Below are 126,896 nucleotides of genomic sequence, written 5' to 3'. Positions count from 1 at the left end.
GAATCGATCATGTTGAGAAATTTAAATGCAGAGCAAAAATTCTCGAGCTAAAAATTCAAAAATAAGTCGGAAAGCTAAAGGAAGCAAAATAAACCGAGTTATGAAATGTAAAATGACGTCACTAAATTCCAAAAATAACGTCATAACTCGGGATAACTCGGTCTTTTCGTAACTCGGTTTTTTAACTCGGAAAAAATAACTCGGGAATTCCGGGCCTCATCCTGAAGGGCTACATAACGCCTCGTCTACATAACGCCCGTCTGCGCCCGTCACCCAATTACAATAAATGCGATCGATTTTTTGAAACCGAATCGGGTTTCAGGAAAAAAATGCAAACTCCAAAATGGCTGCAGTTTTCTGGAAATTTTTCATTTTGTCGTCCTGTAAATTTCCAGTATTCACGTCTACAAAAAAGTACATCATCTTCAGCTTGGCAAGGTTTGATGCGTTAAGGTATATTATCATCTGGGTTATTTATTGATTGGGCTTTACCATATGTTTTTTTTGCATCAATATTTGTTACATCCAGTCTGCCAGTCCCTTTTTTATTACTTTTTTACAGACTTTTATTTTCCAGAGGGTTCCTCAACACTATTAAATATTTCGATCACAGTACGAAAATAAGGACAGAAAGGACAGAAATTTTTTTTAATTTCAGGAACAGAGGAGGGGCGGCAGAAAAAATTGTAGTCACACTACTAGGAAATTAAGCTTTCAGAAAAAACAACATCAGTCATCTACAGGATACATTTCAACAACAAGGATGAGAATTACCTGAATCAAGTTTGCAAGACAATATTAATTAAAACTTGAAAGTTGGAAACAAAATAAACTGTGCAACAGCCAAAATCAACCAACCAAAATTTGTCATTCAATTCCCGAGAGACAGCGCTTCGATTTTTAAGGCCTTGTTTATACGCTAAAGTAAAAACAATTCCGCACATGTAAATGGTCCGACAAAATTTCCGGACTGTGCGCGGATCTAGGTGGGTTCCGCCCAGTCAGGACCTCTTTGGTCTTTTTTAACATTAGTTCGGATAGAATAAAAACATACCTGATCAACAAAACCAAACCTTCTGTCTTGCGTTTACTCTTTCCTTCCCAACAACTTTCGTTTTTGCTTATGTAGGTTTTAAAATCCACAAGTAATGAACCTCTTACAGTGTAGCTCTAAAGCTCTAAAACATCATCTAATAACATGAAAACCAGAATATGATTCTTCAATGGGAATCAAAACTATAAAGTGCACTTACAAACATCAATTTGTCAGATCTAACAAAATTAATAACCGCACTGTCATCATTGACAATAAAACAAATGATTTTCTGTCAAGAGCCTTGTAAACATTCCAACAACTTCCATCGAAATGATCTATCACAGCTCAGTCTACCATTTTTAGCGCAGTCCGAGGATTGAGCCGAGAACGCTCCCCGAGCTCCTGCGCGGGTGAAAAACTTCAATCTGTCAATCATTTTCTCAAGCGAAGAGTACGCGAAGCGATTCTAGCTTTACAATAGTGCCGCGGATCATCAATGGATAGTATTCAATTATCATTCATTATCCCTTAATTTTCATTCCTAGAACTTTCGCAAAAAAAAGGAAAAATAGAATAGTTGTCCGTAAGATTAAGGTGCACCATAAATTGACGAGTTAATTAACTCGTCAGTTTAAGGTGCACCATAAATTGACAAGTTAATTAACTCGTAAGATTAAGGTGCACCATAAATTAACGAGTTAATTAACTCGTCAGTTTAAGGTGACCATAAATTGACGAGTTAAATTATCTACTTGTGACGTCATAATTTCCCATTGATGACGTCACATTTAACGTAACTCGTGTTTTTTGTAACTCGTGTTTTTTAACTCGTGTTTTTTAACTCGTGTTTTCCGAGCCTCACATTGACATATTTAATGATGTCATAATCAATGCCGTGCATATTTTGTCAGCGCCGTGCATATTTTGTCAACATCCTTTTCATTGGATAAATACCACTAAAATATACAAGATAAGTAAACATAAATTTATCACCCGCGAGCACGGCTAAGCTAAGCACACCTCTCTTATTCATTATCTAAGAATTGAAGCGGGCAAAGATTACCGTGCGGCTGATAGCGGACGAAGGTTTTTTTGAAGATATTTTCAGTTATAATCCAAGGTAGAACAAACTAAACATAGAAAGGGAGTATTTTTTAGTGCTCTATACGATGATCGGTATTTTTTTTGAATTCTATGTTTAGATTTTTTTACCCAGCCCCGTTGCTATGTACGCGCGCCCTGTTGCTAAGACCTTTGCTTGAAATCGAAAGCGAAACCAAGATTATTTAGCGCACACTGTCGTTTGTGTAATATCGATAAAGTGAAATGAGGTCCTGACTGGTTCCGCCTCCCCCGTAGATCTTTTTCTTGGGAAGTTGATCTTCAAATTAGTTTTCAAGGTTGGCTTGGCTCAAATTTTTTCATCTATGGCTCAAATTTTAGGCAATTTCTCAAAGTTTTTGAAAATGTTAATTTCATTAAAAAGCGCCGGGTTATTTTTTCACGAACCCCTTTAGAAGTTTTGCGGCGCATTTTTTTGCTTGAGAGTCAAGTAAACGATATAGCGCTTTCGCAGCATTAATCTTTGATACGCATTTTGGCGGGACGCTAGTGTGACTAACTGGCAGCCCTGCTACGCCATCATATACAGTGAAGGCTTCTTCATAAAGACAAAAGACATGTATCTATTTTTCGGATCCGGTATGCAGGAATAGTGTCAGGACCTGTAGGCGACCTGGTAGGGTTGGGTATGGGTGTGGTTTGGGTGTGGTTACGTATCAGATTAGCTAGGAATTGGGTTAGGCCGATGGAAATTTAATGTTATGTTTACCGTAAGCCGCCCGCATGTTAAAAAACCTGCCGCATCAAGTTGTCATTATTTGCCATTTTCTTGAAAAGTTGTCATTATTTTTCCTCCCACTTGAGAGAACAAAAATTTTCGAAGTTGATATCAAAACAAACGGCCCGTGGCTTTTTTAAGATTGTTAACAACCCAAACGGCCCTCTAGTAGTCTTTACCGTGTGAATTTAATTTTGTCATATTGTGGAGATAACATTATATAATTCTCTAGCGGGAAGAAAAAGATTTATCTCTTTAAGCTCGTACAAACGGGAACCAAAAGAATCAATAAAAACATGAGAGTTCCGGAGACACAAGAGGAGATTGTGTATCTATAAGGAAAAACGAAAAATCTGGTAAAAATAAATGTTTATGGGAAAATAATGAATAATGAATAATGAAAACTTGGCCGCATCGAATTCTGAAAATCGTCATTACGGTAAACATATCATTAATTTCCATCAGCCTGTTATTATCAGTTAGGGTTAGAGTTGGAGCTCGAAACAAGCACTTTTTTGTGATTTTCTCTTAGGGATCTTCTCAAAAATATAATCAATTATTAAGTTCGATTAATGATTCGACTATTTAATCGAATAGCTGCCGTCGTTTAGTCGAATAGGTTCGACTATTTAATCTCCTATATTCGATTATTTAATCTCCTTTATTCGATTATTTAATCCTTGTATTCGATTAATTAATCCTTTTTTGCTTATATCTTAGGGATCCTCTCAAAAATACCGAATTTCGGTAAAATGGTTTTCGGTTAAACTCGGCTGTTTGTTTTGGACAATTTTCCCACCCATCGCAAGTGAAAGAGGATAAAAAATGCTAAAAAATGATATATAAAAAAGTACAGGTTGTAATCCAATTTTCATCGATATTTTTGCCTTGAAGTTATATCTTTTTTCAAATGCTGTAACGTCAATTTTAACTTCACGTTTCAATGGAAGCGCAATTTCGAAAAAGAAATCCCTTTATTTTACAAATCACCGACACATATCTACTCATTCTCTTTAGCATTTTTTACCTCCAAAATAAATAAAACTTACTGGTTATCCTTGGGAGTTTTTGATATCCAAAAATGAATCACCATTAATAAAAACAAAGTTTAGATAAATAAAGGCTCCCATCGAAAACTGAATTTCGAAGGGAGGAAAGTCTGTAGTAAAAACTGAAGCAAACAAAGCATTCCATTTCCATACATACATACCTCTTACAACCATATCTCAATGTAATAAATTTTATAACTTTCTGTTTTCTAAGTCTTTTCAAAATATGAATAAAATCACAATATTATAGGTTTAATTTTTAGAAAATGTTTTCTTCTCAAAACCAAACTCACAAATGAATTCAATGTTTTGATTGCAACATTTTCGAATCTTTCGAATGCGTGACGCAATTTGATTGGCAAAAAATAGAACTCGCGCGAAAAACAATGCAACGACTTCATTTTTTAGATGAGAAAAAGTGCAACAACATCAATAATTCTGCGCGATGATTCGATCTCTTATCTAGCCATTAAAAAAAACCTGGATGTAAAATTCGAATCCATTTTTGCAAACAGAATAATAGAGCATGACTTTATTTTATGACGTAACTTGTAAGAAAAAAATGTTGCATTGACCAATCAAAATGCCATGATTGACGTTTGCGAACAGAACAATAGAGCAAAAGATTGTTTTCTTCCTGCTTTTATATGACGTAATGACGTATTCTTGATCTTGTGAGTGCTCTCCCTTTTATCCTTTTATCTTTTTTTTGTTTTGCCCTTTTTGATTTGAACATGAACACAGCGATGGAGTGCTATTTTCGAATTGAAAAACAATAACAAAGACATAAGAAGCAACTGTGTTGAGAGGTTGATCACAGAGGAAAGTGTGTGGAAATTAAAAAGATAGAAAAAGATAGAAGTACTTTATCGTGGAGAGATCGTGGAATTGTTATCCAAACATTAAGAAACTTAAAGATGATGCGATAATGTGATTCACAAAAGGATTATTCTATCATTTCATAATTTATGATGCCCCTTGGTAGATCAAAAATCCTTAAAGGTAAGAAGAATTATGCAGTCATTGGTTGATTTGACTACGGCTTTTTGAAAATATTTTTTCTTCTGTCTTTCAAATCCACAGTAGACAAAGGCTTGTTTTGCGCTGTTTTCGATCTACGTAAGAAAAAATAACCGATATTCGACTATCTTTTGGAAAAAATTCGATTATATTTTGGAATCAAAAGGATTAATTAATCGAATCATAAGATTAAATAGTCGAACCGAGGGGACTAAATAATCGAACTGAGGGGACTAAATAATCGAACTGAGGTGACTAAATAATCGAATTTCGATTGTTAAATAATCGAAGTACTTCCATTATTTAAGCGAATTTTTCGCTTAAATTCGATTATTTAAGCGAATTTATTTTTGAGAAGATCCCTTAATACAGTCTGGTCTGCAGTTTGTTCAATATAAATAGCCGTCAGACGACCTATCCTGGCATGAATCAGTGGCGCAGTGGTTAAGGCAATGGGTTTCAAAACATCGGAACTTTGCATTTAGTGGGTTCGAATCCCACCGGTGGTGATCTGTCGGTGAGTCATTCAGTAAGTTAGAAAACATAGAAAATAACTCACAAAGAAACAGAAATACAGAAAAAATGCGAACAAGGGACTGGAAAGTACGAAATAAGTCCAGATCTGTCTTTCGTCTATGTGAAGAAGCCACGACCCATATATACTCTCCAAACATTACATTGGGGGATCTCCCAAGCGGGTCGTGAACTCCATGAAATTTTGAAAGAACTTATCCACCCTTTTTCTTTTCCAGAGGGTTCGACCACCTAATTTTGAGGTTTCATTTCCAATATTTAAAAGTTCAACAGAAGTCTGCTCTCCTCAACACTTAACAGACCCGATCAATCGAACTTGTTGAATTGAACCAGTCGAACAATCGAACTAATCGAATTCCATCGAACAATTAAAGTTCAATTAAAAAAATTAATCTAACTCTAAGATTTTTAAAATATATTGTGAGTGTTTGATTAAGTTCGATCAATGGGTTTCGGTTCGATCAGTTTGATAAACCAATTTTGTTTGACAAGTTTATGCTGCTCTGCCACCGTATATTAGACTCTTTTCGAAGCCAAATTCGGAATGTATATTAATGGGGAAATTACTTCCAATAATTTACATACTTTTCCTGTATATCCTTTTAGCGCCAGAGGCGGTTTGTTGGGGCGTAGTTTTCCGCCACTCGGCCGCGCGCGAAATCGCAACAGAGGGGCTACAGACTTTATTTCGGATAGACAAATATACGGTTACAATAAACATTAAGCTGTTAAGTCCGGGAATTGTCGAAATGGCAATCGCGTGCCAGGATAAAGTTTTTGCAAGCGAGGGAAGATATGAGGATTTAATATCATCGAACTGATCGAAGTTTTAATGACCGAACTAATCGAACTGCTATTGCTTCAAAAATTGTAAGTGTTCGATTAGGTTCGATTAATTTTTTCAGTCGAACTTTAATCGTTCGATGGAGTTCGATTAATTCGATTGTTCGATTGGTTCGACAAGTTCGATTGATTGGGTCTGGACTTAAGACAAGGCCAAGTTGTTCACCAATTGAATCCTTAATTTGTCAGTCTGTCATTTTTACAGCTCAAACACTGGGATGGAGAGCGACCATTTTTGGTGGAAATAAGACCTTAGCTTAGAAAAATCCTAACTGTATTCCAATATTTAAAAGTACAAACAGAAGTCTGCTCTCCTCCACACAAGGCTGAGTTGTTCACTCGGTGACGATTTTGCGAATCCCTATCGTCAGTCTGCCATTTTTACAGCTCGAACACTGGGATGGAGAGCGACCATTTTTGTTGGAAATGAAACTTGTATTTTAGTATTTTAGCTGGACGCTAGTGTGACCAATTGGATGAGGAGGCGCCCATCAATAATATGTTGGCGTCGCCAAACTGACTCTTACTTACTTCGTGATACTTCGTTTTTGATTTTGTACCGTGAAGTCGGGTAACGTGCATCAGGGGAGGCAAAATGCATAGCCATATGACTGACCAATTAAAGCAGCAAAATTTCAAAACAAAAATGAGCTACGCAGCTCTACTCTACCATTTTTGTTTTGATTTAAGTTTGTATTTTAATGACCAGACAGGTCATTCATTTGAGGGCTATGCATGTTTGCCTCCACTGATCTATCTATCTATTATGGTTGAGTTACATTGCAACTATAGATGCTTTGAGTTAGCATCCCGTCAGCAACTTGAATTGACTACCCAATTCCCCTCACATGGCATGGGTTGACCCGGGCGAAGGTTTGCTCACTTGCCAAGTGAACCGTTGTGAGTGGGAATCGAACCTTGGTCATCAAGGTTGATGTCCACTATACCACAATGCCTTTTTGATGCAAGTTACCCGACTTCACGGTTTTTTAATTTTATGGTACTGAGGCCCGGAATCTTCGAGTTGGAAAACTTTGAGTTAGCAATTTTCAAGTTTGGAATTTTTGAGTTAGCTAAATTATGACATCATAAAAGTACAAATTATGACGTCATTCGACTCTAACTCGATTTTTTATTTTCAAAAAAGGATTTTCAACTTAGGATTGACTCAAATATAACAATAGCGTTCAGTTTGAGGTCGTTGTTGTTATTTTCTGCCCGCGCAGTTTGATTATTAGCCCGAGAGTGTCATTTGGGTATGACCTTTCAATACCGCCCGTCGTTCGAATCTTTAATGGCTTACTTAATGACCGATATAATGGATAATAATTATATTTTTCGAAAAAACCTTTTTGAGTTAGCTAACTCGAATTTCTTTTTTGTAAAACCTTTTTTAGCTATCTTGGATCTTTTTGTATGGTATTAAGGCCCCATTACACCTAAGAATATAGGGGAAGAATAATGTGAAATTTATTGCACACCTGACACTTTTATTAAATTCTCCTATGTATTAGTTTGAAGAATAACAGACAGAATTTTCTAAGAATTTATCTCCCTAACCTCAGTTCTATTGTTTAATTAATTTCAGAATTTTTCATTCCTTTGGGCAGCTCCAACCTTTTGTTTTTCGCTTTCTGTTGTGGTCCCACTGTTTTTATAAGAACAACTTCTATAAAACATAGTCATTCATCCTTAGTCAAAAAAACAATACTCTTATAAAAAATCGTTCATGAATTTTTTCTTTCTTTCCTCCTTTCTTAAAATCGGACATACCTTAAAGGAAGAAATTTTGGCGGGAATTTAATTTGGCGGATGGCCGAAAAAGTTTTTTCAGAGGGAATTTAATTTGGCGGATGGCCGAAAAAGTTTTTTCAGAGGGAATTTAATTTGGCGGATAGCTGGATAAATTAAATTTGACGGGAATTTAATTTGGCGGTTGCAGGATATTTTTGGCCAAAAACGTTATTAAATAAGCAAAAAAACCTGTTTTAAGGCTTGAAATAGCATGAATTAGGGGAATGTGTGAAATAAATTAAATTTGGCGGGAAATTTTCTTTCCGCCAAAATTTCTTCCTTTAAGGTATTGTTAAAGTTATAGACATATTGTTATAAAGTTATGAAACGGTTACTGACAAAAACAAACTGGTTTCGTTCATGCCTTCTACGAGAAGAAGAAAATAGACATTATGAAAGTAATTAATGAGAAAAGTAAGCATTTATTTATTTAGTAGAAAGTCTAGGTCAAAGAAAATTTTGAGCTGACGTGGGCACGCAAAAATCTCGAGGGCACGTGGGTACGCAAGATTTTTGAGGGCACATGGATACGCGAAATTTTTGAGTGCACGTCAAAATAGTGGGCATGTGGGCACGCAAAGGCACATGGACACTCGGGCACGTGGACACTTGGGCACGCAAAGGCACGTGGGCGCATGGAAAAAAGTAGGGCATGTGGGCACGCAGGGCACGTCATTTAACAGACTCATTTTTGCAAAAGTTCCAGAAATGAAAATAAAGGGATAATGATAATTGATGATCTGCGTCAATACCATAAAGCTAGAATTGCTTCGTGTCTCCTTCGCTTGAGAAAATGATTGACAGATTAAAGTTTTTCACCTGCGGGGTAGCTCAAGGTAGCTCGTGGGCGAATCAATCAATCTGAAACAAGCTAATAGATTCGGGTGAAGTCCTCAAGGGTAAAGTTCTCAATTGATAAAACTTCTTTCGTATTTTACAGAACATATTCATTGATAAAAAACTTTAAAAATAAAAATGGCCGACGAACAAAAAGCACAATACACTGGATGTGAAGGGCCAGACTCAATGTATGTTAAATTGATCTCAAGTGACGGTCTTGAATTCATTGTCAAAAGAGAACATGCACTGACTTCAGGAACCATCAAAGCTATGCTCAGTGGTCCAGGTATGTAAAAAATGCTCTCGCTTCGATCGAATAACTTATTATATCCAATTCTAGGTTTTCCTCAGCCAACTTTGATGACAAATGCTTTATGACAACAGTTATCGCTACAGAAATTTTTAGAGATGCACTCGAGTGCGCTCTTTTTATTAAAAATGATACGTCTCTTTAAGACGAGTCAGTTATTGTATGTGACGTAGTTTCATGAAAAGGTCTATGTGTGAGAAATTTTAGCTTCTAGTAGATGCGTAGAAAATTTCCGTCCCCGTCACAAAATATATTTGTAGATTGTAGTTTTGCTTCTGGCAGAAAATTTGAAGGCGTTATTTTCTTTTTTATTCTTAGGACAATTTGAAGAAAACGATACCAACGAAGTGTCATTCCGTGAGATTCCGTAAGTTTTGTTATACAGTTGGTGCTCTCTAATTCGACGTTCTACTATTCGATAGGCTCCCTTATTCGATGAATTTTAAAGTCCCCGTCAACAAGAAGCTCTCATAAATGACGCTCCCTTATTCGATAAGCTCTCTTATTCGATGAAAGTCCAATTCCCCTTGAAGATCGAATTAGAGAGCGTCAACTGTATTGTTAAATTATCATAGATACAATATTGTTTATGATAACTATGTCTTTTAAAGTGATTATATTAAATACAACATAGTGCGGAAAGGGGTCTGATCCGCCCTTCTTAAATGACCCCCCCCCTAACCTTTAAAAATGCCTATCCCCCAAGAATTTTGGATGAAAATAGCTAACAAATATAATGTGAAATATCTTTAGAGAGAGAAAGCGAAATAATAAACTTCTTTCTTCTTTTTGACTCAAACTACTCTAACAGAAAACTTTCTTTCACCAAATTTCATAACCTGTGCTTGAAAATAATCTAAAATATATATGTAAGTCCCCCTTCTTAAACTATCCCCCACTTCCTTGCTATCCCCTCCCTATCTAATTTTTGACCCCCCCCCTTCTTCATCTTTTCGGAAGGTGTCATACCCCTTAAGAAAGGGGGGGGGGCGAACTATGTACAATCTTGAATTTCGCAGGAATTAACTTTTGCAATTTTGTTGAGAATTTGTTTTTATCTCATTCAGTGAATCTCTGACTCAAAAATGACTCAAAAAGGGAACTTTTTTGCAGCTAAAAACAATGATGCTATCGAAATAATAATGTTTCTTTTATTTCTTTTAATTTTCCAGGTCACACGTCTTAGAGAAAGTCTGCACGTATTTTTCTTACAAAGTTCGATACACAAATAGCAGTTCCGAAATCCCCGAATTCCAAATCCAACCAGACATCGCATTAGAATTGCTAATGGCAGCAAATTTCTTGGATTGTTAAAATAATCGCATGGTATGAAGCCACGATTTGGTAATTTTGTTGGTTCTTTGGTATTTTAGATAAAAGACTTCCTAGAACATTTTGATATACAAAGGGGCTTGTCGCACTAATTGAAAAAGAGCGTCTTGATTGTTATTTTTGTAAATAAATAACCATGTTTTTTATTGAGTAACTTGTAAAAAATAAGAAGAAAAAACGTTGGTCAACTCGAATCTTGTTTCTCTTTGTCTTATTTGAAAAACACGAACGCATGCTTTTGATAAAACGTTCGAATGTGACCAGTGGTATCTTTCTTTACATAAGAGCGAAATTGAAAAAAATTGTCCCTATTTGGAAAGATTTGAGAACATTTTGGAATTCCAGTCCAATTCAGGGTCACTTTTTTCGCAAATGTTGGCAATATTTTGCAGTGCTGCAAATAGGGAAATTTCAGTTGGCCGGTAATTTTTCGAATGTAACGAGCAGGGGGTCTTTGCAAATTTTGCCATTTCCGAAGGGGGTATCGACCCATTTCCAAGAAAATGTTTTTTTGACTTTTAAAAGGTTCTTCCATCAGCCTGTGTATGGAAATTAAATGAGGTGCGAGATGACCCTCAATACACCGTTTAACAGTCTCGCCATCTCCGACGTAGAGGCAGTAGGTAAAAATGCTCACTTTAGTACTGTGGAAGGTTAGAGAAATGTAAACATTGCCATTTTTCTTGCATCCTGGTGGATGATATCGTCTGCCAACCGTTTTCTTATGAGAACTGGATGTTTACCTACCATTTTTTACGGGGGAGAGTGAAGTTTCCCGTGGTTGCCAAAGTCAAAACAATGGAAAATTGTTCATACGCGTGCGCAGTCGACACCGTTAAACGTTGTAATCACGCAATTTTTTTCCAAATTCACGCATTCACGCAAATTTGTCTCGAGTTTCAGAAAGTCTGAAAAGTGGAGGTGGGTTGTTCGAGACGAGTAATTGGCATCAATTTTCATTCTTTTTAGTTTAAAATCTTTTAACTTAATTTGTTTTCAATACTATTTCCCATTGAAACATCATGAAAATCTTGATTGAATTTACTCGAGTGTGTCAATGAGGTGAATTTTCTGGTCTGTAAAATTTATCAAATTTTGCGATTTTCATAATGAAGAGTATTGAGCTCAAATTTAAACGTATAAACAAGTTCAGAATATTGTGTAATTGATTTATTGTGAAAATATAACCTTTTAACTGAAGTTTAGGGCAAACTCTTTTGTTAAAACTGTCAAAACCCGCGAGTAAACGACCACTGAAGTAAGGTCCCAAAATTGCTGTTTATCAAAAAAAGCAACGACTCGGCCGAGAGTTAAGGGTCAAAAACAACTGTTTAGGGTGGCCTGCACATAGGGGCACCTGATCTAGAGTCGGGGCTAATTTTATGGCTTAAATATTTTCTTCAGGAAGTTATTTTGTCAAAGGAATCTTCGAAGTCCAGACTTTGATCTCCTGTTATTCGAGATAGGGACCATGAAAAAATAGCCCCGACCCACGGTTCGGTCCGCAATTTATCTGGCTTTCAAGAAAATCTAAAATGGCTTTTTGATAGCCAATACAATCGCTGCATTTGCAGGTTTAGTGGGCCCCATTACTCTGCTAAAGAAAATTCATTGGATTCGAGAAAACATCAAAATTACAGACCAGACAAAAAAATACGCAATGCCCTCTACAAGCCATTGTGATTGGCTGATCGGGAAAAAGACGTGAGATCTGATTGGCGTAGAAAAAAGTGAATTTTTTTTAAGAAGGAGGCGGGGAAGAAAAAGAGGCGAAATGTCTCAAAATGAACTTCAAAAATCAAGAAACTTGCAAAAATTGAAAGGAAAAAAATGAATTTTAATCTTCTTGTGAAATATTTTATAGCTCATTCATAGGACGGGGATGTATCTAAACTAGAAGGACTAGACATCAGATTTAGAAGAACGAGACAAGGTGACTTTTTGATACACAATGCACAATATATTTTAAACTTTCTGTAGCTCAGACATAAAAAATCCAGAAAAAAAATGACTCCAAAACCATCTGAAATCCATTTTTTCTACATCCTGAAGAAAAAGAAAGAATATAAATAAATCTAGTATAAATCAAGATTTGTGTCATCAATCCATAACCTTAGAGATAAAACTTTCAGTGAGACAGGGATGGTTAGCCATTAGCATAAAATACCCATCTTTTACTTCCATTCTCTTTATAAAGACCATAATAGCATAACATAGCATTTTAATCTACATTCTGCCAGAACAGGGATATTAGAAAATGAAAGAGCCTTAGCTCTTATGTAGGGAAATTAAATATCTAAAGTGAGGAGAGTGAAGGGGGTTTAGCATTTGCCAGCAAATAATAATATAATAATGAGCTGAGTCAGGCTGGATTCTCCATGAATTTCGACCAATTTTGAGGTGGTACCACAACTCCTTCTTCAGTTGACAGTGAGAGAATTCTCTTGCTCTTGTCATCTGCGACTAATATCAAGAATCCACAATTAATAAAAGTTAACTAACCTTTGTTTTATTGCAGTCGAGCTCCAGCACGCATTTCAAATTCAAAAACATCTCAAAACTGAAGAAAGCTCGGTTTTTTCTTCTTCCCATCTTCTTCGTTCTTAAATTGCACTAACATCATCATCATTGACAACACCAAAAAAAATCTAAAGCTTTTTGGAGAATAAAATAAAGAATTGTAAACAACAAAGAAGTGAATAAAAATGAAAACTGAAGCTATAACTCTGGGCAAAAATAATGCCCTTCCAACAAACTTGTGCATCCAAAATACAGTTAAAATTACTAAGAAGTGTTTCCTGATTATAAATCATAATTCTTTGAAAGAAAATACATTTTGACTCTGTTAAATGAAAATAATACCGGTATGCAACATTTAGAAAAAGAAAATATCAGAGTCCTTCCCCTCTCAGAAAAAAAGATTTCAATGATTTCGAAAGATCGAGTGACAAACAATATTTTCCAGACTGTCCAGATTGAACGTACTTACTAAAATAAATTGTTTCAAAACATTCGAAAACATTTGCGCGCTCGTGTGAACACTCAAAAACATTCGATTTTCAAAGCGCTGTTTACATTTGAAAATTCGAATGTATTTTCGGCGTAAAGCTCTGTTTAGACTTAAACACGGAAAAAACTACAGACTCGCAAAATCCACCTCATTGATTTCCTCGAGTATAAAAAAGATTTATGACAAATTTCCCCAATTCACTTTCTCCAGGTCTTCGGCCGTTAAAAAAGGTATTCGACCGCTACATCCCTACATCGTAATTCTTCGGTTTTTAAATCAGGTCTTCGGCCGCTAAATCAGGTCTGTGTTGCGTCCGCTGATCTCCTGACGGAGAAAAATCTGCGGGGGTACTAGGGTTGCGAGCTGTCGGGGGGGGGGGGGGTGCCGCCCGACTTTCGACATATGGACCCTTACAGGGACTAAAAAGGAGAAAACAAAGGAAAATTTTGTGAATTTTACGATCCTTATGACAATTTTGACCAAATTTCTATTTTTCCGGGAATATAAAGTTGAAATTTCCCTATTTCTCCGACCCTTAGTGTCCTTTAGCGGTAAATTTGATTTAACAAGAGAAAAAGCTTCCCGTTTTTTTAACCAAGTCGGGTTCATTTGTAGCATAACTGAGCATATCCTGTTCCCATGTGTCTTAGGCTTTAGCTCTTGAATACGAAGATAAGAAAATTGTGTAAGGAATTGTCATCGTTGGTGGGGCCTGGGATACATGGAGAGAAGGTTATATCGTTTATGACAGGGATAAACCCGACTGAACGTCTTACAATTAAAACGCGTGTCTCTGCAGAAAAATGTCTCATTTCTGAGAATTTTGTTTTCGAGTGGATTTCTGTCACAAAACAGGAAACTGGCTGATGTAAAAGCATTTGGTGAAATAAATGCATGTCAGTTCATATTTTTATCAAGGTTAAATAGCAAGCATCGAAAGCAAAAAGGTATATATTGAGTATAGTATATCATATATTTTTCTTTCTTTACTTTTAGCGACCCCTACCTTGAGATCGACTTGCATCAGACGTGGAGGCTAGCATGCATTTTGTATTTTAATGACCAGCCAGGTCTTTCATTTGAGGGCTATGCATGTTAGCCTCCACTGATGGCTGATGCAAGTTACCCGATCTCAAGGTACTTTGTTTAAGTTAAAAGGTCAACGTACCTATCCAGACGTAATTATAGACAGGCAGCTGAGGTCACAAAAAAATTGGACGGGGTGCGAACAATCCCAAACCACTTTTAATTGAAAATATACAACCTAAATATCTAGAAACCATCAACCGGAGTTGGTGAAATTAATTACCGGACGTGTCCGGTAATATTTTAGAACCTGATGACGTCATGCGTGCCCATAGGCAAACTGAATAAAACTTGAGAACCAACCTAGACATATTATATACCGATCGAAGCGTTTTTTAACGTAGATTAAGGAAATGGTCAGTAACCATATCTGAAAATTTTGCTATAAGAAGTTAGAACGCTTTTCTTTTATGTCGGTAACGTCAATTTTACCTGTCCGAGACGAAAAAAAAATCAAAAATTCAAACTTATCAAAATTGAAATCTAAGACCGCCATTCGAAAGCTCTCAAAAATCGATATAGAAGACTTTTAAGTGGATATATATGATTTCTCAACCTAATTCGAGAAAATCGATCCTAAAGAAAGTGTTAATATGACGTCATCAAAACTTCAGAAGCTTTAAACTTTTTATTATCAAATTCTCAGACATAGTTACTGACCTTTTTCTTAATCTACGTCAAAAAATGCGTCGATTGGTATATAATATGTCTATGCTTTTTTTCATAAAACTTTTCATTTTGCTTGTGACGTCATCAAATACGAAAATATTTTCGGACGCGTCCGGTAATTATTTTCAAACTGTCCGGTTGATGATTTTGTGTTCAGAAAGGTCATATCTATTGAAAACAACTGTTTAAAGTTTGCTCGCAAACTTTGTAGCTACTGCACTTTTTTATGTGACCTCAGCTGCCTGACTATTAATGGAACCAATCGAACGGTATTTTTAATCGAATTTTGACTTTGTCGAACTTAATCGAACTTTGTTCGGTTGTCGAACTTTAATCGAATACTCACAAATTTCTCACAATACAAAGTTCCATTAAGTTTGATTATTGAAATCAAACTTAAAATCAAACTTTTTTTAAAGAGACCATTTTTTCCAATAGACCTTTTTTCAAAGAGGCCACCCTGTTGAATAATTATGTAGTCCAGCAGAAAAACAATGATAAAACCATGCATAATTATATTACAATATGCATGATACAGTAATTATGCATGGCTCTATCATTGTTTTTATGGCTAGACTACATAATTATTTGTTATTCAACAGGAGGGACGTCCTCTTTGAAAAAAGGTCTATTTTGACCAATTTTCACCAATTTTCAAGCCTATTAAAGGCCTCGGAGTACTGATGGAGGATGCTGGCTTTGAGGGAAAGCAAGGCAGAGGGTATCCGAAGCGCTCCGAAGAGCTGTGGGAGCTCTAGAGACCTCGATTGGTCCCACTGGGGCTTGTACCCAAAGGAGGTCATTTTTCGCAATTTTCGCCGGTCTTTGACAGTTAGTCACACTAGGAAATCTAGCTTTCAGAAAAAACAACATCAGTCATCTACAGGATACATTTCAACAACAAGGATGAGAGGTACCTGAATCAAGTTCGCAAGACAATATCAATTAAAACTTGAAAGTTGGAAACAAAATAAAACGTGCAGCAGCCAAAATCAACCAACCAAAATTTGTCATTCAATTCCCGAGACAGCGCTTCGATTTTTAAGGCCTTGTCTATACGCTAAAGTAAAAACAATTACGCACATGTAAATGGGTCATTGTTTGAGGTCCGGCAAAATTTCCGGGAGATAGCCTATCCGGCAGTGCGCGGATCTAGGTGGGTTCCGCCTCCCCCGTAGATCTTTTTCTTGGGAAATTTTTTCATCTATGGCTCAAATTTTAGGCAATTTCTCAAAGTTTTTAAAAATGTTAATTTCATTAAAAGCGCCGGGTTATTTTTTCATGAATCCCTTTAGAAGTTTTGCGGTGCATTTTTTTGCTTGAGAGTCAAGTAAACGATATAGCGCTTTCGCAGCATTAATCTTTGATACGCATTTTGGCGGGACGCTAGTGTGGCTAACTGTTTGACAACACTTTGAAGGACCCCCAACGGTGCAGACGTGTACCCTCAGTACCCTCACATCCCCCTGACCAGTGGGCACCAATTGGACCCCCCGAGACCTCGGCCGGGACCCCTAGGGGCTGTCCATGGTAGTATATACCCAAAGGAGGGAATTTTTTCGAACAGAGTTTTCAGGAGTTTTTCGTCGAATTTGTCGAACCTTTCTTGTTGTCAAACTTTATCGAACTGAGTTTTTTGTCAAATTTGTCAAACATTTCTCTTTGTTGAACTTTTTCACAATTTTAGCGACTCGATTAAAGAATTTAATCGAACTTTGTGTTTGATTAATTACGTCTGGACCTATATTCTAGACGGTACTAATCGATAAATTCCATTATCGAAGTAATCGATAATGATCGAAGCAATCGAACAACCATTTATCGAATGTAGAGTATCAAAATTTAAAAAAAATTGTGAATATTGAATCACTTTCTTACTTTGATTGTTGACTTGCGTACTTTGATTGTTATTGATTTATACTTTCGATAGCTTTGAAAACTTCGATAACCAATACACCGTTTAACAGTGTCGACTGTGCACGCGTATGAACAATTTGCCATTGTTTTCATTTTGGCAACTACGGGAAACTTCACTCTCCCCCGTAAAAAATGGTAGGTAAACATTCAGTTCTCATAAGAAAACCCAGCAGAGAAATGGTAGGTAAAGAACTCCTTTTATTCATAACTCCTTTTCCTCTAGATTAATTTTTGTGAAATTTTCAGGAGATACATAAAATTGTCATTAGTATCATGTTCAAACATCTAAAAAAGTCTCTTTAAAGGAAAGAAAAAAATGGCAATATTTACATTTCTCTAACCTTTCACAGTACTAAAGTGAGCATTTTTACCTACCGCCTCTACGATGGAGATGGCGAGAATGTTAAACGTGGTATTGATTACTTCGATAACCAAAATTATACTAAGATAGCTATGGCGGTCATCGAAAAATTGTTCTACCTTTAAGGGAAGAAAAATTTCGTGGTTGGTCAAATTATTTTTTTTCGCAGGAATTTAATTTTGTGGTTCAGCGATTTTCAAAAAATTCGCGGGAATTTAATTTTGCGGTTGCAGGATATTTTTTGCCAAAAGCGTTATTAAATGAGCAAAAAACCTGTTTTAAGGCTTGAAATAGTACGAATTTGGGGGAATGCGTGAAATAAATTAAATTTCGCGGGAATTTAATTTCACGGTTTGACGATTTTGTAAAATTTCGCGGGAACTTAATTTCGCGGTTTTAGGCAAAATCCGCGAAAACCGTGAAAACAGCAAAATTTTGTTCCCGCAAAAATTTCTTCCCTTGAGGTATTCGCGTCACCCGCCCGCATCAAATTTTCCGCTGATTTTCCGATGCGGAGATGGGGAATAAATTGCTTTTCCAAGATTTTCTTCCGCACCTCCATTTACATAAAGGCTCTTTTAGTAGATTTTTAGTGTTGAAGTGTTGAAGATTTCATGGGGATATAATGAGCATAAAAAAGTTACATAAGAAATCTAGGGGTGAGGTTTTCTTTCATCACCATGTAGTAAGAATTTATGAGGCGCAATATAAAATTCAAAATCTCATTTTTAAGAATCTTTCAACTTGAAATTCTAAAAATTACTAGAATATCTATTTATTTTCTTTTTCAGAATTCACATTTTAATAAAAAGAAATAATAAATACACGACTTTGGTAATTATCTGATTATATTATTGATGGAGAGTTTCATTGGCAAGCAGCTACAGCTTGACTATGAAGAAGATGATGGATTCATTACTTACAAAGGCACAGTCAAAAATGTAGATACAAGACAAAAGAAACTTATCATCAAAAATGGTAAAAGTTACTAGTATAATAGGCTTCTTGTTAAAGTTTGCAGTATAACTTTGTATTTTAAAAACACTAATTTCAACAGTCTCAGAAAAATGAAATTCAGCTAGTTAAAAGTTTCTCTTTCAGTTAGGAACTAACAAAAGTTACAATTAATTAGGTTAGGAATAATTAAAAACTGTGTGAGAAAATCCTCGCAAAAACTTATTCGTTAATGTTTCTTTCCATCATTGATTTTCAGTTAAGTTTGCAATCTGTTGACCAATATGCTTAAAGAAAATAAACTTTAGACAGAGATGCACACTGTAATAAACTTTCAAGCCAGACTTTTTCAATTTCAATCAAATCTAATAACTATCATAATTTTTTCAGTGTTTGACATCACCAATGATAAAAAGCTTCGAAACGAAAAACATTGCTTTGGTGAAAAGATAAAAGATTGTAAGTATAGTAATAAAATTATCAAAAGCTTCCATCCATGTTCACAAATTCACCGTTCTTGTCTTACTTTGTTTGAACCCTTTTCTGTTGATTAATAGATTTACATTTGAATACGATTTTATTATAAAATTGACTTCTAATACCAAAGGATATAGAGAAACCTTATTGTAAGTTCTAAATTTGCTAAGTATTTTTTTTGATGGTTTTACTTTTATAGTAAAAATATTACAAGATGCTCCGCTAGATAAAGAATCAAGGTATATCAAAATTTGATAAATTTTTATTTCATTGACCATTTTGATGATATGTACATCTGATTAAATGATATTGAGATAAGCAGTGATTAATATGGATAAAATGTGGAAAGTGTTTTTTTAAGTCTGGGTGCCTTTAACCTTACCCTTGTATCAGGCTGACAATTATTTTCTTTTTAGACCTATTACCAGTGACGTCAAATATGAAAAGAAGAACCAGAATTCAACGCTTTATATGGACACAGCAGATGAAGGAACGTCACTCTTTCAAATGGATCATCTTCAACCCTCAAACTGTAAGATCGGTTTTATAGTTTTTGGAATTATGAATCTAATAAAGCTACTTTTTGATCCCACACATATTCCCCCGTCTTAATGTTATCTCAAGCTTCAATGCCCCTAATATAATTGCTAATAATTCTCAAAAAAAATTTTTTATATGATCTTACCACTCTTGATATTGATATGTTATAACCATTTTAATTTTTTTCTGAAATATTCAGATATCAATGGGATTGACTCAAACTTTTCTGATTTGTCATTCAATGAACCTCCAAAAGTCATTCTGATTGATAAGATTGACTCTTCATTTTACCAAGCAGTAAGTATTGAGCTTAATCGATTTATTATAAAGGATTGTGTTTGAGCCCTTTTTTAATCAGTGAAAATCTCCAACAATGAGTGTGTAAGGAGCTGGGATTCTGGCCAGGATCTCAGGCATGGGTACTGGATCCAAGGAATCTTATTGGGTCTGCTTTTTCTTGAAATTGTTTTGTTTGCAGATTTAAATGTTTTGAATGAAAATTTAACTGTTTGATATTTTTGTTTTTATTTAATTAGCATACAATGATATGCAACCAGAAGAACATATCTATGTTGGTGGACGGAGCAAAAATCAATCGATTTGGTGACATCTCCTTACTAACCATCGGAACAAGACACATGGTCTATCTGTTTGATATTGAATCCCTGGGAAATGATGCCTTCCAAAAAGGATTATTATCAGTCATTGAAAATCCGAATATTTTAAAGGTAGGCTGGGTTATGTAAGGCTATATCTTAATTTGCTATTAAAGTGAAGGGTTTGAAAAGTTTGCATCACCGTTCCTTATACAATTTTAATGCAATATATCAACCCTCTTAACCCGTCGAGCATCTTCCTATTTTTTTACTAGTAGAGCCCCCCCCCCCCTTTGAAATCTCAAGATAGACAAGTGCTATGACCTTGAAATTTTGTGAAAGACCAGTGATAGATATGTCAACGGTTTCTGTTACTAATCTCTAACTGACAAATCAGCCTTCAAGAAAAAATTTGAGTCAAATCGAACGAGTCAATCATTCAATACATGATTTTGGTCAAGTTTACATTCTGGTCTGTAAAATACCAACCAGACAAGTGGCCGAACCAAAATTTTGTCAATTATCTTCAATTATACATATCCTATCACTGGTCTCTCACAAAATTTCAAGGCCTATAGCACTTGTCTATCTTGAGATTTCAAGGGGGGATCAAAAAGTATACAGGCTGCTCCGTTTTTACCTAAAAAGCTCAATTTGAGCATAACCACTCTTCCTATTTTGCTCCAAATTTCGGCTGCAAGCTTTTATCATAAATACCTAACACTTGTCAAAATGCCCTCCCCCAAGATGCTCGAAGGGTCAACACTTGATTGGAAAGAAAGTAGAAACTGTAATACAATAACTCGCCTGTATATATTCTCTTTTCCTTCAGATTTGTCACGATGTTCGAATGGTAAGCGATTGTCTTCAAGGCAGATACCATATTCATCCAGTGAACATATTTGACACACAGGTAAGAATTTATGAAACATTTTTAATCTTCAAAGTCAATAGGAAGAACATGATTTAGAAAAGCCCTGGAAAACCTAGAACATCCTACGGAAAACCAAGAACATCCTACAGAAAACCAGACAGAAACTCAGGGATTTTCCTTTCAAATTGTCTTTAACTTGATTTCGATATCCTAAGTTCTCTGTATAACAGAAAGGCTTGTATGGATCTGTTTTACTTGATTTATAAAAGTTTCTTCCTTTGGGGCCAACCATGTGACTCCTCAGATCCATTTAAAGTCATTTGTATTGTAATCTCTATAATGTTTTGTAAACATGGTGTTGAAAAGTTTCAACAATTTCGAAATCAGTTATGGATTTCATTCAGGGAAAATATTTTGTCTCAAAATTCGGGGGAACTCGGGGAGAAGCTGCATTTCTTAATTTCTGCATGAGCCATGAAGAAGTACGAATTGTTATTTGCAGGGCTCGTAAAACGTAAATTTTCTTTCTATCGTTCTTGTATTTTTAGGTTGCTGATGCTTTTGTACATAAAAATGAAAATGGTACTTTCCCTGAGTATGTCATTATTGATAAGTCTAAATTCTATGAAATAAATTTATTCTCTGCAATTTTCTTTCTACAATAGAATGAAAGACTGTTTTTCATGCAAACGTGAAATCAAATACACGCCTTACCATCGTTACGTCATTTTTCAAACGTGTCAAAATAATTAAGCCGACAAGGGTGTGATTGGTCAGGATTGGCTCTTCGGAAAGGCTCGACTATCGACTATTATTAATGTCTTTTTATTGAGGTATTTGGCTCAAATTTTACTTCGGGTTTCTCCTACCTTTCAGGAAAGTATCATCATTATCAGAGTGTGTCAAAAAACATTTGCCAATTGAAGATTTAGGATTTGACGAGAAATCATTAAACTTAAGAGACAGACCAATAAGCATGGAAACCCAGAGACACATTGCTTTGGTAAGTATAATGAGCTTTTCCAGAAAAGAATTTTACCTCCACTGTTGAGGATATTATTTTTCGAAGTATCGAACCCCCTGGATATCCTACTTTATTATTACCCCTGGATATCGTATTTTTTACTTGAAAAGACACTTTACCTCCTGGATATCCGCTCCCTTGTAGAAATTTAACCCCCTGCCTGGATATCCACTTTTGAACAAAAATCGTTAACCCCCCTGGATATCCGATATTCTCAACAGGGGGCACGGACTATTTTTGTAAAGGCCAATGTTGGTTGACCGACTTTGACAGAATTTTATGATACTGGATAAGTATAAATTAAACCCACGACCTATTGCACTGTAACCGGATGCCCTATCATTGCACTATGTGGTGCTATACGACTGCGGTCTTACATTAGCCAGTCTTCATACGTTGAACCTCTTAAATCTCGAATGTTTCTGTAACTCGCAAGTTTTTATGGTCCACGGAGAAGATTGATTTAACTAATTGACTAAATTTGTCCAAAAAAGCCATCCCTGTCTTCTTCTCCAAGTCTCTGTCACTTTGCTTCAAAAATAAAACCAAAATTCATACTATTTTTCTTTCAGAGAGCAATGTATCTTCGTGAATTGAGAACAATCATGATGGAGAAATTACTAGCAGATTACTTGCATGGTGTTGACATTTACTTGAAAACAATTCGACAAGAACCTGACCATGGCTTGAAGTTTGTAAGATTAAATTCTCTTTCTATTTAACAGCCCGGCATTCTGCTCTCACAGGGTTTTAGTGATTTCATCTGACAAGTCTTGGCTTTTGATCACTGAAGATGAAGCTAGCAGATTAGATGAATCTTTTGAGATATTTATTCCATTTTAAGGTTTTTGTCTTGCTTTAGTAACCCGTTATGGCCATCTAAGTATCCGAAGTAGAGTTTTATATACATTCACTGCTGTCAAGAACTTTACTCTTTTTAGGTAAATACAAATAAGTTGCCTCGTGAAATGATGAAACAGTTTTCGAATAAAACAACAGACAATCACCACCGAGGGAAATTTCAAACTTCCAGAAGGAAAAACAACAATAGGAACATTGAAGATGAATTAGAAGACGAGACATTTAATGACATTGTAGTACAACAATCGAATCGCAGCGCTTGGGACGCTGGTGAAACTTTCTCACAACAATACCAAGAAAAACATGGCGAAATCGTAGAAAGCATGGGTGATAAGTTTACACTCTTGAACCATGATAAACCAATATTACGTCAATCTAACAGTCCAAACCTTTCAGATTCCAAGAGATCTGATAATGAATCAACTCCACTCGACATAAAAGGAAAGCCTCATTCGAAATCATCTAACAAAGGATCAGACTCGGATACAAGTGTCGGCTCAAAGCGTCAAAAATCACATGTTCGCCAGTTTAAGACACGCGAACAGAATTTTGACGATTACCAGTTCTCAACGACTTCAGATTCAGATTGCGATCCATTTTTGGTGACGTCTGGTGATCGTGAGGAATATGATATGGCACAGATCGAAGAACTCATGAAAATGGAAATGAACAAAGTCAATAATAAGCCTCATACTAGCAAGAAACAAAAAAATCAAACATTTAATTCGAACACAGAACAACCTTCCAAAGGAGCTCCACATATATCAAATGCTGGTAAACGAATGATCATGAGGGGTCTTGGTGCCGAGAAAACTACCAATAATAAATCATTAAAACCTCCGAATCAGCAATTACCAAGAGATTCTTACTTTTCTTCTTCGCCAGCATCTTCAGTTGATCCAAACGAGTATCCATCTCTACAAGAAGCTGCCAAAACATCATCCAAGACTTCACCAGGCGATAGACAATCAAAATCAAAATTCAACAATGATCAGTCTGGTCATCATTCTCCTTATACCAATGGAGTAGTTTCTCCTAGTTTCAATGGATCTGGTAATTCACAAAATGACTCTTTTTCTAGTCCAATTAAGCCTAGAGGGCGTGGTCAAATTCTGAGATCTTTGACAGAGAATCAAACGAACAAGAATCGACCGCCACCTGGGTTTGGTGAAATTGGTGCTCCTCGACAGATCCGAGAAATGAAGACTTCCTATGACTTTCCTTCCGATGACGAACTTTTAGATACTCCTCATGTTTTGAAAGCTGTTGAAGGAACTGTCATTACGGGAGAGAATGTAAGCGTCTTGAAAAAGAAATATACAAGTCATTGATCGGATGTTGGTGGCGTCTTTGAAATGTATGATTCTACTTGTTGATTGATGTCGGAGTCTTTTCAAGATTCACAAGTACATCTGGAAAGGTTTATCTGGAAGATCCTTGCTTTCTTTTGTTGAAAATTATGGAAATTCTGGGACGGTTAAAAGAAATCATTGACAATGTTACTTGATCTTCATGAGCAGTATGTGTTTGGAAACACTTGCTCAGCTTCCAAGAAGTTCCCTCTTTTATAAACAAAACAAAATGACGTGCATAAACTTTTGAAATTTGTTGTTGTTTGGTGTGTTGTGTTAACTGCAGTTCCGCCACAAAAACAAAGGTCAACAAAGGTTGATTGATATTTTGGGCTAAAAAATGTTTTAAAAAGGACAAAAGTGGTTTGGATCTACCATTAATTTCTTCGTAAGCTTATTTCTAGATAAGATTTTGTTTTCTGATCCTGTGTCATGCTTCTATTTTCTCTTTCTATCTACATTTAGTTCCCAGCCTTTTGGCTTTAGAAGGACACAGTAGCTGGTTTCACTTAGTTATTTTTCTTTGAAAAACGGATCTCACGCTTTCTTCTTTTCTATTCTTAAAAACCAAATTTAATTTTTCATATTTTAGTTCATGATTTTAAAATTGTTTGTTTTCATTTTAACCTAAAAAAGTTGTGTTTGTTAAGTATATGTTGCACTAATTTTTGTAAGAGGTTTTATGATGCAGTATTTTTATGGTCGATATTTTAAACATGTCCAAATAAAGCACTATTATTATAAAAGAGAGCCATCGAACTCATGTTACTTTCCATACACCTTTTCGACCGTAGTCGTCGTATGAACAGGTGCGTGCCATTTAGTTACTTATTATCCTACTAAACTAGATCCAGTCTTCTTTTAAAACCTTTTTCTTTTGTAAAAAAGACTGATACAAGTATAGGGTGATAAATACACAAAAAGTGCCCGCGCGGCAATTGGCGGCTACGGTTGAAAAGTTATATTAACACAACAACGTTTTAGACTTCCTCCTCACAAAATGTTAGCTTAGGTAAACGTTTTCTAAAACAGTCAAATTCTTAAAAGTCACGAACGAATCAGCTAAAAAAGGTATCAGTGACATAGCAAACTATTCATGGACAGTTTATTATAAAAAGGAAGACATTACAAACATATAATGATAACCATTTTCGTGAAATTGTTTCAAAAAACATTTTAGCTGATTCATTCGAATGTTTTAAAAATAGTTTTTTCCTCCCACAGAAAGACTTCCTTTTGCTCAAGGAAGATGTGCACTCTGCAAAAAGACATTATCTTATTCAAAATAGAAAGGAAAATTTCTATCATTATGCTCTCGGAAGCCAAATTTACTGCTAAATGTCCTTGTTAATCCCTTATGCATGCATGTCATCGAAACCCACGCCTCATTAGTGCCTTTATAGGGTTTAATTAATAAAAAGATTGCTTAATTGCTCTTTTCCTGAATTTCCTAATTGGATGAAACTTTTCGATTTTTTTCCATGAAACTGTATTTTTTTCACATTGCCAGACCAATTATAAAGTTCTCTCTAGAAACTTAAGTCCACGTGCTTTTTTTCTGATTAAGATTAAGATCGTTTTCTAGTGAAAGTCATGTGACTCTTTTCAGGTCGTTTAAAAAAATTCACGATTTAAGATATATCTCAGTTGAAATCTCTCTTCTCGTTAACAAAATGGAATCTATGTTATTCGCATGAATCGCCAATTTTGAAATGCATCATTGCTAAGATTCAGCCTAATCAAGATACCCTCTTTTTGCTACCCTATTTTGCTCCTCACTTTCGTTTTCCCTCAAGGCCACCGAAGTTTATACTTTAGAAATTTTAAATGTCTTGAAATTCCGTTCTACATGCTTTGTCTCGTAGTAAGCTGAGAAATTACCCGATTTACAAGTCTCTCATTTTACACGTTTGTTTGATTTCAATTATGAGTACTTCATTTGATGAAACCCTTTGGATTCGATCTAGATTCCCGCTATTAATTTTGTTCTTAAATTCTTTTATTCTTAGCAGAAAAATAGAACAATCAAAAATTTAAAGTTGATAAATATTTTCAAATGGATGATTGAGGATAGGAATATTAAATTCGGAGAGATTTTGATGAATTTTGGTTTAAATCCAAGGATATTTATCCACTGATGACGTCATTTGTTTGCAGTCACGTGGTTCTTTGAAATTGAACGGAAGATATATTGGCACAACAGGAGAAAGATGATTTGAAAGTACTTTTAGGTGAGTTAACATATTTGACAAACTTATCATATAATTCTTTCTAAACTTGATGGGTCAAAGAAAATATCAATAAGCTTGAAAAACTGTTCAAATATTGGTAGAAAGAAAATTTTCCTTTCGAAAATTATTACTAATCTTGAAAAAAAAAATGTTTTGATGGTCTGATGTCTGATTAACTTGTCTGATGGGTTAGTATTGTTTGATACAGGAAGATCTACTATGATAGTTTACTGGACAACTGTGACGTTATATGGTGCTTAACATTTCCAAACATAATAATAACGGCGTAAATATCTTTCTAATTTCATCCACTAATTCGCATTCATTCACTGTTTTTTTGTGTACAATGTGTTCCAAAAAAGCGGAAAAAATAGTCTTTATATGAAGTGAAATCCTCAGCTCATTATCTAACTACGCTTACATAAATTGAAATATAATAACAATTATCTGTTAAATCAATAGATATCCAATTCCCAAGATGATTGAATAGGTTTTTGGGATTGAAATATTAAGTATTGCAAGTCATAACAATTTGGCATAACTTATCTGTTAACTGTTTTCAAGCTATCACTTTTAAAATTGATAAAAACGACTATTATTCCAATTATAATTGAATTTGGAGATGAGATCTCTGTCCAACTCTAAACGAATTTAAAGTTTTTGTCACTAATACGACGAGAGACATATTAAAGACTCAGAGATAAACTCTAGTCTTGTTTGCATATCGCTGTCATCTTTCTAAGAATTTCATTTAAAGTTACGTTTCCTAAATACAGCTTTCAGCAGGTATTTGTTTTCATGTTTTTGCGGTATGAATCATCTTCAAGCGGGATTCCACTCCTTTTCCTCTCTCGGCATTTATTGAATACACGCTAAGGTCACTTAATAAAAAGCATGGTAACTTAACATTTGCGTTTTTCACAAGTTTTGGCCTGCCTTTTTGGTGAAAGTTATTGTCTTCGAAAATTTTTTTCTGGGGCTATTCTCGAAAGCTTATGATCGCAAAAAAATGATGACAATGAAATCAAATGTAAGAGTTTAGCCTGTCAAAGCCTTATAAGCCATAAGACAAAAGTTTCAATCCAATTCTAGAAGTATTTGTCTCATTTAAAGCCATTTTTCTTTCAATTTGATGTCTTAATTCGCGGAAGTTTATGTTGGCGAAATAGATTTTTCCTTGAATTTCCACGAAAGTTTATGTCGTAAATTTTGCGATTTTTCAGCGAAGTACGCCTAAAGTATGTCGATTTAGATATGTAGTGTAGAAAGGGATCAATGTTAGTTTTTGTTTATGTGAAACTTTTTCACCACTACCTATTCCAAATTAACGCCCCTTCTAGAGGGGAGGCGTTCAATCGGAGAAGGCGATTATTAATATTTCCTTTTAGAAGGTGCGCTCATTCAAGGGAGGCATTTATTCGAAGTAACATGGTATATTATTTTCTGTATTACATGCGATACGAAGCTCCACCATGAAAGGAAGTTATCCAAGGTTATCAAAATTGCGGTCGTCTACTCTTAAAGCCACTTGAGTTGATTTGAATACAGAGTTGAGTCAATTTCTTTTTTTGCCGAATTAATGTCACCTAGTAATGAGGAGGAAACTTACCGGACGATTAGTGCATTAGTAATGATACATTTAATTATTTGGTTCTATGCACCAGGAAGTGTAATACCGTACCTATAACAATCCAATAGTTCCCCTAACAATCCAAAAGCGCCAAAATCGCAAAAATTCGGATATTGTTACAGTGAAGCCCTTTTTTGACGCTTTTGGATTGTTTGGGGAACTATTAGATTGTTTTAGGTAAGTAGGTATTATGATAAATACTATATTTTCAACTTCTTTTACCTAGTTCTCAATTCATATTATCAATGCAGTTTTATAAGCAGAATGGAGCTATTACCAACTGGGTTTATTTATTAAGGCGCCAGCGCCATAAACCATGGATCCGGGGTACGGAATACCTGCTCTTTTCAATGTTCCTTTCAGTAAGCCTGCAACCGCAGTCGGAGGCGACCCAAGGCTCCTCTTTCGATAGCTAGCTACCCGGAGGTAAGGGAGGGTGCCAATCTTTCTCCCTGGATTTTTCCACTTACTCTTGATCCTTCTCTTAATTGCCGAGCATATCAAGCAGAGAGGCATCAACTATAATTTTGGGAATCTTTGGTACCACAACCTTGCGAACTGTCGCCAGATGCTCTATACTCGTACTACGGTCGCTAATAGTCATAATAGCCGAGCTGGCTGCCCGTGGACCCCGCGAAAACTATTGAAATAAGGACCAAAAATCCTAAAGTTTATCTCTCATTATGCAGACACTTTATTAAGTGGAAATGTAATGATCATAATTGTTTATTTATCAACAACTACCTGATATTAGAATTGAGAATCAAGACGGATCATTGGATCATCGTAAATCCGTCTGTACCTTTTATTTCTTCGAAAATGTCTCTTATAATGAACGGTCTGTCTCCAGTGAAATTGGTCACTCAATATAATTGCAATTTGTTGCAATATGTACTTGGTACCTATGGCACCTTGATAGCTTTGTGCATCTTTTTTTGGTTTCCATCATAACACCATGATGATATCTTTAATAACTTCACATTGAACGATTATCTTTTGAGGTTTTCTATAGTTGTCTTAAATTACTGTTTGACGTCAGGATTTAGCTCTGAAATCTTCTTGCATGATAAGATACTTCCTTATATCAATGTAGAAACGTCTACATTCTGAGAATAATTTTTTGGATTTTAGTGCAAAATTGTACTGCTTTGCTTTTTATTATGTGTCTGGTTTGGACGTGATAAGATGAAATTAGCTATGTATTACGATAGTTTCATACCATCCTTCTTTTCTCTCTGGTTGAATTGTATTTTTTTTTAAGTAAGCTGTATACTACAACGCCGGTTAAAAATTCTCAAACATTGGAAATTTTGCCTTCATATTCCATATGTAACCTTTCTTTAGTTTGGTGTTTCTACTTTATAGCTTGGTCTACTGTACATAGATTGTATGTCTGCAACGGTTATGACTAATTCTTAGCTGAGCGCAAGCGTTGAATTTACAAAAGTATGCATTCGATCAATGCAAATCATTCTAAATGATACAATGGAGATTGTGAAGGATAAAGGGTCGGACTTTCCTAGGTCTAGTTCAGAAGGATGGTTGATTTTTTATTTGCACCCGATGCAGAAATTTTCATCCGACACGCTAAAGCTCTGAAGGTCGGGAAAATTTTCAACATCTGGAAGGTTTAGTTCACGGAATTCTGCAAGAGCGCGTCAATGATTTTGCCATGGGAGGTCTGTTTACCAGCACTCGTTTTCGGAGATTGGCGGATCCAACCGAAATATTTTTAGATTTACGCACAAGCGTAGTTGAACCCGACTGGTGATGCGACACGTCAAAGACCGACTATCATTCCTCTCCGATGGGAAATTGACCCGCTCCTTTAGAGCTTTAGCGTGGGCAGCCGCCAATCCGCCATCGGAATATCAGATATGTTGATTTTCTGCCTTGCCTTCTCTCATTCTTAAAGGAAGTGGACTGTCAACGCGATACCTTAGTCTTAGACTCGATTGTTTTACATAAGAAATTTGATAATAATGTAGAAACAATAGTTTTTCAAAAAGGCCATCGAGTTGATAATGATAACGTCATCTCAACCGTGGGAAATTCCTCTTCAAAAATTATCAAGCCGCGTAGAAGAGTGGTGTTGTGTCTTTTGTGAGGGTTTTGTCATTAGTTTTGTGCTTTATATCTTATGACAAAAAATCAACAACGAGATATCGAGAATTATCCACGCCGTGGGAAGTCTTTTTTTGCAACATCGATGTTTTGAACCGCGGCGTGCATTGTATTTTTCCCTGCTGTTTAAATTTTCGGTTCGTGATAGTCTATTTACTTCGACGACTTTTTGTTCCTATTTTCTCAGCTTAATTTCATCTTCGTTTTGCACCACATCCGACGGTTGGTTTAATCTATTTTCCTCTTTTGTCTTGCATTGCTATTGGTCAGTAAAAAAATTTACTGTCCATATAGTGCCATAGAATATAGAGGGGTCCAGGCAGCTCCTAGTATTTTTCAAGGGGTGACTAAGGAAAATTGCCTACCTTCTCAAAGAAAATATCGTATAAATGTTGCATGCAAATTCTCAATAAATTTATTACGCCTCAGGCAAAAATCTTTTTTAAGAGGGGTCAAAACCTTACCCACATAAATTTTTAACTTACTTTAAAATATTTGCACCTATCGGCTCTGCCCCCAGTTCTATAACTCAGCACTCAGTCCCCCCCTAGCAAGCTAGCCCTCAGTATTTCTTAAAAAATACAGCCTTCAATCAAGCAAAATTGGTTAAGCCCCCCTTCCTAAGCTCAGGGGCGGATGCATTCTATGAGTGCACTGTTCATTTTCCAGGGATTGCTATTACGACGTTTTCTAAGGTTTCGAGGTATACTTATATAAAATGTGGTTTATTTTCTATCAATCTCGTTATAAGGTTTAATCTAATCTTGCAAACTTTCCTATTCTATACCATATAATATGGAGAAGAAATGAGACATGTTGAAGCATTTTGAACATGCAGCTTTTGATAAATACATTACTATCAATATCCTGAGTAACTATTATGTTTTTATGGGCGATGAATAGTTTTGAAAGGTTAATACCTAAAGTACGAAGATGAATGATAATTTTAAGTTGGGTAGACATCATTGAGTTGGGTTTTAAATTGCATTTAGTTGTTGTTAATTTTTTTTGGGTATTGGCCCAGGCACATAGCATTTAATCGTCTAATACACCTTTTCGACCGTAGTTGCGCGGTCAGGCGCATGCCACTTTATTATTTAATTTACCAACCTAAACTCGATACAATCTTTTTTACACTTACACTTTTCTATTGTCTTTAGGCGAGAAAACAAACTGGGACAGTTTTAGGGTAGTAAAACGGACAAAAAAATGTACGCGGTGCGGCTACGATCGAAAAGGTGCATAACATGGCAATACTTTGGAAGTAGAGAACGCTTCGATTTTTTGTATCCAGCTTGGTAAACTGAGCAACTTTTTATACTAAATAGTATTGTTGTGTTGTTGTTTGCTTTTTGTTGCTTCCTCATTTACATGAGCCTGTAAATTATGATTGACGCTTAAGGCTGGTTTATTTTCTTGAGACTTTTAGGCTTATTAAATGTTCCTAGTACTTTGTGGACTCTTTTCCTAAATAACACATTGATTGTTTCAGCCGAATTCAAAATCTAAAGGCTGGGTTCTTAATTAGTTCTTAAAATCGAACCTCGTGTCCATGTGGTTAAATTTAAAGGCTAAGTAGATCTCCATATAAATTAGATCTTAAAATTATTTTACGAATATACAGCCCGTCTTCTAGCTATCAATAGTCTGATGACATTGAACGATACAGTTTTTTAGAAAAAAGCGTCGAAAGATCGAAGGATCTTTCTAGCGTTTTGATAATTGGAGGAAAAGTAAACGAGTCCAGACTAGTCTAAATTGCAGACATTTAGTCTATAGATATACTTCCTATAAAAGATCCTATAAGGGAGATCCTATAAGGAACTCTTTTCGCTAGAGGATGAGCAGAAAGAAACCTGTCCAGACAGATTATTTTATCGACGAAAGTAATAGAGAATTGTAATAAAATCCAATTTACTACGCATGCCAGCTTGAAATCCAATGAAAGGTCTCACAGTCATTGTAATGCTGTTTATAATTAATTATGCGGACGTTACTTGAAATTTTAATGAAAATTGCATTCGATCTATCATTTTGATTTTACTGGCTTGACATTTTGAGGAACATATGGTTGTGTCACCTCAGAATTTTTTTTATGTGTTTGAAAAAAGTCTCTACTCTAAGGATTAAAATATGCGAAGAGAGATGAAAATGCCTGTAAAAGATGAAACAAAAAAAGGCAATGCATCAAAATAGATGACACGTTCATTTACAAAGATAAGAGTGAGTGAAATCTGAATAGACTAGAAACTTTAACCCACACATAAAATTGCTAAAAGTTTAAAATTATAATTTGACATACATAGAATCTAGTAGTAGTGTTGCTGACTAGAGCTTTCAGTATTCTTTCAGCTTTCGCGATACAAACTTCTCATATTGCAATTTATTTGTTTAATAATATTTGAGTCATAACTGGAAAATGGGGGTTAATAAGTGGGAGGAGACAAGTTTGTGGTTTACTCAAGGGGACTTCCCTTAAGTTTTGTTTGACGGTAAATGTTTTGTAGATCCTCTTAGATCGGGATAAGGGTTAAATGTTTCGTAAAGAGACAACGATTCATTTTTTTGCCTGAAAACTAATAACTTGTTCCGGACTTTATGGAGTTTGAATTCATGACGTGATATTTCTATAATCAGTTTCTTCACAGAAGTTACTTTACTTTTGAGAAAACAATCACAGCTCATTTATAATATCTTTCGAGTAGTTTTGACATTTTTTTTCAAAATGGCAACCTCGTCAAATGCTACTAGTCTACTTCACTTTACTCAGCATCATCAGAAATTAACAAAAAGTTAAGTTCAGCCAGATTTAGACTCTAGTCTTGTTTGACCGTAGTTATTTGGTTTGACTGAATACAGTACGTACAGTACACAATATTGATACATACACGTAGTACAGAGTTCCTGGGAGTTTCCGGATATTTGTCACGTCTTTAAGTAGCTTTTGAATGTTACACCTCCAAGCTTGTTTGTGATTAAAATTATTTATATGTTAGACCATGTGTGTCGGCTACCTTGCCTTTAGTACCTAATTAAGACGTCTTTTAAACCTTACCTCACCGGAAACCCATCGAAACCTTGTAATCGATTGTCTCTCATATCCGATGTTTAGAAATTCAAAATTGCGAGAGTTGTTTTTAATGCTTTGAGGGTATTTTAGAGATATTTAACTAATGAGGTAATTAAATTCTCCAACTGATTTCAAATCATCTCTTGAAGGATGCGGCAAATCCTAAGATCCGTCATCTGTGAGATTTTGTAAGGGTAAGCGACCCTTTGTCACAAAAATTGAAAAAGAAGTATATATACTGTATCCAGTGCAATTTTATTGAGGTAAACAATCAAAAACTTGCTCAACAAAAAATTGCTACGGGTAGACGTGGTTTTTGAGGCCAATAGACCTTTTCATAAATTCCGTCGCGAACATCACTTGCCTCGTTTTGAAATTATTGCCAAGTTGTTTAACTCGCAGTGGATTTTATTAAAACTACTTTCTATTTATAAAGAAATCATTTCATGTCTGAAGGGACATAATCACCATGGTAATTGTTTGAATACGAGGCAAGTGATGTTCGTGACGCAATTAAAAACAAATTCAGGGGATGCTCGCAGTGTACTTGCAGCTATACCCGGTAAAGCTCAAGTATTCATGCCTATTTCAACCAGTCTATTTGCGACTCCCTTTCAAACAAGGACCTTGTATCGATATTGAAATGTTTTATGGAGTAGCTCATTAGTTTAATATCTCTTCATCAAATCATTGCATTTCATAATTCGAGTAATTGATATTTTCCGTGTTTATAAAGCTCCATTAGAATATTTAAATATTTCCTTTTGAAACGTTTAACTTCCTCGTAATCACTGACCGATTGCAACTGAAAGTGAAATATACCTCTTTTTCACAAGTTTTTGCAATTTTGAAAATTGAAAAAATGTCTATTTTTAGATTTCTAATTCAGATTTTATTTTTTCCGGTGATTTAAAAAAAGTTTTGGAAATCTTTCACAAAAAAATTTTTGCCGAGCTGAAAGCTTGAAAGCTCTGAATATCCACCAGGTGTTGTATTGTGTAATTCAATTAAATTCACAGACTGCGAGATTGTCTTTGTCAGAAATTACCTAAAATTCTTAGAAACTAAATTGACTTTTTAGGGAAGTGTCTTTAAAGTTGCTCTCTCTAATAACTCTACACTAGTCTGTATAAAAAAAACCGGCCTGGAAGCCTTTTGTTTCTATCCATTGTTTCGTACTTGAACCCTTACGTTGAGCAATTAGTTTGTTTTGCTCACTTTTTGTTTATGTGATTAAATCTTGAACCAATCCTAAAAGGAGTATTTGGTAACGTGATCAAAAACTGAGCAAATCAAATTTTATCTTTTGATATTAGCAAAAGAAAAAAGCTGACAAAAAGTTGAAACAATAAGCTTCCAAATCTGGGTTTTTTTTTATACGGACTATGCTCTAACCAAGGAACTTCCATAAAAGTAGATCTATTTTTATAGAAGTCCTGCTCTAACTGGTTGTAAAGGATCTGAAATGCAGAAAAATAAAAGCAATATAGCTTGTTATGTAAATGCTTCCTTGTCAGCGAAAGTTATTTGTTAGAAAAAGATTGCAGCATATAAGCCATATAACACCTGGGGATATTCACAGCTTTCAAGCTTTCAGCTCGGCAAACATTTCTTTGTGAAAGATTTCCAAAACTTTCTTAGGTTAGGACCCTTATTCAAACTAGATTGAACATTTAATACATACGTCTAAAGTATGAATGGCATTTTTGTGAAAGTAGTGTGCCTGTACTTGAGGGGCAATTGGCAATTTAGAATTGAAAATGCTCTAAAAATGGCATTCTTAGCTTCAGTTGTCAAATTCCATGATGGTGATATTCTTAGCATGTTCTTAATTTTTCGGCCAATTTCATCATAAATATTCTCATAAAGGATATTCTTATTAAGAAAAAGCGTATACTCTATGTAATTCGAATCTTTCCCTCCTGCTTTAAATAAAGCTATGATAATCCCTTGAAGATCGAATAAGAGAGGCAACTGTAAATGCTTCTTTTTGACCTCTCGCGCGATTTTTCATTTCATACCAATTGAATGCAATGCCATCATATAGTAAACAAAGTAGTAATGGAACATATTTAGAAAGCCAATCATAACTTAGATCTTTACTGATAACAACCACGAGGCATGTAATTCTATAATTACTCTAAATTTTAGGTTTTACTAGAACCTACGTCATCTGATAGTCATTATCCGGAAGATTTTCCCCTCTCTTTAGTTTTTTCCTAATAGCCTTGATTATAATCTTCAAAATGTGGTTTTATTGTTCCTGATATCATACCTCGTGGTAGAATTAATCCTATTTTATTTTTATCTCCCCAAGAGAAGATAAACAAATGCTCTCCAAATATTGAGGAGATAAAATAAACAACCCTTCTTCCCATTTCACTAAATTTAGTTTATTGTCTTGTTTGCTCTATGGTTAATAATTAGCTTAGCAACTTTTTCTAAATTTGATTTTCACGTGGTATAGAGATTTTCTCTTGAATAAGAATATCTATAATTGAATGGTCATTAAGATTTTGTCTTTATTTTTTGAGCGTCTGAAGTGCAGCTTGACGGTAAATGGTTTTTAAATGAATTATGAAGTTTCAAAGCTTTGATATTGTCAAGTTTGTTTAAGGTTTTATACCTATGCTTTCATAGTTCTTGTTTTGTCGACCGTTTGAATATCGACTATCTTTCATTGAAGATAAATACTGAGATTTTCGCACGTTTTGATTTTGTATCTTCCGAATTTGATTTCAGCTCAAAAAATGGCCAAAGATGATATTAAAGTTTATATGGCGAGTTTATTGATATGATATTAAAGTTTATTGCGAGTTTATCGAGAGTTTATTTAGCTGGTTATTTTTCAGCACCTTTCATTCTGAGGAATGCTTAACCTTTTCATTGTTATTTTTCAATTAGAGATATGATTGGTCCATTTCAGCTGACGTCCAATCTAGAAAGTAAAGAAATTGTTCAGTCCTTTGTTTCGACTTTGTGTGAAAGAAAAATGAATAGGGGTCGAACCGTCCGGCTAAGAATTACCCCTGCACTTTTTTTTTATAAGAACATTCAAATTTTTTGAAGCCTCCGGATGATTTTGAGTTTTAAGTCTAACTCAAGTTCTTATTTTGACCATTTTGTGAGTATTTTTAACCATTTTCCTAAGAAATCGGGTGTTTTAGATTGGGTGTTCTTCTTAAATGAAAAAACGTTCTTGATATTTTGACCATCGAAGTCTTATGTTCTAATACATTATGTTTAAATATAAAAATCGTGTATCTCAGAATGTGGCTGGGATTGGGCAATTTCAAACTTTTCCAGGGTGTAAGCAAAGAATTTTCTAATGGAAGTTTTTCATTTTCCCAGCAACTTTGGTTTGAGTCACTTTTTTCATGAGGAAAACCTTGACTTCCTATATCTCCTTTTTTCCCAGGGGTGAAAAGAAAATCGTAAATGTTATCGTAAGATTTTCAAGGGGCCGAAAAATTGTTTTGGAATTTCAAGTGAATTTAGTTTCTCAGGGGACTTAAAAGTTATTCAAAAATAGCCAGCAGATAAAGTTCTCTTATGCTCTTTAATGAATGACCCTGGTCAATCTTTGAAGTTTCATTTAATATGTGAGTGTGGGTCAGATCTTTCATTTCCTAGTGTGCAACTGGGTGAGGATTTGGCTCAGTGGACCATAGTCTAACTACTGCATACTTCAAAATAATAAGCTACTGAATCATGTTTAAATTCTTACACCCCCTTCTCACAGACCCACTGGGACCCCTTCCCACTGGAAAAATTAGCCAAAATATCGTCCCAGTGGAAAATATTATTCCAATTTTTGTTCCCACTGCGTATATTCAAACAACGATGTAAAAATAATAGATAACCAACTTGCCTTGATTCTCAAAAAACATCCGCGTTACGGTTGTAAAAATATTAATGACATTTTGCATCGTAAAAAGTGCAATTAAATAAAAACTTGCTTCATTTGCAACCTTCTATTGGACAGAATCGATCACGTGATGTATATTTTTCCAAAATTTGGGTTAAAAAAAGGGTATTTTCCAATGGGCAGCCTCACAGAAGGAATTTTTTAATTAGATATTATTGTTCTATAAACATTCATCTGTTTATTTTGTATCAGGCAACCTTCATGCACTTTTCATTCGTGAGATATTGCACTTCAAATCGCACATATATTTTTCAGATAACAGCATTTTATGAGCGTTTATTTATCCAGATGAAGATTAAGTGGGTATCAGGCAGATTCGTAGTCAATTTGTCTAAAAATTGGTACCTTTATCTTTTGAAAAAAATTCCAAAATTTGCAGTAAATAACAATTCAAATTTTCTATCAATTCAGTGGATGTCAAAAAGTGTGTCAAAATCTAGCTAAAAGCATAACACGCACTGCACACAGAGCTTTTTAAAGGAGTGCTCATTTCAATAGGAAAACAATGGTTGCTCTCTTGGGAGAAGTGCCTTCTAGAGGTAGTTGGTTATCTATTATTTTTACATCGTTGATTCAAATAAATCAATCCTTACTACAAACATTTATGCCATTTTTCCCAAATCATAAAAAAATATAAAAAATATGAAATATTGGAATATCAATCCCCATTGAGTTTCTGTCCGTGATTTTTACATGCACTGGGTAAAAAAATCCTACCGGGTTTCTTAGAAGGGGCTGTATACGATATATTTCATCACTTGGAAGGTCGTCTTCAAATCATTTCAAAAATAAACGTCTTATTTGCTTTCATTTCATTTTTATGCTTTAGGAAGATTTCAACATGTTCTTATTTGCTTGGAACAAATTTTGAAGTACATTACTTAGTGACAAGCCATGCTCTATTCTCGACTACCTTTTTGGTCAGAACACGAATCGAGAAGAGAGAACATGTAATGGAGTTTCACTTACTCGCTTTTTGTAATAATTGTTTTTACTGCTGATTTGTTGTCTTAGATTTGCTCTCTGTTGTTTATATCTGGCGTATCTCTAGGCTTCTGCTTTTCTTCTAGCGAAAAAAGTTTCTATAGAGGCTGCTTAATACTCGGTAGATTTTCTTTCCCACAAAATGCTGCTTTTCGCCGAATTTCAACGAACTATCTTTTTTAGCTGGCGAGTGCTTGTGATGAAGAATTTGTGAAGGTAGTCTCCCCGTTACGATTTAGATTTGTTTTAGCTTGTAACAAACTAATAATAAATATTTCGATTATTAATGTCGATATTCAAAATGCACGTGTCACTTTGATACAGGCTAGCTTGATCGTTCATTTTTTCCGATATGGCTGTCGAAGCGAAGTGGAGATTTTCTCTGTTTTGCAGTTTATTTTGGTTTTGGAAGTTCTATTATTAGAGTTAAAAGTGCTTTGTATGTGTAAATTTATGTTCAGTGGTTGGTATCTATGCAATTGCATCAAGGGAAAGTTGTGTCTCAGCTGCATGAAAATGATTCAAATTAAGATTTTTTGTTTGTTTTGATTTTGGCTGATGTTTTGGTTACAAGATCTTGAAGTATTGTCACTTTGGAGCCTACAATAAAGTAACTGGTATGTCGAATTTACTTTGTAATTTGTTAGAGAGCGGGGTTTTTTGGTTTTGTGGTTGATTTTTTAAGTTTTTAAAGCTACTTTAAAAGAGTTTAAAGTCAAAAATTTTGTGAGTTTTTTTTTCTCAAAAACTCTGGACATGAGCTCAAATATTATTCAAATATATTTTTGGGTAGATTTTGAGTATTTTTTTGCTTTGTTCACCATTTTCAATACATTGGAGTCTCCAAAACTCGAACACACGGGGAGACGCAAACTTCTTCGAGTTAATGAGATATTAGAATAATAGAGGTTCAAATAATGGGGACTGCACTTACTTGCATAAATTTTTCAGTCACCATTATTTCAGACTGTACGTCCTTTAGAGTCTACTCCTGACTGAACTTTGCTTTCTGATAATTTTGATGGATTTCGCCATTTTGAAAGTTTTTTAAAAACATCAAAACAATGAATATATTCTAAATCTCCATCAAAGCTTATGAATTTATAATAAAAGCATGAAAATACTTTCAAAATTTGAAAACAATTGGTCTATTGATCTTTGGTAGGTGGAGGTTTTTTTGTTCGTAAAAATCGGATTTTCGAAATTCCCTTATGTCTTTTTTAGGGAAAAAGAGTTTTTCTCGAGATTGGCATGGTATTTTTTCTTATATTTTGCATAGTGATATAAAATGGTAATATTTAATTTCTGATGGAGCCCAATTTTTGAAAAAACATTTTTTTGGGTAAATTTGGGCCAAAAAGTACCTAACATGGTTTTTTGGTTACTTCACAGGTCGATATTAATTTGAGCTGTCATAATCACGAATTTGTAATATTTTAGTGTGATTCTCATCATCAGGTAGGTCTATTCAACATGTTGCTTGTTCTGTTCGTTTTTCTCCAAAAAGGGACTGGATCTAGTGGCATGGATTTGCTACCACCTGAAGCAAAGCCAAAAAATGGAGTCTGCCAAATTACTCCGTTCATTCCTATCGGCGCAATCCAGTCTATCGAAAAGCTATAAGTGGCCCCCGGGCTATAAGGCCTTGTGTTGTTAGTTTCTGTGACTTTTAAGCCACGTTTTCTTAAAAATCAGATTCTTGGGGATTGGAAACGAGGCTATAACATGTCAAAACTTGCACATTTTAGGCGTTGGATGTTGCAACCTTTTAATACTAATTTCCATAAAAAAATGCTCCTTAAATTGATCTGTTAATTTTCAATGAATTTCTTTTCATAGGGGGGTTCCAATGTATTGCAAAATTGTAAAACTTTTATTAGAAAATCCCATTTAACATTTTTCGATATTTTTATTCTTCAAAATTGAGCAATCTTTTCTTCCGCAATGATTAAGCAGAAAAAGTGTTCTTTAATTAACCCATCCAAAGCTGTTTTAAATTTGTACTCTACTTTTCCGCTGATGATATATATTTATAGTTTTTTGTTTCGCTATACATTTCCGACATTGTCTGACATCCTTCTTAGATTTGTGTTCAGTTTTTCACGATTTCAAACTACTTCTCTTCCGCGTTAAATTGTAACATTACTAAAAAAGGAACAACTAAATATTACGTATTGAAAAATATTCTCAATGTGTATAGGTGATTGTTTTCCTTCTAATTTCTGTTTTTCAATAATTTTTTTGTGATTTGCCGCCGTGCTTACCCATAACAATCCAAAAGTTCCTTTAACAATCAAATCGATCTGATCTGTTGAAACTCAACATTATGATGTAATTGACCTAAATGAACCAATCAGTGCTGAGAAAAATCGTTTGGTTGTTGAGGGAACTTTTGGATTGTCATGAGTAAGCACGGAAGTTCCGCTGTCAAGATCTCATTTTTTAACACCTTTTCCTAATATAGCTTAGTTAAACTCGAGGAACTAACTAATTTTTCATCTTTATCAGAAAGCAATATTTTCACTTCATACACACTTGTGTTACGTAAGACTTAGTAAGCGATATTTTGGTTCAATTTATTGAACCAGATCATCAGAACTTAATGTGCAATAATCTATTGAAGGCGTAAGGGCGTATTGCATTTTATGTTCCTCAAAACTACCCAACATTTTAACATCTAAATAGATTGAGGGCGTAAACGTCTTTTTAGGGGGCTACTAATTTAGGAGGTAGAGGAACTGAGATGCTAAGCCTGTGAAAAATTATACACGTTGTATACACAAGCTATATAAGAACATAAGGCTTCGATGGCCAAAATGTTAAGAACAAGTTAAGAACAAGGTTCAAGGTTAAGGTTTTGCGGAACTTGAAACACCCGATTTCAAAGGAAAATGGACAAAAATATTCAAAAAATGGCGAAAATATTCAAAAAATGGCGAAAATAAGAACACGTTAAGAACATTTTTAGGCTTAGAACTCAAAAAGTTAAGAATATCCCAAGGCTTCAAAATTTTTAGATGTTCTTATTAAAAAAAACGTGTACATAGCTTGTGTGCCGTGGATTGGGATCAAATATTGAAAATTTGAAGTTAAACGGCGGAGAGTGCACTTAATTGGTTGTGGCTATTACACGTTTTTTTATAAGAACATCCAAATATTCTGAAGTCTTTGGATGTTCTTAGCTTTTTAAGTTTTAAACCTAAAAATGTTCTTATTTTGAACATTTTGTGAATATTTTTTACCATTTTCCTAAGAAATAGGGTGTTTTTGAGTTCACAAAGCCTTAAAATTTTCTTAACTTTTTCTTAACATTCCCGGCACCCCCCGTGCCGGTTTACTTAGGCAAATGAAAGGTACGGTATGTGCCGCCCTTAAGGGTACCTTTTTTGGACTTCCAAAGTCCCGCTAAGGGTCGAAAATTCAGAAAATCTAATTTCAGTCCCACTAAGGGTCGGAAAAATAGAAAAATTTCAACTTTTTACCCCCTGAAAGATCGAAATTTGGTCAAATTTGTCGCGCTAAGGGTCGTAAAATTCCAAAAAAATTTCTTTGTTTTCCCTTTTTTAGTCCCGGGTCAAAAGTTTGAAAGTCGGGCGGTGCCCCCCTGTCAGCTCGCAACCCTAGTACACCCCCCTGTTAACATTTTGGCCAGCGAAGCCTTATGTTCTTATAATTTGTTCTTATAAAAAAAAGTAGTGTTGTGACGTTTAATGATTTTTAGTCCTACTCCCAAGTCAAACCCTGTTCTTCAGAAATTGAATCGCTATCTTCGAGCTAAAAATAATATTTTGATTAATCGCGAACGAAGGGATAAAAATAAGAGAAAAAAAATCATTAGGTTATTTGCACGGAAATCATGATCGCATCAAAATTATCGCACATTTCCCTCTTCTGGTTACGAAAAGTAGCATTTCTTTACAAATCAATAAAATCAGGAATTGAGTAACAAACCGTTTCTACTTTAAGCCAAAAGGAAGAGCATTAAGCTCAACTTTTTATAGAATTTTAATTGAGCGAAAAAGAAAGAAAAGAAAAATATATCAATATTGTATTATCATTTTTAGATGATCATGAGGGGTCATTTTGCAGACTTTTGGTTTACTTTATTGGGAAATATATCAGATACTTAAACATGCGATTAACGCTTCCGTTAGGGTATTACACAATTTTCTCTCTCGTACATGAGAGAGAGTAAGGCGAGGCCGATTTAATTTTTTTTTTACGGGCCAAGCTACCCAAAAAAGAGGGTCAGTCAGTCGGCGAAAAAACAAAAATAAAAGTAGAATTTCATCTATAAAATCTCCTAAAAAGGCAGCAAAAACTACTACATCTTGACAAAAAATGTGAAATAGGAAATAAAAAGACACATAAGTCTCGAATTCATGGATAAAATGAAAAATTGAACATTAAATTCTCAAAACCTTTAGAAAAACTACAAACATTTTGAAAATTTGGCATTCTGTAAAGCAATGAAAATAAATACAGTATGTACTATCGAAATCAAATTTTTTTTAATTTCGACTTTTGGAATTTCAGGGTCGGTTGCACCCGTAAAACAACTTGTCAAATCGGTCTCGCCTAAGTTGCAATAATGACCTACGAGAATCTTGCTAAGTCTTAGGTGTCTGTCATTAACGGGCCGAGGTTATCTATCAAAAGTTAAACTTGGGTCTGGATAGGCTTTTATGCACCTATCAATCTTTATATCACAGGGGAATGTGTTTGAGTTGATCAGGCTCAAATGATGTGGCTTGATTTTTATTTGGAGTACGTCAATGTAATAACTGCAGACATTAGACGTTCGTTAGTTAACGAGTCCTACAAGTTTTTTTATAAGAACAAACTATATAAGAAAATAAGGTTTCGATGGCCAAAATGTTAAGAACGAGGCTTTGCGGGCTTTAGAACACCGAATTGCATAGGAAAATGGACAAAAATACTCAAAAAATGGCGAAAATAAGAACATGTTAAGAACATTTTTAGGCTTAAAACTCAAAAAGTTAAGAACATCTTTCAAACAAAACTTTACTGTCTTTATAAGAACAAAGCCTCCTTTTAGCAGCCTTTTAAGTCAATAAGTGAAAAAAAACTATTTACTGGCTCTTATGAAACGAAGCGTGTGACACCTTAACAAACCTATCAATCACAATTTTTACTAACACCGTACATCTCGAATTTCATCTCTTGAAAAAAAATGCTTACTCTCTGCAAAAGATACCACTTCAATTTCCAAGAAAACATTTTTAAAGAGGATTGGAAAGTACCAAAACCTTATTCTCTCTTTCTCTCAAAAGGTTTCTAAGCCAACGTTACGTAAATTTTTTACGCTTTAATCATTTTTGCTGTGACGCTTGTCTTGTTACCCACATATTTGTACACGTGTTTTTTCTAAGAACACAAAATTTAAGCCTTTGCATGTTCTTAAATTCTAGAGTTTGAAGCTTGAAAATGTACTTAAAATGTTCCTGTTTTCACTATCTTCTGTTTCTTATTCTTATCAATCAAATTACTGTATCTCCCAAAATTCGCAGAAATTCTTTCATTCTGCTCGACAGAGATTTAATTGTGAAAAATTGCTTTTATATGCAATATTTTCTCCACCGCCTACGTAATATAACATCTACAAATGCCGTTTGTTCATGAAACAAATTTTATCATTTATCAGTAATTCTTGAGACGGTGTTTTGCAGAAGAAGATCTGTAGTGTCAGACTTGGAAATATATTTTTAGCTTGAGTCTCCAAAACTTTTATAGGCTTTCTTTTGTTTTTTTTCGATCTTTCATGAATTTGCTCTTTTTTATAAGAAAACGGCGTAGGCTGAAAACTGTAAAAATTACGAAGAACTTAAGTGCGATGCTGAGTTTGCAATTTGCTGAAGCCTTGCAAAGCTTTGGTCAAAGATAGTGTATTTATCTATAGACAATAATTATTCACAGGTAGGAGGAGATGGAACGATTGCAGGTATCTTCGTTCTTTATGAATCTATCCCTTGTACATGTTTTTTTTTATAAGAACAAAGAATAAAAGAACATAAGAAATGTTAAGAACAATTTAAGATCATTTTCAGGCTTTGCCGACTCTGAAACAGCCGGTTTCTGAGAAAAATGGGCAAAAATGATAAAAAAAAGGGTGAAAATAAGAACATGTTAAGAACATTTCCGAAGGCTTCAAAAATTTTGGGCGTTCTTATAAAGAAGGTATACACAAGACATGTCGTTTTGTTGTTACGTATAATTTTGGTATTCTAGAGTGATTTCTTAGGAAAATAGACAAACACTCAAAAAATGGTGAAAATAAGAACATGTTAAGAACATTTTTAGGCTTAAAACTTAAAAAGTTAACAACATCCGAAGGCTTCAAAAATTTTGGATGTTCTTATAAAAAAACGTGTAGCCGGCATGAAATTGGAAAGGGTTCTTCCTAAATGTACGGCGGTTTTTTCTACTTTTTCTAAAAAGGAATTAGCTAACACATAAAGATACCTTCGAAAGTACAAACGAAAAAGACGTTATTTAAGCAGTTTAGAATCTAGTCAGTAAAATGCATCTTAAGATTGACCTATCTTTTCATACATCTATTCTACTTTGTATAAAAGGGAAGAATATTTTAAAGAAGACATGCTTCTAAAAGAACTTAGTTTGTTTTCCTAAGGGATGAAGGCGGTTCAGTTTTCTTGGTAAAGACCTTTTCATGTTTGCTTTTCTCAAATAAAGATTTTACCCCCCTGTTTATCATTAAAACGGTTAATTTCTGTCTTTAGAGTTCGCTGGATAACGGGGGACATGATTTCACATGATTTCTTATAAGCGGAAGTTTTGATGCATGGGATTTGAGACAAGACATTTTTCCTCTAGACATTACCACTGGTAATCTTGGTTTGGATGGTTGAATAGAAAGGTGTGACGAAGTAAAGATTGGATTTTGTTGGCGTCTGGGTATGGACACGTAAAATTGTTTGACGGTTAAATTTTGGTCAAAATATATTGAGAGTTTTGGCTAAAATTCCTCGTCTTTAGAATTTTAAAGTTCGGGCGAGAAAGTGGCTTTCGGGCTAATTGATAGATTTTTAAATCGAATATTCAAATTTGGATGGGGTTCCAGGTCATATTCTGAGCCCCATTGGACCGTTCTTAAACTTTTGGATCCTCAGAAGTTATAAGTCTCATGTTAAAACTCAGAGTTATAACTCTAAAGAGGGCATCCAAATCGATTGTGGCTATCAGATTTTGTGGGATTTTCCTTTTTTCTCAAATATTATGACCGGTATTGTAGCATTCTTTTCAGGACATATCAGGATGCGCTCAAACTCAACACTTTATTAGGTACATCGTCGTTATTTTAGATGCGTTACTGGTACTATATTGTTTAAAGTAATCTTGTTAAATTCATGAAAGTATATTGTTGGTAAGACTGTTCGAAAAAATGGTTAGTCCATACTTTTTCAAAGATTCCTCTTGAGGCGGTAAAGTTAAAAGCGATGCTTTGTTGGAAAAATAATTTTGAGTGGCTTGATGTAAGCTTTGTAGTATTTTTTAAGAATTTGAAAATGAAAATGAAAAAAAAAAAGAAAATGTGAAGATTTTTCTTATTCGATTAAAACCTTTTATTATAACTGTATACTTTTCTGAAACTTTGTACCCCGCTGATTGCAAAAAATAGTCCAATACCACTTGATGAAACGCTGAAACGTTTTGTTATTGGTTCAATAATGTATACTTAAATGTTCTGACGCCAATAAAGTGTTCCAAATACTTTTTTAGTTTTCATGGGAACGTACCATGCTTTATTATTGGAACACTTGACTACGTTCTCAAGCTTCTCATGTGGCTCTGTCAAGCCTCCTGCCTGCCTTTTTTGGCAACGCGTCTTTGATTTCAAATTAAAATGAAATTTTTTTTCCACACCACATCGAGTGTGTTTTGAAAAACATAAATAAACGTCATTGAAAACTGAATTCTTGGGTAAATTAGAATTAGATGATTGGAAAGTGGATGAATGAGGATCGATCTATATTTTAATGAAGCACATGTTTTTAGATAGAGATGGACTGCACAAAATTAGATAATGGGTGATCATTAGCAAAGCTCGTTAAAGACCTTGCTTTGCAATGATTAGATATACATCATTAGATTAGAAAAGGAAGATATCAAACTATTTTCATTTTGCAATGTTTCTTTCTTTCATGCAAAATTTGCGAATAATTCGCTTATAGTATTGGTAGGTTGTTTGTGGGACTAATTACTCATAACTCCCCAACGGCGGGGGTCAAATTATACGATGCTTGTAATACAAAATGCTAGAAGGAAGATATACAATGATTGTTCTGGACTTTTCGCGTTAGATTAGTTCCGCGTACGTTTCTGTGAAAAACTTATTGTTCTTTAAGAATCAATAGCTAGAACAATTGATTTATTGTTTTGTTGATTTTCTTTAAACAATGGTTATATTAACAACTTCCTCTTTATTGTAGGGCTTAATGAGACCCAATTAGACAGGAAAACATTTTAAGTAATTACAACAAGCGTTTTAATAGATATTCGAACTCTTCTCTTTCTCATTGGCGTATATAAAAGAGCGTGGTCCATCATTTTCTGTCAATCTCAGAAAAAGCATCATATTGATTAAGACATGAGCTAGTGTAGATGCAACAAAAAATTGATTTTGTATTTTATTTGGTGTTTCACATAGTAACTAAAGCATAAAGCAGCAATAATAAATTAAACACCAGAAATTGTTTGTCCATTCTTGTGCTGGAAAGAAGATTTATTTTTCATTTGAATTGATTGGATGTTGAGCAGGAGAGTGAATACACAATAAAATCATGCAGAATTTAGCATTACCAGATTTAAGAAGACAAATATTGGAAGATGTCCTTGGCGATAGGTATGTTTATAAATTCAAATTTTAAGCACCGGGCCTACAGAGCCTAAAGAAAATTGTACTTTGCAAGAAGAACTCGGGCTTTGCTTCTCTTGTATCTGGCTTTAAAAATCATTTTCCTTGTAAATCTGATATCTTGTTCCAAAAAAAAAACGGTAGATTATCTGTAATCTCGAACATTTCCTTATTTTTCTTTTCTTTTGTTGTTTTCAGCGTGGAAGAATACGAGAATTTCAACAAGGAAGAGGCTGAAAGTAAAAGACGTAAGTAATTTTAATCTTTACATTTTTACGAATACTTGAAAATTTTGAAAGCTAAGTCGTTTTTAGAAACACCAAAATTGTTTTTGGTTTTGCATGTACAAATTGACGCCAGTCAACTGGGATAATTTGCAATAAAATAGTTAACAACAAATCAATTCGCAACTCAAATTATGTTATAATGCTTTCCAATGATTTCCTCTCTATTACATTAATAAGTTCCTTTCAGAGAGTTGTCAATTTTTTTCCCGCTCTTAATTGTTAGTATGTAGCAATGTCATACAGTGACAATTCTCTAGAAAAATTAAAAGATTAAAGCCAAATCTCTTTTTTTCCGTGTTTGCCCGAAAAAATTTCATAAAAATCAAATAATAAGCTCATTTCGAGGGTCAGTGTTTTCTGAGTATTTAGTTTAAAAGATATTCATATTTTGTTAATTTACGTGATTTCCGCCATTATGGAAGCCTTCCATAATGGTAATAATTACGTAATTTAACAAAACATGAAAAATCTCTATCAGACACAAAAAGATATTAGTTAGCGTTCATTAGCGTCTTTTATTTCTTCCCTGAAAAGTCCATAGCCCTTTTTAGCCACGCAAACGCTATTTACCGCTTACTCACTGATAGCCTATAAAATGCATAATTTCATGACCCATTTAGCCTGCGCTAACCCGGTGGGTAGACTGCATGCGGTGTGGGTTAAACGAATCAATTAAAATACCATTGACAACGTGAGCGGGCGTTGGAAAATTTTTGTAAAAAACAATTTCAGGAACAAATAACAAGTCAATTACTGGAATATTAAGTGGGTTTGATTCACTTTAAGAAGAAAAGTTCTTTCTGATAGCCTAGCGGTAGGGTCTATCTTCCTCCAGTGAAGAAGTGTCAAGCGTCACGAACCTTTTCTCATTACGCACCTTGGTGCACCTTCTTTTATCATTATTACCTTTAACCCGATTATGTTTGATCTATACAGAACATCGTCAGCGTATCCCATTATGGCAATTCTTATTACATCTACTGAACCGAGACACAAACGAAAGATACATTCAGTGGAGTAAGGAATACGAATTGGAGTTCCGGATCAAAGATACAGTCGGAGTAGCGGAACTATGGGGTTCCGTAAAGAATAAAACCGACATGACTTATGAGAAACTTGGAAGAGCAATGCGATATTATTATGGGAAGAGCATCATTGAAAAGGTGAGGAGCATACACGTTTTTTAGGCCTTCAGGTGTTCTTAACTTTTTGTGTTATAAGCCTAAAAATGTTCTTATTTTTACCATTCTGTCAGTATTTTGGCCCATTTTCTCTTAGAAGGTTTTTTAGAGTTTAACCTGTTCTTGATATTCTGGCCATCGAAACCTTATTATGTTCTTATATAGTTTGTTGTTATAATAAAAAAATGTGTATTTAGCTTAAGTCTTAGCATTTTTTTTAGCCTACGTGTTTTAGAATTTGCTGATATGAAAGAGGAAGAAAAAAGTTTTTTTCAATAAATATTTCTGAGAAATTTACGTGTGTTTTTCTAAGGTTTTCTCTATTGATTTTTTCGCATCTAGGTAACTGGAAGACGTTATTCGTACAGATTTATCCTGTCAAGGCGAACAAAGAAATACTTATCACAGTTCATTAACGTCACTCAAATGACTATTCAACCGGCATCCGAATCTGATCACGAGATCAACGAAGATAACGCAATGTCACCACGCATGACAGATGAAAATAACAACAAACGCCGAAAGACCGTTAGTGTTAGTAGCCCACCTCCTCGTGAGCGTACACCAAAAGACTATCGTACAGAATATAGTAGAAGTCCATCTTCGCAATTGAGTTGTCCAACTGCTATCACTAAAACAAAAATTTTTCGTCCAGACGAAAGTCTTTCTCGATATTTCGCCACCGCAGACCCTTCAATCCCACAAGAAAAAGTCACCAAAGCAGAAAAAATCTCAACACCTTTAAAAATCAGAGATACTAGAAATTCCATCATTTATCATGATAGCACTCAAAGACGATCAGCATTCTTTGTACCAGAGAAATCGGTAGGCATTATCCGAGAAAATGCACCATCACTTATCCAAGCTCTTCAAACCATGCCTTTGTCTCCTGTATCTTCAGAAACACAAGTAACCCGTTCCCCGACTTATCAGGAAAATCGAAAACGCTCTTATCCGTTCCCGGCTAAGTCAACTATACGTGAGAAGAACGCTATTGCTTATTGCTGTTGCGGATCACACAATTGCAAAATCAAATACGTCGATTACGCGAGTGAAGAAAGTGAATGTGAATCATCTTATTCTCGTGAAAGCATTTCCCCAATCGCTGTTATGGAAAAACCAAAAAAAACGACTTTATCGATGATGAATTCGCGAACGAATTATATCGATTCGTACGGTTTACACGATTTCCATGAGGAATCCATTCGTAAAGAACTGAGAGAATTAAAAGATTACAGAGAACGTGAAAAGAATGAAATTATGATTATGAAACAATCTTTAGGTGGTTCAAAACTTGATCCATTCATGGGGTACAAGGATGCAGGACCACTCATGGATGATTTCTTACTCAACGATATGACTCAATTTGACCAAAGACATTTTTAATGCTCACGTATTGATTATTGGGTTTTCGACAAACAACGGAACGCCATTCTTTCAGTGTGTGTAACCAGGACAAGAACTGCAACTATTAAAATTGAGACATGGAAGACTTTTGACTTTTTAAATCATGTAAGAAACTTTTTTTAGTTTAAACGCTTGGTGTCTTTTCTTTCAAAATTCTTCATTTTTTGTAAATATTGAGATGTACATAACAAGAGATTATTATATTATTTTAGATTTTATCATCAATATTTTTTTTCTGAAAATAATTTCATAGAATTGAAAATATTCAACAACAAGGAAAAGTTTTTGAATCCAGTTTGAACCCCATTCAATATTAAGCTTTCATGGTATGTACTCTCCTGTGCTTAATTATAGGGGAAGGTTGAATAAGCAGGGGGTTGGTACTCTATTTATGGGCTGATTTTCTCAAAAAACCCTAGGAAAATGAAGGTTTTGGCACTTTTTCTGGAAAATTTCATAAAATGCTATTGGGGGTTGATTCCCTCCCCTATAAATAGGCACAGATGATTCGAAGTCGTTCGTCAATCCGGCCGGGTCATACCAAAGACTACACAGTGGTACTTGATGCCACTCTGCTTAATGCTCAACAATTAAAGAAAGAGATGAAGGGTAAGTGGAGTAATCCAAGGCAAACGGGCAGTGACCTTGGTGTATAGAACTTTTGATAGCTATCGAGAGAGGGTCGACTCCGACTTCGGTCGGAAGACCTACTTACCAAAGAGGGAGATTTTCCTAATATCCGAAAACGATCGTCCATTCTGTGTATACCACCACTACACTCTAAAGGGATAATGTCGTATGTGACAATTTGGCCTGGTTCTCCAGGCAAAACATTCAAACCTGCGTTGCCTTTTGCTTGAATACGAAAGCAAAAGAGACTGGGTTCTAATGTTTATGTTCACGATTGACGTTTTTTCTGGTGCAACTGATTGTTTTATTTCAGCCAATCACCGCGCTCAAAAGTTCATATTTATCCAAAATCTGGATGAAAAAGATCAAAGTGGTGAGTCAACATAGGCAGATTCTCTTACGGAGCCATGACCTTACAATGCATACGCTCCAGCGCGGGAAAATCAGAACCTACTCGGACTTCGAATGATTCGAAATCTTTAAATGGGTCGTTCGAGCGAAAAATTGGGAATCAAGACCTTTGATAATGAATGATTAAAAATCGGCTGTTTTTATGTTTACATGCATAGCTTAATATAATATTTTTTATTAGAACCAGTATTAATTTTTAGGCTCGACTGTTCTTATTTTTTAATCTCGTTGTTTTAATAAAAAGCACGTCTACTTGAAAATAATATGATAGCGGAGTCTCCATAACTCGAACACGCAAGGTAAACGACTTCCGAGAGTTATAGAGGTTCGAGTTAAAGAGACTTATCAAAACAAGACAAATTTCTCTTTATCATACAATCATATAAAACCTTTCTCTTTCGTCTTGTACACTTTCAAATTATTTCTGTTTAATCAATTATTGTGCAGTTTGTTTTCTGTGGGAGGAAGAGTTTTTGATTCTTCGTAGTTTCCAACCACCCATCTAGACCACCTTGGAGGTCTTGGTTACGCTTATACGTTGGATTAGAAGTAAAATTCACCGTAAGAAAAAAACGCAGAATGAATGAAAGTGCTAGATTCAATCCGTAATCTGAATTGTATTGCAAATTTTAAGACTTTACTTTTACCATGACTTGGCAAGTTTGAAGATTTGCCTCTTAGCGTTCGGTTTGAAACTAAATGAGTTGACGCCATTCAACCCTGATAAACTGGAACCCATTCCCTTTCATTGAAGCCAGGAATGATAAGATACAAACAAATATCTGTTAATTAAGTTGAAATGTGCAGCTCAGTAGTGAGATGCGAAAAAAAACTTGACTGAGTGAGGACTCAGTATCGAAAGCCAAAAAATGGTTTCTTTCCAAAAAATGATGTTTCTAATCAATCCTACACACTGTTTTTCAAAAAAAACTTTTGGGATTATGAAAAGTCCACTGTCGCCTTTTACGTAGCCTGGGTACACTTAAATCAATCCGACAGACTAGATGGCGAAATGAAGTGGATCGAATCAAATATTACATGGATTTTTATTTTGCTTTGCTTAGGCAGAACGTAAAACAGTCTGCAAGATTCCACAGTTGTTTTGGTAAGAAATGGGTAGGACAATACTTCCGTTTTGAAAAAATGGTATTACGAATCTGGCATTCATGTTGGTTTCCCATCCTTAATTTCTTTTGTTATTTCGAATTTTTAGTGTTTTTCTTTAAAAATGGTGACATCGGCAAATGCTCTTAGTTTACTGAACTCGGCGTCATCAAGAATTAACAAAAAGCAAAGTTTAGCCAGAAGTACACTCTAGTCTACCTTTTGTGCAGTACACGTTATTTTTTATAAGAAAGTTCAAACAATTTTGAGGCCTTCGGATGTTCTAAACTTGTTCAACTGTATGCCTAAAAATGTTCATTATATGTTCTTAATTACTTTGTCGTGTACACGTTTTTTTTTTTTAAGAAACTAGTTTTACCAAGCAGCCTCAATGTTTCTTAAGAAATCGGCCTTTTGAGCCTTAAATGTTTCTTACATGTTTCTAAACTTTTTGACATAATCAGCCTTATGAAAGGCTGGATTGGAAGATTCTTTAAAAGACCGGATTAAAAAATGTTATTTTCTCATTCTCAGCCTCAGCATGTTTCTTAGATGTTTCTTAGTTTTTAGGCATTCTGAGCCTCATGTTTCTTAAAAGTGTGTTTCTTAAAAAAAAAAAAACGTGTAAGTATTTTTGTGAATTTGCTTAAGAAGTTCCCATAAAGCCTTAAAATGATTTTAACTAAACTTGTTCTTAATATTTTGGCCTTATGTTCTTATATAGCCTGTTCTTATAAAAAACATGTATATGATACAAGGACAAGATAAATGACATCATGTTTTGCTCCTAGCTTCGAAACATAATCTCGATTTCAAAACAGGAAATGTTACAGTTGAATTTTAGTTTCTCTGAAAGTTGAATGAATCATTCTCTTTGTAATTTGTCAGAACCGTCTTTCGAAAAATATTGCAATTATCTACTTTAGACCACATCATTTGCACCACAAAATTGACTTTTTCTGTTCGCCATCATGCATTATATATTGCTTTCGATGTCTCCCGTAAATTGCAAATGATTTTTGGTCATATTATTATCCCTTGTGCGGAAGATATTCTATGAATGTAATTGCCTTCAAATAGAAATGACCGTTTGCAATTAAAAAAAGAAATAATTTGCCTTTCGCAAAATTTCACTATATTTTATGATATTCAGCTTTTATGTTTAAAAATGACCTTTAATTTTACTTTAAAGTTGTGCAAAGCAAATAATAAGATTTACACCTCCCTCTCCGATTCGATCTATATACGGGACCAAACGAATATTCTTGACTCCCTAAATTTACTTTAGGCGTACAAACTTTCGCGAGCAGAAACTTTCGCGATTTTCGCGAATTTTGGCCTTTTTCGCGAAAGTTTATGCTTGCGAAAAATTCTCAAAACAATCGGAAATCCTTAATACCTCGAAACCGTAATAAATATCAAATCCATTTTATATTATTATGGTATCCTTTAATGCCTTTTTAAAGTCGAAGAGCAACCGTCTTTAGCGGATTTAGAGAAAAAAATTTCCCTTTTAAGGCAATTTCTATTCGAAAATTCTCATTCTTATCCAACGATTCGCGAAAGTAAATGTCGCGAATATTTATACGCCTAAAGTAATTCGATCTTACAGACAAACGAATTTTTTTCTAATCAGAGAATTTCATATTACGGATAGTAATTTTCTTCTCCATCTTTAGCTCAAAATAAAGATTGATCAAAATTACAGAGGGTGGAATTAGTAACTAGATAGAGTAGACTGCCCCTGTGTAACTGGCTCAAATAACCTATAAGTTCACTCAATGATTGTGTACTTGAAAATTTGAATTTTTTTAGAAATTTTTGATTAGAAAATAGGTAAAAATATAATTTAGAATTTGAAAAAATACTATATACAACAAAAGAAAATGGAGTTAACTAAAGTTTACTATAAACGTTTTTTGTAAACCTTTTTGCCGCAAAAACGGTTTGACATTGGGTGACAGTTAGTATCCTCGAAATTCATTTATCAATGATTTTACTTTTCTCTTCGTCATTTCATATCGATTCAGATTGAAGATGACAACTCAATGAGATTCTTGGCAACAATTTTCGGGCATTCCAGCGTCAATAGATGACCAGTATTCTCCAACACCACACACTTCTTCAATGACTTGACCTTTTCACGGATGGGAAATATTGACTCGTAACCAAGAACCTGGAATCAACAAAACAGGTACACGTTTTTTATAAGAACAAACTATACAAGAACATAAGGCTTCAAAGGCCAAAATGTTAAGAACACGTTAAGAACATCTATAAGGCTTTACTGACTCTAAAACACACATTTCTTAGGAAAATGGACGAAAATGCTCACAAAATGGTGACATTAAGAAGATGTTAAGAACATTTTTTAGGCTTTAAGCAGAAAAAGGTAAGAACATCCTAAGGCTTCAAAAAATTTAGATGTTCAAATAAAACAAACGTGTATCAGATAAACTTCTTTTAAAAAGTAAGATGTAACAACTTAAAAGAGATTAAAATGCAGACGAGTAATAATCGACATAAATTTGTCCATCTTATTGGGGAAAGGTACCTAACAGTGGTAAGGTACCTAACTCACACCTCGAAAAATTATTCTGTGCAGTAGGAAACATTTTGATATTGAGGTGGCTAGGGTTTAATGACACCGTGAAACCGCGATGTTGAGTGGGAAATGAGAGAGAAGTGATTTTAAAAGTTTTAAGTTCAAGATGGCCGGATAATGCACTCAAAATGAAAATTAAATCACAGTGGCCAGCCACCTTTGAAATTCTTGAAACACCTTTAATTTCTTTTTTCTACCCTTGAAATTTCATTGAAACCCTGTAAGATTTGATGATTCTAAACTCTTGAAATAGGTCTTAAAATATCGGTGGCCTCCATGAAAATGAATTTAATTTGGAGCAGTAATAGAATGAAAGATCATTAATATAATATCAGGAAATGTATAAAAAAACTTTTTTCAAAGCCCCGTTAGCTACGGCATTGTTATTCTTCGGGACACAAAATCACGAAATTGAACCAACCTACGCTTACTTCATTACCTTATCTTCTTTACCAAAGATGACGACAGCAGGAACTTGTATTTTGTGCAGGTTGTTTTGAAGCAATAAATCGTTTGGTGGTGAACATAACATCTTCAACACTAGGGAATAGGAAATTACAAACTGTTAGAACTTATTTCTCTAAGCGTTGCTACAAAGAAAATTGTAGTACACAGTTCTTGTGAAGAAAATTCCTTCAGGACCGTGTTCCAAATTATGTCTTCGAACAGGCCTGGTCTTGCATTCCGCAGCCCTCAGTACCCCATCAGGTTCCACTGAGACCAAAAAAATTTATCTCAAAGGAATAATCAGATGGTTTTTGGATGTTGATTCCTTCTACTCTAAGGTCCCGAATAAACTTCTCCCCTGTTTATTAATTGTTGAAAATTTTCTCGCATCTCCACCGTCCCTATCAGGATTAAATATTTTCGGCTATCAAAAGCTGAAATGCTATAAGAAGCCTCTTTTTAGTCTGTAATTAACCTTACTATGGGGGTCTTTAGGGGTAAATTTCGAATCCCCTGGCAATTAGACTACCCCCACGTTTATTATATTTTGAAGAAATTTCGGACGTCCGCCCCTTTTTTATTCAGAACCCCCTATTCTATTATTCGGGAAGTATTGTCATGACCAAACCCTCAAAATAATTTTGTCGAGAGTCGAGATATTTGACTTACAAGCTTTTGACTTTATAGGAGGAAAAACAGAGAATTACAACTTCCAGAGCCAAAAAAGGTTTTTGCAGGCCAAATATCTCGAACCATCAGATTATCCCTTTAACTTACGTTCATCATAAAATTTTTCCCTTTCCAATCGATCTTGAAGCATTCCTTTCAACACGATATTGGGGAACGGTAAATCCTTGACAGTCAACTGTTTCGATGTGAACTTCATCTCTTCAAACGTATGCGGCATCAAGAAATGACGTCCTTCTTTAAGGTATTTGTTCTTCAGATCGGTAAACCAAGGGAAATCCAAACCATGTGGACACAACATGCAAACAGTGGAGAGATCTGCAGGATATTTTGCCGCATAGTAACCGACGATGTGCCCGCCCATTGATTCGCCAACTAGATGGATCTGTTTCAGTCCTATGGTGTCCACAAACTTAAAGGAAAGAGTTAAATATTTACAGAATACAAGAAAGTGTACAAGTTTATTTGTCATTTCCAACATAACGTCGGTCATTCCATTGTCTGTACACAAACCCAGTATCTACGGCTTATTTCAAAATTCATTGCCGTAGAGGGTCTGTTGTCATTGTCTTTTCTCATTTGAGATTTTTCAAAGCGAGTGTTGGTGAGAGAGGGGAAACGAGGAAAGAAGTGTTGCTATTTATAAATCATACTTCATCGCAGAGGTACGGGATTTTTATCAAACAGACATAATGCACACAGAGTGTACTTCGAAGCGATAAACGTGAGATACACTCTGGTACAGAGTGGCCATTCCACGGTCGCAATGAATCATGGGAAAGTAAGAATGATTGCTTTCTAACATTGACTTCCTGTTAGTTTGACGTAGAAATCGCTTGTTATCCTAGTTCTGTGTGATTCATTGCGAATAGGAAATCACCTGTGCGGTCACTGTAAGTCTACGGTCATTGTCAGAAACACGAGGGCCACTTAAACACGCCAATTTTCATGGGTTGATTTAAAATTCTTTTAAAAAAATCTATAAGGAAACTCTAAGCAAAAAAAACACGGGCTGAAACATCTAAACCAATCGCAGATTTTTAAAAAATCGGGGGATAAAGTCGTCACATTGAATCAGAAGTCTTTTAGTAGAGGTTAACCGAGCTTCTTTTGGTTATTTCTAGGTCGTTTACATTTTGCCTTCAAATAGTTGTAGATGAAGAGTGTCAACAATTTTTGAAAATATTTGTACAATTTAATAAAGATTTTCTTCCCTACCTTTTTCAAAGTGTCCACAAAGAATTCGATACTGATTTCCTTGTTCTCATCCAACACACTTTTACCATGCCCAGGGTTATCCAAGGAAATCACATGTGATTTTGTTGGTAAGTGAGATGAAACCAAACCAAAGAATTCTTTGTTACAACTGAACCCGGGTACGAAAACGAAAGTGGGTGTGGTCGGGCTAGGGTAACCTTTCTCCATGTAACATAATGGATTCTTGTAGCCTGGTAGAGTTACGTATTTCTCTTGAAATCCAAGGAATAATCTTGCCAACCTGAATTATGAGAAAAAAGTTATGATAGATCACTGGACCAAGCTATATCCATCATTTTTGATCGACGTTTTTTTTGAATTGGTCTCCACAAGAAGCCATTGCATTGTTGAAAATCAACGTCTGACGGCGCTACATCATCGAAAGTATTCGAGAGAACGCAGATCTAGCGCTCTCAATGCATTCACACCGCTATTGAGTAGTGCCACCATCAGGGTACCACTTTATATCGAGAAAAAAGTTGTTATAGGAACCTTTTCCGATTTTGGTGACGAAGCTTCTGCCATATGATTGAAGGGTAAAAGATTATTTGGTTTTGATTTTCAGTATGAATATATACTGTGAAAGCATCCCAGCCTACCGATCCTTTAGTATTTATGAGTTTAAAGATTGAGGTGTCAGAAAAGTCACCACAGGAATAACTGGCATGTGGCAACAAAACGTTCCCTTCATAGCGAAGTTGCTTTGTGGTCCTTTTGATTCTTTGACCATAGTTTTTTAGAATTCTCGACGTTCAGGTAATTTTGTTTGCAAATTCAGTTCTTGTTAACAACATAATCTCCTGGTATCATCTTTTACACGTTTTTGATCGAACTCAGCGAACATTAGGCTTCGATGACCAAAATATTAAGATCAAGTTAAGAACATTTCAAGGATTTTTGGACTATAACAGCCAATTTCTTATGAAATTGCTCAAAAATATTCACAAAATGAAAATATTCACATTTTATTATCAGAACCTTTTAGGATTAAAACTCAAAACGTTAAGAACTTCCAAAGGCTTCAAAAATTTGGATCTTCTTTTATAAAAAGTACGTAATTTTAAACTTACCGATTTAAGAACTGTAGCAATAATTTTGGATCTTTTTGCATTCGATAACAAAAATATGAAAAACCAGCAACAGAAAGCAAGCAAATCAGCTTCAGTAAATCAACTCCTATGCTGTTTTCTTTCTCCATCTTAATATTTCCTTTAACGATTTTCGTTTCTAGTTTTTTCTATAATGAGGAGTTTGGTATTATGTTATTAAAATCTTATAACGTTGGATGAAAATCTTAGAGAATTTGAACTACAGTACCAAACTCATAATTCGAACCTCTCTAACTCGAATATCGAGCTCTAATAATTCGAAACAATTCATTAGAACTGAATGAATTTCCTAATTAATTAACTCTCATTAAAAACATCTACAACTGGACCGTCTACAACTCGGATATTTCCTTAAATCAAATTCTCTCCAGTGCCGTTCGAATTATGGAGAGAAGTTCGTTTTACTAAGCGATTCAAAACGATTGATGATAGGTGTTCGAAAAAATCAAAATATCTATCCACTCTTCCCAGCTGACATAATACCTCAAGTAAAATCCATCAATTGTCTATAACTCAAAGCTATCTCGAACATCTTTTAATTGAATCACTTGTTTTTTTGTTGTTTGATAGCTCAGTCAGATAATATTGGAAAAAGCAATTTGGAGATCTTTAGTGGCAATCATGCAAGAATAGCTTGCTTGTTATGTTATGTTCCATAGAAAAAGAAAACAAATTGCTTTGTCAGGACGAGATACAGTTCTTAAGTCTCGCCGTACCGACCCATGCAGAGTCTATTTTTGGTATTATTTCGTTCGGCTTCCCTAAAAGGACCTAATTCAAAAAATGAGACATATTTTAAAGTTATTTTTTTAAAAGAGCTTTCAAAGTTGACCTATTTCTGGACCCTTTTCTTGACAGTCTTGGAGCCCATGTGAAAAATCTTGATTAGTACATCGTCATACTAAAACAAAAGAAATTAGTAAAGACCTTTGAGTATGTAATTTGTTTAAAAACATTATAAATTTACTCTCAGCCCAGGACACTAAGGCTGTCTAAAGATTACCTAAGGATGATAAGCGACGCCATGTTACGTCACGTCTAGGAAGGGCGGGCAAAGGACCCGGGCGGGCCACCCAACATGCAAGTTAGAGAAGAGTTTTTCATTTAGAATGAAGTAAACCTCAGCTTGCCCAAAATGTTATTTTTGGAAAAATATTTGGCTCTTTGCTTTTAGACAAGACAAGACAGAAATAACAGCTCAGATCTTGACTAAATAACTAAATAACCCCATCCACCATTTACAGTGAAACCACTTTAAATGCAACAAAATACACACTCGGAGACATACCTCACAATTTACCTTTCGTATTTAAGTATATACACAAAATCTTGTTTATTTTTTGTGACAGCGTCAACAAATAATTGAAGTGGTATTATAAGTGTTGACATTTTTGGTCTCATTTTTCACGGTTTTTTTGTGCACGTGCAGTATGTACAATACTTAACGGAAGTTTTTTCCTCTCGCACTAATGGAGTTGAGTCTTTTTAACTGCTATAATTCGAATGGCACCTTATCTCGAACAAGTTTTATGGTCCCTTTAGTTGCCTCATAAACCTTACTCCAACATTCGAAATTTCCTTAATTGGAACAAACTTATGTTCCCCGTGCGTGTTCGGGTTATACTGTAACGTACCACTCTTTTACCGCCTTTTTTTATTTATTCCAATTATGAAAACTTAATTTATTTTTATTTTTAAGTCATATCGACTATGATCAGATACAAGTGGTATAACCTATCTTGATTTAAGTTTAAAAGATAGTTTAAAGTATTTTAATTACCCTTCACTATACATTTCGATGGGTTGGCTTTCAGGCTATCAAAAACTCATAAAGTTTAGAAATGCAAAGTGCGTCACTATGTCTGAGACAAATAAACCAAATAGAGAGGCATTTTCCTGTCTGTGGTTTTTAAAGTTACGCAATCACCTTTGATTGATAAAGAAACCAAACAGTTATCCTTGTGAAATGTGCCTGCGTAAAGCTCCTTCGTTTTGGAAAGGATTCTAACGTCAGTTTATCGATTGGTATGACGCACTTATGAATCCATTTTTACGCGTTGACGATTGACTGTCATTGTGTTGTGGTATTCCAAATCATTCTTTTCGTGAAAACAATTCTCATCAGAACAGACAAAATGACTTGTTAAATAACTTGTTTCGTATAAAATTTTGGCCTAAAAGTCACGATAAAAAAGCTCTAATTATTTTAAAATTTCCAGCTCCTTTCCTGAAATTAATGTGTGAAATAACGTACCATTATTAGGAAGTAATGGTCAAGTGATCTTGGGTACACAGATTTATAAAGCCTGAAAGGCTAGATGTCGTGCTTTAAGCCATCGCAGGCAAAAGAAAGTGAATATCGGAAAAAGTATTGTTGCTATTGTTTTTGAAAACCCGCGAAGCTTCTGATTGGTCAAGCGCTGAAATTCTATTGTAATGTCACGTGACCTAGGTGTAGGATTTCCTACCTAACCACGGCACACTTTTCAGCCGAAGCACGACATCTAGCCCTTCGGGCTTTATAAATCTATGCTTAGGCATTCCTGAGTCAAATATCCTCTCCATATGTGATTATATATATGTTCCTATTAGCGGCCATAGAATCATGAAGGTAGACTACCAGCTACGGTGCGTAAAGTTGTGGGTTTAATCACTGGCCTGGTCATACTAAAGACTTCGTACTCAGTACAAAAAACCACTTGATGCCTCTCTGCTTGACGCTCAGCAATTAAGAGAATGATCAAGGGTAAGTGAAGAAGTCCAGAGAGAAAGAGTAGCACCCTCCCCTACTTTCGGGTAGACAGCTTTCGAGATAAGAGCTATTGGGCCGCCTCTAATTGAGCGCGCAAACTTGCTTACCATGTTTCGTCATCCGAAATGACAGTGAGGAGAAATTTATTTAAAGGGCTATTTAGACTACACAATATATTGGTGAGCAATATTCGACAATATAGTTTTCGGACCGTAATGTACGGAGTGAACAACACGTCCTCTATTATAAAAAGAGATTTTCTTTTTGTAAAGAATCCTCCAATATTGTTGGAATATTTCAAATCAAGCTGACAATATATTGCAGACACCTTTTCAATATATTGTCGGCATTCAGCGATATATTATCAATCTATTGTCTGACAATATATTGTGTAGTGTATGTAGCCAGGGATATGTTATAGCGGAGCTGGATAACGCACATTTATAAAAGCCTTGTTCTATCTCTGTCCCTGACATTAAAATTTGATATGAAATTTAACTTTTTTGATTACAAACTCGTGAAATTTGGATTTCCTCTTAGCCAATGATTCTGCTGCTGCATTTATCGTTCACGATTAAAAACTTTTAATTATCAAGAGGGTCTGTAAAACATTGGTGAATGACAATTTAAAATAATGAAAAAGATTATTTTCATTAGTAAAGTTATAAGAAGTTTCTTCTCTAAGATTATAAATAGTACTTTTTCATTTGAAATACCGCGCTACACCGCGGGGTGCCTCACTTTCTAACTGATATTTTCAGATAGCAAGTCGGTATGTCTGATTATGGAAAAAATTTCAAGTCAATTGAAACAATATTTGTCAAAATATTTACATCCGAAATTTTTAAAGAGAAATCATGAAAGCTTCTCAAATTCATAACACACGCTGATAAAAATGGATTTCATTTACAAGGAAGCTTTTGGGGTATCTTCTACAAATATTTTGATGAAAAGCGGGAACATCAAAGCAAAATATGTGCAAACGTACTGCATGAATACTTTGTCTGCTTCATTTTTCTTATAAAAACAGAACACTCAAGGGGACAGAGATGGATTTCTATTATCAACAGTTTACAATAGAAAAGACAAAGAAGCAATCCGCTAAGGAATTCTCGTCCTTTATCCAGCTCCGCTATAACATATCCATGATGTAGCCCTTTAACACCTTCCTGACCTACAGATATTAGCTGTAGACAACTCATTCTCTAATTTTTGTTGGTTTCTCGTTAGCGAAAACTGATAATGGGTTAGCTGAATATGTCAATGCCAAAATTAAATGCAAATGTTTCGCGTAACTCAACTCCTACTCACACACATACATAGTTGAACGAATTTAGAAATCACATGTTCATTTTTCATTGTTCAAGGTTTCGATCGATAAACTTACACCACATTGGGTTGTGTTCGAATCCCAAGCGTTTCCAGTCAGAGTGTTTAGGGAAGCATTCGTGATAGATTCTCTACCTTCCTTCACGTTCACTTTTAGACCCTACGAATGGACAATCTCTACAGCAGTACTGTTTTTCTTTGCGAAACAACGGAAGACAGTCGATACGTTAGATGTGATTTCAAACATTGCACCAAACATTCCCTCAATAATTATCCAGATCAAATTCCAGGTAAAAATGTATATCATATGTGAAGAAATAAGAATTTCTGTCCAACTATCTTCTTTCAGGAGATTTGGGTGGCAGAGCAGTTTCGTCCTTTTCAGGAATCGTCAGCACTGCATACTCTATATACAACACCATTCCGGTCCTTTTTACGCTGGCCAATTTTACACCGTCCACTTATTACGAAAAATAATTGCCGTAATTTAATCCCTTAAGCCGTCCCTTTTTACGCCAAAGTGACGGAATACACGTTTTTTTTTTTAAGAAACTAGTTTTACCAAACAGCCTCAATGTTTCTTAAGAAATCGGCCTTTTGAGCCTTAAATGTTTCTTACATGTTTCTAAACTTTTTGACATAATCAGCCTCATGGAAGGCTGGATTGGAAGGTTCTTAAAAAAACGAATTCAAAAATGTTATTTTCTCATTCTCAGCCTCAACATGTTTCTTAGATGTTTCTTAGTTTTTAGGCATTCTGAGCCTCATGTTTCTTAAAAATGTGTTTCTTAAAAAAAAAAAAACGTGTAATAACGCAAAAAAGGGTCATCGTTAAAAGGGCCAATGAAGTAAATCATGATAAAAGATTATACCATGAGGGCAAATTTTAAACCGATTTTTATCAAGTAAAATGCCTCACAATTTTTTATCATGAGAAAAAAGGTATTTGAAGTCCAAAGTGTCAAATAATTTAAAAAGAATCTGGCCTGGAGCAAAGAGCTAGTCTCCATCAATGTTGATAGATATGGTTAGATATGGTTAGATAATGAAAACAGCGTCAAAAGTTCTTCCTTCCCAACTGAATTCCGTCTCTAAATTCTGCAATTGCATTTTTCGTCTCATAAGAAGTCTTGCTGTGACCGCTGCAAAAAGAGAATGCATTTAATTTTTATCAATTTGTTTCAAGTATCATATTGGCTTTTAAACACACCGAAGAACTGTCATTCAATTGAGAAACACGTGACCCAAGAAATTCAACATTTTGTTGATGGTACTGGTGAAACCAGTGATCCTCGAGAAGAATTCCAGTTGAACTCTCACTTGCTACATAATCCAAAATTGCTTGCTCCATTTACAAAGGTAACCACGCCCTTTTCTTATTTTGAACTGGATTTCTTGATCTGGGGAACGATAGAATTTCTACCCTCTTTGGATTTAGATAGAAATTCTCATACTTACTGTCGGGAAGAGTTTCCCCGGGGCTGTGAGACAAGGGTACTATACGAACAAATTGCACTCTACAAGCTTTTAAATTCAATTTCCTTCAATTATGAGAATGATCACTTCTGTAAATGCATCGGTCTACATTTGTGGAATGCTTTTAAGCTTTAACCAACGAAGTCTTGAATTCATAATCTTGTTGTCATTTTTTAGATTTTGATAGTATTCAACATAAGGACACCGCAATCAAATTATGGAAACTGGATTAACAAGTTCTTAGAGTTAACACTGAAGGGTAATATTCTAAAAATCTCTGATAATGTTAAAATAAGTTTGGCCATGGAAATTTGCACTCAAAATTCAGAAAATTTACAGTAAACTTTGGTTTAAGTAGGCGTGTGATGCTCTATATTACTAGGTATATTAGTTCATAGATAAGTAAAAAGGTACGGTCGGAGGCGACCCGAAGGCTCCTCTTTCGATAGCTATCTACCCGAAGATAGGGAAGGGCGCCACTCTTTCTCCCTGGATTTCTCTACTTACCCTTGATCCTTCTCCTTATTGCTGAGCATCAAGCAGAGAGGTATCAAGTACCATTTTGAGAATCTTTGGTATGACCCGGCTGAGGGTTGAACCCACAACCTTGCGAACCTTGCCCTCGACTGCGGTCGCAAACTGAGGCATTTGTTTAATTTTTTGGACCTACCCCGGTGGAGGTCCTATAAATTAACCTTTGTCCGTTCGTTCGTTAGTTACCAGCTTTTCTCGAGATTGGCTCATTAGTTTTTTCTGATTTTTTGCACAAAGATGCATAACTATAAACCCTCGAATGTGACGGAGCCCGATTTTCGAAAAAAAAATTTGGGCCAAAAAACGGCTAAAAAACAGGTTGAAAAATTAGATCATTAATTTTTTCTGACTTTTTGCATGAAAGTAGGGTACCATCATAGGTAAAAGATGGTTCAAGCAGATTTTTGTAAAAAAATTTGTTGGCTTAAAAAACGCATGTTTATCTAATAAGAATCACTATAAGCATACATCAATGTTCTTAGCCAAGTTACTCAATTTTTTGATGAGATAGATGTTTTTTTTGCTCACGAAGTCTTGAATATGAAAGAATATTTCAAGAGCATGAAATTTTGGTTTATTAACGTTTTTTTATAAGAAACAAACGACTAATTTTAATAGATCGTCACTATTTGTGTTCTGAATGATTGTTTAATGGTCACGCTCACGTAGATATCAATTATATATATATATGTTAAATGCATAACCAGGTAGGTCCATAAAAGCATCACTTGTTTTTCAGGTTCTTCACATTACATTTGTGTCACATTGTCATTCGCTTCCCGTCTTGAGATGCTGATGAAAATCAGATCCTTCGTTAATGTGCAATGGAATTCGAATGCCGGTCAGTATTTAAACGTACAGTGAGGTCTTCTTGACTCGAATGTCTCCTTAACTCAAGCAAGTTTTTTGTGTCCTTTCAGTTAACAATGCTCTATAAACCTTTACTCCATATCTCGAAACTTCCTTAACTTGAACAAATTTGTGTTTCCCGTGCATGTTCAAGTCATATGTAGACTCGAATCCACATTTGATTTATAAGATGAAAAAATTATTTTCCCTAGTTTTGGCCTTTGGGAAATGATTAAAAACAAACACTTTTTACAAGCCTTTCCTGTGATTGAACTGAGTTAGAAGGTGTAAGAGAAGAGTTTTTAAGATTGTTGACTTGTGTTTATGACTTAAATCATTTTTCTTCTTCTAAATGTGTTTTAGAGATCATGGTCTTGTTGAGTTGTCATTCAAGTACACAAGGTCAGGTAAGTACAATGTTTTTAGGGGTTATTTATCTAAAACTGATGCACATATCTAAGAAAGCATTCGTCACCGCACATGGAAGGATTACTACAAAATAGGGTATTTGTTGATTTCTCGAACAGTCCGAAAACCGTTTGAGGATACATTTTCAATCTTTTTTAACCCTTTTCTGAAAAATGATTTTTTTGATTGGTTAAGTACTTTGTTCGATATTTTGAATCTTTTTTGGCGGATCTTTGCTGCTCTTCAAACAATGATTTACAATTTGTTATATAACTTAGAGGAACATGTGTTTGGATAAGAAGAATGTCTATAGCCTAAAGTCCGCGATCCAGACTACCCAATAACAGACAGCCGGTTAAAGATTTTCATCCGATGGACTTCCAATTTGTTTTTTCATAGGTTTTTTCATGCACACCAGTTGAAATTAGTAAAAAGTATGGATTTGAAGAGTTTTGTTCGCTACATGATTTCGTTTGCACGTGTCAAGATGTGTTCGGCTCACGGTTAACGATTACGCATATTTCATCATGTTTCACCTTGAAATTGAATTCATCTCATACGGTAAGACAAATTCGACTCTTATCCCGCCTATCCCACCTCCTATCTAGGTTATTCTAATCGTACAAACTTTCACGAGCTTTAAACTTTGGCCTTTTTTCTAGGAGCATTCACAAAAGTTTATGGTCGCGAGGAAGCTTTTTCCTTGAATTCGCGAAAGTTTATGTCGTAAATTTTGAGACTTTTAGGCCTTGTGAAAGTAACCGAATCCGTGGGATGTGTCCCGAAAGAACACTTGTTCCTTCGTAAAAATATTAAGAGGTCAATCCGTTGATTCGAAAAAAACTGTTCATTTCTGTTTATTTCATAATTGAAAAGTAACGACTAGACTTTTACATTTTAGGATTGGCCTGTGGATAGTTGTTGGCTAAATGAAAAATTAGAATGTATTCTCTCTGGCAGTGCCAAAGAAGTTTACGAAACTGGATCACAAACTGCAGACCTTTATCTTGTCTCAAAAGTCATGTCTTTTTCCAACTCATCAAAAATGAGAGAGGTTTATTTGCAGACTTTTAAAGAAGTTTCGTATAGTCTGTTCCCAGACCTTGTTCGTGAAATGGGTCTGTGTTATTTGGAGAAAGATGTTGTTCGTCAGATGCTTGGTGATGAAGAAACTGAGGACCAGGTGTGTCTTTTGATCAGAGAGTATTTTTGCAGGTTTAAAAGTTGATTCTATGTTTATTACTCAACTGACATGTCTAAAAGGTTAACTTGCCATATAATGTGACATATTTTTTTCAAATATGTTTATTGTGCTGAAAATGTTTCAATCATAGAAAATAATATCTGTTACAAAATTTTGTCTGTTTTTGATTGTAATGAAATTTGAGAAATTAATTTACATTTTCCGCTGCTTTAGATAACACACCCTAAATCCATCAACTCATTGGTCAATCTTGTTCTCGTGTATGACGAATACCAATCAAATTCCGTTCTTTTGAAAGATGCCATCGTGTGTAATTTAAAGACCAGATTGTTGGATTTTGACCATGCTGTTACAAATCTTGATATTAATGATATTTCTTTGATTGACCAAGTATCGCCACCTATCGCCAGCTCTGAGAAGGATACTTTCTTTGTTGTTCTCTGCTCTGTTCACAACCCTCATTCCATCATTCAGGAAGTCGTACGTTGGTCTAAAACTCACAGTAACGCGTCAATTTATGGTGTCCATTTCAACTATTTGCAAGAGAAGTTTGAAAATTTGGCATTCGAGGATCTAGCCGTGTCCGGATTTATAATAGATAATGAATCTTTTTCGGACATTTTCCCTGTTTTGTTATACATGGTTCATTTAGCTCTTGGTGAACATGGTGTCATTGACCAGAAGGATAAAGATTCCTTGGATACGAACACCAGAAATAAAGAAGCTTCTTTTTGGAAGTTTGAAGATGTCTATCGAGAAACTGAAAGTGTTTTGAAAGGGCTGTGTGAGAAATGTAGATTGGTTGGTTCGTTTAATAACAGCTTCGGTGATCGCCGGAACATCGTGTCTGATCAATCACATGGAGTCACTAGTTTACAGACAGTTACCACGGATATTGGTGTGGTTCAAAATGATACAGATCTACTTGCTCCGACCAATAACGACGGTGAACAAAGTATCGAAAGTTTAAAAATTCACTACGAAGAGAATATGAAACAGATCGGCAATGATCAAGATCAACCAAACATTTCTGATAGTTTAATCGCTAATAATTGTGAGGAAATGATAAAAGATCTGGAAAATAAGCCTACAACAGGTTTTGATACAATATCTGACGAAAGCAAGGAACCATCAAAGTGCATCACTATTGAAGACGAAGAACAACCAGACGTATTAGATAGCAATTTAAAAGACGTCCCACTAATGGCTAACGTTAATGAAGTCATTATTGAACATTATGTTTTGGACTTAGACGTCAGTTTTGATGATAAATGTATTTCTGGGACCGAGATTTTGTTTTTGAAACCAGCCAACGAGGATGTTGGTAAAAATGAATTTCAAATGTGTCTCGATTGCACTCTCATTGATATCGTATCTGTAGAGGAAGTCGTGTTGCCAGAAAATTTCAAGCCCCATTTTCACCAAGATACGTATTGCTGCAATAGGGAGAATCTCAATTTAGTTCAAAATAGTAAGAATGAAGTTTCTGGTTACCATTCGCTTATTCCAACTGCAGCTGAGGATAAAATGAATGAGGAATTTTCTAGAAAAGACAGAACTATTGTAGAACGTGCAAGTCAAACAATTGAAATTACCATGAGTCAAGATGGCAGAGGAAAGGTTGAATCCACAGATCATGATTGCCAAGCAACAGGAATCGAATCTTCACAATCTCCTCACAACAACCTCTTTTGTTCCTCATGCCATATCCTTGACGGAGGCAACGAACAAACCAATTACCGGACAAAATCATTGAATTACCGGACACTCCCGTCCGCTGTGTATGGCTGGTGTATTCGCGTCTGGAATGTTGAGACATCAAGACACCATTGGCCTCGATGTGTAGTTATCAAATACAAGACTAAAGAGATTGGACCATCATTGACATGGTGCAAAGACCAGGATGGGAAGTATGTTTTTCCTTTTTGTTACGTTAGTCTCCATAACTCGAACACGCACGAGGAGTACACATTTGTTCGAGTAAAGGAAATTTCGAGTTACGGTGTAATGTTTATAAGGCATTGTTAAATGGGACATAGGCTCCACTGTATTACAATAAAAGCAACAGTCTGTGTCAAAAAAAGTTTTGCAGTGTTTTTATTTTCGGCTATAACTTTCCATGTATTTGTTGGTAAAAAGATTGGTTTCGTTGGAAAGATATTCAAAATGTGCTTATACTTTCCACTCATTTGTTTTTCAAGAAAATGAAGAAAAATGAAGAAGAAAAAAATGAACTTCTTTCAGAATAGCGCTATAATTAACATTTCCACACGAATAAAACTTCAATCTTGGATCAGCAACTCAAATGTTAATCCAATCAAAAGATATCAAACAAAGTTTGTTTCTGGTTTACTTATAAAAATAGAAAAACACTCATTTTAGGGGTCAATCAGTTGAACAATTCGTTTAATACCTTTTGACGGACTTAATATTCTCTATATTCTATAAATCCTCCCTAAGGGTCGGTCGGTGGTCGTCTGACATTCTCGAACGCTAGTACCCAGTACCTCCTCCCCCGGGCTTTTGACCAAATCTCAAAAAGTTTTACCTAAGTTAGACTATCCTCTTTTTAATGAAAGCAACTTTGATCTCAAGCATGCCATTATACGTTCATTGATTGTTATTGATCTCTCGCAGTGATTGTTGCTACACACCTGGTGCATTTATAAACAACAGATCAATGATGCCTTGCCAAGAACCACCGGTCGCTTTGGCAACCTGGCAAGCAACCATCACTGTCCCTCAAGGTTATATTGCTCTCAGTTCTGGAGATGTTGTTCAATGCAAAAGTAATTTGCTTAAATGCTCATCACCAGGAAAAGGTAAATTTTTCTGTGTTAAGTTTTCAAGATCCTGAAGTGATGGCTGAGTGGTCAAGGCTTGAATCCAGGAGTTCCCAGGGGTCCAAAGCCCGCTTCGTCCAATGTTACGTTCCACGACGGGACTTGATGGTCCTGTAAAAACAAGCGAAAGACAGTCTAGAAGTCCTAGATTACTGGGCTATCTACGTTAAATATCGACTCTGTACTGTCGAAATAGTGGTTATTGATCAATACCATTGTTAAAAGCAATGACTTTATGAGAAAAAATTTAAACGAAAGGCTACACGAAGGAAGATGTCAGGACAAATTTTCAATAATTTACCTCCACTGGAAAGCATGCTTCCTACTCTTCTCCTGCCCTAAACAAATTTAGAATCGACCCCTATGGACATTATTTGATTTCAAAAAAGAATTAAACTTCCGGACAAAGCTGGGACTAAACTAAAGTCTATTCACTTTAGGTGCATTCATTTTTGCTATCATGTGAAAACCACTGTCAAGGGAATTAGTCTAAATGCACTAAAGCATATATATCGTTAAAATCTTATGGAAATATTTCAACTCTTTTCAAAACATTTCCTTTCCAGATGTATTTTGTTTCGAAATGAAGATTCCGCTACCGAGTTCAACCTTAGCGTTTGCGTTCGGCAAATTCCAAAGAAGTTCTCGTGTCATTCAAGTACCGAACTGTCGACGGGAGGACGACCAATTTACAGTTCCGGTAACTTTGTACGCTGCCGGATCGAAGATTGGAGAGTTCGAGGAAGAGTATTTGGATTGCGCTGGCCGATATTTGGAAAAGTGTTGCCAAGTCCTTGGAGATTATCCGTTTTCACGGCTGGACTTGGTGATTATGCCAAGATCTTTCGCTTGCATGGGCCTGGAAAGGTAAAGGGAAAAGGGATTTCTAAATAGTTTTTGTTATAAGGATGTGAATCGGTCTTTAAAACCACCACGCTAATTTTTCTTTACTCTTTATCCGCCAACACCATCTTTGTCACAAAATTGAATTTTTAATCTCATACAACACTGTTTTGATTTCAACATCTTAAAGCTCCATAAAATTTACGTAGCAACGGCCAAGAGGACGTGGTTTTTGATTGAGGTCGGCTAATTTGCAATGCCTATAACAAGAACTGGTATAAGCATAGGAAAGGTATCTCCCTTTATTTTCAAAGCATCAAAGGTATCGTAAGTTGGTCTAATGTCGACATTCCTCATTTAATTTGGACACCCTTCTTTATAGAATAATAATAAGAACTGATTATTAAAAGAAGTTTTATTCCTCTCTGACCGCTATCAAAAATATAGTTTCAATCAGTGATTCTGACCTTCATTTTAATCCTATCTCTAAGGAAGGGTGTTGAAATTAAATGAAGGACGTCAACATTAGACTTATCGGTATCTCAATTGAAATTTCCATAAATTAAAACTATTTGATCAGTTTAATTTTACCACTGCGATACTCTACTTTAATTTGTTCAATAAACAGCCCAAACATGATGTTTCTATCACAATCAGTGTTATGCGGTGATAGAAGCATGTCAACACGCATTGCTCATGAAATCTCACACGTATGGTTTGGTTTGTTGGTGGGGGCAAAAGACTGGACCGAGGAATGGCTTAGTGAAGGCTTTGCGACTTATATTGAAGACAGAATCGTTTATCTTGCTAATGAGGTAATGATATATCACTGGCTACATTACGTTAAAAAATTCAAAGGTTTTATTTTTACGTACGTGTTCCCGTTTCATATCAGGACAATGTCTGCCTATTATTAATCCTTCCGATATAAGCAAAAAAACTGTTTTTCTTTTCCTCTTTCTGACCAATCGTGCTCCACATATGTGTCAATCCTATGTGAAAAATCTTGTGAATTAAAATTGATGAGTAAGCAAATGATATCACTCTTATTTAAAAACAAAACCTTTAAGTGACAGAAGTTTTTATAATATAATATGTGATTTTCTTGAAACTTATGACATAGAATTTTCGTTTTTAAAACAATGCTTGCTTAAGAGAAGAAATTTAGACGAATGAGCCCATTCGCCGATTTTGGTGCTTTAAAATAAAATTTCTAAATTTGGCGAAAAATAATTTTGGCGAAGAACCCATTTTTGTTCAATATTTTAGCTGAAAAAAGAGGGGGGGAAGGGTTTTTAGGCGAAATAGACTAAATTGACAGAAATTTAAATTTGGCGAGAATTTATTTTGGCGAATGACCTATGAATTCAAATTTCTTCCCGTATGGTATACTAGCATGTCCATAAAAAGAAATTGAGATGGTTTGCTGGGGGGCATGAAAAAAACTTCATTTTAAAGAGAAGAATTAGAAAGAACAGCTAACTATCATTTCTCTTCGTCCTGTTAAAGCGAAGGCTGCTGGCATCCACTAATGGACCCGTGCTCCTTATACTTCCTGCGGTTTTGTAAGAGGTCTGTGATTCAAACCAAACATCCTGTGCGACCTACAAATCAACTTTTCATGATACTCGGGACGTAATGTTTTATATGGAAGCACCCAAAATAGCACCGCGCATTTGCCACTAGTTTTATTTTCTAATTTCCAAATAAGTGAATGAATATCACGATGACTTCTTGATCTTACTCTCGTTATCGAAGGGTTCGGACCAAAGAATTTCGGATGATAAAACGTTCGACGATTATTCTGGCTTGATGCAGCTTCTTCGTTACAAGACGTTAGAAGGAGAACTAGAACAGACTGAAGATGACAACCTTAAACGACTGCGACCTCAACGTAATCGAAACTATATGACCGGTAAAATAAAATTCAATATAATACATGTTACGAAAAGCATTTTCAATCACCATTTACCCTTTTTTTTGATTTTCTAGCCGGGTTCTGGTTATTTCCAGTTTTTTAAAGTGGACTAGTCCGCCATCTTTTGGTTTGGTTTTCGATTCTAGTCGTCAACAGTGCGATTCCAATGTTTTATAATTCAGACGTTCGAAAATCTAAGTTAAATCATTAAAGTTAGATTAAAAAACAACATTGCGGACTAGTCGACTTCAAAACTGGGCACACTTTACGGGTAATCTGTTAGTAGTCAGTCTAAGTAGAGTGTAAAGGAATATGATATCTGTGGTGTATTACCACTGCAGAGCTGGTAACCTAGAGTATGATGTGAATATATACGTTGACAGGCCCGGCGGAACAACCGTTAAAATGGGGAGGCTGAAGGCTCAAAATGAGATAACATTTGCTAGGGATTTGAAGAAAAAAATCTTATTTGCTAAAAAGTTGGGAGGCTCAAATTTCCCCTGTCTCCCCGCTTCCGCTGGGCCTGGTTAATAGAATATTATTGAGATTGCCAGATCCAAGTTTAGATAGCATACACCAAAAGATTCTGATAAAATAAAACTTTTTCTTCATTACCAGCTGTCGAAGCAGTCAATCAGAATGTGCAAACGAACGAAGACGTTGTGAGACCTTATGAGACAGTACCAAATGCTGCTATCGCCTCTAAGAAGTTCTCACAAGTTCATTATCTGAAGGTTAGTAAGATACTTACCGGCGGGGGAGGGGGCACTTTTGGCAAAATCGGTGCTGGGTAATAAAATGTATCAGGCCTGTATTTTATCTAGGATATCAGCACCAACGCCATGAAGTGTGAGCAATAAGGGTCCCTGTTTTGCACCCTCGAAAGTCTGGGTGTACAAAAACATGACAGCGTTTGAGTCTATGTCTATGACAGTGTCCTAAAACTACGAAATATAAAAAATCCACTCCCTCTCAGAGTCATAAATTCTCATAATTTGGACAAAATTTAATGTGTAATGCAGTGTACTGTCTTCGATTTCAGGGTTATTTCTTGTTGGTGCACATGGCAATGAAAGTGGGATGGGATTTGTTTGATCAATTTCTGAGATCGTATTTAGAAAAATACAACGGATCTCTTGTTACTTCAGAGGTAAGCTTGCCAAGTTCTACGGCGTATTGAAAATTCAACAAAACCGAAATATAAGAAGGTAAACACGCTTAAAATGCTGTAAAGTATTATCGTATTTTGTTGGTATTTTTAAGTTTTTCCTAAAGACTAAAAATTTGAGTACGACTTTTCACCTTTTATAGTACATTAAAAAGAATTGGTTGTCCAATAAAGGTGTTCTCTTTAAACATTTTTAAAGGTGATTTTTTTTTGAATTTACTTGAAATTACCTTTCCAATTATTTTCAGATGGTATTCGATCACTACGCGGAGTACTTCTCTTTCGAAAGGTACTTTTTTATTTTCGAATTTAAATTAAGTGGATTGATTTTGGGCTTTTTTCGCGAACTGAGAATCTAAATTTTTGCGTAGATTAAAGTTCACGAATCATAACCTCTTTCTCGTCCAGTTTCTTTTATTTTCCTATGGGTTTAGGCCAAATTTCGGACTAAATTTAATCTAATCTAAAAATTAATCTACGCCAAATTTAATCAACTTAAGGTTTGAGCGCCAATTCTAGAATGTTTTAAGTATTTTTAACTTTAATCATGAAATATTCTCAAATTTTTGATGGCTGAAAACTTGATATTTATCTCAAGGTGTTTGAAGGATGAATTTATCACCAAATGGCTTGAGTCACCCACAATTCCAAATAAGGTATTTGTGTATTAAATTAGTAAATGTGAGTTATTGTTGTTCTTAGGAGAACTGAATAAGACCCAGGTGCTATTAAAAATACGGTTTCCAGGCTTCTCAAAGTGCACCCTTAGGTCGAAATGAGAGAAAGTGCACTGTAAGGATGTAAAAACGAGAAAAAAGTTCTTTGGATAAGTTAACTGTAAAGATGATTTAATGTTATCTTTGAGTTGCGAGAAAGACTTATTATATTTTTTTAATGTTTCTTACCTTTAGAAAGCTGTTCAAAATACATCTGCCAATCTTCTTGTCAAAGAAGTTGAAAAAGAGGTATAATCGATTTAGAAATAGCTTAAAGGATCTGCTTCAGCAAGGGTGCTTACATGATTACGATTAGAATGCTGTTAGGATACTCAAAATTAACTCATGTTTGAAAAATGGATTCGCCAGACCCAGATATCTAATTTACTTGAACGATGAAACACGTTTTGTCGTGCAAAAGAGACAAGGCAAGACTTTTTTTTATTTCAAAATTCCTCGTGAGCACTCGGTGCGGTAGATCCTAGAAAGATGTTGGCAAACTCTTTTTTCTACTCATCAGTTTGCATTTTGGAAGAAAACCAATGCGACAAACAAAAGATGTCGAGCACGTGGTGTCAAACGACGTAAAAACAACCAACAACTTGAGGATAGAATATCTCTGGTATGATCCAATCAAAATCATTCATTTTCTTTAGTTGACAAAAGTAATCAGCTTCGAATCTAACAATTCATAATAATCCGACCAGGGTAGGGTCTTGGATGAAACGTCTTTCACTCAAGCCTTCTTCCTCGACACCAATCCACATGTATAACTTTTAAAAATGTTCCCTCCAAAAAAAAAGGGGGGGAGATTGACGTCTCTTCGAGACAATACAGTATTCTTTCAAGAACTGACGTCATTTCGCGGGGTGAGATAGGAATAGGATTCTCACCCTCTCTTAGGCTGCGTTCATCCCCAGAATTGATTTTGATATATATAGTCTAGAAGTATAAAACCTTCAACTACTCAAAATGGAAACAATAAAGACAAAAACCCACAAAACAAAAAGACAATACAAATACAACAAAAATCTAGAATGAACATTCACAGAAAATCAATCAGGTTGGAGTAGAAAAGGAAAATATGATGACATAGAAATCCATCAATGTAAAACTAGTGATCTGAAATGACTTTAAGGAAGAAAGTAACTCAATATGAGTTAAGATGGAAAGAAGTAACTCAATATGAGTCAAAAAATATTTCAAAAAAACACATTATCTGTTCCTCAGTTTTCGACCTATATATAGCTAAGACAGCTATGAAGCATCTTATTAAAAATTGTTTTTTCAAGGCAGGTGACATTATTATGTGTCAGGTGATTGGAATTCCCATGGGAATTGATCCAGCACCGTTTTGGGCTAATCTCTTCCTCTACCAATATGAACAACGGTACATGAGCAAGCTCATCGAGGAAGACAAGGTTAAAGCTCGCCATTTTCATTCAACAAAGAGATTCATTGAAGACTTTTGTGCTATCAATGATGGGAACTTGTTTCAATCTGTGTATAGAGAAATCTATCCAGATGAACTTGAACTCAAAATTGAACATTCTGGATCTCATGCTTCTTTTTTAAACCTAGATATTTCCATCAGAGACGGGATTTTTATTTACAAGTTGTTTGATAAGCGCGACGCTTTTCCTTTTTCTATAGTTCGAATGCCACATAAAGATAGCAACATGCCTGAATCCATTTTTTATTCTTTGTTTGTTGGTGAACTTCTCAGGATTGCTCGATCAACGTTACTTTTCGAGGACCTGGAAGTTAAAGCTAAAGTTTTCATTGAAAGAATGCGCCGTCAGGGTGCTGATAACGCAAAGCTAGATTGCAGTCTTCGTAGGGCGATATCCGTCATATTTCAGAATTTGCAAGATTTCAACTTTCTCAAGATTCAGTCGTTCGCCAGCTTTTGCGGTGAGCGGTCACGGGGGTACGGGGCTTCGAACCGGGTTCTGGTCCGATTTTTTAAATTCTCATTTTTTTCCCACTATTTCCATCTTCTTCTTTGAACTGAAAATGTGTGTGGGAGCCACAGGGTTGGATAGTGGCGATCCAATCCCAGTTCCTTCCCTTCTAGTATGCTTTCTACAACGTTGTGGCAGAAACGTGTCAAATGTGTGGCAACTTTGTCTAGTAGAACGTATACTATATATCTTTTCTCATTGTTATTTTAGTTTCTTCGGCTGGTTCCGTGGATTTTAAGTTTTAGTTTATTTTATATTTGCGTGCGTTTCATACTTTCACTAAACACATCTTTTTATATGTGCTTGGCCTACCTACACAACCCTATTTCCATCATATAGGAGGATATTTTCGTAAAAGGCCGAAATCCAGTGTAGGTCGAAAACTGAGGAACAGATAATGTGTTTTCTTGAAAAAAATTTTGATTATATTGAGTTACTTTCTTTCCATCTTAACTCATATTGAGTCGCTTTCTTCCTTGTAGTCACTTTAGATCACTAGTTTTGCATTGGTGGATTTCTATGTCATCATATTTTCCTTTTCAATTCCAACCTAGTGAGCGGCCACGGGGATACGAGGCATCGAACCGGGCTATCACCCAACTTTTCAAAAAATTCTCATGCTTTTTTCCATCCTTTCAATCTTCTTCTCCCTTGTCATAGATGGTGGCAGTCTATTTCAAGTGTTTTTTCTTTACCTTCGAATGTATTATCTGCAACGTTAGTGGCAGAACGGGTCAAAGATGTGGCAACTTTGTCCAGTGGGTAGTACTTCTCTAGCTAGTTTTTGGTATCTTCGGCAGGTCCGTAGGTTTTATGTTTGAGTTTGTTTTTATACTTTTGCGCGCGTTTTAATAATTCAAAGAAACACATTTATTTTTACGACCTCATCTGTGGTGATGCCTGATCAACATTGCTAGGCCTACCTACATTACCCTGTTTATATCATTTGGGAGGATATTTTCGAAAATGGCCGAAATCCTATGTAGGTTGAAAACTGAAGAACAGAGTTTGTGTTTTCTTTGAATATATTTAATTGATTCATATTGAGTCACTTTTATTTGTGTTTAATTTTACTTTTTCTCACATTGAGTTGCTTCTTTCCTTTTGGTCGATTTAGATCATGATGTGCATTTTTGCTTTTGAGATACTTCCGAAGAATACACCATTGTCCCATTTCTGTTTTTCTGCTCCATCAGAATTATGTACAAATAGTTTAGATCTTTTGTCACCGTATGCAGCGCGATACAAAATCAAAACAGATGTCATATGTCAAAATGAAAGATCAAAACAAATATGGCTGATTTTGATTGTTTCAATTATTTTACAAGTTTGTTTTGGATTTTAATTGTTCTCTTTAATGACACGTGGTTCGTGCAATGTTTACATTTTACTACTTGTATGTCTCTTTAAAAGAATCAATATTTTATTGGTAAAGTTTTTTCGTAATATAGATTAAAAAGATAAAGTTAGCCTACGATTTTCGCTCTCAAAAGGTTTACTATCTTACTATCTTTTCTTTCAATAGAATTCGAACCAACTGGTATTATTGATGGAGAAAATGCTGACAGTTGACAACATATTACCACAAACATTGACACAGTTGAACTTGGTGTACAACATGTCAAAAAGAAATGCTGAGGTTTCTTTTTTAAACTATTTTTGTTTCCAGGGAGAGTACCTAGGCAAGTGAAGGGTATATCCTGCCCTTAAGGTTCCTTTTCTGAACTTTCAAGTCTCTTTAAGGGTCGGAAAATAGAAAGATTTTTTACCCTCGTAATTTGGTCAAAACAGTCCGAATAAGGGTCGTAAAATTCACTAAATTTTCTTCCTTTTTAAGTCCTGCTAAGGGTCTGAAAGTAGAAAGTCGGGCGGCACATACCCGTCAGCTACATTTACAACCTTATATTTACACATAAGATAATCTTATGTGTAAATATAAGGTGATATAGCGATGGAACAAAATAAGCCGACTAAATTCGGTGACTGTGCTGGAACATTTTAAGGTCGCTACCCACTCAGCATTTTTTGGTCGTCGAACAAGGCGCATATCTCGGGCGCTTTGGTCCCTGAACGCTTTTCCTATTCCACTGATCCAAAATAAAGGGGAGATATGCTGCACATTTTTTCTTTTTTCTATTGTTGATACCTTTTTGCACACGGTACAAGAGAGTTAAATGTCTCTTCTGATTGGCTATTTAAAAAAGAACAATAGGGAAGCCGCACAGCATAGCGAAAAAAGTTTCAACTCTTGGTGCGCTCAAGGCGACAGCCTTTTAAGGCTTGACTTATGTAATTTATGCAATAATTAAGCCGCGTGCCTTGTTCGACGACCATAAAATGCTGAGTGGGTAGCAACCTTTAACTTCTACAATCGGCGCCGCAATATTTGGCACAAAAGGGGAATTCCCTCAAAACTTTAAAACCGCAAGTGAATACTAAGTGCTTTAAAGTACGGTTAAAAGTAGAGTTTTAACTCTGAGTTTTAACATTAGACTTAAAACTTAGGACGTTAGGATCCCAAGATCTAAAAGCTCAAAAATGTTCCAATATGGCTGAACATACAATCAGTGAAAATACTGATTTCTGCTCTGTGGGGGGTCCCAAATTACATAAAAACCTTCTAAATTTGTTTTAAAGCATGATTTGGGCCATTTTGAAGCATTTGCTACTGACCAAAATCAATTATTTGTGAAATATTTAACTTTTTGAAAAGGTCCAATTTACGAAAAGTCAAAAACGTGAAAATTTCAGAAAATTTTGACTTTTTTTCAAGTTTTAGCCCCTAAAATTGACGCAAAGGCGATTTTGAGCCCGAAAAATTGCTTGAAACTTGAAATTAGACCCCGCCGCTGAGCAGAATTTGGCATTTTTCAGTTTCTCATACAATCAGTGCCATAATATATTGGCACTTTTGGCTAATTTACCATTTTTGGAAAATTGAAGTTCGAACGAGAGTCAATTTCAGGCCTTCAACTTGATTTCATCGATTATTTCGATATGGGAGGGATTAATTGGTTTCTAGGCTATATTTCGAGCCTTACTGGACCATTTTTGAACTTTTGGATCCTCAGTTCCTAAGGTCCTAAGTCTTAAATCTAGTGTTAAAACTCAGTGTTAAAACTCTACCCTTCGAACCTACTTTAGAGCACTTACAAATCGATTGAGGTTTCAAAACACCCCGGTGAATTTCCCTTTTGTGCCAAATATTTTGTCACTGATTGTAGCCTGGAAGCCACTTAACTCTTCCCAAATCGAAATATTCAATGAAAGAAAGGGGAAGTACTGAAATTGCAAGCAATTCTCGCCAGAGCTTTAAATTCTGAAAAACGTTTAAAATACCCAAATTTGCTAATGTATTTCGGCACTGATTGTAGCTTCTTGATCTAGTTATAACGACTATGCAACAACTTCTATTGCAGGTTCGGCATAGATGGTGCGAGATGATCATAAAAGAAGGGTTAGTTAGGTTGATTTTCTTTTTCAGAATGAGTTAAAAGGAGTTGACGCTTACTAATTCGTTTTTCAAGGGAATAGGATTTTCATCGAAAAGTGAGTGTCTCGATTAATAGAGTGTCACTTTCAATTTTATCGAATGGTGGAGCGATTTGGGGGTATAATTCATAACGTTTTGGGTGATTTTGTTTATTAGTCATGTTGTATCTTTAATATGATTCCACATTTTTTTAATAAAAGCTGTATTATCTGTTTAGATGTATGAACAGACATGATGAAGTTCAACGATTTCTTGTGGAAGACCAGGTATGCTTTTTTTATTGGTACAAAAGTAGCTTGACTTCTTGAAACTTTAAACAGTTATGCAGTAATCCCTCATTTATTCGAACTTCTACAATCCGAATCTTATTCTCTGATTCGAACTTTTTTAAGTCCCCGTCAAGGAGAAACCCTTGAAATACTTTCTACAATTCGAATCTTTCTGTAATACGAATGAATAAGATTAGTGAAACTCAACTGTATTTTCTAGATTTAGAAGGAATTAGAAACTCGTGAATAGCACGTTAAATAGCACAGATCGTTAGCGCCTAATGTACCTCCCGATTCAGAAAGGTCGGAATGGATGACGGGGTAGATGAGGGATGTTAACTCTTTCAGTCTTAGAGCTTTACACTTTTTTTTAAATAATTCAGCATTCTCAAAGTGCATCCTGCAATCATGCAATCCTGACAATATCCAAAGAAAAATGGGCTATTAAAAAGGTCTTCGCATATTTTTTATTATTTCCTTTTATTTCAGGGAATGGGTATTTATCTTTTCGGCGAACTTTTCATCTACAATCGTGGACCTCAACGGAAAATGGCTCGAGAAATATTCGACCTACTTAAGAATGAAATGGATAAAAGCACACGTGAAACTGTTCTTGATCTAATTGAATAGTTAATTTGTAATGATCTGGTTATAATTTGAATTCTGGACGTAATTTTTATTGCATATTTTTGACGAATCAAGATATTTTCTATATTTGAACATTTTATTATACAATTATTTCATAATTACAAAATGACGAAATAAACAATGCATTAATGCATTAATAAAGAAAATTAATAATTATTAGTCGAATATTAGTGAAATGTATTTTTAGCCGGATATTTCCTTCCTCTGAAAAAGAAGAATAAGACCAACCAATTCTTATTCTTCTTAGGCATACTACCCATGAGATTCAAACTGTGGGAAATTAAGAGCGAATCCCCGTTTTACTGTTTTGAAGACACTGAAACCCTAAAAAACCGTTTTTAATTGCAAAAGGTAATATCGTTTTGCATAAGATTCCCATACCGGAACTAAGATTATCATCACTTTTCCGGGATTTTTCAGTTATTTTTCCCGGATAGCCGGCATGAGATTAGAGGGGTTTTCTTCTAAAGGTACGGAAAGTCTTGTGTTTACGAAACAGCCTTACTTTCCCCAACGCTTATTTTCAAGCTACCCGGAGTTCTAATCTTTTTTAGGTAGAAAAGTGACAGTGGAATTTTAGCGCGGGAAAGGGAATCTTATACAAAACAACGGTATATTGCGGACGGTATACCCTTTTCATATTATGGAGCGACCGTATAGAGCATCCGGCTACGGTTCGCAAGGTTGTGGGTTCAACCCCCAGGCAGCCGGGTCATCATACCAAAGATTCCCAAAATGGTACTTGATTCCTCTCTCTGCTTGATGCATGCTCAGCAATTAAGAGAATGATCAAGGGTAAGTGGAGGAATTCAGGGAGAAAGAGCGCTCGGGTGAGTTTGAACATGAAGGGTACCATGATGAAGTTTCTAACCTGATGTGTAACCTAATTGTTTTTTCGCTGATTTCCGCGAAAAACTGCAAAACTGATTATGACGTCATAATCGATGACGTCATGAAAACCAAAAATTGAATTTCTCAAGAATGGTTTTTTCAATTGTCTTCAAACTTTTACCACAGATGTATCTCACCAAGGAATTATTATAGACACTAGAAAAGCAACTGGCTGATTTTTGCCAATTTCTCATGTACAAGCCTTGTCCGCAGTAATGACAGTATTGTTCACCCTTCTTCCACCATTAAAGTGATTCTTCATAGCATTTTAATTGCATTTATCATCAAATTACACTTATACAATTTCCAAATGAGACTTTAAGTTCTCCTCTGAGATTCAAACTCTTCTAGTAGACCAGCGGCCGAGGCAGTGGATTGTGTCACTTCGTAGGGCACCCCTTAGATCAGGGCAAATTTTTGATATTATTCTCCTAATAGGTTGTAGAATTGACAAAAAAAAATTTGCCCTTCGAATCTCCTGCAGTTTTCGAGTGAATCGATTTTTAGTTAATCGATAGAACTTATCAAGGGTCCCTTTACTAACGGTTTTTTCGAAGTCTGAAAATCAAATATCTGAGACTACCAACGGATTCAGCGTGAAAAGTAGATAAAGAAAATGGGGTTATTTGTTAAGTTTCGATCACCTGGTGCCGAAAAATAGGATTTTTAAGGCGAAAAATCGACGTTTTTGGCGTTTTCCGATGACGTCAGCATTTTCCTAGGAGCATTTTCAGAAAAGATCATTCCCACAGCTGGATAGCCCGGAATTAGCAGTATCCAAAAATGGTATGGTTTGTTAACTTTCGATGTCTAGATCTCGAGATATTTTGGTTTAAATATTGAAAATTATCGATATTTTTTGCTGAGTCAGCAGTTTTTCAGCATATTTATCCACCTTAAAAATGAATTATCTCAAGATCTATACATTGAAAGTTGACAAACTTCTTAATTTTATCGACAATATCATGCAAAATAAAGAGCACTTAAACACGACTTAAAATTAGTAAAATTTGGACAATATATTTAACTCTCGATTTTAGAAAATCCATCCTTAAGTTCGGTTAAGTTAAGTTAAGTTTCTGCTCATTTTCTTCCAAACTGAGGCTGGGCATGTTCTTACGATGTTCTTAATTTTTCGACGAATTTCAGCCTGAATGTTCTTATAAACTGGGTTTTAATAAAAAAACGTACCCGAGAGTATGAGCTTTACCTTTATGGACTTTTTCGATAAGTTAAGAATACCACCGTGTACTTTACCTCCAGCAGATCAGAAACAATCCAAAGCAAAAGTTTCCTCTAAACAATCAAATGCTCAACCTCGTCCCCGTGTATCCCAGGCTTTATTTACGTTACTGATTGACGCCAGAGAATACCCTGGTGTTGGCTGATGCGAGTTCCCCCTCTCAGAGGGGGAACTTCTCAAAACAATACGTCATAAAAAAATCTGACGTTACAAAGTTACACTGCAATGCAATGGTTTCAAACCCAGGAACGAATGAAATCTGACGTTTTGTTTTTGAATTACGTAATCTTGCGCGTTCGAAAACCAGCCAATGCCAGGGTATCATCTAGCGCTATCAGTAAGCATAAAAAAGCTGATAATGCGCAGGGAACGAGGTTGTCAAATGCTCAAAGATTACAAAAAGTGGCTGTACCACTGCAGTACTTATCCGAATATTTGCGATTTTGGTACTTTTGATTGTTAAGCTTAAGGGAACTTTTGGATTGTTATAGCAGGTAAAAAGTACGGTAAGGATGAGTAGTTAAGTTGAAGCCTAAAAAAACAACCGGTGTCATAAAACCAGCGGAAATCATTTACGAAATTATACGGATCCCCCCCCCCCCCCCCCCGGACGATAACAACCCGCGTTTCAAGAATTTTTACGCGGGACTATACTTCTGGATTCGCGTTTTTGAAAATAAAGGTCTAAAGTAGCAATTTCTCTTTTTATCCCACTCTTCGTAGGGACTCCTCTTCGTAGGTTGAAGAGCGATTTCGAGACGTTCAAAACATTGGCTGATGAGCGAGCGAGGAAAAATTATTTAAGTACAAATTTTTGACAAGGAAATATTTGATGGAAAGTGACTAACAAAATACTAACTTTCGAGGTTTACTTATTGGAGTATTTACTCTTTGGAGTTTATTGGAAATATGTTGCAGGTTCTGCTAATAAGACTTACTACACTATGTATATTGATGTCACTATGTATAGCAAGTTCATACGAGGAAAAAACTGTTTACACACAAGCCTTGCTGACTGTTTCCTATTTTAAAGGAGGTAAAAAGCCTGACCCTACCAAGGTTGCTGGTAAATATGCTAAAAGATCAGGCAAACAACAAGTTGAAGGTGTTTTATACTTTTCAAACACTATAAACTGGTGCGATGAAAAGTCAGCAAAAAAGTATAAATTTCCAAAAGAAAAATGGATTGCCTTGATTCCAAGACAACAGACAGAACCAAACAAAACATGTACACTTTCCCTTAAATTATTGACTGCAAAAAAGATGAACGCTTCAGGTGTTGTAGTATATAATAGCATTCCAGGTGAGGTGCCAGCTATTGAAGATGACACGCGTGATGTTATAACAGTTATGATTGACAGGGAAGCTGGTAATGAATTAAGGAAACTTGTTTTAGATAGTTCTATTACAGACATTAAATGTAAAGTAACAGTAGGTACTCATTACGTCGATCGCAGATGGAAAGTTAGCAGGACATCTGTCTTATTTGTTTTGGTATCATTCATCTTGCTCATGTGCATATCACTTGCCTGGCTGGTATTTTACTATGTTCAACGATTTAGACATATCTACAGAAATGATAGAAAAGAGGTTAACTGAATATTTTTACTCTTTTAACTTTAAGACAGTGTCTTATACGGTCCCTTAAGGTTAGGCCTTGATTTTACCCTAAAGTCAAAATAATTCTGCACATGGGTCGTTGTTTGAGGCCAGGTAAAATTTCCGGGAAATGGCCTATTCTGCGGTGTATGGATCTAGGTGGGTGTCTTCTCCCCACAGAATATTTTCTTGGGCAGTTGTTCTTAAAATCAGTTTTCAAGGTTGGCCCTTTCCGCATTATTATAATGATGTTATGTCTTAGTATATGTATATACTAAAGATTGGGCAAGGTCTTAGTATGCTATATTAATATAAACAAGACTGGGGAAATCAAACTGACCAAAAGGGCAACAGCCTAATAATATTTTGCAATATGATATGTTATTATCTCTAGCTGGAATAAGGTCTATTGAACATAATCCCTGGTTTAACGTTTACTCTCACTCGAAGTACGGTCAATTTGGGGGCAGTTTTCGCAAAATTGATCCTTGTATGATTTAAAAACAAGCACTTGGATTAAAATGTTATTAATTTTTATTTTTTGTTTTTTATTTTACTAATTAACCTTTCACTATCACAAAAAACGCCATCACAAACTACACGTTTTTTTTTTTAAGAAACACACTTTTAAGAAACATGACGCTCAGAATGCCTAAAAACTAAGAAACATCTAAGAAACATGCTGAGGCTGAGAATGAAGAAATAACATTTTTAAATTTGGTTTCTTTTAAGAACATTCCAATCCAGCCTTCATGAGGCTGATTATGTCAAAAAGTTTAGAAACATGTAGGAAACATTCAAGGCTCAAAAGGCCGATTTCTTAAGAAACATTGAGGCTGCTTGATAAAACTAGTTTCTTGAAAAAAACAACGTGTATATATATATAGTATACTGAATTTGTTTTCTGATGGTATTTTCTTGATGTGATGCTTTTTTCTGATCAATTTTTGTGTGGACTTTATTTTGCAAATTGGGAATTTCTGAAGAATTGCAAACATGATTTTAATGTAGATTAAAGTCTGCAAATCAACCCCTTTTTCACGCTTTTTTTTACATTTTCCTAGGGGTTTTGGCCAAAATTTGAATTTAAATTTTTTGAGTGGACCATGTGGACAAAATTTTATAAAAAAATCAATTCGCACAAAATTTAATCCACTTTTAATTGCAGGTAGTTAAATTCATGTAGACTTTTTTGGCAATCGACCACCACCATACTTATTTATAAATTAGATAGTCGTTTAGGTGCCTTGATTTCTATCCAGAGTACATTGCCTGAATGATGAAAGGTCCTTTGACATTTAATGACTTTGAGGCAGTGGCATAGCATTTCTTGAGAAGCATAAAACTTACTGAGCTTAGGATCTTTTTGATATATTTTAATGAAATTGTCCAGAAATTATGGATTTAAAGAGGCAAGTTTTCTTAAGTTGTGTAACTTTGAGGTTTACTCTTTCTTGCCATTTGATATAAATATTTTATGAAATCTAAAAGCCTCTTTACGTTATGCATTGCATACCATACGGTTATTTTCAAGAGTGCAAAATCCTTTTATAAAACTTATTTCGTCCCCTTTACTCAGCATCATTTCTTGTTTCAAAGTATTACATGTTTTTTTATAAGCATAACGTTTATAAGCATACCAAGACCTGAATTTGTCTAAAAAATAAGCATATTACAAGCATATTACTGAGCTTGCTTTTGAGCAGTTTTGAGGTGTGTAAATGAAAATTTTTAAACGCGGCAATCGTTCACAACTTTCCTGAAAAATCTTTGTGTCATTACCTATTTCCCTATCCTCATGTATAGCAACGACAGATTTTGGAAAAATTGGAGACATAAATTTTTCGCAAAAATAAGCATATGATAAACATACTTCGAGCCTGAGTCTAAAATATCTCTGATCATAACTGAGCTTGTTTCCCAAAAAAACATAATATGCTTATAAAAAAACATTTACATCTTTTTGATGACTTTGTCAGGTATTTATTAAAATAGTAAAAAAAGTAATTAAATTACTCACTGGCATCACTCAGTGATTTTTGTACTCAAATAATTGAATATTATCAAAGGCATTGAACTTATCGATAGAAATCTTAAGGACTTATATGTGATTTATCTGTACAAAATAATTCAACTCACATTGAAATTCTTTTATTTCGTTTTGCAGAAACAACTTCTCAGTGCTGCTAAGAAAGCAATTTCTAAGCTAAAGACAAGAGGATATCAAGAAAGCCCAAAAGAGGTAATTTTTACTAGACCCACACATACTGATATATAGTTTTGATTCAAATGTAACAATACTGTTTTCGTAAATTAAGATTTTCAACTAATAAAATTTTCAATGTCTTTAATTAAAGGTCTTATCTTTCTTCGACCTTCTTGGAACTCTAAACTTACGCAATTTTTTTGCAGGATTTTACTTTTCCTGGTAAAGTTCATTAGTTAGATTACTATATATGTTAATTTTTTTTATGTCATTAGGATTTAGAAGAATCATGTGCAGTCTGTTTAGAATGTTACAAAGAGGGGGAAACACTGCGCATTTTACCATGCAAACACGAGTTTCATAAAGCTTGTATCGACCCGTGGCTGCTGAACCATCGTACATGCCCGATGTGCAAAAGCAACATCTTGAAATCTCTTGGAGTGGTAAGACCTGTTCATTTTTTTTAAATCACGACATCACGGCTTCCCAAGAATAATAAATACGTTTCTAAATACTTGTAACAATTTATGTTGTTTTGATGTTTTTATTTTGAATCAATGCCAGCCTTATTTTTTTGCAAATATTGTCGTCGAAGCACTTTAAATGTGTCTTCCGCTAGGAAAGTCCCTCTTCTATATTTGTTTTTGTTTTGGTTTGTAATGTAAGCTGATACCGTACCTCTATAGTGATATGTCACTTGATAAAGTGTAATTAGGTGCCAAACGTTTTCGAAGATGCGTGGAAATCGGCATTATACTGATTTTTTTCCTGTTTCCTTTCTACTGCTTAGGCTTTCATTGGGCCAAAAAGAGGATCTTCTAAAATACATTCGTAGATCACTCTTTTGAAGCGCTATCTTTCGTTTTTCAACCAGTTTCAACCCTATATGACTGAATATATTTTTGAGCAACCAATAATCAGACCGTTTAACGTCATATTTTGTTTTTGTTCTTTTCAGGAGATGCCTGAGAACGAGACGAACGGTTCTGACGATAGATATGTTCGTGGGTTCGTGCCACCATCCACGACTACTATAGAAGCCAGCCAATCCAACAATGGGGAGCCTTCAGTTGTTGTAGTGGTGCACGAGCAACAACAAGTCCCTCAAGCATGGGCTGAACCCTCCATTGCGCAACCCAGCCCTGACAATCGATATTCAGGTACTTTCTTTTGTTGTTTACTCATTGATTTGAACATGTAGGCCTTGTCTGTTTAAACGGGGTTTGGGACTGTGATTACTTGATAGCTTTTTGTTTTCATTTGAAAGATAAATATTATACAGTATTTTGCATTATTGTGGTCTCTTATTTTATTCCAAGATTGAAACCTAATATTTTTCAAAACACAGTTGAGGCTGGTTGAGATACTGTGTATCAACTGCAAGATATGAGAAACGAGATTCTTTGAAAATATCAAAAAAGACGGCAGAGGTAATAAAAAGAAGAGCTTTTTCTAATGAAACCTCTCTCGTTTTCTCTCCTTAGCTTCGTCGAGTTCAAGCGATACCGATTCTGATCGATCAACAGTCGCCCTCGTTTCTTTTGAACAACGGGTTTGAATAAATTTATGGTGCTGGCACAGTTTTTTTTGTATTCTACTTAGAAAATTTCTCATAGCGTGGTGAATGTTTTTAATTTTTTTTCTAACCAACCTAATATGAGAGAGTACTTTGTACCACACAAAAGCGTTGATCGCTTGTTTCAGTTTTATCCTGTTGTGTTGGTGGGGCCATTTCCTTTGGCTTCAAAACTTTGATATGTATTGACTTTGAATGACGTAGAAGAGCCAATTTCTTAATCGCCTCTTCTCATTAGACACTAATCGAATTCCGGTTGTTTGAAATCACGAATTTCCGGGTCTGCCACCACACGGTGAAATATTCATCTGTGATAGTTGTTACTAAATGTGGATGGCGTTCTTTCGCAACCAATACATTATGACATTTTACTCGATCATTCTTGACTCTGATGTAATTATAAACAATGATCTGGTAAAACGATTTAGGAATTCCTACACGCTTTTTTTTTATAAGAATAGTGTACTTTGACTGAGGGTCAAGTATTCTTAAGAAATTGCCAAAATTGAGGGTGAAATATTCTTAACGTATTCTTATTATTTCAGAGAAACGTAACACACACGAAAGAAAGTACAATATCTCTTTTGTTAAATTATCTGTGTCACTTTTGTTTTACCATTTTCTGAAAAATGACAGTCTTATTCTTATCAATTGACTAAAACTCACCCTGGAGGGTATTCTTAGGGTATTCTTACGATTTGGCCAATTTTCACCCTAATATTCTTATAAAAGGTATTCTTATAAAAAAAAAAGCGTGTATTTCTTTTGTTCGTTTTCGAACTGAAGAAAATTCGAAGAGTATTTCTTTTTTGAGAGTTGGCATGGAGCTTTATGGACTGATGACAGGCTAAAGTTCGTACATAGTGTATGTGATTGAAAAGTATGGCAAACAGGTTTTGGCATAATCATGGTCGGGAAAATGAAGCTCGCTGTCAACTTAATAAAAACGACCTTTCTTTTGTGATGTTGAAATGTTTAAAAGGTATTGCCAAAACTCGATTCGTTTTGCCTTGCTATGAAACGAGTTGCAAAATTGGTAGAATATCATCGAAATTTCATTTGTTTATACTGATGTTTGTCTCATTTGTTTGTCTTACAAATCCAACCTTAAAAGGAGTTAAATTAAAGAAATGTCTTTTTAGTAACAGCAATGTTTTACGCATATTTTAATCCGGTAATTTTTTGATATTTTACCGAGAGGTTTAGACAGAAGCTTATCGAATTATGACTTTTTTGCGTACTTGGTATAAAAACTTTTTAAGATGAAAGTTACCTATAAATTATTCAGTAACTTTTAACCCATTGAGAACATCCAGGTTTTTTAAGTAAGTTAAAGTTCTTTCAGAGGGATAATCATTTCTAGATAAAACTTTAGCGAGTCCGTGCTGGAAAAATCATGCCTTTAGAACGAACTAGTTTGTTTATATTTATATTTTTTGTCTTATTGTTTTTATCGTTTAGTTCTAAACGGTCTACATCAATCCTTAACCATAATCGCTATTTTACGCGATTTTTTCCAGAAACTTGTATTTTACTATACGTTCAACGGACGTTAACGTAATTAACGAAACGATCCTTCTTTTCGACGATTCCTGTCCAATCAAAATTAAAACATAATACACTTGATTGACTTGACGCCCCCGCACCAGTGTTTTTTGTTGTATTGGACCTTATCCATCCTCCCCAAATTTTCCAAGACCGCCTTTTCCCACGTTTATAGGTCACCTTAAAGTATACTAGATATAGAACCATTCTTGCTCCCACTACAAATAGCGTCCAAAAAATATACCCGGGATTTTTTGCGTAATAAATTTGGTCGTCAATAATACTCCGATAATATAAGGTATATTAATTAATTTTTTTTCTTTTTTGTAAATATTAACGTTGAATTGTTTTAAAAATTTTCGACTAGATTTTTTGTCAGATAAAAGAAAGGTCGATAAAATCTCACACTTTTGTGTTTACAACTTCAAATTTTTGCTTCATCCGTTTTACCACCCTAAACTCGATCCAATATTTTTTTTACACATTTTTCTATTGTCTTTAGGTGCAGAAAAAAGACTGGGATGGTTTTAGGTTGGTAAAACGGACAAAAAAATGCCCGCGCGGCTACGGTCGAAAAGGTGTATAAAACACAAAAACTTTAATGTGTAGATGCGTGGTCGGATAGGATTATTTCCCTTTATTTTACTCGTTCTCATTATCAATAAAATATGTACGATTTGGCCCACGCTTTAGTGAGAGTATTATCAGGTATCTCTTTTGAGTTTTGCAAATCCTCGTTCTTTTTTTTTCACACCTGCTTCTGCACCATCTTGCCTACGTTTCATTGTGAAAATAAACAGCAGGAAATTCGTACCCAGCCCCTCAGCTATAGATCATCAAGTGAGAACATTGATTTTCTGCGATTAAAACATTTTTTTCTCTTCAAAAAATCAGGGCTTAAAAAAAGGTTTTTTTAATTGAAAGGTCTGATGATGCTGATGTAGTAAAAACAATTGCGACAAGATTAAAAAAAGGTCCCAAAAAAGGTTTTGAAAAAATGAAAATACATTTGATTTGAATAAAAAAACATTCCTCAAACAAAGGGACCCACAAAGGGACTTTAACTGATACCCTTTCGAATATTTTTATGTTTATAATAAATAAAACATTTTCTATCTTATAATCAAAACATTCGATTGTAAATTTGCTCGAAATCAACTTTCGATCTTTCACTTGTTTGCAGAATATTCACAGATCTGTAAAGCCCGAAGGGCTAGATACGAGGCCCGGAATTCCCGAGTTATTTTAGTATTTTAGATCAATAGATTAAAGCTGATGTTTTTTTATGAAGAAAAATAACTCGGAAAGCTAAAGGAAGCAAAAATTCCCGAGTTAAAAATTCAAAAATAACTCGGAAAGTTAAAGGAAGCAAAAATTCCCGAGTTAAAAAATGGAAAATAAGTCGGAAAGTTAAAGGAAACAAAATAAACCGAGTTATGAAATGTAAAATGACGTCACTAATTTCCAAAAATGACGTCATAACTCGGGATAATTCGGTTTTTTTGTAACTCGGTTTTTTTAACTCGGAAAAAATAACTTGGGAATTCCGGGCCTCGCTAGATCCGCAGCCTTTATCGAAAAGTGAAGCAAGTTTTGGTAGGATTTACTATACCAAAGAAACCACGTGACAACAAGCAATCTTACTGGTTTGCCGCATACTTTTTTTTGATCTCGCGCTCCGAAAACAATCAAAAGGCTAGATATCCTATCCATCGGCATCCTAACCCCCCGTAATTGGGTCTTCCCATTTACCATTTAGCAGGATTTTTCCAACCGCCTCCTCTCCCCCCGTTTATTAGGCACTGGAGGGTAAATCTACTTTCATGATCATAGCATATTAAATCAGTTAATTTTTAGGACGAGTTGTCTTTCTTGAACTTTTACTTCGACCTAATCAAAGCTAAAACAAAAGGGTTTTCAATAGAAACGATAAGAACCTTTTTGGTATTCAAAGAAGATGTTTTTCTATTCCATCCCATTTCTCTGGCTGGCAGAACTAAGCTAAGTGTATATATTTTCGCGGGTGGTAAATTTTCACGAATCGCGAAAGTTTCCTTAGAAACGATAGACATTTTCATAAATTACGTCACGTTTTATTAGACGATGTTATCGTCCGTTACAATGATGATAGTAAAGGCGGGAAAATATGGCGGTATGGCGTTATGGCGGTATACTACGGCAAAAAATCGGCGGGAGAGTTTCGACTAGCAACTCTACCGACTGTAAACTCTTTTCGGTAAAAAAATCCGTTTGCGAATTTTCTTCGGCTTTGGGCTTTTTTCTTAGATAGTGATTCGTCTTAGACTATAACATAGTCTACGTTTTATTAAAACTATGCTCCCTATTCCATAAAAGAATCATTTAATGTCTCAAGGGACACAATAACCATGGTAATTGTTTGAATACAAGGCGGAGGATATATTGGATACTTTGTTCGGGGATAGTGAAAAATCTGCAAAATTTGCGTTTGTTTTAGGGGCGAACTTGCTCTGATTATTAGGGGTGAATTTGAATGTCCGGGAGGTCAACTGATGATTGTGGGGGGGGGGAGATCCGTTGTCCAGGGGGGGGGGGGGTAAATTGCCAAAAAATGTTATATCCTTCACCCCCCCCCATATTCAATTTTTTTTCTGGAAGAGCCATTGTTACTTTCTGGAATTTTTCGAATGTATTAAATTTCGCCATTAACTAAATTGGATATTGAACGAAAGGGTCAAAACAAGAAAATAAGACTGATTTTGCTTGAAACACAACGTATATTATAGATGCAAAAATTAAAAAGTAAAAAAAACACCAATCACTCCTGAGTTTGAGTTTAAGTTTTGTTTGATGGATTGAAAGATAACTTTCTTGATAATTATATGGCTCTGGTTACCCTAACCTTGATTAGATGCAAAAATAGTATAAAAAAGTAGGAAAATTGTGACAGAATAGTCGCAAAAATAGTAACGCAATGTAAAATTTTCGGCCTATTTTGAATTTTTTTGGTGCGTATGTATCTAATTTCGCGAATTTTGTTTTTTACCAGACTATACACTATAGGTAAGTATATTCCAGCTTTAGCTCAAACTACCCAATTTGCTCAAAAAAATATGGTTGTTGGGTAAAATTACGATTCTTCATTATATTTCACGTAGAATGACAACTAGAAATATCAACGATACACGACGAGAGATTTTCATTTGTTATCCAAACATTTCGGCCAAAACAAATCATCAAAATATACCGATTTCGTTGGTTTTTCCCATTCGTTTTCAACAATGCGGTATAAATCCATTGCAGCGATCGAATCCTCAATGGAGCAGTGTGTAGAACGTTGAATATCCCTAAACAATAATTCTCTTGTCAGACGCCTCAAAGACGGTGTATTATTATCTTTCAAATTAGCTTTAGCACGTAAAGGTTGAAATTTTGATGTGTCACGAATTTTATCCTTAGGCCAATGAATCTTTAGAATTTTCATATCGAAATTCAAAGCATGTCCTACAATGATTTTCCCTTTCAAAGTCTGTAAAATTTGACGACGAGCCATGAGAAAAGGTACTGCATTTTCCAAATCTTTCGGACGAATGCCACTCCAGGGTGTCCGATAATCAGTGACTTGGTCACGTGATTGGACGTATTGATCGTAAAGGACATTACCATGGTAATCGACAATGCTACATCGCGCCAAGCTGTCATGTTTCGATTTGCCGACACCGACCATCTCGCAGTCTAAGGCCACTAAATTCTCTGGGCATGGCAGTAGTGTTGATGTTTTCTCACCTGAAACAAAGAAAGAAATATTCTAAATGTTTGAAAATGAGGCTAGTATTTTTTTAGGATATTTTTTCTATAATTTATTCTAATCTAGGACATGGGCCTGATTTTCCAAAATTTGTTAAAATTTAGTTGTGCGAGAGGTAGAGAATTTTAACAATTTAGGCACTACACGAAAATGATATTTCAGCATCAGGGGCATAGCTCAAGTGAAGAAGTTTTAACAAGAAGATGAAGAAGTTTTAACAAGAAGATGTTGATGATGTTCTTGGTTTATTTCATTTCTATCAAATAGAACTATGAAAAGGGCCTCCCCGGGTAAGATATGATATGTCCCAAAAAAGCATACGCAACATAATGATATCTAAGCATTATTAGCAGAAAGAAATCGCAGAAACAGATGACTGAACATGACACATACACAGGAAAAAAATTTCATCCAAGGTTGGAAATTTCAAGATTTCTTAGTTGGAAAATAGATAAAATCCAATGGAAAAAAAATCCAACCTGGAAACTTGGGACACTCTCCAAGGATGGAAATTTTGCATTTTCCATGGCTTGGAATCTTCAAAAATCTAGTTTGAAAAAAGCCACAATCCAAAGTAAACAAACTTGGAATTGTCAAAAATCCAGGTTGAATAAAGCCAAAATTCAAGCTAAAAAAGGTTGGAATTTTCAAAAATCCAGGTTGAAAAAAGCCAAAATCCAAAAAGTGATGACAGAGATATGGAAAAAGAGATCTTAAACAAGGTTTTTATTTTTGTGAACAGTCACTCGCTAGCCTAGGATCGATGGCTCCCGGTCAATCTCTCGTTATTGTTCCCACAGATACGTAGTTGATCTTAGATCACTCACACAGCTCAGCAGGGCACCATTTGAAACTATGACACAATTAGCCTATGTGCTTCATTCACTGTGCGAACTCACTGCGATTGACCGAGGCCGCTCCGAAGGAACGCCTCACCTGACGGAAACTTACAGCTTGACTGCTCACATTATAGCCTAATATCTATCTATGTTAGATATACATCAAAACAGTTCTGCGCGAAAAATCGCTTGTGGTTTTCTCAAAGGACATGCGCAGAAAATGGTACAAAAATGTAATTTCCACATGGATTTTTAACGTTTTCTAAACTGTTTGGAGAAACAAAAATTTCCAACCCAAAAAGTCTAGTTTTCCAATCGAAAGAGTCTCAATAGACGATATCGGCTTTCCGAATTCTCCCCGAATGATTACCCATGATGCATTGCACAAAAAAATTCACGGACGATATTGACTTTCCGTGAATTTTTTGCTCAATGCATCATGGGTAATCATTCGGGGAGAATTCGGAAAGCCGATATCGTCTATTTCACAAAAATGTAATATCCACATGGATTTTTAACGTTTTCAAACTGTTTGGGAGAAACACAAATTTCCAACCCAAAAAATCTAGTTTTTCAACCCGAGGTATCAAATTTACAAAAATATGTATTTTCACATCGATTTTTGACCTTTTTTATAATTCCCAAACTGTTTGGAAAATAAAAATTTTCCACTCAAAAAGTCATGTTTTCCAACCAGCCACTTGATTTTTCAAGGGCATTGGTTTATTCTACAAAACCTATGGGTAATTTACGTTTTCCAAATCAGCTTAAGGTAATCGCTCAAATTTCCAACCTTCAATTATAAAACCAAAATTTCCGACCCAAAAATATCGAATTTCCAACCTTTGAAATCGAAAATTTGTTCCTGTGTGAGCTGTTGGGATGTAGTTTCTTGCCTGTGATGTAACATTCTATTTTTGGAAATAAACAACAAAATACTTTAGGAGTACAAACTTTCGCGAGCAGAGACTTACGCGAGATCGAAAACTCGCGAAATCTACGACATTTACTTTCGCGAGCATAAACTTTCGTGAACTAGGTATATTTTAAGTAGAAAATTCAAGTTTGTGGATCATGAAACCAGTGTTTTGATCGTTCAAATGTACTTAAACCAGAATTGATGGACTTTTGCATAATTTCTACACTAAATTTTATCCTCGTTATCATCAAAGAGGAAAATTTGACTAAAGTCCTTTGCAGATTTTATTTCGCGAGCATAAACTTTCACGAATTGCCTTCTCAAGAATTTTCAACGAAAAGGGATAAAATTCGCGAAAATCGTGAAAGTTTCTGCTCGCGAAAGTTTGTACGCCTCAAGTATATGGAGATAAAAACAACAACTACTTTAGGCGTACAAAATTTCGCGAGCGGAAAAATCTTTTGGCAAGCATAAACTTTCCCAAATCAAGACATAAAGATAGAATATTTCACACGAAAAAATAGCTTAGAGGTACAAATATACTTTTTGAATTGGATTGAAACTTTCGTCTTTTGACATACGAGGTTTTAACAGGCTACTGAAAAGTGCCATAAATTCTAAGTTAGAAGTTTTACAGATTTTATATTTGGCCCCTTCAAAAATTTCCAAAGACATTTGCTTTCGCAAAAAGGGCTAAAATTTATGAAAACTTTTGCTCGCCAAATTTAGGCATAAAATAGACCCTTAATGTTGCTGTTAGCCTGTTCAAGTTCTGTTGGCTATTATTCTAAATACAATAATGGTGATTTTGTCATGCAAGAACTTCAAACTTGTTATTATGGAACTTACACCCACAAATCATCAGTCTATCCACAATTGAAAAGTTCAGTTGGAGCAGTTCTTGAATGTCATTTCATTTTTAGAAAATTATTCTTGAATTTATAACCTAGTCCCTGACCTGATGCCCTAATAAAACTTATGGCTAAATCTTCATGATGCACCAAGAAAAGGACTTAGAGAATTTTTTAAATTTTTTTTTAATGCTTTATCCAACCTACATGTTTCCAACTCTCCAGCCTGCTGCCTATTCCTAACAAAACGTTGCGCTTGTCTGTGCGCTTATCCAGACCCGATCAATTGAACTTGTTGAACGAATCGAACAATCAAACTATCGAACTCCATCGAACGATTAAAGTTCGATTAAAAGAATTAATCGAACCTAATCTCACTTGCAAAAACTTTTTCGTGACACGCAATCGCCATTTCGACAGTTCCTGGACTTAAGGTTTATTGTACCTGGATATTTGTCTATCCGGAATAAAGTCGCAGACCCTCTGTTGTTGCGATTTCGCATGCGACCGAATGGCGGAATACTACAAACCACCAGCCCCAGACAAACCACCTCTGGCAGTCTGGCGTTGAAAGGATACAGGAAAAGTGTGTCATCCGTTATCAGAAGTAATTTTCCCGATTTACATTTTGAATTTGGCTTTGAATACGGTGGGAGATAGAGGCACAAACTTGTCAAACAAAATTGGTTACTGTAATCGAACTGATCGAACCGAACCACAACCCATTGATCGAATTTAATCGAACACTCACAATTGTTAAAAAAATCTTAAGAGTTTGATTGAATCGAACTTTAATCATTCGATGGAGTTGGGCTTATGTCCCACGATAGTTTGCCCGCACGTATCTCCCCGTCCAAAAAAATATTCCTTTGTCTAACAGGCACTTAAGAGTACCTTACCTTCATCATTCTTTCAGCCATTCATGACCTAGTTGTTAGAGCTGTACCTAAAATAATTCATGAAAATGAAAAAAAGAGCAGTGATTGGACAACTCCTCAAGTAAAATACAACTTGTGTTAGAGGTTGAATTTAAACTGTCATAAGAGTTCTCCAGACTCTCATTTTGTCAAACTTACACTGCATTTCATTACTGCTGCTTTCAGACTCTCCATCAGAGTTTAAAATATGTCTTCCTGACTTCAACATTTCAAGATTGTCATCACTTAACTCAGCCCAGAGAATTCCACTGAGACACTTCACATGACAGCAGAAAAAAAAGACTGATATATTTCAAAACAAACGTGAGTCACGTTTAAAAATGCAAGCAAAGTAGATAAAATTAGCTCTTTTGTCTCGATGTTTACCATATCAATGGTTGATTTAATTTGGTCAAACGAGAACAAGACAGGAACATTTTTCTCCCGCCAAAAATATCCGCCCTTAACGCCATAATTCGATTACTTAAAAAGCATACTTTAAATTAACAGTACGGTTGCGGTTCTGGAATACCAATAAAGCCTGTTGAGGTGAGCGTTATTCTGGGCTTTGCTTTTTTGCTGAAAAGAGAAAACGAAAGCTAGCAGGCTAGTGCGAAAAAAAAGAAAGAAATTAGCTAAAAAATCAAAAATCAGGAAATCGTCTCCTCATAGCTCATAGCTCAAAGCTCAGCTGTTTTTGCTATTATCTTTGTTCTTGCTGATTTGAATTCTATCAATTGTATCTTATGGTGTAATGTTGTAACGGTAATTATCTTGAGGACTTCAATCAATTTCATATCAGAAAAGAGGTAAGGATAGCCTACGTTAAATTAATTGTTGTCCATCTTTTTTTGTTCATAGAGATATCAGGATGAATAAACAAGAATAGGAGTATTTTATGCTAGAGATCAGAAAAGTTACCTCTGGGATGACTGGTTTGTGGCAACAAAGCCTTCCCTTCATAGAAATGTTGCTTTTTTATCCTTTGTTGTTGGAAGGGACTATGGGAAAGAATTCTTGACACTGCACAATTTATATTGTGTCTGGTGGTACAAAAAAAAGTCTTAACACTACACTTGCTGGACATACATACATATTGCAGACTGATTTATGTCTGATGTTTGGATTTTTCGGGGCAAAAAGTTTACTCATTTGACACTGGGCATTTTTTTCCAGGAACAAAACAGGTAATTCTAGACCCCATGGAATTTCAACCCTAAATTAATCAAGGTCAAGCAAGGGTCCGCCTTGAAGGAGTGTGAACAGAAAATGGAAGGCAGAAAGCAATCAAAAAGAAATTCAAACCTATCAAACTTTGCTTGATCGAACCTATTATCGAAACAACGACCGAACACCAAACACCTACTACTGACCTATTTAACTATGATAAAATCACAGTCGAACATCAATCAAATATTTTTTGGTTTACTTATTGTTCGATTTGTTCTGGTGATCAAATCCCTATTGTTCAATTAGCTGGACGGTGTCAAACACAATCGAATCATTGCAATTCGATTGTCGAACGCAATCGAATCACAATTGAATATAACCCGGAATTTGCCTTTCAATTTTTTCAATTACATTTGATTTTATTTGATTATGTTCAATTAAATTCGATTGACTAAATTGTATTAGGTTTTATTGGCTTCTGTACGATACTTTAAGCACTCAGCAGCCCACGCTAAAAAGCTTTAATGGAGTGATCCAATTTAATTTAATCACATTCAAACTCATCGAACATAATCGTAATCAAACAAAATCGAAGATTAATTGAAGGTACCATCAACTGCTCTAACTTGGGACGATTGGTCAAAACATGGGACTCGATTGACATCTATTGGAATTAGGTTCACTTATTGTTCGATTTGGTTTGGTGATCAAATCCCTACTGTTCAATTACTTTGGTAATTCAAACAGTTTTATTGACATCCCCTTGGTTTTACTTAAAGCAATTTCCAATAAAATTTACAAGATTTTAATGCTGCTTTAGTCTTCGCTGGTTATGCTGTCATTCTTCAATATGAAGCAAAGCCAACTTTTTTTATTTGCACGAACCAAATCCGTAGCATTTTTGATTTCTTCAAACATATAAACTATATTTTCTATAACGTAGTCGTCTAAAAAAACGGCTATTCTTTTTTAGAATCAACCTTACAATCTAGTTTTTATATTTATAAAAACTAGATTGCTGACGTGTGGAAAGGAATGTCGGCATGACTGATCCTTTTGTTTCGATAATAACATCAAAGCGGTAACTAATTTTCTTCTCGTTTCTTTCTTTCCTTTTTCTTTCTCATAAATTCAAGCTTTCCCTCACACTCTCCAAGCGTGGTTAGCTCAAGCGGTTAGAGCGTCTGTCTCATAAGCATGGGTTTCCGAGTTCGATCCCGCTGGGTGTCAAATTTTTCAATTCTTGATTTTGTTTTCCTGGTACCTGCTGGTACTATACACAATTCACACCAAAGCCCTCAATGGTCTAGCGTTTTCCCTAATCACCATCTCCACTGGTACTTAATTCGCTCAATGTATCAATCTAATAAATAATGTTTACAGTATTTACTTGTTCACTATCATGGCTGGAAACCCCCCCTGGCCTGAGGGGGGGGGGGCTAAAAGGTCAAACAGCAATTGGTACCTGATTTTGGCCTGTGGCTAGGGGGGACTAACCATGTTAGGGGTCACCTAAATTTTTTCAGATGGACCTGCCTGGGGGCTAGATTCTATGTTAGGTGATTTTTTTCTGAACTTGCTTTTCATCATAAGCAGCCTACCAGACTATACCATAGGTTGGCACTTTCTCATTTTATATTTTAATGGACAGTTCCAGAAAAACACCATTACCACAGCTGTGGACGGCAGGGTTTTTGGGATTTTTTTTACTTGGTTAAATCTTGAGAAATTTGAAAAAGGTTTTGGAAAATCCAGGATTTTTCCTCATAATTTAGTCATATGTATTGGAAAATCCATAAAATCTGCTCTATTTTCTTGCCAAGTTTCGGAAAATCCAAGATTTTCCCGTAAAAAATCTTGAATATTACGGAAATCCTGAAGTTTTTCAAAAGTAAATTGTTACGAAAAATCCATGTCGTTCACAGGGGGGTAACGGACTATAACGTGAACCGCCCAATCTAAGCAATGCTCAAAAACTGAAAATTTGGTATCTAATATATTATCTGTAAAAATTCTTTGATTCTGTTGCATTACTTAGATAAAAAATCTGTCTGGCAAGGGATTTTCACCCTGACTTACAAAACCTTGATAATCTGGCATGAACCTTCAGTACTTAGCTTATTTCCTATTTCTTAGGGCATTTATTCTATTTAGCAATAAGCTAAACTAACTATTGTATTTGTTTGATTGTTTGAATGAAAAGGATTTTCGAAAAAATTTGACGTGTCATTGGCTTAGGGGTCACCTAAAATATTTGGCAACCAGGGGTTACCTAAATCTTAGGGGTCACCTGAATTCTTAGGTGGCACCTAAAACCTGCTGCCAAGCCATGTATGTAACCAAAGTTCCTAGAAATGTTCGATAGAATACCTCTTTGTTGAAGATTGTTTGCATTATTTCTATACTGAGCAATAAAGAATTGAACAGGAGAATTTTATACACTTTTAACGTTATAATATATCTAATTTTAGCCTGAACTAGATTATGCAACAGAAATGTCAGTTTGAAGATTTTTTTTCAAAGATTCTGTTTTTGTTACTGCTGCAGGTGCAAGCTTCAACAACCCTAATATTATAAATTTTGCAATTAAATGCTGATGTGAGCAAACTTTCAAAAGATTCTTTTTTCAAAATGTTCCCTTTTAGGGAATTAATGTTCTTAATGTTTTGTTAATCTTCTGTACCAATTTTATGTTCCTAGCGTAAGCACATACACTAGAGACATTAAAAGATTTGGTATTTTTGAAATTTGACGTCAGCAATTTTATATTTTTTCCTTTAATATCATTTTTTATCTGAAAGAAAAAATGCAATTCAGCCATTCCCGTAAACTCTATGTCAACATAGTTTCTACCCCCCTACATTTAGGGGGGTCTTGGGTTTTGATGGACCAAAAGCAAGGGGGGTGTTAAAAAAATGACTTTCCTAAGGGAGGGTTGCCAGTTAAGGGGGGGGGTCTTCTTAGATAAGGGGGGATCTTCCTTGAATTATTACATAGGGTCCTCCAGGGTTCAGGTACCCCCAAAAAGTTTAGGTACCCCCAATCATTTTGGTACCCCCAAAATTTTTAGAATTCTAAAGTAACCCCCCAGCTTTGAGTTACCCCCTTTTTAATTTTTTGGACCTACCCCGGTGGAGGTCCTATAAATTAACCTTTGTCCGTCTGTCCGTCCGTTAGTTACCAGCTTTTCTCGAGATTGGCTCATTAGTTTTTTCTGATTTTTTGCACAATGATGCAAAATGGCAATGCCCAAAATGTGACGGAGCCCGATTTTCGAAAAAAAATTTTTTGGGGCAAATTTGGGCCAAAAAACGGCTAAAAAAACGGGTTTTTTGGACTTTGTGAAAAATTGGATCATTAATTTTTTCTGATTTTTCGCACGAAAGTAGGGTACCTTCATAGGTATAAGATGGCTCAAGCAGATTTTTGCAAAAAAATTTTGTTGGCTAAAAAAACGCATGTTTATCTATAAGAATCACTATTAATAAGCATACATCAATGTTCTTAGTCAAATTACTCAAATTTTTTATGAGATAGATGTTTTTTCTGCTCATGAGGGCTTACTTTTGAAGAATATGTGTGTTTAGACAGGAAATTTGGGTTGCTTGGCGTGTTTTTGAAGAAAAACTGGCCAAATTCGATATTTTTTTATAAGCACATTATCAATTACTTAGGTATTGGCTTTTCTCGAGATTGGCTCTTTCTTACTTTATGATTTTTTACACAAAGATGCATAACTATAAACCCTTGAATGTGACAGAACCCGATTTTCGAAAAAAAATGTTTTTGGGCCAATTTGGGCCAAAAAACGGCTAAAAAACGGGTTTTTTGGACTTTGTGAAAAATTCGATTAGTAATTTTTTCTAATTTTTTGCATAAAAGTAGGGTACCATCATAGGTATAAGATGGCTCAAGCAGATTTTTAAAAAAATTTTGTCGGCTAAAAAAACGCATGTTTATCTATAAGAATCACTATTAATAAGCACACATCAATGTTCTTAGTCAAATTACTCAATTTTTTATGAGATAGATGTTTTTTCTGCTCATGAGGGCTTACTTTTGAAGAATATGTGTGTTTAGACAGGAAATTTGGGTTGCTTGGCGTGTTTTTATAGAAAAACTGGCCAAATTCGATATTTTTTTATAAGCACATTATCAATTACTTAGGTATTGGCCTTTCTCGAGATTGGCTCTTTCTTTCTTTATGATTTTTTACACAAAGATGCATAACTATAAACCCTTGAATGTGACAGAACACGATTTACGAAAAAAAATGTTTTTGGGCAAATTTGGGCCGAAAAACGGCTATAAAACGGGTTTTTTGGACTTTGTGAAAAATTGGATCATTAATTTTTTCTAATTTTTTGCATAAAAGTAGGGTACCATCATAGGTAAAAGATGGCTTAAGCAGATTTTTGCAAAAAAAATTTGTTGGCTCAAAAAACGCATCTTTATCTATAAGAATCACTGTTAATAAGCATACATCAATGTTCTTAGTCAAATTACTCAATTTTTTTTATGAGATAGATGCTTTTTTTTCTCACTAGTGTTTAGACGGGAAATTTTGGTTGCTTGGCATGTTTTTATAGAAAAACTGGCCAAATTTGATATTTTTTTATAAGCACATTATCAATTACTTAGGTATTAGACTGATTGGCTCTTTCATTTTTTATGATTTTTTGCTCAAAGATGCATAACTATAAATCCTCGAATGTGACGGAGCCCGATTTTTGGAGAAAAAAATTTTGGGGTAAATTTCAGCCAAAAAAAAAACGGCCATAAAAGGGTTTTTTGTACTTAGTGAAATATTGGACCATTGTTTTTTTCTGATTTTTTGTATGAAAGTAGATAAAAGATAGCTCAAGCAGAATTTTGTAAAAAATGAATTTTTCAGCTCAAAAAAAGCATCTTTATCAATAAGAATCACTATTAATAAACATACATCAATGTTCTTAGCCAAATTACTCAATTTTTTGGAGATGTTTTTTTGCTCACAAAGTCTTGAATATGAAAGAACATTTCAAGAGCATGAAATTTTGGTTTCTAAACGTTTTTTTTATAAGAAACAAACGGCTAATTTTAATAGATCGTCACTATTTGTGTTCTGAATGATTGTTTAATGGTCACGTCACGTAGATATCAATTATAAACGTGTTAAATGCATAATCCAGGTAGGTCCATCAAAGTATCACTTGTTTATTATTAAAAATACAAAAAGGGATTTTTTGCTCTTTTGTCATTCCTGGGAAAATACTTCCATGGCGGCCAGCACTTCTTTTTCAACGAATTCAAGGGTGTCATTTTTGACTACAATTTTCCAGGGTTTTAAGAGATTTTTATATACCACAAACTTTCAAGGGTTTCTAGGGTTTTTAGTTGATCTTTGCTAGTTTTCAAAGATTTCAAGGAAATCTGTCGACAAAAGGAGAAAGGTTGAATTTTCAATTTTTGTGTAAAGGGCCCTTAAATTGGCTGATAATTGCTAATTTTACAACCACCCATTCTATCACCCAGTCCTGCCAATCTCATATAATTCCAGTGGCACTTAACGGGTTAAAAGGTAAACCCCCTAAGAATGAGCGTGGAATATCCCCTTGAGTCTCAGGGGTTCCAAAAATATGTTTTCTCATTTTTAAGTCACTGCAATGTTTGTATCCCACGCAATGGGAAAATTTTGTAATTCTGAAAGTTAAAATGGCCACAAAATTTGGCATTTCAAGGGTTTCAAGGGTATAAATCTTGCATTTCAAGGGTCTCCAAAATAATATTGACTTTTCAAGGGTGTTTCAAGGGTTTCAAGGAATTCAAGGGTGATGACTTCATACAAAAACAACAGCCCCTGCCCCCACTAATGAAAATGCAGGTACCCCCAAACATATCAGGTACCCCCTAAATCTAAGAATACTTCCAGTTACCTGGCTTTTTTAGGTATCCCCAAATCTCTGGGGGGGGGTGGATCCTATGATTATGTGAAATTTCAATTTTTTTCTTTTCCAATAAAGTTTGCCTGCTGCACTGTTAATTTTTTTCTTTCCTTTATTGAAGTCACTGCATTGTAATTTCGAACAGACAAAAATCATCTAACCTAATTTTGACTCTTGTACAATCGTTTCATTTATACTGGTTTTCTGGTTCCCCCCCCGGGGGTGTGATATTTTAAATGAATTTCCTAAGGGGGGGTTAGCACTTAAGGGGGGATCCTCTTACTTAAGGGGGAGTCTTGACCCCTCTAGAAACTATGGTCAATATGCTTCTTTTGATGTTTATGTTCACTGCACATACTATTGTAACATCAACGTAATTGCCCAATTCACATTCCCACAAACCTTTAATGATCTCATTTAGAAACAAGCTATAATCAATTCAAAACAAAATGAAGTTGATATTACTGATTTCGATACTGTCACTTACCTTTGGTGCTCCCTTTTTCACTGGTGATAATAGTCAAGAATATCCGGATAGTGAATCTGCAGATCCTGACCAGAATGAATCTGATGGCGGAACCGAAGAATTTAATTTTCAATACACTAAACTGACAACTGGTGTTTATACAGGATGGAAAATCATGGGCAAATCTCTTTTGCTTGCCATTAAAATGACTACACATAATAATTGGTTGGTTGTTGGATTTGTAGGAGTTAATGAAGAAGTAAACGAGCTTAAGGAATCATTATTTTTCAGGATCAGACACAGCAGTATCAGTGTTAAGGTGGGTCTACTAAAATACAAATCTTAATAATAATTTGCTTTACAGACAACTATGCTCATATGCTTAATCTGTTGCCAATTGACAAATTCTTTGAAAAGTCCATACAAAAATGAAACAAAGATTTTTCAAAAGGTAACAAACGTTTGAATAAAGGAAAACTTGATGTGTATTGCCTCAGAAAAAGTCAAGGTTTGATGGATTAAAACTGTTTTGTCTAATTTAGGATTGATCAGAGCTTTGTCTTAAAAAAAGAAAGGTTTATAGAATGCGAGTTGTTCATCGATCATTTGCAACCAAATATCATGCTTTATGTTTTTTAAAGAGACTTTCTTCTATTATTCATTGGCTTCGTAATTTCAATAAACATCTTTTTTTAGAGTGCCGATTGGGACTTGCATGGTGGGTTTGTTGCATCTGAGAGTCAGACCTGGTCTAAAGAAAGCGATGACGAGACAAGTGTTTCATACAATGCAATACTCAGCAGACCTCTTACAGGACTGAAGGTAATTTTTCATTGTTTGGATTTCTTTTTATTACACGTTTTTTTATAAGAACTTACCACAATATGTTTGAAAACTTCAGATGTTGATGTTCAGATGAACGGCGTTATTGAAATAGATAGGGAAAGAAAGAATTATAAAGAAATAACACAATCTGGCATTTTTGTTTTTTTATCAATATATATTTCAAATAAAATAAAACAAAATGAAGTGTTGTTACAATGGAGTATAAAAAGTATTGATATTATAAGTATGGATAATATAAGTAAACAAAAGGGTTAACTTCAAAAGAAAGGTTTAAAAACTCTGCTTCATCACTAAAAACCTAACCAATTCAAATTTGAGGTGTGGTATTAAAAGGAAAATTAAGGGACCTGTTTGAGCGTCATTGTTATCAAGTTATATGAGGTATCAGTTTTGAATAAATTATAAAAAAATCAGAATTGAGAGACCATACTAAACGTCCAATACAAGTAAAATAAAGAATATTTTACGCTTCTTACTAAGGATTTCAAATCGATTAATTTTTTCAATAGAGAAAAAAAGGAACAATCACTTTTGAGGAAATCACAAAATATCAAAAATCCTGGATCAGCCCTCACGGTGCTCAATAAAGTAAAAAAGACACTTGAAAATTCTTTATTTTAGTAAATCCAAGCCTTTGTCAAATGTAAAATTATCTCATTTAAAGCTACTACTCGAGGATCGAAAACAGTATCATTCAAAAATCTCAATGCTAAGTTTACAGTCTTTAAGCAAACCATGGTTCAACCTAAAAGGTCCATCATACATATAAAATAAAGAATATTTTACGCTTCTTACTAAACATTTCAAATTGATTAATTTTTTCTATAGAAAAAAAAGGAACAATCATTTTAGAGGAAATAAAAAAAATATCAAAAATCCTGGATCAATTTTCTTTTAGAGCTAAACCCGCCCTCACGGTACTCAATAAAGTAAAAAAGACACATTCTTTATTTTAGAAAATCTAAGCCTTTGCGAAATGTAAAATTATCTCATTTAAAGCTACTACTCGAGGATCGAAAACAGTATCATTCAAAAATCTCAATGCTAAGTTTGCAGTCTTTAAGCAAAACCATGGTTCAACCTAAAAGGTCCATCATACATATAAAATAAAGAATGTTTTACACTTCTTACTAAACATTTCAAATCGATTATTTTTTTTGTATAGAAAAAAAGGAACAATCATTTTCGAGGAAATCAAAAAGTATCAAAAATCCTGTATCAATTTTCGTTTAGAGCTTAACCCGCCCTCACGGTGCTCAATAAAGTCAAAAAGACACATGAAAATTCTTTATTTTAGAAAATCCAAGCCTTTGCCAAATGTAAAATTATCTCATTTAAAGCTACTACTCGAGGATCGAAAACAGTATCATTCAAAAATCTCAATGCAATACTTTACAGTCTTTAAGCAAACCATGGTTCAACCTAGAAGGTCCATCATACATATAAAATAAAGAATATTTTACGCTTCTTACTAAACATTTCAAATCGATTAATTCTTTCAATAGAGAAAAAAAGGAACAATTATTTTTGAGGAAATCACAAAATATCAAAAATCCTGGATCAGCCCTCACGGTGCTCAATAAAGTAAAAAAGACACTTGAAAATTCTTTATTTTAGTAAACCCAAGCCTTTGCCAAATGTAAAATTATCTCATTTAAAGCTACTACTCGAGGATCGAAAACAGTATCATTCAAAAATCTCAATGCTAAGTTTACAGTCTTTAAGCAAACCATGGTTCAACCTAAAAGGTCCATCATACATATAAAATAAAGAATATTTTACGCTTCTTACTAAACATTTCAAATTGATTAATTTTTTCAATAGAGAAAAAAAGGAACAATTATTTTTGAGGAAATCACAAAATATCAAAAATCCTGGATCAATTTTCTTTTAGAGCTTAACCCGCCCTCACGGTGCTCAATAAAGTCAAAAGGACACATGAAAATTCTTTATTTTAGAAAAATCCAAGCCTTTGCCAAATGTAAAATTATCTCATTTAAAGCTACTACTCGAGGATCGAAAACAGTATCATTCAAAAATCTCAATGCATACTTTACAGTCTTTAAGCAAACCATGGTTCGACCTAGAAGGTCCATCATACATATAAAATAAAGAATATTTTACGCTTCTTACTAAACATTTCAAATTGATTAATTTTTTCTATAGAAAAAAAAGGAACAATCATTTTTGAGGAAATAAAAAAAATATCAAAAATCCTGGATCAATTTTCTTTTAGAGCTAAACCCGCCCTCACGGTACTCAATAAAGTAAAAAAGACACATTCTTAATTTTAGAAAATCTAAGCCTTTGCGAAATGTAAAATTATCTCATTTAAAGCTACTACTCGAGGATCGAAAACAGTATCATTATCTCAATGCTAAGTTTGCAGTCTTTAAGCAAAACCATGGTTCAACCTAAAAGGTCCATCATACATATAAAATAAAGAATATTTTACGCTTCTTACTAAACATTTCAAATCGATTAATTTTTTCAATAGAGAAAAAAAGGAACAATTATTTTTGAGGAAATCACAAAATACCAAAAATCCTGGATCAGCCCTCACGGTGCTCAATAAAGTAAAAAAGACACTTGAAAATTCTTTATTTTAGTAAATCCAAGCCTTTGCCAAATGTAAAATTATCTCATTTAAAGCTACTACTCGAGGATCGAAAACAGTATCATTCAAAAATCTCAATGCTAAGTTTACAGTCTTTAAGCAAACCATGGTTCAACCTAAAAGGTCCATCATACATATAAAATAAAGAATATTTTACACTTCTTACTAAACATTTCAAATTGATTAATTTTTTCAATAGAGAAAAAAAGGAACAATTATTTTTGAGGAAATCACAAAATATCAAAAATCCTGGATCAATTTTCTTTTAGAGCTTAACCCGCCCTCACGGTGCTCAATAAAGTCAAAAGGACACATGAAAATTCTTTATTTTAGAAAAATCCAAGCCTTTGCCAAATGTAAAATTATCTCATTTAAAGCTACTACTCGAGGATCGAAAACAGTATCATTCAAAAATCTCAATGCATACTTTACAGTCTTTAAGCAAACCATGGTTCAACCTTAAAGGTCCATCATACATATAAAATAAAGAATATTTTACGCTTCTTACTAAACATTTCAAATCGATTAATTTTTTCAATAGAGAAAAAAAGGAACAATTATTTTTGAGGAAATCACAAAATATCAAAAATCCTGGATCAGCCCTCACGGTGCTCAATAAAGTAAAAAAGACACTTGAAAATTCTTTATTTTAGTAAATCCAAGCCTTTGTCAAATGTAAAATTATCTCATTTAAAGCTACTACTCGAGGATCGAAAACAGTATCATTCAAAAATCTCAATGCTAAGTTTACAGTCTTTAAGCAAACCATGGTTCAACCTAAAAGGTCCATCATACATATAAAATAAAGAATATTTTACGCTTCTTACTAAACATTTCAAATTGATTAATTTTTTCTATAGAAAAAAAAGGAACAATCATTTTTGAGGAAATAAAAAAAATATCAAAAATCCTGGATCAATTTTCTTTTAGAGCTAAACCCGCCCTCACGGTACTCAATAAAGTAAAAAAGACACATTCTTTATTTTAGAAAATCTAAGCCTTTGCGAAATGTAAAATTATCTTATTTAAAGCTACTACTCGAGGATCGAAAACAGTATCATTCAAAAATCTCAATGCTAAGTTTGCAGTCTTTAAGCAAAACGATGGTTCAACCTAAAAGGTCCATCATACATATAAAATAAAGAATGTTTTACGCTTCTTACTAAACATTTCAAATTGATTATTTTTTTTGTATAGAAAAAAAGGAACAATCATTTTCGAGGAAATCAAAAAGTATCAAAAATCCTGGATCAATTTTCGTTTAAAGCTTAACCCGCCCTCACGGTGCTCAATAAAGTCAAAAAGACACATGAAAATTCTTTATTTTAGAAAATCCAAGCCTTTGCCAAATGTAAAATTATCTCATTTAAAGCTACTACTCGAGGATCGAAAACAGTATCATTCAAAAATCTCAATGCATACTTTACAGTCTTTAAGCAAACCATGGTTCAACCTAAAAGGTCCATCATACATATAAAATAAAGAATGTTTTACGCTTCTTACTAAACATTTCAAATCGATTAATTTTTTTCTATAGAAAAAAGGAACAATCAATTTTGAGGAAATTTAAAAATATCAAAAATCCTGGATCAATTTTCGTTTAGAGCTTAACCCGCCCTCACGGTACTCAATAAAGTTAATAGACACATGAAAATTCTTTATTTTAGAAAAATCCTTAAGCCTTTGTCAAATGTAAAATTATCTCATTTAAAGCTACTACTCGAGGATCGAAAACAGTATCATTGAAAAATCTCAATGCTAAGTTTACAGTGTTTAAGCAAACCATGGTTCAACCTAAAAGGTCCATCATACATATAAAATAAAGAATGTTTTACGCTTCTTACTAAACATTTCAAATCGATTAATTTTTTTCTATAGAAAAAAGGAACAATCAATTTTGAGGAAATTTAAAAATATCAAAAATCCTGGATCAATTTTCGTTTAGAGCTTAACCCGCCCTCGCGGTACTCAATAAAGTTAAAAAGACACATGAAAATTCTTTATTTTAGAAAAATCCTTAAGCCTTTGTCAAATGTAAAATTATCTCATTTAAAGCTACTACTCGAGGATCGAAAACAGTATCATTCAAAATTCTCAATGCTAAGTTTACAGTGTTTAAGCAAACCATGGTTCAACCTTAAAGGTCCATCATACATATAAAATAAAGAATATTTTACGCTTCTTACTAAACATTTCAAATCGTTTAATTTTTTCTATAGAAAAAAAGGAACAATCATTTTTGAGGAAATCAAAAAATATCAAAAATCCTGAATCAATTTTCTTTTAGAGCTTAACCCGCCCTCACGGTGCTCAATAAAGTAAAAAAGACACATTCTTTATTTTAGAAAATCTAAGCCTTTGCCAAATGTAAAATTATCTCATTTAAAGCTACTACTCGAGGATCGAAAACAGTATCATTCAAAAATCTCAATGTTAAGTTTGCAGTCTTTAAGCAAAACCATGGTTCAACCTAAAAGGTCCATCATACTTATGAAACAAATAATATTTTACGTTTCTTACAAAACATTTCAAATCGATTAATTTTTTCAATAGAGAAAAAAAGGAACAATTATTTTTGAGGAAATCACAAAATATCAAAAATCCTGGATCAATTTTCGTTTAGAGCTTAACCCGCCCTCACGGTGCTCAATAAAGTAAAAAAGACACATGAAAATTCTTTATTTTAGTAAATCCAAGCCTTTGCCAAATGTAAAATTATCTCATTTAAAGCTACTACTCGAGGATCGAAAACAGTATCATTCAAAAATCTCAATGCTAAGTTTTACAGTCTTTAAGCAAACCATGGTTCAACCTAAAAGGTCCATCATACATATAAAATAAAGAATGTTTTATGCTTCTTACTAAACATTTCAAATCGATTAATTTTTTTCTATAGAAAAAAAGGAACAATTATTTTTGAGGAAATCACAAAATATCAAAAATCCTGGATCAATTTTCTTTTAGAGCTTAACCCGCCCTCGCGGTGCTCAATAAAGTCAAAAAGACACATGAAAATTCTTTATTTTAGAAAAATCCAAGCCTTTGCCAAATGTAAAATTATTTCATTTAAAGCTACTGCTCGAGGATCGAAAACAGTATCATTCAAAAATCTCATTGCATACTCTGCAGTTTTTAAGCAAAACCATGTTTCAACCTTAAAGGTCCATCATACATATAAAATAAAGAACATTTTACGCTTCTTACTAAAGATTATAAATCGATTAATTTTTATTAATAGAGAAAAAAAGGAGCAATCATTCTTGAGGAAGTTTAAAAATATCAAAAATCCTGAACCAATTTTCGTTTATAGCTTAACCCGCTCTCACGGTGCTCAATAATGTAAAAAAGACATGAAAATTCTTTATTTTAGAAAAATCCAATCCTTTTCCAAATGTAAAGTTATCTTAAAAATTAAAATTACTTTTACTCAAGTATTGAAAACAGTTTTATTTATAAATCTCAATGTTGATCTTGCTCTGGAGGAAAGCGGTCTCAGTATGATTTCAAATTAAATTTAGCTTTTTTATTGAAAAAATTGTAAAAGTTTCTTTTTCTCAAAATAATTGATAACTTGGCGCTCAAACAGAAGAAAAAGTGGGATTCGATTTTAAGTTTGTTTGTTCAAATTTGTTAATAGGGTAAAGTTGGTAAACTTTCTAGTTGATATGATTTTAAAGGCTCTTGATTTCTTAATGATATTAAAGTTTACTCTTTTATTTCAAAGATTTTTGATGAAACTTGGTGGCTTTAAACCTCCATTTGAAGTTTTACATTTTTAGTTTTTGGAGGTATAATTATATTTACATGGTGGCTGTTTATTATGAAAGTTGAAAAACTTAAAAGAAAATTGACAGATAAAAAGAAGGAGAAAAATTGTATTTGGTTATAAAGTTATTTAGTTTTTTTGGTTTTTTATAGTCATTTTGTTTTAAATTACAAAGAAAACTTAAATAAGTATACGTGTTTTGAAATGAAATCTCTATTGAGACTTCATATTTTTGGGTAAGAGGCTGTCAATTTTCTTACCTTTTTCTAAGGATTTTTCCATACCAATTAAGTTATTGACACCATCGATGACTTGTTGAACCAGTTCAACTTCAGAATGTCCAAGACGATCCAAGTTTGAGATATCAAAGGTACCACCAACAGCAGCAGTGTCGACACCTCCAGTTCCACGTTTTTGTAAACGATATGATTGAAGAATGTTATTGAAACGTTTATCTTGAGACAGCTTTGGTAATTTCACGTGGACACCTGTAGAAACATTGGAAAACTTAACGGTTTAAAAAATTCTGGGAAATCTAGTTGCTAAATGATAGAAATGCTGCCTAGGGAAAGCTTAGTTTATTTAAAGAATTTCAACAGTTTTAAAAGAACTTATTCCTGTGAAATTGTTATTTTAAATTGACGTCTTACCAGCTCGAAGGCCAGTTCCAAGGTTGGATGGGCAAGTCAAGATATATCCAAGACGTTCAGACCACATAAATCCATGGCCATGTTCCTCAATATGTTTCTCAACTTGCTTCAATCCACGGCAGAATCGTTCAAAGACTTTCTTCATGTCTCCACCCTTCTCCATAGAGATGACACGAGTGTGATCTTCCTCGTTGATCCAGATTAGGAAATTCTTATTTTTGTTATGCCAGATACCACGTGCATCAGGCCAGTCACGTGCCATACCAGCGCAGGTCAATAATGGAGATACTGGTTTATCAAACAAGAAATGATCATCGATCAATTGTTGTTGTTCATCGTCGGTCATTCCAGATAACGGATAATAAGTACCAGACAGATCACCTTGTAACGAGTTCAAAGCGGATGTGACAATGTGTTCAACACTGCGACGTTCAGCACGAGTGCAGTGCGGTGGAAGGGAATGTCCCTTAATGGAACGTCCTGTGCGCACGCGCGAACTTAGCACGTATTTCTCATCAAATTTGCCACCTATGAAAATGGAGAAGATGATCAAATAAATATTTGACTGAATAATGAATTAAATTGCCTCGATACATAAAACAGTAGACTTCTGGACTTTCAAGGGACCGATAAAAAGATTCCAATTACAGAGGTTCGAATTAGAGAGAGTTGAATTTAGAAGCAAAAATACTTAAATTTTCGAGATCACTCGGAAGCAGAGCCTTATTCATTCAGTCGTATCTATCGTTCAACCTCTATGATTTATTGTAACAAAGTTCATAAGACGGAAAACGCATCCGAATACAGTTGAAATACCTTATCGGGGAAAACTTCGACGGGGAAAATTTTCGTCAGGGAAAAATATTCGTCACTTGGCCAAAATTTCGTCACTTTTCCCGACGAAGTTTTCCCCGATGAGGTGTTGATTTATGTCACAATCTTGCACTCAGAGCCACGTGTATTTTTTTATTTTACTGATGGACATACAATACAATCTTTTCGAGAGCGCTATCAGAATCATAAAAAAAGTGAAATAAGAGACTGGGTTCGACTTTGGTTTATACCTTTAATTTTGGAGGCATCAAGATCAGTCTTATGTCGATCGTTAGGTCCGAAACCATTATGTCTATCTTGGATGATGGGGTCCATCAATTCTTTGAAGACTTCATAAGATTCTTCATCGCCTGCAACAACACCGACTGTTGAAATGAACGGATGTCCGGGATTGTCGACACCTGTTTGGATGGCCATGTCAAGTGTATAACCTGACGGTGTTTGCTGAAAAATAAAGAAAAATATTATTATCGGGCTAATTTCAAAAATCCACGGATGAAATCTAAAGCAGTTACTTGCTGATGTGTTGGAGGAGAATAAGATGAGTGGTCTTTTGCAATGTTAAATGTTCTTTCGTCTTGGACGTATTTTCAACTCAGCGAAGTTTATTTAAGAGGCTTTTCCGTTTCAAAATTCTGCTTAATTCACCAGAACTACAAAAATATATGCTTATTTGTTGTGTAAAATATATTCCGCATCTCTACCTATTCATTCCATCACCTTGCTTTGACCGCTGCTAAATACCAAGTTCTAAATTAAAGACTAGAAAGATTTCTGTAACTATGTCCGTTAGAAAGTCGGTTTATGTCACAAATGATAAGATAATTTTGCTTGGAGATCGTATAGTCGCTTAATATGGTACCCAAAACTGTATAATCCGAGAATGCCACTGGGTTATATGTACTGAAAAGTTGAGAAAAAAGTTTTTGAACTTACCAAATCACGAAGTTTAGTATATATTTGCGGTGTCAATACTTTACTCAAGCAGTTATTGTGTTTTGATAAATCAGGATAATCCATACACGGCATAAATTGTCTGTAGGCTTTTTTGACCTGAGATTTGCAATCGTTAGCAGCTTCAGGAAATCCCATAGCACCGGCAGCCAAACCTAAAGCGGCGGCGCCAACACCAGCAGCCATATTTAATGGTTTTGAAAGTGCTCGTAACATAGCAGCCATTTTATTGATATTGTAGGTATGAAGGAACTATAAAGAGAAAGGAGATTAATTTAAGATTATTACCAGGGGAATCCAGTGTTCTCCCAATTTACTTCGGCTCTAGGCATTAATGGGCTTATAGCTGGCTCATACTGTTCGAAAATAGCAAATATTTTTTTTCAGTCTTCTAGCTTGACCATGGCTGAAAGTGACAGAGCTTGATTTGATGAAGGCTAACTTCAAAGTACTAACTTTGAAAATGGTCAAGCTTAACTCAAGAGAGCTAGCTGAGGCCTAAATTAACCAGTCTTAACGAAAGTGGATCTAACCAAAGGTCTAAAGAAGTTGAACTTTAACTCAAAATGGTATAACTTAATTCAATTTAGGTTAACTTGCGCTCAAAAATATTAAACTAATACGCAAAAAGGGCTAAACTAGGCTCAAAATGGTCATACTTTATGCAAAAAGGACCTTACTTAAGTCCAAAGTTGTCAAACTTAACTGAGAATGGCTAACATAGACTAAAAGTTCTACGTAAGAGAAGCTAGCTTAGGCTATAAGTATTCAAGCGTAACTCAAGGGCTAACTTTTTCCAAAAAAATAGAAATTAACTGAAAAAGAACTAACTTAAGCTCAAAGTTGTCAAACGTCACTCGAGAATAGCTAATCTAGTTCAAAATGGTCAAAATTCACAAACCAACTTAGGCTAAAAGTAGCCGAACTTATCGTAACAGAAGCTAATTTAGGCTCAAAGAAGTCAATTGTTACTCCAAAAGGGCTAACTTAGTTCAAAATGATCAAAACTAACTTAAAAAGAGCTAAATCAGGCTAAATGTGGCCAAACTTATCGTAACAGATGTTAATTTGGCCTCAAAGAAGCTAAACATAACTCAAAAGAAGCTAACTTGGCTCAAAAAGATCAAAGTTAACTTGAAAAGGGCTAACTTGGTTCGAAGCGGCTAAACGTAACTAAAAAAAGACTAACTTAGGTTAAAAGTGACCTTATCGTAAAAGGGCTAACTTTGATCAAAATGTTCAAAATTGCTATAGAAAGGACCAACTTAGGCTAAAAGTGTCCAAACTTACCTGCAAGAGCTAACTTATCGTAACAGAAGCTAACTTAGGCTCAAAGTAGTCAAACGTCACTCAAAAAAAGCTTACTTTGATTAAAATGATCAAAAGTTACTCAAAAGAAGCTAACTTAGGCTCAAAATGATCAAAAGTTACTCAAAAGAAGCTAACTTAGGCTCAAAATGATCAAAAGTTACTCAAAAGAAGCTAACTTAGGCTCAAAATGATCAATAGTTACTCAAAAGAAGCTAACTTATACTTAGGCTCAAAGTGGCCAAACATAACTCAAAAGAAGCTTACTTTGTTTAAAATGATCAAAAGTTACTCAAAAGAAGCTAACTTAGGCTCAAAATGATCAAAAGTTACTCAAAAAAAGCTTACTTTGTCTAAAATTATCAAAAGTTACTCAAAAGAAGCTAACTTAGGCTCAAAATGATCAAAAGTTACTCAAAAGAAGCTAACTTAGGCTTAAAATGATCAAAAGTTACTCAAAAAAAGCTAACTTAGGCTCAAAGTGGCAAAACTTATCGTAACAGAAGCTAATTTATACTCAAAGTAGTCAAATGTCACTCAAAAAGGGCTAACTTTAGCTCAAAATGATCAAAACTAACATAAAAAGAGCTAACTTAGGCTAAGAATGGCACAACTTATCGTAAAAGAGCTAACTTAGGCTTGAAGTAGCCAAACATCACTCAAAAAGAAGCTAACTTTGTTTAAAAAGATCAAAATTAACTTAAAAAGGACTAACTTAACTTAAAATGGCTAACTTAGGCTCAAAATGATCAAAACTAACATAAAAAGAGCTAACTTAGGCTCAAAGTAGTCAATTGTTACTCAAGAAGGGCTAACTTAGTTCAAAATGGTCAAAACTAACTTCAAAGAGCTAACTCAGGCTAAAAGTGGCCAAACTTATCGTAACAGAAGCTAATTTAGGTTTTAAGTAGTCAATTGTTACTCGAAAAGGGCTAATTTAGTTCAAAATGGTCAAAACTAACTTAAAAAGAGCTAATCTGGGCTCAAAGTAGCCAAACGTATCGTAACAGAAGCTAACTTCGCTTAAAAAGATCAAAATTAACTTATAAAGGGCTAAATTAGACTCGACGCGGCTAAACCTAACTAACAAAGGACCAGCTTGTGCTCAAAGTGGCTTAACGTAACTAAAGAAAGACTAACTTGGGCTCAAAGTGGCCAAACTTTACGTAAAAGAAGTTAACAAACATCTAACCTAAAAAAAAAAAGAAGCTTGAGCTCAAAGTAGTCAAAATTAACTCAAAAAGGGCTAATATAGCTCAAAATGGTCAAACGTAACTAAAAAAAGGGCTAACTTGGGTTAAAAGTGGCCAGAGGTAACTCTAGAGGAGCCAATTTAGACTTATACTAGTCAAAGTTAACTCAAAAGAAGCTAACTTAAACTTAAAGTAGTCAAAGTAACAAATTTTAACTCACAAAGATTTTGGAGACTCTAAACTGCCTTAAACTGTTATTTTTTATCCCAAATCAGCGGTGATGTATTAAATGGCTGTTCAAATGGTCATAAAATATTGTTTTAGTTTGTAAAGAACCCAAACAGAGCTTTTAAAACAACTTGAAAATGTTTACTTACATTAGAAAAAATAATGTAGAGAAGATGACAGCAGAGAAGTGATGAGAGCGACGTTGCCAGTTGAAAGAAAGCTTGACTTGTCAATAAAAAGAAAATCTTGAATGTAAACTTTCTGTGGCTTTTATTTGACGTCAAATATTTTTTTCATATCGTAGCCATGGTAGCTGGATCGAACCGGTAATATAACATCGGAAAACATCTACGGAACGGTTCCAAAATGTTGATTTCCGCTTGATCTTGCAGTGTGTGACGTCAAATAAATTTTCAATACATCAATTGTCACAATGTGAATCATCTATCGGCTTGCAATGCGCATGCCTGCATTTTTAAAACCCTCTATATTAACCTTCTCACCTTTTTATAAACTCTAAACCTTATTCGAATTCCCGATGACTTTAAGACTAAAGAGTTGCTATATTGTAGTAAGAAGTCTTGCTCAATTTTTTTTCTGGACTCATGTTTGGAATATGGGAGTTTAAATCCCGCTGTCGTGATCTCATTTAGATGTTCTCGTGATGTTATTTAGAATGCGTCGTGGCCGCATCTCTGGTCTTGGTTCTGGCGCTCTAATATTATTTCTTCAGATTCAAAGTTTTCTAACAGCTTTACAGTTCAGCATTCAAAGTTTTTCCATCTCGTGCAGATTTTTTTTTCGAGCCAAGAAATGACAATTTCGTTTCAAAATTTAGCAGAATTGGAATAATATAATCGATTTTTCTGCTTGAAATATTCTTTATGTGCGTGTAATTATTAGACGGATTTCATTAATTGGTATTCATCGGAGAATGAAACGGCTATAAAAATAAGTTAGGTCTTTTTGTTTTGCTCATTGGACCTACCTCGGAGGTCCTACCTACCTCGGAGGTCCTTTAAACTAACCGATCCTCCCATCAACAACCATTGATGAGATTTAATGTGTTATGCATTTTTGCTAAACGCTATATATTTTTTAACTGATTGTTTTCATTTTTGCTATCTAACTTTCATCATCAGGTAGGTCCATTCAGTATCTAGCTTGTTTACTATTGTTTTCATTAATTGTTATTTTTTTTCTTTCTTCAGTACACCAAACCCTTGAAGATGGTCTATGGAACTGGTAGTCAAAGAAAATTCCAAGAGATCAATTTCTATTTCAAAGATTCCTTTGCCACTAAATTCATCGACCTCACCAGCCCTGGGAAATTCTTGGATAAGCGACAATTAACTTCAACGGCTGTCAGTGGGAAAGGAAACTCAACTGAAATTGATGAAAACAACAACAATGTAGAAACTACTGCTGCCTCTTCTTCGGAAGAAGTTATCGATAATCATGCTGAAGGAAAAGAAGTAGTATCAGGTGCGTGATGATGTAACCATTTCTGGATGCTCTATCCAGTAATAGCGGTTAAAAATTCTCCTGTCTATGACGTAGAGAAAGTATAAAAATTCACTTAAAATTCTGCATAATTCAACAAAATTTCAAAAATATGTGATAATTTGCTGTGTAGAATTAATTTTCTGTATAACACAAATAACGTTGCTTTGAATTTTTTCCTTCTTTTCTATAGTTTCAAATACAGTAGAACCGTCTGTCTCAGTGTATTCTTCCATTGCCACTACCACCACCACTACCGCAACAACTACATCAGCCAGACCGAAAATCGAACCACGCAAAAAAACCATAACCACAACAAAACCAATAATTAGAAATACAGTACCTCCTACCAAGACAACAAAATTACCAATTCAGAGGCTTCATTACACCATCAAAGACTATGGGAACAAACCAACATCTCAACCAAACCACAAAGGAGCAACTGTTGTCACCAATAAGCCAACGCCGTGCCCAGTGACTTGTAATTGTACTCGCAATGGTACTACCGATAGTAAGGCTTTTATTTTTTAAGCAATTCCTTCTTTTTTCAATCAAATTGATGAAATGGGAGGGAGGTCCCTGGCCATGCATGTCCTCTTGATGACCCATGGCCTCGTGTTCTAAAAGCTTCCACGCAATTTATCAAAAAGAAATTGAAGCAACTCCATTGGCGCGATGTGACGTAACAGTTGAGAAAAGTTGAAATGTGTTCAACTTTTTTTCGAGCGCGCGCTACATTTTTATGGCGTAATCTTTTTTCCAAGCAAGAAAGATTGAAGCCAAAGGTGCGATCGCAGCGCGCGCAAGTGGAGACCGGCCTTTATTCTGTTTTTTTCTGTTTGTAGACTCACACTGGTATGACGTAATACGAGCTAAAGAGAACGCTACTTACTTCGCGATCATCGGAACATCGGCGCTCTTGACTGGTATTATTGTGTTGTGTGTTGCGTGTTGTTGTGCACGATCTGGTCGGCCCCAGCCCCCAAGGAGTCGCAAACATAAAGTGGCATTCTATAAAGTGTAAGTTTTTAAATTCTTTTTATACGTGTGACTTTGATTGATTATTTTAAATTTAAAGCTAAGCTAAGGCCATGTTCAGACGTTACGGTTTCGTATCGTTCCGGTATGGTTTCTGTTACGAATCAAGAGTGTTAGTATTGGTTTCGGAACGTTTCGGAGCAAGAAAACGGAGCAATTCCGTTCCGATGAAAATAGTGCAGCCGTATCGATTTGTTTTACTTCGTAACGTCTTCTTTTTTTGACGTTTCGAATTTTGACTTTCACACTAGTTTTGAAACTGTTTTGTTTCGGAACGATACAGAAGAGTAACGTCTGAACATGGTCTAAATTAACGTGATATCTTTGTACCGTGTAAGGGGTGATGACCGACTTGTCAAAACGTCAGTGCCTCAAACCAGGGGTTCGTGGTTCGAATCCCCGTTCCTTCTAATTGTCCCGCTCAGTTTATATATAGTTCAGCCAGCTGGCTGTGGACCCCGTGAAAACAATAGAAAGACTGTATGATTACTGGGCTATCCATGTGAAATATCCACTCTATCTATCTATCTAAGTCAGTAGCGTAGGCAAGAGGGCGCAAAATTTGTGCAGGAGTGCAGATTTTTGTGACACAGTAATTATCTTTTTGGACCTACCCCGGTGGGGTAGAGGTCCTATAAATTAACCGATGTCCGTCTGTCCGTTCGTTCGTTCGTCCGTTCGTCCGTCTGTTACCAGCTTTTCTCAGGATTGGCTCATTAGTTTTTTCTGATTTTTGGCACAATGATGCAAAATGGCAATGCCAAAAATATGACGGAGCCCGATTTTGAAAAGAAATTTCCGGCCGAAAATGCCGGAAATATGCCGGAAAAACTGTTTTTTTGGCATTTTCTCGAGATTTTATCATTAGTTTTTTCTGATTTTTGCTCAAAGATGCGTATTAACAATGCCCAAAAAATGGCCGAGTCCGATTTTTGAGAACAAAATTTTTCCGGCTTAAAATGCCGGAAATATGCCGGAAATCGCCTTTTTTGCAGATTTCCATTGGCCTTTTTCCATATAAATGATTGTTTTTTCATTCAAAAACATTATTAATAGCAATGCCCACCATCAAGCATGTTTTAATTTTCAATAAATTTGATTTTTGAAGCCGGAACTATTTAAAAATCGCCGGAACAACCTATTTTCGCCGGAAATACAGTATTTCTTGAATTTCTCGTGCTGTACTTTATATTTTTTTATGAAATTTTGCACATTGATGCAAAATGACAATACCTAAAAGTGACGGAGCCCTATTTTCGAAAAACATTTTTTCCGGCCGAAAATGCCGGAGATATGCCGAAAAAACCGTTTTTTGGCAATTTCTCGAGATTTCGTCATTAGTTTTTTCTGATTTTTTGCACATAGATGCGTAATAGCAATGCCCAAAACATGGCTGAGTTCGATTTTTGAGAACAATTCTATTCTTGCCGAAAATGCCAGAAATATACCGGAAATCGCCGTTTTTGCAGATTTTCATTGGACTTTTTCCTATTATTTTTTTGTTTTTTCACGCAAAATTATTATTGATAACAATGCCAACCATCATGGTTCAATTGTCAATAAAACTGATTTTTGATGCCGGACTTTCTAAAAATCGCCGGAACAGCCGAATATCGCCGGAAAACGATTTTTCTTGAATTTCTCGAGCTGTACTTTATATTTTTTCATGAAATTTTGCAGACTGATGAAAAATGGCAATACCTAAAATGTGACGGAGCCTGATTTTTGAAGAAAAAAAATTTCGGCCAAAAATGCCGATAATATGCCGTCAAAACCGGTTTGTTGCCATTTTCTCGAGATTTCATTAATCATTTTTCCTGATTTTTGCATGAAGATGTGTATCAGCAATGCCCTAAGCGTGGCCGATTCGGATTTTCCGATCCGGAAGTGTGCCGGAAATCGCCGTTTTTGCAGATTTGAATTGGGCATTTTCCATATATTTCTTTGTTTTTCACTTAAAAAAATTATTGATAACAATGACACCATCAAGCATGATTCAATTGTCAACAAAACTTTTGCAAATTTGCAACCGGAACTTTCTATTTCTTTTTTCCCTAAACCCCTTCCCCCCATCAAATATCAATGATGAAATTTAATGCATTTTCGCTAACTGCTATATTTTCTTAATGATTGTTTTTCTCCTTATTGCTATCTAAGTTTCATCATCAGGTAGGTCCATTCAGCATATTGCTTGTTATATTATGAATAGATAATTAAATTGTCATAAAAGTTTGCTCTCTTACACAAATTTTGCGCCCCTCCTGTCTACGCTACTGTAAGTTATGTCATTTTACATGGCAATGTTTTTAGACCTACCCCGGTGGAGGTCCTATAAATTAACCGTCGTTCGTTCGTTCGTTCGTTCGTTCGTTCGTTCGTTACCAGCTTTTCTCGAGATTGGCTCATTAGTTTTTTCTGATTTTTTGTACAAAGATGCATAACTATAAACCCTCGAATGTGATGGAGCCCGATTTTCGGGATAAAAATTTTTTGGGCAAATTTGAGCCAAAAAAACGGCTAAAAAACGGTTTTTTGGACTTTTCGAAAAATTGGATCATTAATTTTTGGCTCAAAAACGCACTTCATCCATAAGAATCACTATTAATAAGCATACATCAATGTTCTTAGTCAAATCACTCAATGTTTTTTACGAGATAGATGTTTTTTTACGAGATAGATGTTTTTTTTTGTTTGCTTGAATGTGAAAGAATATTTAAAGAGCATGAGATTTTGGTTTCTAAACGATTTTTTATAAGAAACAAACGACTACTTTTAATAGATCGTCACTATTTGTGTTCTGAATGATTGTTTAATGGTCACGCTCACGTAGATATCAATTATATATGTGTTAAATGCATAACCAGGTAGGTCCATAAAAGTATCACTTGTTAATTTATTTTTTGCTTTGATTCCATTTATTTAGAGATGACTTTGATTCAGCCGACGAAGAAGAAATTGGTGACCTGATCGACAAAAGCAGTAGCTCCTAAATACAATCTCTTTTAGATAACATCTCTTTACAGTTGACGCTCTCTAAATCGACGTTCTACTATTTGATACGCTCCATTACTCGAGAATACTGTAAGTCACCGTCAACAAGAAACTCATTAACGACTCTCTTCTATTCGGTAAACTCCCTTATTCGATTAAAACCGAATTTCTCTTGAAAATAGATTAGAGAGTGTCAACTGTACAAGGGATTCTATGGCTAATGGGTTAACTCTTATTGGCTTGATATGATCTGCTTCCGCAATATTTATATTTCGTCGTTCGAGAAACGAGAAAATAAAGGGGTTTGTAATAAGTGTCGTCAGTTCTAAAATTTTGACAGACTCAAAGCCGTATAAGACGAATTATAATGAAATACGTAAAATAACAACAGCCTTCCTCATTGAGTTTAAATCCCCCGAGAGGCTAGAGTAGATCCTTTGACCGCCACATTTAGAATGACGAATTGAATCTAGCTCTTTCTTTTGTTTTCACTTGGCTAGTTTTACTAAGTTCGACGCTTGTGTGAAAACCAGGTGTCAGCAGGTCACGCGTTTTGAATGGGAAACATATGGCTTCACATCCCTTTCATGAGATTCATCTCTATCCCTTCAGGGCTCTAAACTCAATGAACCTAAGTTTCAAATTTGCCTTACAAGCCCGTACGCAATTTATCATTTATCGGTCCTTATGGTGCACGCCCTCAATGGCGGTATAATGATACTCGCTCGTCTTTTTAGGCAGAGATAATTTTAAATAACACCGCCCAAGGTTTCAAATCTTGTAATTGATCCTTTTTTATATTTCCCTATAATTAACAATTTAGATTTTTCTTATATTTTTCGAGATGATTTTTTTATTATTAGTTTTTTTTATAATTAATTTTGATAATTTTTTGATACCAAAATTATTCTGCACATCTTAAAAAAATTCGAAAGCCTTATGTTAAACGTCCATTATTTTGAAATGAAATTTCAGTGGATTTTAATTTTTTTACAAATGGTATTTTCACAATTTATGAACGGGTTAATTTAATTTTTATAACTTTTTAATGTGTTGTTTTCAGGGTATATATTATAGTGTTTTTTTTGTGAATATTTTCTTGGATTTTTCTATTTATGAGTGTTTGCCTGTAGTTTGAATTTATGTAGTGGGTTGAAAATAATCGCAAAGCCAAGATAGCATTTTTTTAATATGTTTTGCACTATGATCGCTATCCCAGCTGGCGCACAACGTTGTTGGACGTTGTGAACATTAGAGTGACGTTGAAACAACGTTATGATCGCTATATGGTGATTGTTACCATATATTCAAGTCCTCATCTTTTAATCATATAATGGAAAATTAATCCAACCAGTTTGGTAATGCGATCAAACTTTGAGCAAATCGATTCTTGGCTTATCCAAAAAAAAAAGAAAAATATTCTAGAGGTATCCCAGGCCCGACGGAAGTGGAGACTGGGGAGATTTTCGCCTCCCCACCTTTGAGCAAATGAGATGTTTTTCTCAAATTCCTAACAAATTTCATCTCATTTTGAGCCTTCAGCCTCCCCACTTTTACGATTGTTCCGCCCGGCCTGTATCCCACTTTGTACAACATACTAAGTCGAGTATCAGAGGGACTTTTTTATCAGATTTTCTTGCCATCTGCCAATAATACTAAAGCTGAAAAGAAATATCATCTAAAATTATAGCCTTAAAATAGTAAATTGATTTTTTATCAAAATTGAATCTGTGGTTTTTAGAATATCTCAATTTTTTTTTCACAAAATTATATTCTGCTGAGATAAAGCCTAAAATATTTCGGAGGAAGGAGAGAGAGTAAACAAAGATCGCATATCTTACAAAATTTGTTCAACATACATACAATATAATTCATGGTGGAATTTCTTACCAAACGTTGTATTTTTTTAAGAATCTTTTGCGAACATATTATTATATTTACTAGTACTCTTCAATTGAAAAATTAATTAAAACTCGAAAAGGTCATTTGTTAATCAATTTCCTCAATTTCCCTATTGTAAAGCTCATTTATGGTACAGTAGTGGCCAAAAAAATCTGAAAATCGACTTTCTCAAAACATGGTCATATTGCATATCAAAATGTCACAAATTCGATGAAGATTTAGAAAAGCATTAGTACCATACGTCAAAAAATGAAGTCATTTTTGGACAAAAATGAGGCGCAATTGCATTATGGGCTTGAAATCCTAAAAATACAACTATTGTTTTGGGAATAGATTTCTAGCAAGTATTTGATCAATTGAATCACAGTTGAGCACCTGTATTGCAATTTCACAGTTTCAGTAAGTTATGAGCAAGGCTTCAATATTTGTAGGTTTTAAGCTGTAATAGTGTAGGGTTTAAGATATACTTTGATTTTATTATACAGTTTTGAAAATATTTAGGTACCAATGATCTAATTAGTAACTTGGCAGTGAACCACCGTTCAAAATTTGAGACCAAAAGGACTATTTTATAAAAAAGTTATTCGAGAAAAACCATTTCGTAGATTTTTAGGGGTGATATAGCTAAAAGGGCTTTTTTTCACTTCCTCGTGAAAAACTGAAAACTGGGTTTCTACAAAATATCTCTTCTAGGGAAGAAAACCATAGAAAGCGTACTTTAAACACAAAAAATTTCAGCCTCGAATTCAACCTAGATTTTCAGATAGAGGGTACATCTATTTTTGGTAGGTTTTAAGGACGCTGATCATGGTCAGAATGTTTGTTAAGGGATTTGAAGATAAAACTTTTGTTTTGGGTTACTTGACACTTTTAACAAAAAAGTACCCTCGTCATCAAAAAGGGCTAATAGTTTCAACGGGTAATTAACCTTTTTCTTTCATAAATTTCTTAAATTGCCCGCAAAGAATTGAACTATTTAAAATGTTTCGAAAAACTTTCTAACATTATGTATCAAAAATTATGACTGTTTTTTTTTTTAACGAAAACTGGGATGAAAAATTGGTCAAAAGGCACTATATTTTCAAAGATTTTTAGACAAAGAAGCCTTTTACAAAAGTTTTCCAAAAATTTCTTTTTAGTTTGGTTAAAATACACCATCTTACACTCAAATTCAATCATTTTCAGTCTTCATCAAATCTTTTCATTACGATTTTTAAATTTTCAGATTCAGGAATAGTATCAATCAAAACTCTACTATGGTCAGAGCCCTTAAGAGGTATCTACTGGGTGGTTGATTATTTTTGGCTTTAAAGATTATTTCTTAGATAGGTTGTATTCTTTTTTTGATTTCAGATTATTTGTTCACATTTTTCCGAGGTTGAGTTTCTTCTTCTTTATAAGATTGGTCTGACTGACCCTTTTACGCTATTGATGATTCCGAAGATTATTTTCAGAATCGTTTATCGGCCTTGCTTGTTCGCGAAGGTGTGATCTTGTAAAACGTTCACATGATTGGACTATGCTATAATCTAAGACAAATCACTATCTACGAAATAAGCCCAAAGCTGAAGAAATTCGCAAACCGGTTTTTTGCCGAAAAGAGTTTACAGTCGGTAGAGTTTTCCAGTTTTTCGAAACTCTCCCGCCGATTTTTTTCCATATATACCGCCATACCATCATATTTTCCCGCCTTTACTATTACTGTAACGGACGATAACATCGTCTAGAAATGATTTAGAAATATTCAACTTCATCCGTCCCCTTATATCATAGGCGTTTATTCGCGTTACTTATGGCCGCCAAAAATATTTGACGCTATCAGTGAGTAGCATAAAAAGCACCGAAATTATTAAGGAACAAGGTTGAAAGCGTGCCTACGTAAAAGTTCTTGAATCTACGTTACAGTTACTTCCAGTAGAGTGCTTTACCCGAACTATTGGTTCTAGAAAAAAATAATTCTTCGCACGTTTTCAAAAGTTAGAAATTTCATACCACGGTGTGTTTAATTGTTTAGTTTGAACTGAATAATTTGACAGATTCATTGAAATTTTCAGCAAAGTAGCCGAAAGGTAACCTGATAACAGCTGTTCATAATTTTCTTACGCGCACGGTAAACCTCTGAAGGCACTTGAAAATTTTACATCTGAGGAAAATGGTCCTCCCGCGGAAAATTTTACAACAAGAATCTTGTTGTGCGCCAGAAAGTCAAAAACTGATACGGCGCCCTATTCGGAAACACAATCACGCAACTTTGTTGTCATCCCCAGTCCTTTTAGACGAACGCGATCATTACGATTTTGAGATAGCATATTCGTTAGACTTGTAAACAAGTCTGTAATTACTCTGGCTATAAGAACTATATAATAATAATAATAACAAAAAGTAAACTATAAATGTCCGCGCAAAGGAAAA

The 126,896-nt window shown here is 34.8% G+C and overlaps 9 protein-coding genes across 9 annotated transcripts; 6 read left to right on the top strand and 3 right to left on the bottom strand.

Annotated features, from left to right (window-relative positions):
* The first annotated feature begins 9,036 nt into the window (after positions 1-9,036).
* On the top strand, positions 9,037-10,792 carry LOC136819340 (elongin-C-like). The gene is made up of 3 exons (XM_067075584.1): positions 9,037-9,242; positions 9,585-9,633; positions 10,439-10,792. The coding sequence occupies exons 1-3, from the start codon at positions 9,092-9,094 to the stop codon at positions 10,578-10,580; spliced, it is 342 nt and encodes a 113-aa protein (XP_066931685.1). The 5' UTR covers positions 9,037-9,091; the 3' UTR covers positions 10,581-10,792.
* A 7,638-nt stretch (positions 10,793-18,430) lies between these two features.
* On the top strand, positions 18,431-25,059 carry LOC136819330 (uncharacterized). Its single transcript, XM_067075577.1, has 11 exons — positions 18,431-18,619; positions 18,986-19,054; positions 19,272-19,311; positions 19,489-19,604; positions 19,812-19,909; positions 20,149-20,340; positions 21,041-21,121; positions 21,631-21,677; positions 21,959-22,085; positions 22,679-22,801; positions 23,048-25,059. The coding sequence occupies exons 1-11, from the start codon at positions 18,499-18,501 to the stop codon at positions 24,296-24,298; spliced, it is 2,265 nt and encodes a 754-aa protein (XP_066931678.1). The 5' UTR covers positions 18,431-18,498; the 3' UTR covers positions 24,299-25,059.
* Positions 25,060-46,880: 21,821 nt separating this feature from the next.
* Positions 46,881-50,338, top strand: LOC136819339 (ETS domain-containing protein Elk-4-like). The gene is made up of 4 exons (XM_067075582.1): positions 46,881-47,170; positions 47,381-47,430; positions 48,406-48,632; positions 48,993-50,338. The coding sequence occupies exons 1-4, from the start codon at positions 47,109-47,111 to the stop codon at positions 50,034-50,036; spliced, it is 1,383 nt and encodes a 460-aa protein (XP_066931683.1). The 5' UTR covers positions 46,881-47,108; the 3' UTR covers positions 50,037-50,338.
* Positions 50,339-53,903: 3,565 nt separating this feature from the next.
* LOC136819353 (monoacylglycerol lipase ABHD6-like) lies at positions 53,904-58,431 on the bottom strand. Its single transcript, XM_067075590.1, has 5 exons — positions 58,269-58,431; positions 57,160-57,439; positions 56,032-56,353; positions 55,247-55,347; positions 53,904-54,378 (listed from the first exon to the last, which is right to left on the bottom strand). The coding sequence occupies exons 1-5, from the start codon at positions 58,394-58,396 to the stop codon at positions 54,229-54,231; spliced, it is 981 nt and encodes a 326-aa protein (XP_066931691.1). The 5' UTR covers positions 58,397-58,431; the 3' UTR covers positions 53,904-54,228.
* LOC136819351 (aminopeptidase O-like) lies at positions 54,307-80,861 on the top strand. Its single transcript, XM_067075588.1, has 23 exons — positions 54,307-54,396; positions 62,546-62,678; positions 63,575-63,747; positions 64,042-64,123; positions 65,138-65,239; positions 65,611-65,654; positions 66,055-66,216; positions 66,557-66,838; positions 67,073-68,769; positions 69,497-69,681; positions 70,269-70,569; positions 71,174-71,360; positions 72,304-72,460; positions 73,082-73,197; positions 73,506-73,613; positions 73,880-73,920; positions 74,230-74,287; positions 74,543-74,596; positions 74,868-74,969; positions 77,837-77,950; positions 79,731-79,768; positions 80,022-80,070; positions 80,563-80,861. Exons 2-23 carry the CDS (start codon positions 62,555-62,557, stop codon positions 80,701-80,703), a joined length of 4,317 nt encoding a protein of 1,438 aa, XP_066931689.1. The 5' UTR covers positions 54,307-54,396; positions 62,546-62,554; the 3' UTR covers positions 80,704-80,861.
* Positions 80,862-83,572: 2,711 nt separating this feature from the next.
* On the top strand, positions 83,573-90,186 carry LOC136819325 (RING finger protein 150-like). The gene is made up of 5 exons (XM_067075571.1): positions 83,573-84,445; positions 86,622-86,696; positions 86,936-87,103; positions 87,619-87,820; positions 88,145-90,186. The coding sequence occupies exons 1-5, from the start codon at positions 83,765-83,767 to the stop codon at positions 88,216-88,218; spliced, it is 1,200 nt and encodes a 399-aa protein (XP_066931672.1). The 5' UTR covers positions 83,573-83,764; the 3' UTR covers positions 88,219-90,186.
* A 2,699-nt stretch (positions 90,187-92,885) lies between these two features.
* On the bottom strand, positions 92,886-97,412 carry LOC136819328 (interferon-stimulated 20 kDa exonuclease-like 2). Its single transcript, XM_067075575.1, has 2 exons — positions 97,254-97,412; positions 92,886-93,546 (listed from the first exon to the last, which is right to left on the bottom strand). Exons 1-2 carry the CDS (start codon positions 97,321-97,323, stop codon positions 92,960-92,962), a joined length of 657 nt encoding a protein of 218 aa, XP_066931676.1. The 5' UTR covers positions 97,324-97,412; the 3' UTR covers positions 92,886-92,959.
* Positions 97,413-104,610: 7,198 nt separating this feature from the next.
* LOC136819400 (uncharacterized) lies at positions 104,611-123,756 on the top strand. Its single transcript, XM_067075633.1, has 6 exons — positions 104,611-104,973; positions 105,351-105,476; positions 118,262-118,535; positions 118,747-119,064; positions 119,399-119,573; positions 122,515-123,756. The coding sequence occupies exons 1-6, from the start codon at positions 104,638-104,640 to the stop codon at positions 122,579-122,581; spliced, it is 1,296 nt and encodes a 431-aa protein (XP_066931734.1). The 5' UTR covers positions 104,611-104,637; the 3' UTR covers positions 122,582-123,756.
* Positions 112,083-117,457, bottom strand: LOC136819338 (creatine kinase M-type-like). The gene is made up of 5 exons (XM_067075581.1): positions 117,200-117,457; positions 114,304-114,573; positions 113,598-113,811; positions 112,534-113,061; positions 112,083-112,371 (listed from the first exon to the last, which is right to left on the bottom strand). Exons 2-5 carry the CDS (start codon positions 114,544-114,546, stop codon positions 112,097-112,099), a joined length of 1,260 nt encoding a protein of 419 aa, XP_066931682.1. The 5' UTR covers positions 114,547-114,573; positions 117,200-117,457; the 3' UTR covers positions 112,083-112,096.
* Positions 123,757-126,896: the final 3,140 nt, after the last annotated feature.

The sequence above is a fragment of the Clytia hemisphaerica genome, unplaced genomic scaffold, assembly GCF_902728285.1.
Source record: "Clytia hemisphaerica strain Z4C2 unplaced genomic scaffold, Clytia hemisphaerica genome assembly, whole genome shotgun sequence".
Taxonomy (NCBI): Eukaryota; Metazoa; Cnidaria; class Hydrozoa; order Leptothecata; family Clytiidae; genus Clytia; species Clytia hemisphaerica.
This window is presented reverse-complemented; position numbering and strand designations above follow the sequence as displayed.

What these genes read in the sequence shown, in the direction of transcription:
- LOC136819330 (XM_067075577.1), top strand. Translation starts at nt 18,499, where the DNA reads ATGGAGAGTTTCATTGGCAAGCAGCTACAGCTTGACTATGAAGAAGAT. An exon ending in GAAACTTATCATCAAAAATG is followed by an intron (nt 18,620 to 18,985) that starts GTAAAAGTTACT and finishes TAATTTTTTCAG; the next exon opens with TGTTTGACATCACCAATGAT. An exon ending in CCCAGAGACACATTGCTTTG is followed by an intron (nt 22,086 to 22,678) that starts GTAAGTATAATG and finishes TTTTTCTTTCAG; the next exon opens with AGAGCAATGTATCTTCGTGA.
- LOC136819325 (XM_067075571.1), top strand. Translation starts at nt 83,765, where the DNA reads ATGTTGCAGGTTCTGCTAATAAGACTTACTACACTATGTATATTGATG. An exon ending in ATCAAGAAAGCCCAAAAGAG is followed by an intron (nt 86,697 to 86,935) that starts GTAATTTTTACT and finishes TTATGTCATTAG; the next exon opens with GATTTAGAAGAATCATGTGC. An exon ending in CCCTGACAATCGATATTCAG is followed by an intron (nt 87,821 to 88,144) that starts GTACTTTCTTTT and finishes TTCTCTCCTTAG; the next exon opens with CTTCGTCGAGTTCAAGCGAT.
- LOC136819339 (XM_067075582.1), top strand. Translation starts at nt 47,109, where the DNA reads ATGCAGAATTTAGCATTACCAGATTTAAGAAGACAAATATTGGAAGAT. An exon ending in GAAGATGTCCTTGGCGATAG is followed by an intron (nt 47,171 to 47,380) that starts GTATGTTTATAA and finishes TGTTGTTTTCAG; the next exon opens with CGTGGAAGAATACGAGAATT. An exon ending in GGAAGAGCATCATTGAAAAG is followed by an intron (nt 48,633 to 48,992) that starts GTGAGGAGCATA and finishes TTTCGCATCTAG; the next exon opens with GTAACTGGAAGACGTTATTC.
- LOC136819338 (XM_067075581.1), bottom strand. Translation starts at nt 114,546, where the DNA reads ATGGCTGCTATGTTACGAGCACTTTCAAAACCATTAAATATGGCTGCT. An exon ending in ATACTAAACTTCGTGATTTG is followed by an intron (nt 113,812 to 114,303) that starts GTAAGTTCAAAA and finishes TTTATTTTTCAG; the next exon opens with CAAACACCGTCAGGTTATAC. An exon ending in TGGAACTGGCCTTCGAGCTG is followed by an intron (nt 112,372 to 112,533) that starts GTAAGACGTCAA and finishes ATGTTTCTACAG; the next exon opens with GTGTCCACGTGAAATTACCA.
- LOC136819353 (XM_067075590.1), bottom strand. Translation starts at nt 58,396, where the DNA reads ATGGAGAAAGAAAACAGCATAGGAGTTGATTTACTGAAGCTGATTTGC. An exon ending in TTGCTACAGTTCTTAAATCG is followed by an intron (nt 57,440 to 58,268) that starts GTAAGTTTAAAA and finishes CTCATAATTCAG; the next exon opens with GTTGGCAAGATTATTCCTTG. An exon ending in TTGTGGACACTTTGAAAAAG is followed by an intron (nt 56,354 to 57,159) that starts GTAGGGAAGAAA and finishes CTTTCCTTTAAG; the next exon opens with TTTGTGGACACCATAGGACT.
- LOC136819340 (XM_067075584.1), top strand. Translation starts at nt 9,092, where the DNA reads ATGGCCGACGAACAAAAAGCACAATACACTGGATGTGAAGGGCCAGAC. An exon ending in AGCTATGCTCAGTGGTCCAG is followed by an intron (nt 9,243 to 9,584) that starts GTATGTAAAAAA and finishes TTTTATTCTTAG; the next exon opens with GACAATTTGAAGAAAACGAT. An exon ending in GTGTCATTCCGTGAGATTCC is followed by an intron (nt 9,634 to 10,438) that starts GTAAGTTTTGTT and finishes TTAATTTTCCAG; the next exon opens with GTCACACGTCTTAGAGAAAG.
- LOC136819351 (XM_067075588.1), top strand. Translation starts at nt 62,555, where the DNA reads ATGGACAATCTCTACAGCAGTACTGTTTTTCTTTGCGAAACAACGGAA. An exon ending in ATGAAGAAACTGAGGACCAG is followed by an intron (nt 66,839 to 67,072) that starts GTGTGTCTTTTG and finishes CCGCTGCTTTAG; the next exon opens with ATAACACACCCTAAATCCAT. An exon ending in TAATCGAAACTATATGACCG is followed by an intron (nt 72,461 to 73,081) that starts GTAAAATAAAAT and finishes CTTCATTACCAG; the next exon opens with CTGTCGAAGCAGTCAATCAG.
- LOC136819400 (XM_067075633.1), top strand. Translation starts at nt 104,638, where the DNA reads ATGAAGTTGATATTACTGATTTCGATACTGTCACTTACCTTTGGTGCT. An exon ending in ACAGCAGTATCAGTGTTAAG is followed by an intron (nt 104,974 to 105,350) that starts GTGGGTCTACTA and finishes ATCTTTTTTTAG; the next exon opens with AGTGCCGATTGGGACTTGCA. An exon ending in AAAGTGGCATTCTATAAAGT is followed by an intron (nt 119,574 to 122,514) that starts GTAAGTTTTTAA and finishes CCATTTATTTAG; the next exon opens with AGATGACTTTGATTCAGCCG.
- LOC136819328 (XM_067075575.1), bottom strand. Translation starts at nt 97,323, where the DNA reads ATGTTGAAGTCAGGAAGACATATTTTAAACTCTGATGGAGAGTCTGAA. An exon ending in CAGCAGTAATGAAATGCAGT is followed by an intron (nt 93,547 to 97,253) that starts GTAAGTTTGACA and finishes TCTTTGTTTCAG; the next exon opens with GTGAGAAAACATCAACACTA.